Here is a 144,179-nt window from a genome sequence, read left to right on the forward strand (position 1 = left end):
GCACAATAACAGACTCAGAGGGCAGATATATTATTATCCAGGCAACAATCTTTAATAAATTATATTCAATTGTTAATCTGTACGCCCCAAATAATGATGACCCAGCCTTCTTTCATGTGGTTTTCTCCCACTTAGCAGACCTATCCGCTAACTCAACAACCATTATCGGTGGCGACTTCAACATAGTATTAAACCCGTCACTAGATCGATCTCATAGTCCAATACATGCAAAACAACCACAATCAGCAAAAGTCATGCAGGATTATATGAAAGATTTTGGACTAGAAGATGTCTGGAGACTCAAAAACCCAACAAAGAGGGACTATACCTTTTTCTCTCAGGTGCACCAAACATTTTCAAGAATTGACTTTTTCCTCTCAAATAACTCTATCGCACACAAAGCTACTACTAAAATTCACCCAATCATTATCAGCGACCACGCACCAATATCTCTCAGCCTGCAGACAGATTCCATCCCTAAACCTCCTCTGACTTGGCGCCTAAACATCTCTCTACTCGAAGACCATGAATTTGATCGAATAATAAGAAGTGAGTGGGCAGACTTTCTTAAAAACAATGATTCCAACGATGTATCTCCATCTTTACTTTGGGAAACTGGAAAAGCCGTAATCAGAGGCAAAATAATATCGTACTCCTCGTACAAGAAAAAAAAGGATCAACAACTACAGGAAGAAATTGAGGAAAAAATTAAAGAACTTACGGAGAACTATGCAATAAATCCAAGTGATCAATTATGGTCTGAACTACAAAATGTTAAACTAAAACTCGATAATATCTTATCAAAGAAAACAGAGTTCCTATTACAACAGCTGAGATATAATAATTTTGAACACAACAATAAAACAGGAAAATTTCTTGCAAACCAACTCCAGCGCAATAAAGAAAAATCCTTCATAACAGCAATTCAGGATCCCTCAGGAAAATACACTCAGTCACCCCAGGAAATTAATCAGACTTTCTATAACTATTACCGGAGTTTATACTCATCTACAGTCAACCCAAACGAAGAAGATATTCATAACTTTCTTGACAATCTAAACTTGCCCGAATTAACATCAGATTATAGAGACACACTAGATGCTCCATTATCTATCAAAGAGTTACAGTGTGCATTAGACAGTATGCCAGCAGGCAAGGCACCTGGTCCTGATGGCTTCCCTGCTGAATTTCTTAAACAATTCTGGTCAATGTTAGCACCCCTGTTCTTCAGGACAGTGACAGAGATTAAAAATAATGGTTATATAAGTTCACATATGAATACAGCTGCAATTAAATTATTATTGAAACCAGACAAAGACCCTACACTCCCCTCCAGCTATCGACCTCTGTCACTAATCAACACTGACATCAAAATTATCTCTAAAGCACTCGCCTCTAGGTTGGAGAAAATTATCCCGTCAATGATCCACTATGATCAAACTGGTTTCATAAATGGCCGACACTCCACCAACAATATCAGAAGACTTCTTAATCTAATCTCTCTGACGCAACACCACAATAAAGAAGCTATCGTTATGTCACTGGATGCAGAAAAAGCCTTTGACAAAGTCAATTGGTCTTTTCTCTTCGCTGTGCTCCGCAAATTTGGCTTCGGAGAGTCTTTTATCCAGTGGATATCGGCTCTGTACAACTCACCCAAGGCTACAGTCACCACTAATGGAATCACTTCACAAAGTTTCAGTTTGCAAAGGGGAACGAGACAAGGATGCCCACTCTCTCCTTTATTGTTTGCGATCTTTATCGAACCATTAGCAACAGCTGTACGTCAAAGCACTGATATCAAAGGTATATGTGCTCTGGAGACTGAACACAAAATTAACCTATACGCAGATGACATTTTACTTTACCTACAAGAACCGAAAACCTCAGTGAAGGAAGTATTTAACCTCATTACAACCTTCTCACGTCTTTCAGACTACTCCATCAACTGGTCAAAATCAATCATATTACCTTTAACAGAAACTCATGGAATCCCACAGTCCAAACCTCGAATTATTCTATTCCTACTGGCAACATCAGATATCTAGGCATAAATATTTCCTCCAAACTCTCAGAGCTAGTTCACCTGAACTACACCCCACTTTTGGATAAAGTCTGTGATGATCTAAGGCGATGGAATAACCTCCCCATCTCCCTTTTGGGACGATTAGCTACGGTTAAAATGAAAATATTACCTAAAATCAACTACCTCTTTTCCATGATTCCGTTTAAACCCACATCAAAGTGGTTTCAATCGTTAGACTCTGCCATTGGTAAATTCTATTCAAAGAACAAAAAGGCTAAAATCAGTCTGGCCACCCTCCAGAGGAATAAATCAGAAGGGGGACTGGGAGCCCCCAACTTCATGTATTATTACTTAGCCAACCAACTTCAGTATATCACCAAATGGATTCATCCACATGTAGAATATAACTCCTGGCTGGAACTAGAACAGTTAGATTGTAACCAGATCAAAATCTCTGACCTGCCCTTTATCACTTCCGCCCTTAAACATCACTCCTGCTTCAAGAACCCAATGATTGCCTCCACCTTGTCTGCCTGGTGGAAAACATTGGAGGTCACAGGCTCCCAATTAAAACCCAGCATACTGTCCCCAATCTGGCACAACCCTGATTTTGCAAACAATAAAATAGCTCTTTATTTCAGGACGTGGGCAGAGAGAGGAGTCACCCACCTCCACCACCTTTTGATGATAACATATTTAGGACATATACAAACTTATTCCAAACATTCGAAATAAGAAATGGAAACTTCCTCCACTACCTACAGGTAAAGAAGACGCTTACAAGTAGAATTCCATCGCTTCAGTCTAATCCACAGCCAACTGATTTACAGCCACCTGAATTTGTCAAATATATTGCGAAACTGTCTCCAAGAAACAAAAAGAACCTCTCAAAAATTTATAGTTTACTCTCAAAGACAGATTCTATTCACCTACCAACTCACAAATGGGAAGAAGACTTGTCCAAATCCTTTGACTCTGATTTTTGGACCCAGATCTGTGAAAACACATTTAAAATGACAAAAAATACCAACTTACAACTGATCCAATTTAAGGTTCTTCATAGAACGCATATAACCCAATATAAATTATATAAAATGGGCTTCTCAAACTCAGACACATGTACTCAATGCACTCAAAACATGGCTGACACATATTTTCACGCCCTTTGGCTATGTACACCTGTCTATCAATTCTGGGCACTAATCACACAGAAACTCTCCGATATTTTGGGCTGTGGGATTCCACATTCCCCGAACATTTGCCTAATTGGTGACCTAACGCTAACAGCCTTACCGGTTATCCACATCCAACCCACACTTGCAGCTATCGCCATTGCCAAAAAAACTATTTTAGTCAACTGGAAAGATAAGAAAGCCCTCAACATCATCCATTGGCTAAACCTCCTCACAGAACACATTTCACTGGAGAGAATGTCTGCTACCCGGAAAAAACAATTGGACTCATTTAAAGAAAATGGTCTCCATTTATTAATTCATTAAATATTAACTTATAGCTCCTGCTTGTATGTGGGCGTATGCCACTGCCTCCATTATTTAAAAAAAAAAAAAAAAAAAAAAAATCTGTAATACCTGTTCTGTCTGTGCATATGGTCTAACTTTCCTCTGTTTTATTTCAGTTTATTAACACTACAACTCTCAAAGATTGATAGCACCATGGACTTCAAGACCGTATGCATGCACTGGTGGTGACCTTCCTCTAGGGTTCCCGGGGTTGCTCTCTGGCTCTGCGGGGTCGGGGTGGCTTGTGCCCCTCTCCCTGGTGTTGGATGTCTCGGGTGTCTCCCCCATTGAGCTCTAGGTCTGCTGGGTCTGCACGCTCTCCCTGGACCTTGGGGTGTCGGCGGCTGATCTCTCCTGGGCGCCTGGCTGGTCCGGGGGCTTCGGGTGAGTCGGCCCCTCCGTTGCTCCCCTGTCCCTTCCTGCTCCGCTACCCTCCTCCTCCCTCCTCTCCTGCCTGCCCGCCCCTCCTCGCCCCTCTCCCTCTCCCGTGGGGGGCCGGTGGCCCTCTGCGGGCGGGTGGTCTGGCGCGGGGGCTGGGTGTTCTCTCTGGGGGGGTGGCTCTGGCCCACCTGGGCACAGGCCTTCATCCTGGCCTGTGTGCCCCCACTGGAGTCCAGTTTCTGCTGGCTGGGGGCCTCCGTCCGGGCCTGGTGCTGTCCTGGGGTGTGGTGGGGTGGGTGGGGTCTCGGGGGCGCTGCGGGGTGGGCGCCCTGCGTCCTTGTCGTGCCGGCTCCTGGGTGGGTGTGGCGGCTTGTGGCCCTCGCTTCCTTGTGGCGCGGCCTGGTCCCCCCTTCGGGGTGGGGCGCCGCATGTGGCTGACCTGTGTTGGGGCTACGGTGCCTGCCGGGGCGCTGCTCTGATCTGCAGCTCCCGGGGGTTCTTGTGCCGGCTGGGCCAGTTGGTTCGTGTGGGCCCTCCCCGGTCCCTTGCCTCTTGGCTCTGGGGGCCCTCTGCGTCAGTACCGGTGGTCTTGCTACCTGCCTCCCCCACTGCTTTGTCCTCTTGGGCCAGATCCACACCAGAATGCCTCTGATTGTGCACCTCACATTTTCACACCTCACTGTAAATAGCAACCTTTAGGCACATATAGGGACACAACATTTAGGGCCCCGAGGGCAGGTGGGGGTGGGAACGATGGGCACTGTGGTGGGGCGGGTGGCAGGGCTATACGGCCCTGTCTCCCCCTCATCACCCTCTTGCCTGCCTCCCCTGCTCTCCAATCTTTTTTTTTTAATGCACCACACACACTCACCTTGGGGCTAGGTCTGGGTTGGCTAACGCCCCCCCAGCCTTCCCACTTTTAATGCACCACATGACACCCAGGGTTACACTACCACGGTGCTGGGATAATGTTTCCCGTTAGGGATCGGGAGACATATTAATAGGAGAATAACGGGTGGGTTTCACCGTTATGGCCTCTCTGGTGGGATCTGGCCCCCATATGGCTTTACGGCTATGGGGCGGCGGGGTGCACCATCATCCGTGTCGCTGTGGCTGGGGGTCCCCGGGGCCGGGGGTCCGGGGCCTGTGGGGGTTCTCCTGCGTGTCCTGCTGGTCCCGGCTGGTGCGGTGACCCTTGTTGGGCTGCGGGATCTGGACTGGCTGTCCTGGTGGGTGCTGTGGCTTTGGCGCGGGCTGGTTGTGTGTGGTGCCTCTATCCTGGTGGGGGGGTTGGTTCGTGTCGCGGGATGTGGGGGCCTTGGGTGTGCTGTGCTCGCCCGGGGGCTGGTGCGGGTGGGTATGCGGGGTGCCCCCCCATTGGCGTTGCCGGGCCCCACTGCTCTGTCCATTTTTGCCCTCTGGACTCGCATTGGGTCCCGGCTCCGGTTCCCTCCGGCCGGCCTCCGGTGGCGGCCTGCCCCGGTGTTGGGCTGGTTGCCGTCCCTTCGGCGGGGCGCTCTGCCCCTGTGTCTGGCTTCCCGGCTGCTTGGGGCCGTCGGCCCCCCTTGGGGGTGGGGGGTGGGTGGGGTGTGGGTGGGTGGGGTGGTGGGGTGTGGGGGTTTGGTGGGGGCTGGGGCGGGCGGGGTTGGGGTTTGGGTGGCGGGTGGGTCCGCTTGCCCCGGGCTGCCTGGGCCGGTTCCGGCGTGCTGGGGGTGTTGGTAGCTTCGCCCTCTTGTCTTCGGGGTCCGTGTGGTACATGGTGGCCCCGGTTGCTCTCTGGGGGCGCTGCCCCGTGGCTCCTCGGCCTGTGGGGGGGTGCCCTGTCGGCTTGGCACTGCACTGCTGTGATGGCTGTTCTGGGCTTCGGGGTCTTTCACACTTGCATGTGCATGTTTGCTCAGGTCCCACCAGCTCCTGTCGAGTTCCGCTGTTGAGCAGTGATGGGACCCGCCGGAATGTGCTGAGACTCTCTCCAGAGTCTAATCTCAAACTAAACCCTCTCTCCTTTTCTCTAGTATCTTCCTCTAGTATCATCTGGCCTATTCCACTCTATACTAACATGACACCCACAACTATGGTGTTTAGTACTGTCTGGCTAATTATTCTTTCATTTATTTATTTATTTATTGTTTGTTTGGTTTTCTGTTCTCTTGTGTATGTGTTTGCTTTTTTGTCTTATTGATGGGTAATTATTAGTTGGGAATAGCACAACACCTGATATTCTTCAGATGTAATAGCATTGCTTGCTAGACCCTGTCCCTGTCCATCCCCTCTCGTCCTGTCCACCCCTTTGTTTCCCCTCACATCACCACTGAGGTGTAGCACTGCCCTCCCTGGCTCTTAAACAGGGTAATGTAATAAAAAGTGTCAGCTTAGCTTTCAGGGAGGGCTGGTGATGGTCACACGCATGCACCAAATAATAAGATATTTGGCTGCAAGACTAAAATATGCATTAATCTCATAAAGTGTTGACACCCCTTTCATGGAGTTAAACAATGAGAATAAATGCAGACAAAAAAGAGAAGCAAAAAAAAAAATAAAATAAATAAAAACAATATTAAGTGGATGTGTAAGCTCTTATTGTTCAAACAAAAATGTAAGGGACACTTTGACCTCAAATTTCTATTTTGAAAAAGTTGTTCACATTGTCTTTAGTCATTTGGTATATCTCCCCCCCAAAAATAAATAAATGAATAAATAAAATCAATAAGGTGCCATGAAAGTCACAGTAGCTCAAGCACAACCCAAGAAAAATAAATTCCTCATGGTTTACCAGACACAATAGACATAAGCTACCGGAATTAGTTTTTTTCGATTGCTAACATGCATTGGTCAAAACTGAAGTCACATGTTCAAAACTCTTAACACAGTCTGCAAAACAGCAGTCCATGTGGACTGAACTGTGAATAATTTTCCATTGCTTTCACACAAAATGCATTCAGTGACTACAGTCACCAAAATTCATGAACTCTTTCTCAGTTTCTAGTTCACCACCTGCAAAACACTAGACCTTTACAGCACATTTTTCAAATGCTAACACACTGTATTCAAAACAGTTAAAACCACAATCAAAACAGAATGATGGGGGAAGAAAACATGAGGAATTTCTGCTGCAGCCACATTGAAATCTATGGAAAATCATATCTAAATATTGACAATAAAAATAAATTCAAAAAATAATTCCAAACACAGCTGATTGTAGTTGTCAGCTGAAACCCGATTCAGGTGATCTGTGTTTGGCCTCATCAGAAACCATAAAAAGGAGACACTCAAAAATGTTCTACCCACAGTGCATCGCGAGAGAAGACATCAGATGTGTCGTGGACGGAAACGTGGACAAATGATTGTGAATATTACAGTATACATGTACATGTTTTGGTTTTTGACTTTTATCTCTTGATTTCTGTTCTGCCCCCTGAATTCTGAAATTCTGCATTTTTTTTTGTTTACAGTAAACTTTTTATTTTTGTAAGGTCCTAAAGTTTCATGCAAAGGCACAGAGAAAATACGTCAATGTTGTTGAAGTAAACTGCTGCATTCCCTATTCATTCTTGTTGCAATATATGCGAATAATTTATAAAACTCAAAGTGCAAAGATCTTATTTAATATAAAATACTGATTTATCTAAAAAGAAATCATTCAAACTTGAAAGATTACAATTTATTTCATGTAATGCTCTCTGTTGTTAGTATTTTGCAGTTCAGTGTCCTAAGAGTGAGAGCGTTTGTTTCCAAAGTGAGACTATTTTCTAGTGTTGTGGTTGAATGAGCTTATTTTGAGACATGTATGAAGTGTTTTGTTGGTGAGAAACAGTTTTGGGGACAAGATTTACTGTTTAGCTGAGGTACATGATGGAAATGCAGGCAGTATTAAGAGTTTTGAACATGTGACTTCAGTTTGGACCAATGCGTATTAGCAATTGAAAAAAACTGTAAGACAAAAATATATCTATTTCATAAAAAAGTCAGTTTTCTTGTGAAGGATATATTGAAAAAAAGAGAGAAATATTAAGGTCAGTCCATTTTAGATAGTGGTGTTGCTCCACTGTCTAAGATTTTGTTCAAAGTTTACTTATTTGTTATTTGTGACTCAATGTTGTTTCATGGACATGATATTGAATTCAGCTGACTCCAATGGCCTCCCCATCCAACAGATGTAGATCCAGCAGAGCACTTCTGGAATGTGGTAGAACAGGTCAGCAAAGTGCACAATCTCACAGGATGGTTCACAATATCATTTAGAACCACTTAACAGGTTAACGGTTAAGTTCTAAATGTTAGTATGGTGTGTGTGTGTGTGTGTGTGTGTGTGTGTGTGTGTGTGTGTGTGTGTGTGTGTGTGTGTGTTTAAAAAAAGGATGAACTGGCAAATTATCTCTTTCAACAATGGTCTACACATTTGCGCTTAAAATCACACTTCAGGTGCAATCTTCTGATCAAACTTAAAAATATTAGCTGGTCTTATTTAACTTCAATATAAAAAGACACAATAATGGCATTATTGTATGCTGTGCTATTCAGTGGATCAGATGTTTTACTTGTATTTGGCATGCAACACTGTAGTGCTAAAGGACAGCACTATTAAGATTAGTTGTACTTTATGATACTATGTGGAGATTTGTGTCATTACAATTAAAATGGATTGTAAGAAAAAAGTCGGCTTAAAGTGTTTATTTGGTCATCAGTGACTTTTAATTTTCCATGATTCCACTGGAACACCATGATCTTGTGCTCTCAGTCATTTCATAGTTTAACACGGTGCTGTACCTCTTGTTCCCACTATGGTGTGCAGGCTGAATAGAGCACATTCAGCGCTATGAATCACAATAGCAAGTGAGCAGTTTTGCTCAATATTATTTACAACCTTTTTCCTCCAAGTCCTCTCAACCAACACCATATGTTTTTTTTCTTTCATGAGGATGGCACTCATGCGCACTTGTACAGGAAAATGAAAAGTAATTTGGGGAAAATACCCTGCAATATGGAGATAAAAATACTTGGGGACTGATTTTTTCATTGTCATATTCATTTATATTAATTTTTTAAAGCCTTAAGATGACTTACTTCAACCACTGGAGACTGAATATGTCTCTGGTAAGGTTGGAAATGGGATGATATCTCGATGGCAAGTTGAAGCTTTCATTAAAGACAGAGAAAAAGACAATCGAGCTAAAATTTTAGACCTAACACAACTGAATAACTTATAGAGCCTATTCTGGATTCGATCATCCTCATCACAAAGTGAAACATACAAAACCAGGTTTACATCTTTGCATACACAGTTCTCATGTTATCCAGGTCCAGATCATTGTCCTTCACATCAGCATCTCTTTACATCCAGCAAATCTTTCATTTTTGTAATGACCAACCAACCTCAAAAGTTGAATCCAGTTTGGTTTCTGGATATTTGGATTTTAGTTCATAATATAACAATCATTAATGAAACACAAAAGCAAGCATTACATCCACTGGTGTCAGCCTCTCACTTAAGCATTTAAACAACTATTTAAAGTAACTATAGTCAATGTTTTTGTTGCATACAACTACAGCTACTATTACACTAAGGCATGTTATATATACAGATGCAGTGCATAAAGGTATTGAGAAATACTTGCTGAAGTCACAATGACACACAATGTCATAAAAGCACAGACAAAGACAGGAATGGCCTTTCTAAATACAGAATAAACCAAGTTTGACCTTGTGCACTTAGGGAGTTGATTCTGAACTTAAAAGAACATGATGACACAGCTTACTCAATTTGTAACTGAGATGAGTTCTTGCTAGCATCAGGTGAGGTAATCATTTAGCAACACATCTATAATGTACATTCTCTGTATTACAAATAATCTCAATAATATCATTGTTCACTCAACATTTTTGAGATTTACAGAACAAAACCACTCCTAACTATTTGACTTCTGACAGTATTTGACTCCAATCTTTATGATCTTTATTTATCTCTTTGACTATAGGGTTAATCTTTTATCTGTGTCTCTTTAAATCACTGAACCTATTGCTTTACTAATTCTAATCAAATTAATCAAATCACCATTTCATTTGGGCTCCATTTTGTTCTCACTTAACCACAGAGATCAAAAAGACCCTCTTTTTTTTTCTTTTGCATTGAAAGCCAGATGGTTTGGTCTTCCATAAACACACTATCTGCTTCCACCTTGGCAAAAGAAAGAGTCATTAACAAAGCCAACATTACTGCTTTAGTAAATACACTACAGCAGAACAACACCTGCTATCGTCCCCCACTGCTAATCCTCCCCAGGCTTCCACCAGTATAATTTTAGAAAGGGCCTGTATGCAGCCAGGGCTTATTCACACATGTGTGTTTATGATCTGTAAGAAGAGCCTGTCAAACATCATCTTGCAAACGGTACTATAGGCAGAACCAGAGAGAGCAATGCTGCCAGACATAGTGATATTTTTGGAGGTGTTGTTAAACGTGTCAAGGTCAAGTGAGAGAGTCCTTGCTTTATTTATAGTTATTTTATATTTATCTGTTTATGTACCCCTGGTCTACTTCACAGAGAATAGTTCAACCTCTCAGAAAATTGTACTGCTACTGCTCTTTAGAGCCCAAGGTCATGAGAATTTATTGCATTCCTTAAATTGAGTCCTCTTCAGCTCAGTAAACGTCCAAGGTCAGAGAGACTCTTTCCTGTGTGCAGTATTTTCTTCATTTCTTTGTGCGTCTGGTGTTTTGTTTGGTGCATTGGGAAGTTGTTTCTCCTGTGTAGTTGGGGAACCAAGGGAAAGCCAAAAGCTCTTGCTTAACAAATGCTGTACTGAGCTTTCTCTTGCTTCTACTGAGATATTTTGATATTTCTGCCAATGTTTTCCTTGTTCTCACACTTGCACCATTATTGTCTGCTCTGTGCTGATAATTACATTTTGCATTTGTGTCGGTGAAAATATACTCAGCTAAACCGTAGAGCACTTTATTTTATTCCATGTGACAATCATTCAGGGTTTTATAGGCAGCAGTTACAAAGTCTTGCTAGATCACATGTGCATCATGTCTGGAAAAGTAGCACATTCACAGCTAAATCCTATATATGAGCAAACCTTTGGACTGTGCTATTTTTCAACTCATTTCACATCAGAGAATGGATGTGCAACAAAGGAAAACAGAGGGTAATATCTCCTTAAGTGATTCGAATAAATTTGTCAGTGCCTTGGTCCCACTGGCTTAGGAGGCAAAAACTACTAAAATGAGGTGTCATTGCAAATTACTGGAGCAGCTGAGGTCTGGCGCTCCCCCACTGGCTAAGCTTACTCATCCAGGTGGCACCCACAGTAATCAGTTCTGATCTGCTTCACAGTTAAGTTACAAAAATTGGTGCTGATGTGGTGTTTGTGTCATTCACTGGGGTGGGGGTGGAGGTGGAAGGTGGATGTATGCCTTCACCCCCCCCCCACCACCACCACCACCACCACAAGATGACTAAAATAATCGACTTGTGTTACTAAGAAGATGTTGGTAAAGCAGGCCTATGGTTCAACTGGAAGGAGAACAGCACTCTCTTCATCAACAACAGCCTAGAGCAGAATCTCCAATTCCACTCCACTGCTGTCATGTCACACAACTCTCAAGTCCTTAAAGAGCACATTTAAAACTAGAAAACCACTCGGAGAGTGCATACCTCCGCCATGCCGTGTGTCTGTTTGCTTGTCTGTCCGTCTGTGTGTGTGTGTGTGTGTGTGTGTGTGTGTGTGTGTGTGTGTGTGTGTGTGTGTGTGTGTGTCTGGCGGCCATCTCTCAATTGTCCTTCGACCTTCAAAAAAATCCTGGATCCAGACGGTGATCTGGATCACCTCCAAAATCTAATCGATTGTTACCCTTGCTCTTCCGGACATCCTGTAAAAATTTGGTGAAAATCCGTCCCTGACTTTTTGAGTTATGCTGTTAACAGACAAACAGACACACACACACACACACACACACACACACACACACACACACACACACACACACACACACACACACAGACGGACAGACAAACAAACTCCGGTGATTACATAACCTCCTGGCGGAGGTAACAACTGAATTTTATCTTGACTATTACAACTAAGTAAATAGTTAACAATAATAATGCAAAAATGCATGTAAATCAGTATTTATTACATTACATGGACAAATTCAAAAAACACAGTAGGCATATTCACAGCGCACTAATAAGTAATAAAAATATAGCAGGACTAGTTAATTGCCATAGAAAAGCTTTTTTTTTTAAAAAAGGAGTTTAGTTTTAAAGACAGAGGAACTATGAGTGACAGTCACTGGGCAACAATGGCTAATGCAAGCTAAAACAATTAGCTGACAAAAAAATCTGTAATATTTTATGCAATAACAATACTAACATCTATTATTACTAATATTATTATTGAATAATAAACCATAATCCTTGGGATTATTCGACACCTCAGACTGCACCGGTGAACATCCAGGGTATGGACATCAATGGACGCATACAAATACCTGGGTGTTCACCTCAACAACAAACTGGACAGGTCACAAAACACAGAGGTCCTGTACAAGAAGGGCCAAAGTCGTCTCCACCTACTGAGGAGACTGAGGTCCTTTGGAGTGTGCAGGACTCCGCTTCGGACATTCTATGACTCTGTGGTAGCGTCTGTTGTTTTATATGCAGTGGTCTGCTGGGGAGCAGGGAGCTCTGAAAGGGACTGAAAGAGACTGAACAGACTGGTCAGGAGGGCCAGTTCTGTGCTGGACTGTTCCCTGGACTCCATAGAGGAGGTGGGTGAGAGGAGGATGTTGGCAAAGCTCACATCCATCAGGGACAATCCCTCTCACCCACTGCATGACACTGTGATGTCTCACAAGAGCTTTTTCAGCAGTAGACTGAGACACCAAACCTGCAAGACGGAGCGCTATCTCAAGTCATTTATTCCATCTGCTATAAGACTTTATAACATCAGCATCACTGGCTGATGTTAAAACAAAACTGGACTCTATCACATTGGCTTTTATCACATAATCTGCAGTTCTTGTACCATTTGAGTCTTCTTGTACTTCACATCATTCCATAAGCCACTTTTTTTCCATCCTACACTCCTGAAAATATTGTGATTGTTATTATGATTATCATTATATTGTTGCTTATTGTTGCTTATTGTTGCTCCACTGTGTGATACAATGCTGCTGTAACATGGGAAATTTCCCCAGACAAGGGGAGTAATAAAGGATTATCTTATCTTATTTTATCTTATCTTATCTTATCTTATCTTATCTTATCTTATCTCATCTTCTGGAAAGGGAGAGTGTGGTCGATAAGGAGGAAGTGGTCGATATGTAAAGTTCATCAGATGTAAAGTTGGAGGAGGCAAGACCAGAGCTTATTTAGCCTATTGAAATATGATAAAAACCTTTGATTTTGGTACCTGTTTATAATTCTGAAAAAATGTATTGCAGATCATTATGCTCAAGGTGTGACATGTCTGTTTTGTTGTGCTTTACACCTTGAATTGTATGCCATGTGGTTATTCTCTGCATTGTTCTGTAAATGTGTTTCTGGTTGGAAAGATGTAAGAAAAATAGCTACTATTGGAAAACCCCTTTGAGGGTAGAAAAAACTATTGTGCTGGGAAAAACTTCACCCGTGTGCGTTCTCCGGTTAGAGAGAATGATGAGGACACCGTTGTCGTTTTCGATGACTTTTATATGAACCCAAAGCAGTCAGACAAGTGCGCATACATACACATAGCCTCAGCTAATAAAGACCCCCAAAAAATATAGCTGCCCCCCCAAACAGCCTGATCGATATAAACAGATAACTAAAAACTGCCTGACTTAAATATTCAAGTACGAAATAAGAACGATATTAAACATACTATCATGTATATGAATCTGCATATATTTTAAGGGAATTTATAACAGCTACTTTATTTCCCCTGTGTTGTCTGTATTGTGTTTCTTTTTATCTCCTTTATGCAGCTTTATAGGTCCAATCTCGTGTCTAGGCTGTAGAGGGATCTACTGGCAGAAATGGAATTACTTTCATCATTATGTCTTCATTAATGCATTATCACCTGAAAATAAGATTTCATGTGCTGTCAAAACCTCAGAGTGAGCCCTATAAATAAGGAATGGGTGCTTTTTTATTTTTCCTTGTTGCTACAGTTGCCCATGGGCAGATTAAAACACTGGCTTTAGCGAAGGTCTGACACATTTTTACTGCAGGTTCTTCTACTCATTGAAAAGCGAGGGCTGGTTCAAAATCCTCCACTCTGAACTTTTAATGTTATTCAAATCTCCATATTCTGAATTCTGTATTACAGTTTTTCTCGATTGCCAAGACACATTCCTGGAAAGCTGCTCTCCTTTTCCCTAAACTGTGAACACAAAACCCAATTTTCAAGCTACATTCACAAAACCTCTGACTCTTCTTGCAAAACCAAACTTTCACCCCAAAACAGTTCAATCTGTGCTCAAAACTGAACTATGCTGTCAAATCATGCCTCAAGTCAATCTAAATTAAATACTCTACTGAGTAGTCACTAAACGCTACATAGAAAAAAGGAAAACACAATGCTCAGGACATGAAGCGGTAGAAATAAATGTTTATTTAGGCTAAATGCATGTTGCAAAACAAAATACCTGGGCATTTGTAACACTTGTACATAGAAAAAAGAATTATCAAAAAAACAAAAATCCTGTGCATTTACATGTAGCACTTGTACGTAAAAATAAAGCACAAAAATTTACAAATGAAGTACAAAGAAAAGAAGTGCATTACTCTGCTACAGCATCATTTCTCCGGACTGGGTCAGGCCACAGGACTTCATCTACATCACAGGCCACATTTTCTCTGGCTAGGAAACAGGGGGAAAAAAAACCTTGGCATGCCGTATCCATGCTCCTCTTCTTAGATTTCTATCCATTGTAGTGCCTCAGAAACCAATGCTTGTCTTGTATGTACCCTCACATCATTAGCCACAAACGTGATCAATTTTGAGTCGTGTTCAACCGGTGACGCCTGAGCTTTAACTGTGTTTGACTTTTGACACCTGTGCTCACCATTATGCAACACAGGTGCATCACAATGACAATGTGTTAGCAAGATGTGTCTAAACAGGTGAAAAGTGCTTACGGTTTTGCCAAAAGAGTGACTGATCCAATAAGTGGGTTCAGGCAACTGAGAATTTGGTTCAGACAATAAGATTTAGTGTTTTAGCAATTGAGAAAAACTGTAATGTGTTCAAGGTCCTTACTAATGGTATATCCATTATTTGTATAGTTATACCCAGTGGTGGCTGGTGAAAAATATTCTAGGTGGGGCTGTGCCATATCAAGTCAGTTTCAGTAACCATCCCGATACAACTGAACAGAAACGGCAGGATATCAGTGCTCTGTGAAATAATAATTATTAAATGCCAATATTAATAACTTGAGGCATTTTTACACAAAATATGAACAACATATTGTGTAACCACAATTTTGGCAATACATTATATATACAGCTGAGCACATGAAACAGTGCATTAGTGTTGAATTGACCACTCAAGTATTATATTGAGTGTTAAGTATATTAAGAAATTAATACTAGCCCTGTAAAGCCTGACCCATCAAAAAAATTGTCAGAAAATGCTAATTTTTTGGAATTGAGATGTTTATTACCCCTTTTAGCTAAATCCCCCCCCCAAAAAAAAATTGCCATATCATTTCATGTATGATATATTTTTTGTATCATATATGATACATCAGGCGTTTGGGGTAACTTTTTGCTCACAACAATCTTCAGTGAAACTCCACTTGCTCCAGTCTGCTGTTAGCACTGAGTGATCTGACACACTTCATAACAAAAAATAATGTAATAATAAACAAAATTAAAAGAGAGAACAGAACAACAAACGGCAGGAAGCTTTGTTTCCATCTTCCAGGAGATTCTCACACTGAACATACATTCAACAAAAATATAAATGCAACACTTTTGTTTTTGCTCCCATTTTTTATGAGATGAACTCAAAGATCTAAAACTTTTTCCACATACACAATATCACCATTTCTCTCAAATATTGTTCACAAATCTGTCTAAATCTGTGATAGTGAGCACTTCTCCTTTGCTGAGATAATCCATCCCACCTCACAGGTGTGCCATATCAAGATGCTGATTAGACACCATGATTAGTGCACAGGTGTGGCTTAGACTGCCCACAATAAAAGGACACTCTGAAAGGTGCCGTTTTGTTTTATTGGGGGGATCTTCTTCAATGGCTGTGCGAAGTTGCTGGATATTGGTGGGAACTGGTACGTGCTGTCGTATACGCCGATCCAGAGCATCCCAAACATGCTCAATGCAAGAAGTGGGATGTTTTCAGCTTCCAAGAATTGTGTACAGATCCTCGCAGCATGGTCTAATCAGCATCTTGATATGGCACACCTGTGAGGTGGGATGGATTATCTCAGCAAAGGAGAAGTGCTCACTATCACAGATTTAGACAGATTTGTGAACAATATTTGAGAGAAATGGTGATATTGTGTATGTGGAAAAAGTTTTAGATCTTTGAGTTCATCTCATAAAAAATGGGAGCAAAAACAAAAGTGTTGCGTTTATGTTTTTGTTGAGTGTATATACTAATTCCTTATGCATGTACATGCTTAGAACCTGTTCTGTCTCCTCCTCATCTTCTGATAACTGCTCCGTGTCACTTGTATTTCCATCCAGTATCTCCTTGATGACATTATTAATGTAATTTCTTTTTCTCTCTTCTTTCTCTAGTCATTTTGACATGTAAAAATTGGTCAATATAGTATAGCGATTATGATTTCAGAGGAATGTTATTGTACAAATACTCAGAATGCAGTTGAAGATGGCATTTCATTCATGAAGTTAGCTGAGTAATTAAAGCTTGACCCATCAAAAAATAGCCAGAAAATTACATTTCTTTTGGAACTGAGATGTTTATTAACTCCTTTAGCAAAATCAATAAAAAAAAAAATTGCATTTCATTTTGTTTTTGATATGTTTTTTGTAACGTATGATACATTAGGCGTTTTGGTAACTTTTTGCTTAGAACAATGTTGATTTTACAAACACAAGCTAGTTTTGTCCATTACATTTTGAAAACATACAACATATCAGGAAGTTTTTCTCTTTTGTTTTTTCATATAACACTTTTTTTTACAGCCTTTTTATTTCATTTTGTGGTAGGTGCTAAAACAGTTTCTGTCCTTATTCATGCAAAGATGCGCCTTGCACTTCCCACAGTAGACAAACGAAAAGTGACCGCCAGTGCAGTGTTTGCATCTCTGTTGTTTTTCCCATGCAGGAAAATGCTCAAATCTGTCAAGTGGCACATTGGAGCTTGGCCTTTAACGAGGTGGTGTTGGAGTCGCTTCAGGGGAGGATAGTGGTCTGCCACACTTGACCTTTCCTGCAGTTGTGAGAGGAGTGCCGACCAAAGCCTGAAACTTTCGCAGAGCCATGGGTTTCTTCTGGAGCTCGAGCGTTTTCTGGTCTCTTCTGTAGAGGTTCCATCCATTGATGACTGCTACTGTAACAGTGTGCCACCAGATGTACATGTACCATTTGAAGCTGAACTTGTACAGTGCAGACAGCATATCAAGAAGATCAACACCTCCCATGAATTTGTTATACATTTCAACAATGGCTGGCCTGGGAACCATTATGTGGGTTTGACTTTGCGATCCCAGCGTTTCACATATCCCACAGGTTCAATGCCAACAAACGAAGAAATCAGGTTCACTTGTTAACCACGCCTGACGTACGTCAGCGGGGTTACTGCATTCGCTTCATTATCTGGCTGGCTGGGTAAGTACGTTTGTATGTGTGTATGTCCATTCCGATATCTCTGAAGTCATAATGATCAAACTTGGCACTGAGGTCCCCTGCCCAGGTGTGGAGTTATAGGTCAGCAGATCAAGTAGGAAGGGATATACGTAGGATGATCAAACTTGATACAGAGTCATATGCAAGTATTTAATGCCATCTACTGAAACTCGCCAGTAGATGGCGTGGTTCTGCCTTCTACTGAGGGCTTGTCTACTTTGTTGTCATATCATCTGATGATGATATCATCGTACTGGTTCACTCTGAAGTCCATTGACCCTCTTCCATTTTTCTTTAGTTCTTTTTCATCCATCATGCTGCAGTTTTTCATCCTGTTCATCAGAATCGTGCCAATGTAGTGAATTCCTCTCTTTTTTAGGTGTTGCACCAGGGGAACAGACGAAAAGTAATTGTCTGCAAAGACTTTATGATTTTTACCTGCTGGAAGTGTTGCTGTCATTTTCAGCACAACTTCTCCTGTAACACCAACTTCAGACTTTTCTCTCTCTGGATTTTCTGCGCCTTGACAAACATCAAAGTCATATAGGAATCCGCTTTGTCCAGCCCGTCCCCACATCTTGAAACCCCATTTGTGAGGTTTTGCAGGCATGTAGACACGCAGATGGGATTTCCCCTTGAATGGCACCATAATTTCATCGACTGCATGGCACTCTTCTGGAGGTACACAGAGAAACTGTTCTCGCAGTTTCTGTAACCATGGTCTGATCTTCCACAGTCTGTCTTTTTTTTGCATCATCAGGGACACTAAAGTTGTCCTGAAAGTGAATCAGTGTCAGCAATTTCAGAAACCGATCTCGACTCATCACATCACATACTGCAGCTAGCTTCGTCTCCCTCTCCCAGTAGGCTCTGACATTGGACATCTGTACTAAGCCCATATGCATATATATTCCTAGAATCTGTTCCAGCTCTGACCTGTCCAGGGTGTCCCCTGCCTTCGCCCGAGTCAGCTGGGATAGGCTCCAGCACCCCCCGCAACCCTAGTGAGGATAAAGCGGTGTATAGAGAATGGATGGATGGATGGATGTTCCATCTCTTTGGCACTTGTGTTTATTGACTTGCCCTTTTTGTACACTGTACAAGTTTGTTTCTTCTGCAGTTTCTTGTAGCATTTCATCAGTAACAAACTTTTTGAAATACATACATGGGTTATAGTCACACCTGTCCTCTGTGCCGTCGTCAACAGAGGTCAGAAATTCAACAGATGGAGCTTGATATTCTTTTTTTTCCATCTGAATTCTTTCCTTTTTGCACTGCCTTTCGCTGACTCCTTTCTGATTTCATCCTGTGTTGATGGGACCTCAACATCTCTGCTTCTCTGGGCTACACTTTCATCTTGATAGCCTCCCCCATCACTGCTATCTGAACTTTCTTCATCATGCAAGTCCTGAGGAGTCCATTCCTCATCCTCCTCATCCTCATCTTCTAACTGCTCTATATCACTTGTGTTGCCATCCATTATTTGATTGATATTTTCAATGTACTTTCTTTTTCTGTCTTCATCCTCTAGTCGTTTTGACATCTAAAAATACATACATTCATCAAAATAGCATAGCAATTACGATTTCAGAGGAATAGTTATTATAAAAATACTCAAAATGCATTTGAAGATGGCATTTCATTCATTTATGAAAATAAGTCATCAAAATAGTGTGTTTGAATTTTCATAGGTATAATGCAGATTACATTACAAAAAATGCTACGTGACAATTCGGCAGAAAAGTACATTATAATCCTGGAGTATCATATATGATACAGACATTTTAACATGTTTTAACTGAAATATAAACAATGAATTACTTCGTAAATATGCATTCTTTCAATGCAGAAAATACTTATTTGTAAAACTGAATAACAATTTAGATGTTATTTTTACTGTTACTTTTGAAAATTAGAAATTGTTTTCCGAAAAAACGAGTGTAGATGATTTCACGAAAGTAGCCATTTTGAAAAGGGTCAAAGTTCAACTTCAGCTGCCAGTAGTGGGATGATAATCCACCAGGGGGCAGAATACATGTATAAGAACACATACAACAGGTTTTTAAGGAAACTATTTATCATGTTGATGAGATAGAGGTCTCAGAAACTCATGTATCATATATGATACAAGCGGCTTTACAGGGCTAGAACTGAAAAATACTGTACATTAATTTATGATAAAGCTAAATGTTACTAACTGATCAGAACTGCAACAATTAAGTGATTTTTCAATTAGCAAGCAAAGAAAAATAAAATCTGCAACAATTTTGATGATTTCAACATTTCAGTGAACAAGCCAGAAAATGATGAGCAGATTACATATGCAAACACATACTATTTAGACAAAATATCCAAAAAGTTACTCAGTGCAATACATTGCTGGATGATGTGTTGTGCTAAAGTGCCCAAGTGTCCTCTATTGGTTATACCATTCATTTAAATTGAATTGTTCTAATGTCCTTTTTGGAACATTTCTACAGCTTGCAAATAAATATCTTGGATTTTCATTATAATTTATTATAAAGTTCTTTGAGTTATTATAATATTTGGCTGAACTGCATATAGCCATGGAGTTTGTGCTGTCTGTAAAAGCTGGAACAGACGTTTAGGTTGCATTTTTACATATGTAGAAGTTGTTACTGTGCTAACAATACTCACTCCTAGACCATTAATTCTGGCATCTACATATATATTTACAAATGCTTATTAAAGCAATTAGAATTCTCTTTTCACCTCATGTGACACCTAAGCAGTTGTGCATCTGAATAAATGAAAGTGAAATTCCCTGGACATCAGTGTGTGGTATTGATCTAGGGAAGAAAAAGGAATAGAGTAAACAACTATAGTATGAGACAGCAGCAGCAAGCTGCTTGTCTCAGTGACATGTCCATTTATTTGGTCCCTGCTGCACAGCAGTATCATCTTGCTCCTCCAGAAATAAGTAATCAGAAGAATGACTGACCGAAGGTGGTTTGTGCCCCGAGGTTAGGTCAACCATCACCTCCTACCTTCTTCTGTTCACTTTCCTCCACTACAAAGGGACCCACGATTCTCCCTCACTGCATAGTGAGCCTTAAAGTTCTGGATATAAATTATCTCTGCTCACTCTGCTGCACTGCTGACACAGCTTAGACGGAGATAAAAATCTATTCACATCCATATCTCACCTATCTCTAAATCCAAAACATGTGCCTGGGTTCCTTTCCACTTCACAGGCATTTAAGTTCTGAGAGCTCTCCATCAACTCAGAAAGAAGGATCTTAAAAACTAATTTTCTTATCACTTTTAGAGGTCCACCCCCCACCCCCACCAGCAGTTTAATCTGACTCCTCTCATTACAGACAATTGAGACACAATTATTTGCTTAATTGAATACAGTTTAAATTAATTTTAATTTACATTTTATACCAGGAAACTACATTTCCAATCTAAAGAAATGGCTTTGATTGAATTGTTAATGCTTTCCATGTTCGGGCAACACAAATCTCTGTGGCACCGCAGTAGTTCTGGGTTTCCTGTACCCAGTGAGCATTGTACCGTATTCGGTCAGCTGGTGAGATGGATCGCCTCACTGGGCTGTGATCTCTAGCCACCGGAGATACAATTACAGTGGAGAGAGGAGGCAAATTACACATTAGGGTGATATATCACAGCTCTGTCAAAATTAGACACACAAAATAGTCTCACTGATGGATTTGGGTTGCTTGCGGCACTGGTGTGACAGCAATGCTGACCAAGATGGTTTAGACCATTACCCAAGGTTGTGGTTATCCCCAGTTTCTGATTAGCTGTCTGGTTTACAGAAATTTGAGTTATTTCAAATCAGTTTAAGTTGCTTCATTACCAGCAAGATAAATTTTGACATTATTTTGTCACATGCACTGCTAAATTATCAGAGGTCAAAGACTCGTGCAGACAGCAAGGACACAGCAGACGAGCGGACACAATAAAAGTAGTTTATTAGAATAAACGAGTATGATATAGACAATACAGGACACGGGGGGGACTGATGTCATTAAGGAAGGAGCACAAGACTTTACTAGGGTGCAGAATAATGCTAGAAATCATATAAACTAGAAATACCTACGGAACCTCTAACAGGACAATAGAGTAAGAAATGCTACTCTACCAAATCAAATCAATTACAAAGTACAGGAAGCACAACTAACCAGGACTTGGTATCAGTGTTGCCAACTTGATGGCTTTTGCAAAATGTGGTGACATGTGGTGACTTTCCAAATCTTCCTGCTGACTTTTGTCAAAAGCGACTACTGACAAATCTATGGCTTTTCTGGCATTTTGCAGTATCTGACATTAAATGATGAATTGTTCTGCAGTTACTGTCCTCAACGAGCAGCAGGTGCTGCTGTGAGCTCCTCCCTGTCCCAAAGCACTCACAGGCGGTCAGTCTCACAGTAGACTCGCAGTAGTCCCATCTGATTTCACATTAGGCGACCCACACCAGTCCATATCTAGATGGGAAATGAATCTCACAGTGTAAATGGAAATGTTTTTTTCCCTGTCACACTAAAATAAATCACTTCATTAGACTCACACAACCTCTTAGTCACTTAGTCACCTCATTCACTGTGTGCCTCTGTGACATACAGTTGCAACTAAAATTATTCAACACCCAATGCAAATGTCAATTTTTGCTGAAACTTAACAGAATTCTTTTGTTTTCAGGCAACAAATCAAATGAAAACACATGAAATGCTTAATATGAAATTTTAACTAATTTCCACATAACCAACTTAAATTAACAGCATCAGTCTTTACACAATGTTCAGTACTTGGTGCAGCATCCTTTGGCTGCGATGACATCTTTCAAACGTGAAGCATAGCTGGAAACCAACTTGTGACAACGTTCTTTGGGAATCTTGGCACATTCCTCATGTGTGACAGTTTCCAGTTCGGCAAGATTCTTGGGTCTGCGTGCCGCCACAGCCTTCTTCAGGTCCCACCATAGATTTTCTATGAGGTTCAAGTCCGGAGACTGTGACGACCACTCCAGAACCTTTCAGAACCTCTGCTGAAGCCAAGCCTTGGTTGATTTCGACGTGTGTTTTGGGTTGTTGTCGTGCTGGAAGGTCCACTGTCGCCCGAGCTTGAGGTTTTTCCACTGACGGTTGCATGTTCTCTTGTAGGATTGCCTGGTGTTTCATAGAATCCATGATTCCTTCCACTTGCTGCAACTTCCCAGTGCCAGAGGAGGCAAAACATCCCCAGAGCATGAGCAATCCACCCCCGTGCTTCACGATGGGTATGGTGTTCTTCTCGGCAAAGGCTTCATTTTTTCTTTGCCAGACATACCGTTGGTTCATCAGGCCAAAGAGCTCGAGCTTGATTTCGTCGCTCCATAGAACAGTGTCCCAGAACTTCTGTGGCTTGTCCAGATGATTTCGTGCATACTGGAGGCGACTTTTCTTGTGCTTTGGTGTCAGAAGAGGTGTACATCTTGGAGTTCTGCCATGAAGACCTTCAGCATGTAGTGTGCGCTAGGCTTGGGCGGTATCCAAATTTTGATACTGTCAAACTTCCTTCACATTTTACCGGGGTATACGGTATTACCGTGACTATTACTGTTTCTGGCTTGTGCCTTCATGTTCCGAAATTGAATACTCGCAGCAGTGATTGGATGGTTGATTCGGAGATGCATCCTTAGGTTAGAGGTGTTTCCATCTCTCACCTTTTGATTGCAGAATTTACAAATTGCTTCATCAGTATTTAACGGCTCTCCTTTCTTGTTTGCCTGGAACCCGAAATACTCCCGAACTGCAGAAGTTGTGTTCTTTTTTGACACCAAGTCATTCCGTGCGGGATCTGACCCCCCCACCCCCCCGTGCTGTCACGTGACAACGTCACGTTCATAAACTTTATGTAAAATCTCCAAAAGTAGGCTAAAACATAACTGTTTAAGTAAAACTGAAAATTCAACCACACATAAGTGCTACTGGACATAGAATCAATTTTAGGCATTAAATGACTTTTATTTTATATTTATATTATATATACTCCCCCCCCCCCTCTCTCTCTCTCTCTCTCTCTCTCTCTCTCACACACACACACACACTGCTCTCTCTCCCCCTCTCATAATGGAGCCACACACTCTCATAACACTTATCTCCTGTATAAGAGCATTGCATTTTTTTCATGACAGTATTGGAACTGCTGCTATTTTTAAACATCGGCAGTATACGGTATTACCGTAATACCGCCCAAGCCTAGTGTGCGCCTTACTGCACTCATGGAAACAGCAGTGCTGGCTGACTCCAGGTCTTCCTGCAGTTCCCTGGCAGTCACTCTCGGGTTTTTGGTCACTTGTCTGCGGATCAGTTGCGTGGAAGCCTTCGTGAGCTTTTGCTTTCGACCTCTCCCCGGCAACGTATCCACAGTTCCTTTGGCTTTAAACTTCCGAATAATGCTGCCAATGGTGTCTCGAGGTATATTCAATGCCTTTTCTATCTTTTTGTAACCTTTACCATGTTTGTGCATGGCAATAATCTCTTCTTTCAACTTTTTAGAAAATTCTTTTACTTTAGGCATTTTGGTTGCTTTCAGAAACTCTCAGTGTCACCAAGGTGTACAAAGTCTGAGTTATAAGCCTTCACAGGATGTCAATATGCCAACAGGATGTTCTGCACACACACTTGTGCGCAATGCAGGTGTTCTAGCATAAGGACTGGCTAGGTATCTGCAGTGACCAGAGCCTTTCTCCAGGGGGTTGAAAAATTCTGAACTAACCTAACCATTCATATTGACCATACACTTCTCAAACTGTTACAAAGCAGTTGAAACTCTTTGTCATATTACCAGATTAATTGTTTTTGCTAATATTTTACCAACGAAATCTGTAAAATTTTGGAAAATTTCTCAAATTGTGCAAAATGTACAGGGGGTTGAATAATTTCGGTTCCACTGTGTGTGTGCCTCTGTGACATAAGCTACACTTCTAGCTAGCTAGCACATCATGTCTCTGTCTAAACTATAAACTCAAAAATACAGAAAGGAATGGAAATCAATCAAGACTGGTTACCATCATTTTCTCATTGCCATTGACATTTTTTTCCATTGTCTTTTTGGTTCCTTTACATTGTTAAAAAATGTTCATGTTTTAGTGTGACTTGTTGTAGGTTCCTAAATAGAGCAAAAAGTTAGAAACTACACCAATCCTAAAAAAAGAAAAACATAAACGTCACTGAAATTTACAACATGATGAGACTGATCAGTACAAGTAGATTTGATAATATAACAATATTCAATATGGAATATTATAAATTCATTTTTTAAATTCTATATTCAGTGGTGAACCTGACTGTAGTGTAGTTTTCACATATGGGGTGTGACTGATTTTTTTTTTTTTTTTTTTTTTTTAGATTTTGTAGACTGACAGTCAAGCCCAAAATTATTCATACTCCTACCAAATTTTGACTTGGTTTCTTTTATTCAACCAAGAAGGGGTTTTTTTGGATTGGAAATGACACAGGTGTTTCCAAAAGATGTCAGGATGTACAAAAGGCATCATTATGGAAAAAAATAATTTCTCAGCTTTTATTTACATTTAAAAGCAACTTTAAGTTAAAATTTGCTTGGGGTATGAATAATTTTGGGTGTGTGCATATATATATTCAAAGAGCTGGTATGGGGTAATAGTGATCATTGAAATCAATGTTCAACAGTTCTGTTAAATGAGTATTCATAAAGAATAGTTAAATCCTGATGGAGTAATTGTCGGTCATTGTCCGAATAGGGGTCTAGTGTTCCTTGTAGTATTGTCAGTGGGGAGTGAAATCCTTTTAATGTTATTAAGATTTTGACCCCCATTTCCTGCATGGTCAGCAGTCGGTCAGTGTTTCTGGCAGCCATTTGGCCCTGCACAAGCCTGATAGACTGGTTTCAGCCGGTCACTCGGGTAAACTACACCCAATATGCATCTTGGATGCAGCTCACACAGATATGTTGTGGAAAATGGGAGCAATGTCTGAACAGCTTTTTTTGGCCAGAATGGGGAACTCCTTGGCAGCAGTCAACCAAAAACTGTCCAAAGGAAGATCAGCAAATCTTAGTTTTAAACCACGATCCTGTTTCAGTTCAGTTAGTTCCTCCTGCTCTTGTAAAGTCATGTCCTTTCCAACAACTGACGCTGAGCTGTATGGGTCTCTAACCCAGTCAAAGTATTCAGTGGAGGCTGAAGAGAAATAAAATAACAACTTCTCCTCAAGAGTTTTCAAATGTTTACCTATTACCTCACACAGTGCAGCAGTGGGACTTTGCCGTTTCTCTGAGTGGGAACATCTCCAGGTTGGCACGTTGCACATGTTGTTGCCAGAGGTGCACCTTTAAACGGAATCCATTTACTTTATCTGTGCTTGTAAGCAGGTTTTCATTTCGGCCCTGCATCCTTCAGTGTTCAGTTCATTCAGATGATGAAATATATCAGCCAGGTATGCCAGCTTTGCACACCACTCATCACTTGCAAACAGATTTGAGTAATCAGATCTCTCATTTGTCAGAAATATTTTAAGTTCCTCTCGCAGCTCATACACACGGGTCAGCACCTTACTGCGCGACAACCATCGGACCTCCGTATGGAGCAATAAGGCTTTATGCTCCGCTCCCATTTCCTCACACAGAGATGCAAATATACAGCTTTTCAGAGGTCGTGTCTTTACAAAGTTCACTATGCACACTACATCGTCCAACACAGGAACCAGTTCGGCTAGTAAAGTCTCAGCAACGAGGGCCTCACGGTGCAAAAAACAGTCTGTAACATTCAGATCTGGGGTTCTTTCCTTCACTCTGCTCACGAAGCCTTAGGTGCGCCCGACCATGGCTGCAGCTCCATCAGTGCAAACACTTGTGCAGTTTTCCCACGTAAGTCCTCCCTGGTCAAGATATTCCGATGTGACCCGAAAAATTTCCTCTCCAGTTGTTTTTACTGGCAGTGCCTTGCAAAATAGGAAGTTTTCTCTAATGACATCTCCATCCACAAAACTTGGTCTCTAACCGCGTCATTGCCGAGCATCTCATTGACAATGGCTTTACAAGCAGGTAGTATTAATGTCTCTGCCACAGTGTGCGACTTTTTTGATTTAGCAACGAGTTCGGCAACTAGGTAACTAGCTTTGAGCGCGTTCTCATTTACCTTTGTGGTTTTTCTCATAAACGTTGCCTGTTTCTCTGTGTTTTCACGCAGGCGAACAAAATAGTCTATCGGCTTGTTTTGAAGCGACGGGTGTTTCGTTTGGAGATGGCGTCTAAGCTTGCTTGGCACCATGGCGCTGTTGGACAGCTTCTCACCACACACCAGGCATAATGGAATAGGTGTCGTCTCATCCCCAGTGAAAGTAAATCCGAAGAAAGATAGCTTTCACTATATTGCCTTGAGCTCACCGTCTTGCTTTCTTTTTCCCACCACTCAAACTAGGGCCTTCATCTGGGTCAGAATGTTGTCCAGCACCCAGTTCGGAGTTTGCATTTGTCCTTTTTAAAAACTTCTACATGACTGTCACCTTGACCTCTCACGTGCATCACTAATTCTTTTGGAGGAACGAGGCAATCAGCTACGTGTTGCCACATGGACGAATATTAATTCAATTCAATTCAATTTTATTTATATAGCGTCAATTACAGTCAACTCGTCTCAAGACGCTTTACAGAACCCAAATGCCTGACCCCCAGAGCAAGCCCAAAGGCGACAGTGGCAAGGAAAAACACCCTTTTAACAGGGAAGAAACCTCGAGCAGAACCCGGCTCTATATAGGGGGGACCCATCTGCCTGCTGGCCGGGCGGGTTGAGAAGGACAGAAGAGGGCAAGGGGGAGGGATGGGAGAAGAGGGAGGGGTGGGAAAGCAAGGAAAACACAACACACATTTGGATACATGCATGACAGGATATGTGACACAGACAAAGTATAAGCTAACATTGAAAACTGACTCATAATTTACTCTTATGATGTACGGCTCTGACATTAAACATACTCCATATATAGCTAGCAGTAAAATTCAAACAGTATGTAAGTTAGCATAACAGTATAGTGAAGGCAATGCAGAGTTGACTGGTGGAAAAAGGGAGTTGGAAGCAGAGGGCTGGAGGAAGGTCAGCTGCAGCATCCCACAGTGGACATGATGGAGACTGGACCAGCTGGTGGAACATCAACCGCAGATCTGAAGCATCCAGCTCTGGGACCAGGGACACTCGGAGAAATAGCACAGGGGGAAACAGAGTGAATGTACTGCAATAACGGTATACATATTAAATGTAAAGGTAGATAGAGAAGGGCTCAGTGCGTCAAGAAAAGTCCCCCAGCAGCCTAGGCCTATAGCAGCATGACAAGAGGCAGAACGAAGGGACGTCCAAGAGGGAGTCAGCTGTGCAAATGAAGACACAAGCCGAACCCCTGTGGGCCACCCAGTCAGCCCCAACTATAAGATTTGTCAAAAAGGAACGTTTTAAGCCTGGTCTTAAAAATAGAGAGGGTGTCTGCCTCCCGAACCCAAACTGGGAGCAGGTTCCACAGGAGAGGCGCCTGATAACTGAAGGCTCTGCCTCCCATTCTACTTTTAGAAATTCTAGGAACAACAAGTAAGCCTGCAGCTTGAGAGCGAAGAGTTCTACTAGGATAATAAGGTACTATCAGATCTTTAAGATATGATGGAGATTGGTTATTAAGAGCTTTATATGTCAGAAGAAGGATTTTAAATTCTATTCTGGATTTAACAGGAAGCCAGTGAAGAGAAGCAAGTATAGGGGAAATATGATCTCTTTTGCTAACTCCTGTCAGTACTCTCGCAGCAGCGTTTTGGATCAACTGTAGATGTTTGAGAGAGCTATTTGGACAACCCGATAATAAGGAATTGCAATAGTCAAGCCTGGAAGTAACAAAAGCATGAACTAATTTTTCTGCATCACTCTGAGACAGAATGTTCCTGATTTTTACAATATTACGCAGGTGAAAAAAGGAAGTCCTACAGACTTGCTTTATGTGTGAGTTAAAGGACATGTCCTGGTCAAAAATAACTCCAAGATTCCTCACAGTAGTACTGGAGGCCAATGTGATGCCATCCAGAGTAACTATTTGCTTTGAAAGCGAGTTTCTAAGATGTTTGGGGCCAAATACAATGACTTCAGTTTTGTCTGAATTTAGCAGTAGGAAGTTAAAAGTCATCCAGGTTTTAATGTCCTTAAGACAATCTTGCAGTCTAGCTAACTGATCAGTTTCATCTGGCTTCATAGATAAATACAATTGTGTGTCATCTGCATAACAATGGAAGTTAATACAATGCTTCCTAATAATATTGCCTAAAGGAAGCATGTATAATGTGAAAAGTATCGGTCCTAAGACAGAACCCTGAGGAACTCCATGATTAACTTTAGTATGCTCAGAAGAGTTATTGTTGACATGCACAAACTGGAACCTATCTGATAAGTAGGATTTAAACCAGTCCAGTGCTGTCCCTTTAATGCCAATTGAATGTTCTAGACGCTGTAATAAAATGTTGTGGTCGATTGTGTCAAACGCTGCACTAAGATCTAACAAAACAAGTATAGAGACTAGTCCATTATCTGATGCTATGAGAAGGTCATTAGTAACTTTCACTAGAGCTGTTTCTGTGCTATGATGCACTCTGAAGCCTGACTGAAACATTTCAAACAAATTATTCCTTTGTAAGTGTTCACATAATTGATTTGCAACTGTTCTTTCCAGAATTTTAGAGAGAAATGGTAGGTTGGATATCGGTCTATAGTTAGCTAACACATCTGGATCTAAAGTGGGCTTTTTAAGCAAAGGTTTGATGACAGCAACCTTAAAAGCCTGTGGTACATAGCCTGTTACTAGAGAGAGATTAATCAGATCTAACATTGAAGAATTAATTAAAGGTAAAATCTCCTTGAAGAGTCTAGTTGGGATAGGATCTAAAAGACATGTTGATGGTTTGGATGTAGAAACTGTTGAAATTAGTTCAGAGAGACATATAGGAGTGAAGAATTCTAAAGATTCATCAGGTCTAACAGCCAATTCAAAAGCATCTGTGACATTTGTAGGAAGGGCCAGATTAATTTTATCTCTAATCATAACTATTTTATGTGTAAAGAAGCTCATGAAGTCGTTACTGGTTAAAGCTAAAGGAATACAAGGTTCAACAGAGCTCTGACTCTTTGTCAGCCTGGCTACAGTGCTAAAGAGAAACCGAGGGTTGTTCTTGTTCTCATCTATTAAAGATGAATAATAAGTTGTCCTGGCATTACGGAGAGCTTTTTTATAGATTACTAGACTATTTTTCCAAGCCACATACACTTCCTCTGAATTAGTGGAATACCACTTTCTTTCTAGCTTTCGGGATGCCTGCTTTAAAGTCCGCAGCTGGGAATTATACCAAGGAGCAAGTCTTCTCTGAGATATAACTTTCTTTTTTACAGGTGCAACACTATCAAGAGTTGTACGCAGTGAGGCTGAAGCATTATTAACATAATAATCCACTTCTGTGGGGGTAAAATTATAATATCTGCCTTCTGATTTATCAGTAAATGTTGCTGAAGTAAACAGTGAGGGTATTATTTCCTTAAATTTAGATACTGAATTGTCAGACAAACACCTACTGTAATGATATTTGTTCTCAGCTGCTAAACAATCCTTTACTTTAAATTGAAATGTTATCATAAAATGGTCAGAAAGAAGAGGGTTCTGGGGAAATACTGTTAACTCTTCAATTTCTATGCCATAAGTCAGGACAAGGTCAAGAGTGTGATTAAAACTATGAGTTGGTTTATTTACATGTTGAGAAAACCCAATTGAGTCTAATAGTGAATTAAAAGCTGTTGTAAGGCTGTCGCTGTCTATGTCAACATGAATGTTAAAGTCACCCACAATAATAACTTTGTCTGAACTGAGCACTAATTCAGATAAAAAGTCTGAGAATTGAGATAAAAACTCAGAATAAGGAGCAGGAGGACGATATATAACAACAAATAAAACTGGTTTCTGAGCTTTCAAATTTGGATGAGAGAGACTAAGATTTTCAAAAGAGCTGTAATCAGGTTTAGGCCTCTGGTTCAATTTTAAACTAGAATGGTAGATTGCAGCTACTCCTCCTCCTCGGCCTGTGATTCGAGGAATATGACAGTTAATACACTGAAAAAATGGCCTCATGGGGGTTGTTGATTTTTTATAAATGTAGCTTAAACGTTCCACATCACTTTTCTATGTTTGAGGACTAAACATGATTCGGACATTTGAATTCTACACATTTTTTGAGGATGTTCACTGTTAAGGAAAATGTCATGTCATTGCGACATACAACAGTCATGCTTTCTGTCAGAAACCACGCCCCCTGACTTCACTTCTGGAGCCAAGTTCTCGGCCATTTTGCGTTCATTCCGCGGTGCAGGTCCAGGCCCCATGCTGTTTTGAAAAGGTAAGTGTCTGTCAAATTTTATAAACGTTTATGGGAATTGCACATTTAATCCGACGTCTTGTTTCTACATTGGTATTTTGTCCTTTTGGTTGCTTCTGTGTGATTTTAATTGTATATTTTTTGTCAGTTTGGCTTCACTAGCCAACTGGAATTGCTAGCTGTGGCGTACAACGGGCTAATTGTTAGGAACCTACCCTCCGCTACTTTTATGTTGGGCAGTGAGTCAAAGTTGTGAAATATATTTTCCGTGTTTGTTTTCATTTCATATGCAAATGACGACCTTATCCGTCGCAAATTTTGTCCTTTTCCGCACATTTGAACGCTGTACTTCGCTCGTGTGTTTTTTTCTCCGCTATCTTTTGTCAGGTAATAGACGTAGCCAGCTTAAGCCCGCGACACACGACAACGTCCCGCACCGTTGTCATATGACCTGTTCAAATGGTTGGAAATGTAATTCACGGTGTTAGCCAGGGTCACAACACGGAGTGAATTACCGCGGAGACGCACTTTATCGAGTTGGTTGCGTTATGAGTGTCTGAGTTGTGCTGAACCAGAAGTTGTTAACAACAGTGTGATTGACATTAACAGAGTTAAATATTTTAGCTGGCCTTGGAATAATTGGAATGGATCCGTTCAGATTATAAACGTGTCCGTCGTCTTTGGAGTACAGGTTGTGATAGCGATAGTGAGAGAGGCAGATTGGAGTATAGGTCTCGCTTTTTATTATTTATTTACTTTTTAATGAATATTTATTTAATTAATCTATGTATTGAAACTCTGAATTTCTTGCAGGAAGTGGATAAAGAACATTTAACACAGCAGGTCTTTCTTTACCTTTTTAATCAACAAAGTAATTGGCTGTTTCACGTCTTGTAGTACTAGTTTTTATATACCATTGAATGTTAGTTAAGCCAGGCATTCAGGAAATATAAAACATAAACAAAAGACTTTAGATATTGTCAAATGAGATGCACAGACACATTAAGCAGGTATAATTCTAGTGTATATACAGACAGGAGTTTGCTGGATCTATATTTGATGAATTTAAAGTTTTATGCGCTGAAATCTAATGTGGTTTTCTGATGTCTTACAGGTTCCAATTATCAGCAGGACAGCTAAATTAAATACAATTCAAGATTCTCCATCCAAAGGCTCTGTAGTTGTGGTGAGTATGTCTGCTGTAATTATAAATTGTTAACTTCAGGTGATTACATTTGTTTTTTATTGTCTATGCTGATTTTTTTTCTCTCTTGTTTGTCGTTCACCAGTGTATGTGGCAGTGTAAACTGTGCTTAGTGGCAGTTGCAGGAAGATTGGCATTATTGAACCACTACAAATTGAAGCATCCACACCTTGGGCGTACCAGCCGTTATCCATGTACGTTTTTAGAGTGCCCTTGCACATTTAAAACATGGAATGCATTACATATTCATCACTCTCGGGATCATTCCACAAATTATAAAGCAGTAAAGGCACTATCTGTATTTAAGTGTCACATTTGCTCGTGTAAGAATTTGGGGAATGAAAGAGAGTACTTTGCTCACATAAATGCTCATTTAAAGAAGAATGAAAAAGTGACTTGCATGTTTGATGGTTGTGATTTTCATACAAGTGTTTATGGAACCTTTAGGTCACACAAAAGTCGTAGACACGCATCTCATTCTTTGACTGATTTTAAACCCGGTATTGTGACAACAAATGCACCTCTGCCTTTTGAACTTTTACCCACTGATGGCCAGGAAGATGAGTGTGTGGAGAGCGACACTGTAGAGTCAGCTAATCCCGAGGTCCTCTCAAGTGCAATTGAGAAGCAACTTGCAGCAGCCTTACTCAAGTTGGAGTATCTTGTTCATGTGCCAGGTACGGCTGTAGATGATTTTTTATATGAGCTTAATTATTTAAGTTCAGCATCTGTGCCACTTTCAAAAGCTATAGTTGCTGATATCTTAAAGCGACTTAACTTTCAGGTTGAGGACTCGGTAGTTGCTAATATCATTTCTGCAGTGTATACAACCAATCCAATATCAAAGGCTATTGAAAAGGGAGGGCCACTTTCCAGTTCATATCAGCGTAAAAAATACTACAGGGATTGCTTCAGTGTTGTGGAACCTGTGACTTTTATCCTTGATGGTAAAAAGCGCAGAACCTTTCAATATGTCCCAATTTTAAAGTCACTGCAGCAGGTCTTAAGTAGAAAAGGTATTCTTGACAAACTCATAGAAAATCATAAAGGAACAACAAGCCTTGAAAGAGACCCATCTTATGAATACAGGTCATTTAAAGACGGTAATCATTTTCAACAAAACAAGTTTTTGAATAATGATGAGTTAAGAATATCAGTATGTCTGTATGTTGATGATTTTGAAACTTGTAATCCCCTAGGCACCTCTAGAAAAAAGCACAAGCTTTGTGCTGTTTATTGGTTGCTCTCGAACCTACCTCCAGGCTGTCATTCCTCTTTATCCTCCATTTATCTTGCTGTGCTTTGTAAGAGTGATGATGTCAAAAACTACAGTTTTGATAATGTTTTGGAACCTCTCTTAACAGACCTAAAAACCTTGGAGGACCATGGTGTGTATGTTCCGCTGTTAGGTACGTCTTTAAAAGGTACAGTGCATAGTGTTGTTGCTGATAATTTAGGAGCACACAGTATTGCTGGCTTCATTGAGAGTTTTTCTGGAGATTACTTCTGTCGTTTTTGCACAGCGAGAAGTTGTGAAATCAGTTCTCATTGTGTTGCATCTGGTGTTTTTAATTTGAGGACAAAAGAAGAACATGCAGAACATGTGCAAATAGCTGTTGAGAACGTCACACATCACTTGGCTGTAAAACGAGAGTGTGCTCTCACCAAGAACCTGTCACACTTTAATGTTGTGACTGGATATCCCCCTGATATTGCTCATGACATATTTGAGGGAATTGTGCCATTTGAATTGGCGTACTGCCTGAATTTTTTGATAGCAAAGAAATTTTTTACATTAGATGAGCTAAACAAAGCTATATTGTCATTCCCATACAAATGGTCTGACAAGACCAACAAGCCTCATGCTGTCCCTAAGAGTTTGTCCAGTCGGAAGTCCATTGGAGGCAACGCCCATGAAAATTGGAGCTTGCTTAGGTTCCTCCCATTTTTAATTGGGTCTTGTGTTCCACAAAATGAGCCAGCATGGGTTGTGTTGCTGGATTTGAAAGACATTACTGAACTGGTTGTGGCCCCGGTGCATACTGATGAGTCCATCTCATACCTTGAAAGTAAGATAGTTGAACACAGACAGAGGTTCCAAGAGCTGTTTCCTACTGTGAGACTTCTGCCAAAGCACCACTTCCTTGAGCACTATCCTCGGTTGATTCGTTGTTTTGGCCCTTTATTGTCTGTCTGGACAATGCGCTTTGAAGCCAAACATAAATATTTTAAGCAGATAGTGAAACATACTAGTTGCTTCAAAAACTTACCTTTGACTTTGGCATCAAAGCATCAGTTTATGATTGCTTTCCACATCAGTTCACCATCTTATGGTAAACCTTGCCTTGATGTACCATGTGTGTCCACAGTTCCAGTTGATTTATTGAAAGATGAGGTGGCTCGGGCTATTCATTTAAAATATCCCAACACTGATGAAGTAAATCTTGCAAAAAATGCAACATATTGGGGTATTGCCTACAGCAAGGGCATGATAGTAGCACATGGATCGGCATGTGGATTACCAGAGTTTGCTGAAATTATCCAGATGTGCATCATCGATGGGAACTTGTTTGTTATAGTGAGAGTGCTGTGTGCTTGGTATATTGAACACTACAGAGCCTTTGAGCTAAGGTTGTCTCCTGCAAGAGAAGTCAAGCTATTAGCACTAAGTGAACTGACTGATGCCTATCCATTAGCTGCCTACATGGTTGGATCCAGCCGAATGGTAACTTTAAAAAGGCACATCCACATTAAAGGTTGGTTACTAAATGTCCTAGCTTTGTTTATTCATAACGCATTTTGCGTGTTTTGGCTGTACATCCTAAAAAGTTCTCAGTTTTTTCCCCCACTGCATTCTTTCATAATTTTTATTAATTTTTATGTGTTTACTTTTGATGATCTAATGCACAGTGACTTTCCATCTTTCACTCTATAAATTCTTGTGGCATGTTAGTCTGTCCTATTTCTCTCTTGGGCCTCTTAAAGTTGCTGAGTGGTTAGTTTTACTGTCTAAATGCATTTTTAACTACTCGAAAAAAGTAACTTTTATTCATCCTCTTGACAGATTGAAACCTGTGGTCATGGCGGCTCTTTTGAAAGTCATCCTTGGAGACAACAACAGTCAACGCTTGACTTTCCCAGATGGACTTCCAACATCTGTCAGTGAACTTGTTGATATTGTGCAGAGACAGTGTGCTATTCAGACAAACTTCAGGCTTCAGTTCATGGATCCCCTATTTAACAATGAGTTCATGAACCTCACTTCAATGGATGAAGTGACAGATCGTGGAACAATCAGAGTAATCTATATGACAGGCATCTTAACCCCGCAGCGCGTAGAGGTCCAGATTTCTTCAGGAAGTGCTTGTAACTATAGTTTTCTGGAAGAAAGCTCATCAGTGTCTAGTGGTGGTGTAGATACTGACATTCTGTCTTCACCGGAATCAGACGCATCCACCTCTTCAACCTCCAGGACATTTTGGCCTAGCACTTTCAGTGTTCCACAGTTTGGCTTTGATGCAGAGTTAAAACTTGAAAGAGGCAATGCAGCATTCAAAGAGAACGGCGTAGTGCTTATCCCAGATCTTAAACTCAAGTCAAACATTTTAGAGGGTCTGATTCAAGAAATTGTCAAATACAAAGTTTATGTCACAGACAGAGAGTTTGACATGGTTGGTGAGGCACTCCTCTCCAAACACCCTTGTCTAACAGAGAGGGGCTCAGTGACAGGATATGCTGGTTGGAAGGCAAGCTTAAAGAATAAACTTGCGATTTACCGTACCCATTTGAGAAAACTGGGATGTCCTGAGGTTTTGGTGAACTCTGTTAAGCACAAGCCTGAGGGTAAATCAAGTGCTGCCTCTGCCATCAAAAGACCAAGACGTTCTGAAGTGAACTACTGCCCCCCTTATCCCACTGGAGAATCAGATCAGAGTCTGGAGGGTCTGAGAGTGGAACTCCTATCAGATGTGAAGAAGCGGAACAACAGGGAGGCAGTGAGAAGGAAAATGGACCAGACCTTCGCACACAGGAGGTATGAAGTGGTTCGAGACAAACCAATGGTTGAAGATTTCAAGAACAGATGGCCAGCCCTCTTCGATGTAACTGAGGTACGTCACACCTTAATTTACACAGCCAGTCAGCAAAATTGTCCACTTTGGCCCATTGCTAGATGTAAAAAAAATGATTAGTCTTTGGTTTTGACTAGTATGCGCTAAACATAACACTTCAAAGAAAAGACTGATCCTAGAAATCAGTTTGATTTAAATGTATTTTTTCTTTAAAAAAAGAAACCTTTAAGCCAGCTGCAAAAATTATGTTCCTGACTTTTAAATACAATATGATGAAATTTAAAGATTTTGGTTAGATTTTTTTTTTAAACAAAATGGTTCTCATTCAGATTCATCCTATAGTTATGTGGGTAAGTCTGCTTCAAGTTTAGGTTGACACAGGATTAACTTCATCCACATTTGTTTTTATAATGGAGCAGCAAACATGCTGCATGACTCTTGTATTAAAGGCATGCCCCCTTTGATACCCTGTTAATGCTCTAACTTTGACTTTTCAAACATGCACGGCACCACATGCCAGTGAAAATAAGGTCAGTTTGCATTCAAAACTGTCTCATAACAATAAATGAAGTTAATTTGTAACATATTCACTTTTACTTGTGGGTGAACTGAGGAATTATTTTGTTGTTCAAAGCTCATGAATTTCTCTGCACACCTTTGTTCTGATTATTTGTTGAACACATAAAGTGTGCACAGATACAGCTGTGCACTATTAAGTTGGGCCACTGAAGGATACTTGCAAAACAATATTTCAATGGTAATATGACATGCTTTTCTTTAATATGTCTCTCTTTTACTGTTCTTATTTTTAAAACAGATAAATTTAGAGTTCAAACGCATCACCACCATACCGCTACAGTCAAGGTTTTTATCTCGGATAGACGTGCTGTCCGGCAAACTCCTCAGACTGTTTGAGCGAAGAGGTGGACAGATGGGGAGAGTGCTCAAAGATATTGTGGCACCCATGGCTCAGGTAAGAAACAAATACAGCCATTATGCATTATCAATTTTAATTCAGTGTGTGATACTTTTGAAACATAACTTGGTGATCTTGTTGCCTTTGGCCAGGATGACGATGTTGACCTCGGTCGAGGTTGTATCATCAAAGGACTGTGTGTGTACCTCAATGAGGAACCAGGAAACTTAGTCAAAGAATATGTGGTGAGTATTTAAGTGTTATAATGGTTTGTTTGTTTTATGAGGTCACAGGTTCCTAAATATATTTATGTAAATTGTAGTCACTTGAGAATGTGTTCATCCTCTCATGGATTTTTCACCTGGTTGTCCAACAGATTTTTTTTTATTCATTTGTGCTTTCCTCCTCATCAGCAGCACCTGTCAGCTCACCTTCACTTTCTTTAAATAGTCAATCAATTAAATACCAAACCAAAAAAGGCCACCTGCTGGTCTGATGGGCACAAAACAAACAAAAACCAAAACAAATTAATTGCTCATAGAATTACTAGTGTAGATTGATGAGGCAAAATTATATAGCTGATGTTAGCATAAGGCTATAACATGACAGGGTGAAAAATCCTACAAGGGATGTACACTTCTTGAGGATTGTCCAGGGCTATGTTGAACCTGATTTTTGACAATATGTGTTTCTAAGGGCGCAGACGAAACCAATGAAAGATCCATCGAGGAGACCACTGTTGGCATTTACGTCCTGAAAGCAGACTGCAACTCAAACCCAGATGACATCGGCATAGTGATTGAAGGACAGGTGGTCTTGCAGGAACTGGACAACTTTCCGTTAGCTGTTGCCATGTTGTTTGGCTTGATTTACACACTGAACCTCGACTACCCTCGTGACCTCAAATATACATTTGAGGTGCTCCAAAAAATCATCATGGAGCTGGAGGGCACCACTCTTTCCAAAAAAGCGCAAGTGCTCAAGAACAGACTCTGTGAATGAGTATTTTATCTGTCAATGCAGATTTTCTAAGTGTTTACAGAGAAAAGGTTAGGTGTTCCTCAGTTTTTGAAATTTTACAGTTACTATATATTTTTGATATGAAAATAGTATATTTTTTCATTCTTGCAGCTAAAGAGTCTTTTTTTTTTTTTTTACTACTGGAGCTTGTTCGTAATGTTTTGTGTAAAGCCGAAGGACACCATGCTCTGCAAGATGGCTCAAGAATTTAAGAACCGTACTGTTGATGATTTCAAAGTGTTCAGAAGAAACTTTATACACTGGTTTTCCTCAGTGTTGGATATGCTTTAAATATGTCGTGCTGTGATATGTGTTTGCACAGTACTGTATATTTTTGATGTTCAGTGCCTAAAAATGTGTCTGCACAGTACTCCATTTTTTGATGTGCAATTTTTAGTGCTTCAAGACTTGTTTGCACGGTATTGCATATTTGTGATTCACATTTTTATTGTTTATTTTTATGTAAAGACCTGTTTTCAAAGTATTGCAATTTTTGGATGTGCAGTTTTTTTGAAGGTTCATGAAAAATGTTCTAAACTACAGCTGCTTTGTAATGCTTTAGTGTTGAACATCAGCATGTCAAAGCATTTTTGACAGTTTTGAATTCTGTAATTCATCTTTGAATTAAAAGTGGCTCAAGATATTTTGTTTTATTCACTTTATCCTCTGAAAGGTGCTGTGTTTAGGTGGCACAAGAAAGATGTGGTTTTGATTGCAGTCTTTAAAAACTAGTATGTAATTGTGGGGGGAAAAGGTAACTTAAAGTAACATAACATAATTATTTTAGTTAATCATTTTGAAATTTAATCAAATCAAAATGATTAAATTTTTGTTGTTTTATATGATAGATCTCTGTTCAATTAACATAAGAAAAGTAAAAATATCTAACCAAAATATATTATGTTAAAAGAGCATGAGAAAGTCATGTGAGTGTACCATATGGAGATCATGAAACATGCACATAATTTTTTTATATTGCCAAAACATAACTATATTTAGTGCAACCACTTTCAATGATTTTATTATGTTAGTTCAACAGATTTTTTTTTTCAGTGTATGAGTAGGGGGAGTTGATTCGTTTAGGCTAACAAATTCTTCCTGCTGCAACCAGGTTTTAGTCAAACAGAACAAATCAATCTGGTGATCAGTTATCAACTCATTTACTAGCAGAGATTTAGACGAGAGAGATCTAATATTTAACAGATGATGACTGCATCTGTTTTTTATGTAAGAACAGAGTAGTTGCAGCAGATCATCCCCACCTGGTGGGAATCAGACTGAGATTGCTTGTAGACAGCACCTGTCACACCACACACCACACTCACACCCACCTCGAGAAAGAGAAGAAGAAAGGGGGAGAGGAGAGCCTGGCCCTATCTGGCATCAGAGGTAGAGAGCGCAACACTTTTACAGATGTCTTTTTAAAATCTTTATTTAACCAGATAAAACCTATTGAGATCAGGATTTCTTTCACAAGGGTGACCTGGTCAAGAGGTCAGCAACACGTCATAAAAACAGTTACAAGGAGGTGACAGTAGAAGTCAAAACATACATTTTTGAAGGTCAATAAGTGTTTTACAATAAAAAAGTGTGGGAGCTGTAACACAGACAACAAACAATAATTTAAGATTTAAAAGCACAAGCACTGTTCAATGATCTCACTCTCTCTATCCCTCAGGACAGAATGTATCCAAGTGGAATAAATTCAGATAGTTTCAGTTCAGTCCATAAAGTGTTCCATGTCAAGGGGCAGCAAAGCTGAAAGGTCTTTTTCCAAATTCTGTTACACTTAATAAAGGAAGATTCAAATACCATCTATACTGTATATCTATGGAAGGTCTTTCCCAAGCTATCACATCTCAAGGTGTCAACTTTAGCAGTGAGGACTGTGAGGAGTCTGAGGAAGAAAGTTTTATGGAACAGGGTCAAGATATTGATGATGAGTTTGATCTCAGTGATCAATGAAGAATCACTGATGAGGAGAAAAGTGTGAATGATGTTGAGGATGATGAGCAAAATGTATCACAAGAAAGAAAATGTACTGTGTACACAGGACAACTGTCAAAGCTGTTTCGTCTTTGCCATTGGAATGGTTGTGGGAAATGTTTGACCAAGAGTCTCAAAATGTGAGTTTGGACTGAGGATTAACACAGAATGTGTTGATGGCCACAACTGTATGTGGCATTCTCACAAGGTATAAAGCAAAAAACTTCACAAGGATGCAATAAGGATTGCAAAAAATACAATACAAACTAAGAAACACCTGCATATTATAATCACTCAGACTGTACAGTACTGTAAGTATTCTAGTCTTCCTCTGTCATGCATTTGGCCTAAGTTTTCATTACCAGCTTCTCTGACGTCTTTCAAAGTATCTTATGCTTTTCCTAAGTCAGCCTTGATATCTTCGAAGACACAAATATAATGATTTTAAAGATTTTCCTTTTTACCATTATTAGATAGGTACAGTTGAGAGTCAGACAGGAAAGTAGGGAGAAGACATGCAGTAAAAGGCTGTGAGTGGGAATCAAACCCAGGCCACTGTGTCTGGGACTAGCCCCTGATCATGGGTCACCCACTCACCCACAGGGCTTAAAGTGAGGAAAAAATCCTGAGCCTGAACTTCTAAGATCCAATTTATAGTGTCAATAAACGTATTTAAATATGTTTTAAAACTCACTAAAACACAATATATATGAGATTCTATTAATTCAGAGCAAATATGAGGTCATCTGGTGGAAATAATGCCCATTATGATCCCACTATTTTATTGTTGCTCAAATGTAAAACCTTACTTGGCCAAAACTTAAGACATTTTAGAAAGTGCCTCAAGTCAGATTTTTTTGTGTTGATGTTTCAATACCACATCACTATAATTGCAAAGATTTATTTTAGTGTAAAGGGGAAAAAATCATGAAAATCAAGTACATGTATTATTAATAACTTTTAATAATTTTTATCTCTTCAGTAGATTTAACAAGAACTCAAAACAACATCAACCACAACAAAACTGCTACAAAACTATGCAGCTTTCCTTCATAAGGCACAATTTTTACTTACAACATTATCTCAAGTGTCAGTCTCAAGAGAATATTAAGAGCTTGGAGAATACTGTTTGAAAAATTCATTTCTTTTTTCTTTTTTGCTTTGTTTGTGAATTTTCTGAACATTTTCTTTTTAACATGTTCAAAATGTTGTTTGTTGAAATAAACTGCAAAACACAGACAACAGAATTAACTTGTTTAATATTCTCTGGAACACTACAAGAGAATAAACTGTCATATGTCACTTGCTATACCAACTTTGTATTTAAGCAGGTAATAAAAGTACTAGTATTAACTCTTAAATGCAATTTTAGTTATTGCCTCACAATATAAGATTCCTCTGAATAAGTTGATCATGATGCTGACTCTCTCAAACTCTGGAACTAGCAAAGAAATCCGGGCCTTCCTGATCTGGTTTATCTGGGTCCTGGCGGCAATGGACTGCTCATGCTGAACTTCTACTCTGGCCTTTTCCTCTGGAGTCAGCCCATTTCTCACAAAGATCTGATTAAGAAGCCCTCTGTAGCATATAACCACACATACACATGTTAGTAACTGCTCATTTGATACACCTCAATAATCTGTGTGATTAGTTTAAATCATTTGATTTTCAATTTGAAATGACACACATTTTGTTTGTTTATGGTAAGGGGAAAAAATGTATTCACTGTATAATTTGTTCAGTTGGCTTTCAATTTAAATGTTTCTATTTTTTATCTATATTTTGGGAAGAAAAAAACGCTGAAAAGCAGGCTAAGAACATTCTTATTTAACTATCTATTCATTATTCATTTCACACAACCCATACGTTCGTTCTGTTCTTACTAATACTATTTGCTTAAGATTGGAGAGTTTTTGTTTGTGGCTAGACGTCATTCGGATGCATAAGGTCACAAAATCTGCTCATTATTACAAACATCCTATATGTCCTCAAATAAAAAAGGTTAATATCACCTAAGCTACATTCAGTTTGTGCATATTTAACTAAACAGATGTTCTGAGTAGAATAATGGGACAAATCCGTATGGCTTGATCTTTGATTTTTTTCCTTTCAAAATAAAAGCCGGCAAACTAAATAGCTGTTTCTTTTTTTTCCTTTTGCCGTTGTAAAACACTAGAAAATGTTTAAAGACTAAGAAATCAAACAAAATCAACAACTTCTGTTTTTGTTACTTTTTTTTAATTCAATACCTAAGCCCGTTTGTTTTTATTTTGTGGCGAAACCATGGGGACTGTGGGGCGTGCACGCGCATCGCCACTGACGCACTTACGCCAATGGGGCGAGTCAACACACCGCGGCTCAGGGATCGCGGCAGCGGCTGCTCTCTTTGTTAATCAGCAGAGACACATCCTCTCTCCTCTGTCACACAAAGTCTGAGCAAACTTTAGTATCTGCGTCTCTGGGCTAAACACAAGCTCCAACGCTATTGACCAGTGATCAGCTGCTCGATTCTTCACCGCACCACTCACAGATTGGAGCTCCGTGCGCTCTGGAGAGACCAGGCAGCCACAGGGCTGGGACATGTGTGGAAGGGGTATACAGTTCAAGCAGAAATAAAATAAATAATATGAAATATATATCGATATGTTTCCAGTAATTCCCTTAAATATAATTACAAAAAACACCAACAAATCTTGCAAATTTGGATTTTGTTTGTGGGATACTGTTATTTCTTATCAGCAGCACTGACGATGCCGAACCAAGAGGGCGCAGCATATCGTGCGCCCAGCAGTCGATGCGCACTGGCAGTTAGAAAACTGTAATTGGATAAAAGTTCTATCACAAAGTCGCATGCCTGGACAGAAGGTGTATATTTTTTAATGTAGTATTTGGAGTTTGATTGATTAAAGCGGAGCAACTGAATGCAAAATGACGCACATGCTTGGAGCCTTCAGGACGGAGATGGATGAAATTTTTTAAATGGTACACTTCCATGCGCCGGAAATCCGGCGCGGCGCCGGAAAACTTTAAGCCCTGCACCCAGTTGAGCTATCTGGGCACCCATTTGTTTGTTTGTTTGTTTTTTAGCAGGAGCTTCAATCCCTTTCCTTCCCTTTTTTTTTTTATATTGTCAGCAGTTAACATTGTCTGAAATGACAGGTTACAATGCAGAGGACTGAACGTGTGTTTTTAGTGTTTTCTGTGTGAGTAGTTTTGACAATGTGGTCTGGGTTTGTTCCAGTGCAGGTTAGCAAATCAAACTAATGGTATGCTGCATGTTCTGATGGTGGGAGGCTGCTGTGGGTCTGTGTGTGTTTTGGTCAACAAAGCTGCATTAAATTTGAAGTTCAGTGGCCTGTTTCACGAAGCAGGTTTCGTGAAAACTCTGAGTTTCTTAACCCTGAAATGAGGGAAACTCAGAGTTTTCCGTTTCACGAAGCGAGGTAACTTAACCCTGAGACAGAGGGGTAACTCTAGCCTGTTTCACAAAGAGGGGTAACTTAAACTCTCGGTCACTTACCGCAGTAACAGACTATGATTCTAACCTGGTCGCCAGCAGGTTTATCTCAGAAAACCTCGAGTTTCTCTCTGTCTCCGCCCTCTTTAAGCAACACACACTGTTTGATTTCCTCATTCATTCAGTGAGTAAGTGGGCGAGTTTTGGCGTAGAACAGCTTTTATTAACGATCCAGTGGATAAAGGAGCAGCATTACTGCACAGATAATTAAATATTCGTCGGTAGATTGTTATCAGACCGAGCATAAATGTTCTCGCATTTCCGGACAATTATCTGTTTGAGTGGTACCGTTTCATAATCGTTTCAAGTCCATAATCTACATAAACAACCTAATCCGTCCTTACATTTACATTACCAGCCGCAGTCATGCTCTCACATCCGGCAGATATTGTGTGTTGTGCTGCAGTTCTTTGCAAATGAAAGTTTTTATTTAATATTGGAGATGCAGAGCATTTCAGTAAGACAACTGTATGCAGGACGGTCAGGAAAGTGTTCCTGGCCCTGAAACGGCTTTAACTCATCGTTGTGGTTTTAACTGGACATAAACCTGTCAGAGCATCAAGGAGGAGTTCCACAGGATTGCAGGTGAATCATGTAAAGATCTGTTACATTCATTTTAAATCATATTCTGTTAATGACATTGTGCTGAAACCTCAGACTGGGATTAGTCATTTGAATTTCTTTTAGGATTTCCCAGTGTGATTGGCTGCATAGATGCACACACATCCCCATCATAGCTCCCTCACATCATGAATGGGAAGTCCATTCACAGCATAAATGTGCAGGTTGGCTACAAGTAGATTGACTACAGTTTCTAAATGTTAAAGACTGCATCATAGTTCAACATCTGTAATTCTCTGCACTGTCCAGATCATACAGTGCCTTGTGAAAGTATTCAGCCCCCTTGAACTTTTCAACCTTTCGCCACATTTCAGGCTTCAAACATAAAGATATAAAATTTTAATTTTTTGTCAAGAATCAACAACAAGTGGGACACAATCGTGAAGTGGAACGAAATTTATTGGATATTTTAAACTTTTTTAACAAATAAAAACATGAAAAGTGGGGAGTGCAATATTATTCGGCCCCCTTGCATTAATACTTTGTAGCGCCACCTTTTGCTGCAATTACAGCTGCAAGTCGCTTGGGGTATGTCTCTATCAGTTTTGCACATCCAGAGACTGAAATTCTTGTCCATTCTTCCTTGCAAAACAGCTCGAGCTCAGTGAGGTTGGATGGAGAGCGTTTGTGAACAGCAGTCTTCAGCTCTGCCCACAGATTCTCCATTGGATTCAGGTCTGGACTTTGACTTGGCCATTCTAACACCTGGATACGTTTATTTGTGAACCATTCCATTGTAGATTTGGCTTTATGTTTTGGATCATTGTCCTGTTGGAAGATAAATCTCCGTCCCAGTCTCAGGTCTTTAGCAGACTCCAACAGGTTTTCTTCCAGAATGCTCCTGTATTTGGCTCCATTCATCTTCCCATCAATTTTAACCATCTTCCCTGTCCCTGCTGAAGAAAAGCAGGCCCAAACCATGAGGCTGCCACCACCATGTTTGACAGTGGGGATGGTGTGTTCAGGGTGATGAGCTGTGTTGCTTTTACGCCAAACATATCGTTTTGCATTGTGGCCAAAAAGTTCGATTTTGGTTTCATCTGACCAGAGCACCTTCTTCCACATGTTTGGTGTGTCTCCCAGGTGGCTTGTGGCAAACTTCAAACGAGACTTTTTATGGATATCTTTGAGAAATGACTTTCTTCTTGCCACTCTTCCAAAAAGGCCAGATTTGTGCAGTGTATGACTGATTGTTGTCCTATGGACAGACTCTCCCACCTCAGCTGTAGATCTCTGAAGTTCATCCAGAGTGATCATGGGCCTCTTGGCTGCATCTCTGATCAGTCTTCTCCTTGTTGGAGGTGAAAGTTTAGAGGGACGGCCGGGTCTTGGTAGATTTGCAGTGGTCTGATACTCCTTCCATTTCAATATGATTGCTTGCACAGTGCTCCTTGAGATGTTTAAAGCTTGGGAAATCTTTTTGTATCCAAATCCGGCTTTAAACTTCTCCACAACAGTATCTGGGACCTGCCTGGTGTGTTCCTTGGTCTTCATGATGCTCTCTGCACTTTAAACAGAACCCTGAGACTATCACAGAGCAGGTGCATTTATACGGAGACTTGATTACACACAGGTGGATTCTATTTATCATCATCAGTCATTTAGGACAACATTGGATCATTCAGAGATCCTCACTGAACTTCTGGAGTGAGTTTGCTGCACTGAAAGTAAAGGGGCCGAATAATATTGCACGCCCCACTTTTCAGGTTTTTATTTGTTAAAAAAGTGTAAAATATCCAATAAATTTCATTCCACTTCACGATTGTGTCCCACTTGTTGTTGATTCTTGACAAAAAATTAAAATTTTATATCTTTATGTTTGAAGCCTGAAATGTGGCGAAAGGTTGAAAAGTTCAAGGGGGCCGAATACTTTCGCAAGGCACTGTATGTGATGCTGCATGCATCATTTCCAATGAGGAGGCCAAGTGGCCTAGGTCTGTACATGACTCCAGGATTTATGGAGAGTCCAACCTGAGCAACAGACTGCAGCGTGGTCAGTAGCCTAAAGATTTTCACAATAGAATTCACTTGTCTCCCTTTAATATACTCTAATGTATCCACTGTACATTACAGGAGAGTTTGATGACCTTCTGCTGAGTGACAGGGGTTACCATGCCAACCCAGGCTGATGACCTCATACCCTGACCCTGAACCAGGCCCCTAACTGAACTTCAACCGGGCTCACTGCAGGACCAGGGCCCGGGTGGAGATGACCGTAGGCCTGCTCAAGCCCGTTTCCAGTGCCTACATCACCTCAGGGTGACCCCTGAGAGGGCCTGTGATATTACTGTGGCATGTGCTGTTCTTCATAATATTACCACTATTTTTTTTTCAACATTATGTTTATTGTGTTTTTGGGCAATAACATAAACAATAAACAATAACAAATCACGGGAACTCACCAAAGCCCTCCCTCCCTCCCACCCTCAATAATACAAGGTCACCAGCACAAAATAAATAAATAAAAAAATATATATATATATATAAATATATATATATATATATATATATATATATAAACATACATACACATAAAATAACATTATACATATGAAATAAAATAAATAAATAAATGAATTCCAATCTCCGTAAGATAATTAAGTAATAAGAGTAAATGATCATAGATAAAGAGGAGGAATGGCGGGAAAATAAATAAATAAATTAACTTGCATTTAGAGCTAAAGTAGCAAATCAAGGGCCTTCTTGGTACCATAATGGTGGTGGCACCAGTCTAGTCGTGGGCAATTATACATTCAGGTCATCCATAAAGCGTAGAAAAGGAGTCCACATTTCATAAAATTCCTCAGTTTTACCTCTGACTATATAGGTCAGTTTCTCTAATGCCAGATTGCAAGACATCTCCTTAACCCACTGACTGCAATTAGGTCCCTCAGTGTCTTTCCACTTTAAAGCGATCACACGTTTGGCTTGCAACAGACAAAAATTAATAAGCTTACAATTCTTTAAGTTTACAGAGAAGCCTTCAGGGTAAACATGAAGTAAACACAGACTTGCTTCCATTGGAACAGCACTATTTGTCACTTTAGAAATCAGTTTAAGTACCTCTCTCCAGAACACCTGGAGCTTTTGACAGTCCCACATGCAATGGAACAGGGTACCAATTTCCTCTGTGCATTTAATACAGGTATCCGGGATGTCTGGATTAAAACGGTGTAATTTAACTGGCGTAATATATGTCCTAAGCAACCACTTATACTGTAACAGTTTCCCTCTAGTGTTTATGGTTTGGGTTTGGGCCAGAAGGCATGTCTTCTCCCATTCCTCCACTGAGATGTCCTGCTGCAGGTCATTTTTCCATGCAGATAGATAGGAAAGGGAGTTGTCCTTAGAACCTGCTAGTAATAAATCATAAAACATGGACAACTGGCCCCTGTCATGTAAGTGTTTTAATACCAGTTGTTCAATGGCAGACAGTGGGGGTTCCTGTGTGGTTTTAATTTGGGAGTAAACAAAACTCCTAATTTGCAAGTATTTGAAAAAATGCTTCCTTGGAAGTCCATACTTTGTGACTAATTGCTGAAATGACATTAGAGTACCTTCGCTGTACAGATCCTTTATTTTGCTCAGTCCTCTCTCCATCCACTGTTTGAATCCCAAATCACGTCGCCCCGGTTTAAAGTTATTATTTCCCCAAATAGGTGCGAAACATGAAAGTTTAGGAGTTTCATTCAAAAAGGTGTGGACCTCATGCCAGACTGATATAGTGTTATTGAGGAATGGGTTTTGTGTGCGCTTTCTAAGTATTTTCATTTGTGATGAATAAAGGTACGAGCGCAGTGGAAGTTCCAGATTACTATTTTCGATCTCTATCCAAGTCGGAACCTCTGTATCACAAAAATAATACATGGCAGTCCGAAGTTGGGCTGCCCAGTAATAGAGTTTAATGTTAGGCAATCTAAGCCCTCCACGATCGTATGGTAGGTAAAGGAGAGAGAGACGCAGCCTTGGGCGTTTATTGTTCCATATAAAACAGGTGAAGTTTTTTTTTTGTGTGGAAAAGAAGGAGGCTGGGAGGGGGAGAGGTACAGACTGGAACAGATATAAAAATTTAGGTAGGATTGACATCTTGATAATATTGATACGACCTATCACAGAGATAGGCATTGTGCTCCATTTCTCTAAAGAGTCTGCTACTTCTCTCACCAGGGGATCATAGTTGAGTCGGACAATGTTGTCAATGTCAGGGGTTATTTTAATTCCTAAGTATGTAAATCCTTCTGATGCAATTGCAAACTGTGTATGAACCAGTGGGCCCTCTCTCTCTTCCTTATTCAGCAGTAACAATGCGCTCTTATCACTGTTGGTTTTATAACCAGAGAACTTCCCAAAGGCTTCCAGAAGGTGACATAGCGCTTTTAGTGACGTTTCCAGATTCGTTAAAATCAAAACAATATCATCTGCGAAAAGAGACAAACGATGTTCCATCCTGCCTATAGTTATGCCTTTAATTTCCGCCGATTGACGAATTGCCATGGCCAGGGGCTCGATGGCAAACAAAAATAATAAAGGGGACATAGGACATCCCTGGCGCGTAGATCTGCTAAGACTAAAAGGTTTTGATATTTGGTTGTTAGTTATAACCTCTACGACTGGTTGGGTATATAATAATTGAATCCATTTAAGATATCTCTCCCCAAATCCAAATCTTTTTAGAGTAGCAAATAAATACCTCCATTCGATCCTGTCAAAAGCCTTTTCGGCGTCCAGTGACAGGATTGCATGGTCTCTGGCATTCTGTTTAACATATAAGACATTTAATAACCTACGTGTATTGTGAAATGCTTGTCTGCCCTGTACAAATCCATTTTGGTCGTTGGGGTTCAGAGTGGGTATGACTTTTTCAAGTCGCTTAGCCAGGGCCTTGCACTGTATCTTGGTGTCACATGACATTAACGATATGGGTCGATAAGATGCTCTCTCTAAGGGAGATTTATCTGGTTTTAACAGAAGAGAAATTGTGGCACACCTTAATGATGGAGGTAGTATTCCTTTGTCATAGGATTCATTAAACATCTCTAGGAGGTGTGGTAGCAGTTTTCCTGAGAATTTCTTATATATTTCTACAGGCAAGCCATCAGGCCCTGGTGCCTTCCCACTGCTCATACTGATCAAAGCCTCTAGTAATTCTTCAATACATAAACTCCTCTCAATATTAATTCTAGCTTCCTCAACTAAAGTTGGGAACTGAAGTTGGTCAAGAAACTCATTTTGTTTTTCTGAGCTGTCTGGGTATTCAGATTTGTACAGCTCTTCATAGTATTGTGTAAATGCAGTGTTTATTTCAACTGGATTAACCAGATTTTTTCCATCAGCTAATTTAATAGAATTAATGGTTCTGTGTGTTTGTATCTTTTTGATTCTCCATGCTAACAATTTCCCTGCCTTCTCTCCCTGGTCATAATATGACTGTTTTAACCATAACAAATTGGAAGCTATTTTTTCAGTAGTTAACTCGTTATATTGGGATTTCAATAAGAGAAGCTCCTGGTGTTTTTCTGGGATATCACTATTATAAAGTTCCTGTTCCAACTCCCTGACTTTTTTCTCAAGAGTGTCTAGTTGTGTATATTAAACTTTAGATTTATATTTAGTGTAACTTATGATTTGGCCCCTTAAGTACGCCTTGAATGCCTCCCATTTTATTGAAGCACTAGTTTGATTTGTATTCAGAGAGAAGTATTCATCTATTTTGCCATCAAGAAATGTTACAAAATCTGGGTGTTGCAGCCATTTAGATTGAAAGCGAAACCTAGGTGGTGAGGAGCTTATATTGGGTAGTTGCATTGTTAAAGAGATTGGAGCATGGTCCGACAGCAAAATACTATCATACCAGCATCTGTCAACTTTTGATAGTAAACTATTTGAGATTAAAAAATAATCTATTCTAGAGTATGATTTATATGTATTTGAGAAGCATGAATAGTCCTTTTTATTAGGGTGAAGGTGTCGCCAAATGTCAATTAAATTTAAATCAAGCATGAATTTTTTAATGGTCTTTCTCGTTTGCTGATGGGAAGTATCGATGCCAGTAGAACGATCATATGTCGGGTCCAGCACACAATTGAAATCGCCACCAATTACATACTGACCAGGGAGGGATGACAGGGAGAGAAAGAGGTTCTGATAAAAAGAGGCATCATCACCGTTAGGAGCATACACGCTTATTAAATTAATCGGGGTAGACACTATGGTACCAGTAAGTATGATGTATCTCCCTGATGGGTCTATGTATTCTTTTTTTAACTGGAAGGGAATTGATTTATGAATTAATATCATAACCCCTCTGGAGTGAGTATTGAAGAAAGCAGAATGAACTTGACCTGGCCATCTGTTTTTAACTCTGTTTATATCAGTCATTACCAAGTGGGTTTCCTGCAGAACAATTATATTGGATTTCATCTGCTTGATTCTACCCAAAACTTGCTTAAGCTTTACCAGTTTATTCAGTCCTCTTGTATTCCAGCTTGAGATTTTTAATTCTGAGCCATTAAACATATTATTAAACCACTTTTAGACTAGAGGTGCTAGTACTTTTTGTTTACTTGAAAAAGAAGGAAAAAATAATTAAAAAACATAAAAATACAACACTAACCAAACAAACACGGTGATCCACTCCCCTCCCCAAAACGACCCTTATACGCTTCCCCAAACGAAGCGCACTTAAACAGTACAAGAAATAATAAACTCCAGTTATGTAGAACGGTTGATCCACACTGCGAGGAGCAACGTTACCCATACGTGAACACTGTGTTGTGGCCTGCTAACATATTGAAAACAGACTTCAGGCTCGAGTTGCAGTAAACCAAAAGGGGGGAGAAAGTAATACTTACTGAGTAAATAAAATAAAGATTCCTTCCTGCACCAATGGCACACAGAGTGACAAGGATAGATGTCTCTTCGGGTCTAACTCTGTTAGATTTCCGTATTTAAAACTTAGAATGTCTCATTAAGTGTCCACTGTAAGAGATAAAAAAATAAAGGCGCTCATAATAAATGAGGATGAATAATTACCAGTCAGTCATAAAGTTGTCAGTCCACTGCTGCCGTAGTCCCCAGATATACCTCGTATCGGGTTCAAAATCGTGGGGGATCCTTACGGAGTAGCCCTCATCTTCTGGAGATAATCCTCTGCCTCTGTGACGGACTTGAAGATCAGACGCTGACTGTCGTGAGTGATCACCAGGTGAGCCGGATAGAGCAGCCCGTAGCGGACATTCATGCTCCGAAGCTGGGCCTTAACCCCGTCAAATTGCCGTTGTCGCTGGCGAGTTTCAGCTGATACATCCGGAAAGAAGCTTACCCATTGGTTTCCATACCGCACTTCCCTCTGCTGCCTCGCTGCTCTCAGTGTCTTCTCCCGGTCCTTATAGTTAAGAAATTTCATAACAATCGGTCTGGGCGCTGAAGACCGGCTCGTGTTAATTTTGCCCAGTCGATGCGCTCGTTCAATTACCGGAGCGGGGTTGAGAGCGTCACCCAGTACCTTAGGGAGCTAGTTTTCCAAAAAGCTACACATATCTGATCCTTCAACTGTCTCCGGGAGACCGACCAGCCTCAAGTTCGAGCGTCTTCCTCTGTCTTCTTGTTCTTGGATTTTACTATTTAGTACTTCCACTGTCCCCTCAAGCTGTTTAACTTTCTGTTGAAGCGCAGTCACGTCTTCCTCTGCCTGTGAAATTCTCCCCTCCGCTTCTCCAGTCCTCTTGGAGTGGGACACTAGATCTCCTTTAATGCCATTAATCGCTTCCAGCATGTCGGCAGACTGTTTGTCGAAGTCTTCCTTAAGTGCACGAATTGCGCCCAGTATATCGCTGTTTGAAGGTCCCTCAGCAGTAGCTTCATCGTGGTCTTTGTTAGCATCATTGCTAGCACTGGACGTGGCATTGCTAGCCATGCTGGTTTGTGCCAGTGCCTTGGGCAATTGTTGTCCACCTTTAGGATTTTTCAGTGGCATAACTTATGTTAGTGTTGCCCCCAATATATATATATATATATATATAAATGTAATACGAGCCGTCAGTCCTTCAGAAGTTTTGCAGAGAGGTAGCAGCGAGCCCAGTTGATGTGACTTGTCAGCGGCACTCCATAACCGGAAGTCCTAATATTACCACTATTAGAGGAGAGCAACACCCTGCTCTACAAACTGAAGACCCAGATGATGACCCCATCCACCTGCAGCTATCCAGGACAGCAGAGCAGTCAGAGACACCGTATGCAATAATCACTTTAGAGTTTAAGTCGCCATCATCACCACCACAGCAAATAAAGACATGATACACATTTCATTTGGTCTTCTTTATTTCCTGCAAATAAAAGAGATAGTTCAGTTCATGTTCCAATAGTTAACATAATTCATCTGTGACCATCACCACCTCTAACTTGTGCTCTAGTATTTCAATTTCCAGATCTGCCCTCCTAATCTGCTTTTTCGATTTTTCTCAGCAAATGCAGTTTGTAAATCCGTTTTACTGTTAAATGGGAATACATACAGGACATTAAATTATACAGTTGCACATGAATTCCATGGAATGAACCTCTGGTGTTAACTGAACATCCATCTCTCTGTGTCAGTCGGTGCAGTGGAAGTTGAGGAACCATCCTGCTGCTGTCCAGCCATGCTCTGTTAAAAAGATGAGAATGTGCAATACTTCATTGTTGGCTAAATGTCACACTCTATTCCACCCAAAATGTGAATGGGAAGAGAAATATCAGTAACATACCTCTGTATGCCTTTCTGGATCCCCTCTGTAAAGGCAGCACCCACAGTTTCATCCTCTTCATCCTAGATCAGTGACATGTTTCAGTACACTTAAACTACCATTTGGATAAATCTTTGGAGTGTTGCCTACTTACAGTTACAAGGTCTGTTGTGGTGTGAAGGGGTCAAAAGACAAATAAGACACAAAAGAGAACTAAATAATTATATATACATATATATATATATATATATATATACATATATATATATGCATCCATATATATATATATATATATAATATATATATATATATATATATAACACCCGCTTTACAGGCATCTACTTTCTTTCTGTTGGCTGAGCAGAAGTCTGTGTTAGTTTAAATAGGTTTAATTATTTAACAGAACATGATATGGATGCAGACATTTAGGCTATGTGTGGATAAAACAACTGCACAGTCAAACAGCCACTTAATATTTAGGCTACTTCACAATGTAAAACATGATCAACATGAAGTACCTCCATGAGATAATGCTGAGGTCTTACCTGTTTGAACAATGTTTTTATATTTCATCTTAAGCTGCTGCCACGTGGGCTTCTCCCCCGTGGGATTTCACCTAAATGAAATGACTTAATAGGCTACCATTCAGACAGTTTTTCCCTGTAATATTATTATGATTACAAAGGACTACATTTAAACTTACGCATTGACCCGGGCAGCAATGTTCTCCACGCTGTCTCCGTCTCTTTTGTAGCTGCAGCGGTGTTGCACTTCTTTCTAAAAACATGTTCAAACTCGCTAAACATGTCAGGCCAGCTGCAACTGGGCCTGGTTAGTGCCACTCCTTGCTCTCTCTCTCTCTCTCTCTCTCTCTCTCTCTGTCTCTCTCTCTCTCTCTCTCTCTCTGTCTCTCTCTCTCTCTTTCTCTCAACCTGTCTCCCTGCTTCCTCGGTTGGCTCGGCAGGCAAGAGTGGCAAAAGGTGTTTCACTCAACACAGCAAACCTTCTGGTAATGGCACGTATTGATGAGCCATTGTGGAGGAGTTGGACTGCCTCTTCAACCTCTGTAGGGTCCAGGTATCACCTCATGCTACCAGTAGTGACAGTGACCCTAGCCAAATGCAAAACTATTGAAAAAACAGTCAGAAAACACAAGAATGACATAAAATGTCAGTGGCCTTCATGTGTAAAACCAATCCGGTTTTGAGGGGTGTCTCATTGTTACCCCTCTAGTGCACCTGTTGTTAATTTCATGAACACCAAAGCAGCTGAAGCTGACTAAAAAAAACCTCTTTTAATTACTTGACCAGATCAGTATCCCACATGCTTGACTGATTTGATGCAATACTTAGATTAAAAAGTGTTTCTTTAATTTTTTTGAGCAGTGTACAAAAGTTGAGTACTTTTCAGGAATGGTCATTTTCAGTCAAGAATTGTGTGATGAAGTGAATGCTGCAAAAAGAAAGAAAACAGCAATATAATAGGAATCCTGTGATTCGTAGTTTCTGTGGGCACCTGACAACTGCTTGACATGTGTATATTGAACATTTAAATGCCAACAACAGATTCTGATTTATACTCAAGAAAGACTGAAAAGAGTATGTCCAACAAGAGAGACAAAAACCCCCAACGAGTGAGCTATGCATTGGCCGGGAATCGGACCCGGGCCTCCCGCGTGGCAGGCGAGAATTCTACCACTGAACCACCAATGCTCAGAAAAGGCGTTTGTCAACAGGGCTCACGATGGCACATCAAATGATGCTTTTCCTCAACGTGCCACAGCAATCCTGTGATTTGTAGTTTTTGTGGGCACCTGACAACTGCTTGACATGTGTATATTGAACATTTAAATGCCAACAACAGATTCTGATTTATACTCAAGAAAGACTGAAAAGAGTATGTCCAACAAGAGAGACAAAAACCCCCAACGAGTGAGCTATGCATTGGCCGGGAATCGGACCCAGGCCTCCCACATGGCAGGCGAGAACTCTACCACTGAACCACCAATGCTTAGACAAGGCATTTGTCAACAGGGCTCACGATGGCACATCAAATGATGCTTTTCCTCAACGTGCCACAGCATCTGCTTCAGTTGACGTAGTTTAGAACAGGGCAAAATCAAGCATATGACTAATTAAGACATGACAGATCCCAAGGTCCCCACTTACCAACACGTTGTGTAGGGCTAGTGGCGCAATGGATAACGCGTCTGACTACGGATCAGAAGATTCTAGGTTCAACTCCTGGCTAGCTCGATAAGCCTTTAGCTTCTCCTTCATGCTATATATACACAGCATGTGCACAAATTTGTCTGCACCCACAGTCGTCTCGACACAACTTCTGTCAGTGACTGTCACTGTTCTGCTTGTGTCAAACTGGATGAGAGGTAGAAGTCCAAGTGCATATTGTTCAGGTTTTGGCTCCACCACTACAGTCGAAAGCATTTCAGTCTCATAACCTGGAGATTGTACATCCAGTTTTTGGGATGGGATACAGGTGAAACACTTCTGAATGGAAAATTGATCAGTTTTAACAGAAAACAAATCGTAAGTGTGATATTCAGAGCTCATAGCATTTCACCAACCACTCTCCAGCATCCAGAGGCCGTGATCGTATAGTGGTTAGTACTCTGTGTTGTGGCCGCAGCAACCCCGGTTCGAATCCGGGTCACGGCAAGTCGTGCTTCCTTATGTCCTTGATTGCAGAGAACCAAGACACTGTCAAACATCCCAGAGGGACAGACTGTAACTTACATCAGTGTAGTCAAATGTATTTTCCCATGTAAAGAAACTTACTTGCAGAATCGGCCAATCATTTGATGGCTTTCTTAATGCTTGTATGCCTATTATGAGGACGTAGTGCAAAGTCCCCGCTTCCATCCAGCCAACAGAAAACACATGCTGGGGTTCTTCAGAATCCAGTTTGCTGTGCTTTTGAGCAGACATTCAGGTGAGTGGCTGAAAATGCTCTGGAGTATTCTGCTCACCTGGTGGCAGAAATGAAGAGGGACCTCACAGGTGGCAGCAACGACTCCAGAAACGGTGTTCACAACAAGGAGTGTTTCAAGCAATACGTTGATAAATCTTCTCCTGGCAGACTGTTGACATGAAGGAAGAGTCATATGCTGGGATGAACACGATGAGTCAAGCTGACCTGTCTGCATCCAAACTGCCACACAAACCTACCACCTCAGTTGACCTCCATCAGAAGATGAGGTATCTTTCTGTTTGAGCTACAGCTGAAAGTATATTTTGTTTAATGTCTAAATTTGGTTATACATGTGATCAAGCATCAAAACATATGCCTCATGTGAGGCTCGAACTCACGACCTTCAGATTATGAGACTGACGCGCTGCCTACTGCGCCAACGAGGCCTGAAACACAGCAAAAATGGGCGCTTTTTTCTGCTCACGTGTACTCTGGGGTGACAAAAAACATGCATCTAAACACATGCCCCATATGAGGCTCAGACTTCCACCTAACAGACTGTGAGACACAAATAGTGCAAGAAAAGTGGAATGCACTTTCCAGGTAGTCCACAAAGGGAACACTGCCAGTATAGTTTGTGACTGTAGAAGATACAATGTATTACGGCACTGTGACGTAATGGTGAGGCAAGTGATGAAACAACGGGTCAAGTTGGAAAATATGGGTGTTCACAGAAGAGAATATGCTTGGTTCAGACCATGTAAAGTAAAACAGAGGCTGAAGCATGTTGGTTTTACATGGTGTGGTACAGAGCAATGACAGTGTTAGTGGTTGTAGAGGTGCCAACAATGGATATTATTCTTTCTTGCTGCATTTCTGGTGTTGGTAGCTGATGCAGTCAATTCCCTCCCCTCTTTATAGATGACTCTTCCAGTGATAAGCATTAATGTGACCTGGAAAATTGAGAATCTACACACACATATTGCTTTGAAACAATAAGTCTTTTCCAGCAATATACCCTTTATTTTCCATCCATACCAGTCACGTGATTGTTGTTTCTACATGTCCATACATGGCAAGCAAATATCCATCACAACGCAACGCAATTCTGTGACACGCCACATTCAACGTTAAAGAGAAAAGGTTCAGATTCTTTTGATTCTTTCATATGCTACATTTCCAGATGATGGTGATCCAAGGAGCTTCAGTAAAAGCAATGTATCTTCTATTTCAGATTCTTGAAGACATCTCACTGCTCATCCAAGAGGCTTCTTCAGTTCACTCTGCATGGGATGTATCTAGTCACCCTAAGTTCATGTGGCTAATGGCCCACAACTCACTTGCCTCAAAGGTGTGAATGGATATGAAACCAGGTGTCCCATCAACAGCACTGATGATTGTGGAGCTGCCGGTTTACATAACAAAGAATGTGAAACTGACATGTCAGTGTTATTCCAACCCTGTTATTGATGGTGAAAGTTTATGGGGAGAGACCTCAATACTCCACTTGCACCAAAGCTGTTTTGTAATTGATGTTGTAGCCTCCTCCTGTTTCGAGGTCGCTGTGCCATTTAAACAAAGATGGAGTCCTACAACTGCCTCTCAAACTATCTTCCTTCTCTGTCCAGAATGTGAATATCGCCGTAGTCAGAAGCGTGTCCCTTATCCTTCAGATGCAGGTGGATTGCTGAGTCTTGGAGGAACTCTTTTAGTTCTTCTGCTTGTTTTTATTTCTCTCTCTTTGTTGCATGTACTTACTGACCAACTATGGACACTGGATAGTTTCCAGTACAGGGTAAAGATTTTGAGGGCTCATTTCAAACAAGCCAGACAAGAGGCAGAAGCATATTTCCTTGCATGCAACTTATTTTCCAACTCGACCAGTCACTTAAATACTTCTTTTTACCAATTATGTTGTAAAAGCACTCATGTGCGCACATTCCAACCCCAAACCGCAGCAGGCTGGTGTGTTGATCTCCAGCTGGTCGCCGAATCCGTGGTGCAGAGCAGCAACCTCCAGTGACTTACAGGAAGCAGTCCACAGAATCCCCACAGCAGAGTTGATCTCCAAGGTCTACAAAACTCACAGTTAGTATCTGGCAGAATCCTTGTATTGGCGTCCACAGCCCACCGAATTGAAATCAGCAGTTCACAGATAAGCAATCTAAGGTCCTGGGAAAGGACATACAGGTCACTGGTGCGGCAGGTAACTCAGTCTGTCCAGTGAAAAGTCTGATCATGCTGTGACGACGCTTGTCCGTCCGCAGCTTAGCCGTTAGCTTTAGCAGTTAGCCAGGACCCACTTACACGGAATCTCAGTGGTTATCAACACAGATAAATACAACATCTGTGCATATGCGGTCCATAATTACACACAGCTCGCCGGGCAAAATAATAAGATTTACTAAGTAAATCTAACTAATGGGAAATTGGACTGCAAATAACTTTTTAACCTTCTAAAATACAATATATAGGGATATATATATATATATATACTGGGCCATATTATATAGGGCTGGTGGAGCAATGGATAACGCGTCTGACTACGGATCAGAAGATTCTAGGTTGGACTCCTGGCTAGCTCGATAACTCTTCTGCTTCTCAACAACTTATCTAACCCTGATTGATGCAGTGAGGAGCTTCTCATTTCTCAAACAACCATATCAGAAGACTTATGCTTAACAAACACAACTACACTGCTCAAAAAAATTAAAGGAACACTTTGAAAACATCATATTTCAATGCGGGGAAAAATCAAACTGGATATTTACATTGATATGGACTGGTTAATGTGTTAGGAATGAAAAGATGCCACATTGTTTGATGGAAATGAAAATGATCAACCCCCAGGAGGGCTAAATTCAAGACGTTCCAAAATCAAAGTGAAAAACTGATGTGGTAGACTGGTCCATTTTCTGAAATTCGTTGGCAGCAACTCAAAACGGTACTCAGTAGTTTGCATGACCTCCATATGCTTGTATGCAGCCTGACAATATCAGGACAAGCTCCGAATGAGACGATGGATGGTGTCCTGGGGTATCTCCTCCCAGATCTGAACCAGGGCATCCCTGAGCTCCTGGACAGTCTGAGGAGCAACCTGGTGGTGTTGGACGGAACAAAACATAATGTTCCAAAGGCGTTCTATTGGATTTAGGTCAGGTGAGTATTGGGGCCAGTCAATGCTGTCAATTCCTTCATCCTCCAGGAAGTGACTGCATCCTCTTGCCACATGAGGCCAGGCATTGTCGTGCACCACAAGGAACCCAGGACCATTGCAGCAGTGTAGGCTCTGACAATGGATCCAAGGATTTCATCTTGATACCTAATGGCAGTCAGAGTGCCGTTGTCTAGCCTGTAGAGGTCTGTGCGTCCCTCCATGGATATGCCTCCTCAGACCATCACTGACTCACCACCAAACCGGTCATGCTAAACCATGTTACCGGCAGCATAACATTCTCCATGGCTTCTCCAGACCTTTCCATGTCTGTGACATGTGCTCACGATGAACCTGCTCTCATTTGTGAAAAGCAAAGGGCACCATTGGCAGACCTGCCAATTCCTGTGTTCTATGGCAAATGCTAATCAAGCTCCACGGTGTCAGGCAGTGAGCACAGGAGCCACTAGAGGATGTCAGGCCCTCAGACCACTCCATTACATCTCCTTCTGATTGTTTGGTCAGAGACATTCACACCAGTGGCCTGCTAGAGGCCACTTTGTAGGGCTCTGGCAGTGCTCATCCTGGTCCTCCATGCACAAAGGAGCAGATAGCTGTCCTGCTGATGGGTTGAGGACCTTCTGCAGCCCTGTCCAGCTCTCCTGGAGTAACTGCCTGTCTCCTGGAACCTCCTCCATGCTCTTGAGACTGTGCTGGGCAACACAGCAAACCTTCTGGTAATGGCACGTATTGATGTGCCATTGTGGAGGAGTTGGACTGCCTCTTCAACCTCTGTAGGGTCCAGGTATCACCTCATGCTACCAGTAGTGACAGTGACCCTAGCCAAATGCAAAACTATTGAAAAAACAGTCAGAAAACACAAGAATGAAATAAAATGTCAGTGGCCTTCATGTGTAAAACCAATCCGGTTTTGAGGGGTGTCTCATTGTTACCCCTCTAGTGCACCTGTTGTTAATTTCATGAACACCAAAGCAGCTGAAGCTGACTAAAAAAAACCTCTTTTAATTACTTGACCAGATCAGTATCCCACATGTTTGACTGATTTGATGCAATACTTAGATTAAAAAGTGTTTCTTTAATTTTTTTGAGCAGTGTACAAAAGTTGAGTACTTTTCAGGAATGGTCACTTTCAGTCAAGAATTGTGTGATGAAGGGAATGCTGCAAAAAAGAAAGAAAACAGCAATATAATAGGAATCCTGTGATTTGTAGTTTTTGTGGGCACCTGACAACTGCTTGACATGTGTATATTGAACATTTAAATGCCAACAACAGATTCTGATTTATACTCAAGAAAAGAATGTGTCCAACAAGAGAGACAAAAACCCCCAACGAGTGAGCTATGCATTGGCCGGGAATCGGACCCGGGCCTCCCGCGTGGCAGGCGAGAATTCTACCACTGAACCACCAATGCTCAGAAAAGGCGTTTGTCAACAGGGCTCACGATGGCACATCAAATGATGCTTTTCCTCAACGTGCCACAGCAATCCTGTGATTTGTAGTTTTTGTGGGCACCTGACAACTGCTTGACATGTGTATATTGAACATTTAAATGCCAACAACAGATTCTGATTTATACTCAAGAAAGACTGAAAAGAATGTGTCCAACAAGAGAGACAAAAACCCCCAACGAGTGAGCTATGCATTGGCCGGGAATCGGACCCGGGCCTCCCGCATGGCAGGCGAGAATTCTACCACTGAACCACCAATGCTTAGAAAAGGCATTTGTCAACAGGGCTCACGATGGCACATCAAATGATGCTTTTCCTCAACGTGCCACAGCATCTGCTTCAGTTGACGTAGTTTAGAACAGGGCAAAATCAAGCATATGACTAATTAAGACATGACAGATCCCAAGGTCCCCACTTACCAACATGTTGTGTAGGGCTAGTGGCGCAATGGATAACGCGTCTGACTACGGATCAGAAGATTCTAGGTTCAACTCCTGGCTAGCTCGGTAAGCCTTTAGCTTCTCCTTCATGCTATATATACACAGCATGTGCACAAATTTGTCTGCACCCACAGTCGTCTCGACACAACTTCTGTCAGTGACTGTCACTGTTCTGCTTGTGTCAAACTGGATGAGAGGTAGAAGTCCAAGTGCATATTGTTCAGGTTTTGGCTCCACCGCTACAGTCGAAAGCATTTCAGTCTCATAACCTGGAGATTGTACATCCAGTTTTTGGGATGGGATACAGATGAAACACTTCTGAATGGAAAATTGATCAGTTTTAACAGAAAACAAATCGTAAGTGTGATATTCAGAGCTCATAGCATTTCACCAACCACTCTCCAGCATCCAGAGGCCGTGATCGTATAGTGGTTAGTACTCTGTGTTGTGGCCGCAGCAACCCCGGTTCGAATCCGGGTCACGGCAAGTCGTGCTTCCTTATGTCCTTGATTGCAGAGAACCAAGACACTGTCAAACATCCCAGAGGGACAGACTGTAACTTACATCAGTGTAGTCAAATGTATTTTCCCATGTAAAGAAACTTACTTGCAGAATCGGCCAATCATTTGATGGCTTTCTTAATGCTTGTATGCCTATTATGAGGACGTAGTGCAAAGTCCCCGCTTCCATCCAGCCAACAGAAAACACATGCTGGGGTTCTTCAGAATCCAGTTTGCTGTGCTTTTGAGCAGACATTCAGGTGAGTGGCTGAAAATGCTCTGGAGTATTCTGCTCACCTGGTGGCAGAAATGAAGAGGGACCTCACAGGTGGCAGCAACGACTCCAGAAACGGTGTTCACAACAAGGAGTGTTTCAAGCAATACGTTGATAAATCTTCTCCTGGCAGACTGTTGACATGAAGGAAGAGTCATATGCTGGGATGAACACGATGAGTCAAGCTGACCTGTCTGCATCCAAACTGCCACACAAACCTACCACCTCAGTTGACCTCCATCAGAAGATGAGGTATCTTTCTGTTTGAGCTACAGCTGAAAGTATATTTTGTTTAATGTCTAAATTTGGTTATACATGTGATCAAGCATCAAAACATATGTCTCATGTGAGGCTCGAACTCACGACCTTCAGATTATGAGACTGACGCGCTGCCTACTGCGCCAACGAGGCCTGAAACACAGCAAAAATGGGCGCTTTTTTCTGCTCACGTGTACTCTGGGGTGACAAAAAACATGCATCTAAACACATGCCCCATATGAGGCTCAGACTTCCACCTAACAGACTGTGAGACACAAATAGTGCAAGAAAAGTGGAATGCACTTTCCAGGTAGTCCACAAAGGGAACACTGCCAGTATAGTTTGTGACTGTAGAAGATACAATGTATTACGGCACTGTGACGTAATGGTGAGGCAAGTGATGAAACAACGGGTCAAGTTGGAAAATATGGGTGTTCACAGAAGAGAATATGCTTGGTTCAGACCATGTAAAGTAAAACAGAGGCTGAAGCATATTGGTTTTACATGGTGTGGTACAGAGCAATGACAGTGTTAGTGGTTGTAGAGGTGCCAACAATGGATATTATTCTTTCTTGCTGCATTTCTGGTGTTGGTAGCTGATGCAGTCAATTCCCTCCCCTCTTTATAGATGACTCTTCCAGTGATAAGCATTAATGTGACCTGGAAAATTGAGAATCTACACACACATATTGCTTTGAAACAATAAGTCTTTTCCAGCAATATACCCTTTATTTTCCATCCATACCAGTCACGTGATTGTTGTTTCTACATGTCCATACATGGCAAGCAAATATCCATCACAACGCAACGCAATTCTGTGACACGCCACATTCAACGTTAAAGAGAAAAGGTTCAGATTCTTTTGATTCTTTCATATGCTACATTTCCAGATGATGGTGATCCAAGGAGCTTCAGTAAAAGCAATGTATCTTCTATTTCAGATTCTTGAAGACATCTCACTGCTCATCCAAGAGGCTTCTTCAGTTCACTCTGCATGGGATGTATCTAGTCACCCTAAGTTCATGTGGCTAATGGCCCACAACTCACTTGCCTCAAAGGTGTGAATGGATATGAAACCAGGTGTCCCATCAACAGCACTGATGATTGTGGAGCTGCCGGTTTACATAACAAAGAATGTGAAACTGACATGTCAGTGTTATTCCAACCCTGTTATTGATGGTGAAAGTTTATGGGGAGAGACCTCAATACTCCACTTGCACCAAAGCTGTTTTGTAATTGATGTTGTAGCCTCCTCCTGTTTCGAGGTCGCTGTGCCATTTAAACAAAGATGGAGTCCTACAACTGCCTCTCAAACTATCTTCCTTCTCTGTCCAGAATGTGAATATCGCCGTAGTCAGAAGCGTGTCCCTTATCCTTCAGATGCAGGTGGATTGCTGAGTCTTGGAGGAACTCTTTTAGTTCTTCTGCTTGTTTTTATTTCTCTCTCTTTGTTGCATGTACTTACTGACCAACTATGGACACTGGATAGTTTCCAGTACAGGGTAAAGATTTTGAGGGCTCATTTCAAACAAGCCAGACAAGAGGCAGAAGCATATTTCCTTGCATGCAACTTATTTTCCAACTCGACCAGTCACTTAAATACTTCTTTTTACCAATTATGTTGTAAAAGCACTCATGTGCGCACATTCCAACCCCAAACCGCAGCAGGCTGGTGTGTTGATCTCCAGCTGGTCGCCGAATCCGTGGTGCAGAGCAGCAACCTCCAGTGACTTACAGGAAGCAGTCCACAGAATCCCCACAGCAGAGTTGATCTCCAAGGTCTACAAAACTCACAGTTAGTATCTGGCAGAATCCTTGTATTGGCGTCCACAGCCCACCGAATTGAAATCAGCAGTTCACAGATAAGCAATCTAAGGTCCTGGGAAAGGACATACAGGTCACTGGTGCGGCAGGTAACTCAGTCTGTCCAGTGAAAAGTCTGATCATGCTGTGACGACGCTTGTCCGTCCGCAGCTTAGCCGTTAGCTTTAGCAGTTAGCCAGGACCCACTTACACGGAATCTCAGTGGTTATCAACACAGATAAATACAACATCTGTGCATATGCGGTCCATAATTACACACAGCTCGCCGGGCAAAATAATAAGATTTACTAAGTAAATCTAACTAATGGGAAATTGGACTGCAAATAACTTTTTAACCTTCTAAAATACAATATATAGGGATATATATATATATACTGGGCCATATTATATAGGGCTGGTGGAGCAATGGATAACGCGTCTGACTACGGATCAGAAGATTCTAGGTTGGACTCCTGGCTAGCTCGATAACTCTTCTGCTTCTCAACAACTTATCTAACCCTGATTGATGCAGTGAGGAGCTTCTCATTTCTCAAACAACCATATCAGAAGACTTATGCTTAACAAACACAACTACACTGCTCAAAAAAATTAAAGGAACACTTTGAAAACATCATATTTCAATGCGGGGAAAAATCAAACTGGATATTTACATTGATATGGACTGGTTAATGTGTTAGGAATGAAAAGATGCCACATTGTTTGATGGAAATGAAAATGATCAACCCCCAGGAGGGCTAAATTCAAGACGTTCCAAAATCAAAGTGAAAAACTGATGTGGTAGACTGGTCCATTTTCTGAAATTCGTTGGCAGCAACTCAAAACGGTACTCAGTAGTTTGCATGACCTCCATATGCTTGTATGCAGCCTGACAATATCAGGACAAGCTCCGAATGAGACGATGGATGGTGTCCTGGGGTATCTCCTCCCAGATCTGAACCAGGGCATCCCTGAGCTCCTGGACAGTCTGAGGAGCAACCTGGTGGTGTTGGACGGAACAAAACATAATGTTCCAAAGGCGTTCTATTGGATTTAGGTCAGGTGAGTATTGGGGCCAGTCAATGCTGTCAATTCCTTCATCCTCCAGGAAGTGACTGCATCCTCTTGCCACATGAGGCCAGGCATTGTCGTGCACCACAAGGAACCCAGGACCATTGCAGCAGTGTAGGGTCTGACAATGGATCCAAGGATTTCATCTTGATACCTAATGGCAGTCAGAGTGCCGTTGTCTAGCCTGTAGAGGTCTGTGCGTCCCTCCATGGATATGCCTCCTCAGACCATCACTGACTCACCACCAAACCGGTCATGCTAAACCATGTTACCGGCAGCATAACATTCTCCATGGCTTCTCCAGACCTTTCCATGTCTGTGACATGTGCTCACGATGAACCTGCTCTCATTTGTGAAAAGCAAAGGGCACCATTGGCAGACCTGCCAATTCCTGTGTTCTATGGCAAATGCTAATCAAGCTCCACGGTGTCAGGCAGTGAGCACAGGAGCCACTAGAGGATGTCAGGCCCTCAGACCACTCCATTACATCTCCTTCTGATTGTTTGGTCAGAGACATTCACACCAGTGGCCTGCTAGAGGCCACTTTGTAGGGCTCTGGCAGTGCTCATCCTGGTCCTCCATGCACAAAGGAGCAGATAGCTGTCCTGCTGATGGGTTGAGGACCTTCTGCAGCCCTGTCCAGCTCTCCTGGAGTAACTGCCTGTCTCCTGGAACCTCCTCCATGCTCTTGAGACTGTGCTGGGCAACACAGCAAACCTTCTGGTAATGGCACGTATTGATGTGCCATTGTGGAGGAGTTGGACTGCCTCTTCAACCTCTGTAGGGTCCAGGTATCACCTCATGCTACCAGTAGTGACAGTGACCCTAGCCAAATGCAAAACTATTGAAAAAACAGTCAGAAAACACAAGAATGAAATAAAATGTCAGTGGCCTTCATGTGTAAAACCAATCCGGTTTTGAGGGGTGTCTCATTGTTACCCCTCTAGTGCACCTGTTGTTAATTTCATGAACACCAAAGCAGCTGAAGCTGACTAAAAAAAACCTCTTTTAATTACTTGACCAGATCAGTATCCCACATGTTTGACTGATTTGATGCAATACTTAGATTAAAAAGTGTTTCTTTCATTTTTTGAGCAGTGTACAAAAGTTGAGTACTTTTCAGGAATGGTCACTTTCAGTCAAGAATTGTGTGATGAAGGGAATGCTGCAAAAAAGAAAGAAAACAGCAATATAATAGGAATCCTGTGATTTGTAGTTTTTGTGGGCACCTGACAACTGCTTGACATGTGTATATTGAACATTTAAATGCCAACAACAGATTCTGATTTATACTCAAGAAAAGAATGTGTCCAACAAGAGAGACAAAAACCCCCAACGAGTGAGCTATGCATTGGCCGGGAATCGGACCCGGGCCTCCCGCGTGGCAGGCGAGAATTCTACCACTGAACCACCAATGCTCAGGAAAGGCGTTTGTCAACAGGGCTCACGATGGCACAGCAAATGATGCTTTTCCTCAACGTGCCACAGCAATCCTGTGATTTGTAGTTTTTGTGGGCACCTGACAACTGCTTGACATGTGTATATTGAACATTTAAATGCCAACAACAGATTCTGATTTATACTCAAGAAAAGAATGTGTCCAACAAGAGAGACAAAAACCCCCAACGAGTGAGCTATGCATTGGCCGGGAATCGGACCCGGGCCTCCCGCGTGGCAGGCGAGAATTCTACCACTGAACCACCAATGCTCAGAAAAGGCGTTTGTCAACAGGGCTCACGATGGCACATCAAATGATGCTTTTCCTCAACGTGCCACAGCAATCCTGTGATTTGTAGTTTTTGTGGGCACCTGACAACTGCTTGACATGTGTATATTGAACATTTAAATGCCAACAACAGATTCTGATTTATACTCAAGAAAGACTGAAAAGAATGTGTCCAACAAGAGAGACAAAAACCCCCAACGAGTGAGCTATGCATTGGCCGGGAATCGGACCCGGGCCTCCCGCATGGCAGGCGAGAATTCTACCACTGAACCACCAATGCTTAGAAAAGGCATTTGTCAACAGGGCTCACGATGGCACATCAAATGATGCTTTTCCTCAACGTGCCACAGCATCTGCTTCAGTTGACGTAGTTTAGAACAGGGCAAAATCAAGCATATGACTAATTAAGACATGACAGATCCCAAGGTCCCCACTTACCAACATGTTGTGTAGGGCTAGTGGCGCAATGGATAACGCGTCTGACTACGGATCAGAAGATTCTAGGTTCAACTCCTGGCTAGCTCGGTAAGCCTTTAGCTTCTCCTTCATGCTATATATACACAGCATGTGCACAAATTTGTCTGCACCCACAGTCGTCTCGACACAACTTCTGTCAGTGACTGTCACTGTTCTGCTTGTGTCAAACTGGATGAGAGGTAGAAGTCCAAGTGCATATTGTTCAGGTTTTGGCTCCACCGCTACAGTCGAAAGCATTTCAGTCTCATAACCTGGAGATTGTACATCCAGTTTTTGGGATGGGATACAGATGAAACACTTCTGAATGGAAAATTGATCAGTTTTAACAGAAAACAAATCGTAAGTGTGATATTCAGAGCTCATAGCATTTCACCAACCACTCTCCAGCATCCAGAGGCCGTGATCGTATAGTGGTTAGTACTCTGTGTTGTGGCCGCAGCAACCCCGGTTCGAATCCGGGTCACGGCAAGTCGTGCTTCCTTATGTCCTTGATTGCAGAGAACCAAGACACTGTCAAACATCCCAGAGGGACAGACTGTAACTTACATCAGTGTAGTCAAATGTATTTTCCCATGTAAAGAAACTTACTTGCAGAATCGGCCAATCATTTGATGGCTTTCTTAATGCTTGTATGCCTATTATGAGGACGTAGTGCAAAGTCCCCGCTTCCATCCAGCCAACAGAAAACACATGCTGGGGTTCTTCAGAATCCAGTTTGCTGTGCTTTTGAGCAGACATTCAGGTGAGTGGCTGAAAATGCTCTGGAGTATTCTGCTCACCTGGTGGCAGAAATGAAGAGGGACCTCACAGGTGGCAGCAACGACTCCAGAAACGGTGTTCACAACAAGGAGTGTTTCAAGCAATACGTTGATAAATCTTCTCCTGGCAGACTGTTGACATGAAGGAAGAGTCATATGCTGGGATGAACACGATGAGTCAAGCTGACCTGTCTGCATCCAAACTGCCACACAAACCTACCACCTCAGTTGACCTCCATCAGAAGATGAGGTATCTTTCTGTTTGAGCTACAGCTGAAAGTATATTTTGTTTAATGTCTAAATTTGGTTATACATGTGATCAAGCATCAAAACATATGCCTCATGTGAGGCTCGAACTCACGACCTTCAGATTATGAGACTGACGCGCTGCCTACTGCGCCAACGAGGCCTGAAACACAGCAAAAATGGGCGCTTTTTTCTGCTCACGTGTACTCTGGGGTGACAAAAAACATGCATCTAAACACATGCCCCATATGAGGCTCAGACTTCCACCTAACAGACTGTGAGACACAAATAGTGCAAGAAAAGTGGAATGCACTTTCCAGGTAGTCCACAAAGGGAACACTGCCAGTATAGTTTGTGACTGTAGAAGATACAATGTATTACGGCACTGTGACGTAATGGTGAGGCAAGTGATGAAACAACGGGTCAAGTTGGAAAATATGGGTGTTCACAGAAGAGAATATGCTTGGTTCAGACCATGTAAAGTAAAACAGAGGCTGAAGCATATTGGTTTTACATGGTGTGGTACAGAGCAATGACAGTGTTAGTGGTTGTAGAGGTGCCAACAATGGATATTATTCTTTCTTGCTGCATTTCTGGTGTTGGTAGCTGATGCGGTCAATTCCCTCCCCTCTTTATAGATGACTCTTCCAGTGATAAGCATTAATGTGACCTGGAAAATTGAGAATCTACACACACATATTGCTTTGAAACAATAAGTCTTTTCCAGCAATATACCCTTTATTTTCCATCCATACCAGTCACGTGATTGTTGTTTCTACATGTCCATACATGGCAAGCAAATATCCATCACAACGCAACGCAATTCTGTGACACGCCACATTCAACGTTAAAGAGAAAAGGTTCAGATTCTTTTGATTCTTTCATATGCTACATTTCCAGATGATGGTGATCCAAGGAGCTTCAGTAAAAGCAATGTATCTTCTATTTCAGATTCTTGAAGACATCTCACTGCTCATCCAAGAGGCTTCTTCAGTTCACTCTGCATGGGATGTATCTAGTCACCCTAAGTTCATGTGGCTAATGGCCCACTGATGACCCACAACTCACTTGCCTCAAAGGTGTGAATGGATATGAAACCAGGTGTCCCATCAACAGCACTGATGATTGTGGAGCTGCCGGTTTACATAACAAAGAATGTGAAACTGACATGTCAGTGTTATTCCAACCCTGTTATTGATGGTGAAAGTTTATGGGGAGAGACCTCAATACTCCACTTGCACCAAAGCTGTTTTGTAATTGATGTTGTAGCCTCCTCCTGTTTCGAGGTCGCTGTGCCATTTAAACAAAGATGGAGTCCTACAACTGCCTCTCAAACTATCTTCCTTCTCTGTCCAGAATGTGAATATCGCCGTAGTCAGAAGCGTGTCCCTTATCCTTCAGATGCAGGTGGATTGCTGAGTCTTGGAGGAACTCTTTTAGTTCTTCTGCTTGTTTTTATTTCTCTCTCTTTGTTGCATGTACTTACTGACCAACTATGGACACTGGATAGTTTCCAGTACAGGGTAAAGATTTTGAGGGCTCATTTCAAACAAGCCAGACAAGAGGCAGAAGCATATTTCCTTGCATGCAACTTATTTTCCAACTCGACCAGTCACTTAAATACTTCTTTTTACCAATTATGTTGTAAAAGCACTCATGTGCGCACATTCCAACCCCAAACCGCAGCAGGCTGGTGTGTTGATCTCCAGCTGGTCGCCGAATCCGTGGTGCAGAGCAGCAACCTCCAGTGACTTACAGGAAGCAGTCCACAGAATCCCCACAGCAGAGTTGATCTCCAAGGTCTACAAAACTCACAGTTAGTATCTGGCAGAATCCTTGTATTGGCGTCCACAGCCCACCGAGTTGAAATCAGCAGTTCACAGATAAGCAATCTAAGGTCCTGGGAAAGGACATACAGGTCACTGGTGCGGCAGGTAACTCAGTCTGTCCAGTGAAAAGTCTGATCATGCTGTGACGACGCTTGTCCGTCCGCAGCTTAGCCGTTAGCTTTAGCAGTTAGCCAGGACCCACTTACACGGAATCTCAGTGGTTATCAACACAGATAAATACAACATCTGTGCATATGCGGTCCATAATTACACACAGCTCGCCGGGCAAAATAATAAGATTTACTAAGTAAATCTAACTAATGGGAAATTGGACTGCAAATAACTTTTTAACCTTCTAAAATACAATATATAGGGATATATATATATATATATATATACTGGGCCATATTATATAGGGCTGGTGGAGCAATGGATAACGCGTCTGACTACGGATCAGAAGATTCTAGGTTGGACTCCTGGCTAGCTCGATAACTCTTCTGCTTCTCAACAACTTATCTAACCCTGATTGATGCAGTGAGGAGCTTCTTATTTCTCAAACAACCATATCAGAAGACTTATGCTTAACAAACACAACTACACTGCTCAAAAAAATTAATTCAATTCAATTCAATTCAATTTTATTTATATAGCGTCAATTACAGTCAAATCGTCTCAAGACGCTTTACAGAACCCATATGCCTGACCCCCAGAGCAAGCCCAAAGGCGACAGTGGCAAGGAAAAACACCCTTTTAACAGGGAAGAAACCTCGAGCAGAACCCGGCTCAAATAGGGGGGACCCATCTGCCTGCTGGCCGGGCGGGTTGAATTAAAGGAACACTTTGAAAACATCATATTTCAATGCGGGGAAAAATCAAACTGGATATTTACATTGATATGGACTGGTTAATGTGTTAGGAATGAAAAGATGCCACATTGTTTGATGGAAATGAAAATGATCAACCCCCAGGAGGGCTAAATTCAAGACGTTCCAAAATCAAAGTGAAAAACTGATGTGGTAGACTGGTCCATTTTCTGAAATTCGTTGGCAGCAACTCAAAACGGTACTCAGTAGTTTGCATGACCTCCATATGCTTGTATGCAGCCTGACAATATCAGGACAAGCTCCGAATGAGACGATGGATGGTGTCCTGGGGTATCTCCTCCCAGATCTGAACCAGGGCATCCCTGAGCTCCTGGACAGTCTGAGGAGCAACCTGGTGGTGTTGGACGGAACAAAACATAATGTTCCAAAGGCGTTCTATTGGATTTAGGTCAGGTGAGTATTGGGGCCAGTCAATGCTGTCAATTCCTTCATCCTCCAGGAAGTGACTGCATCCTCTTGCCACATGAGGCCAGGCATTGTCGTGCACCACAAGGAACCCAGGACCATTGCAGCAGTGTAGGGTCTGACAATGGATCCAAGGATTTCATCTTGATACCTAATGGCAGTCAGAGTGCCGTTGTCTAGCCTGTAGAGGTCTGTGCGTCCCTCCATGGATATGCCTCCTCAGACCATCACTGACTCACCACCAAACCGGTCATGCTAAACCATGTTACCGGCAGCATAACATTCTCCATGGCTTCTCCAGACCTTTCCATGTCTGTGACATGTGCTCACGATGAACCTGCTCTCATTTGTGAAAAGCAAAGGGCACCATTGGCAGACCTGCCAATTCCTGTGTTCTATGGCAAATGCTAATCAAGCTCCACGGTGTCAGGCAGTGAGCACAGGAGCCACTAGAGGATGTCAGGCCCTCAGACCACTCCATTACATCTCCTTCTGATTGTTTGGTCAGAGACATTCACACCAGTGGCCTGCTAGAGGCCACTTTGTAGGGCTCTGGCAGTGCTCATCCTGGTCCTCCATGCACAAAGGAGCAGATAGCTGTCCTGCTGATGGGTTGAGGACCTTCTGCAGCCCTGTCCAGCTCTCCTGGAGTAACTGCCTGTCTCCTGGAACCTCCTCCATGCTCTTGAGACTGTGCTGGGCAACACAGCAAACCTTCTGGTAATGGCACGTATTGATGTGCCATTGTGGAGGAGTTGGACTGCCTCTTCAACCTCTGTAGGGTCCAGGTATCACCTCATGCTACCAGTAGTGACAGTGACCCTAGCCAAATGCAAAACTATTGAAAAAACAGTCAGAAAACACAAGAATGAAATAAAATGTCAGTGGCCTTCATGTGTAAAACCAATCCGGTTTTGAGGGGTGTCTCATTGTTACCCCTCTAGTGCACCTGTTGTTAATTTCATGAACACCAAAGCAGCTGAAGCTGACTAAAAAAAACCTCTTTTAATTACTTGACCAGATCAGTATCCCACATGTTTGACTGATTTGATGCAATACTTAGATTAAAAAGTGTTTCTTTAATTTTTTTGAGCAGTGTACAAAAGTTGAGTACTTTTCAGGAATGGTCACTTTCAGTCAAGAATTGTGTGATGAAGGGAATGCTGCAAAAAAGAAAGAAAACAGCAATATAATAGGAATCCTGTGATTTGTAGTTTTTGTGGGCACCTGACAACTGCTTGACATGTGTATATTGAACATTTAAATGCCAACAACAGATTCTGATTTATACTCAAGAAAAGAATGTGTCCAACAAGAGAGACAAAAACCCCCAACGAGTGAGCTATGCATTGGCCGGGAATCGGACCCGGGCCTCCCGCGTGGCAGGCGAGAATTCTACCACTGAACCACCAATGCTCAGAAAAGGCGTTTGTCAACAGGGCTCACGATGGCACATCAAATGATGCTTTTCCTCAACGTGCCACAGCAATCCTGTGATTTGTAGTTTTTGTGGGCACCTGACAACTGCTTGACATGTGTATATTGAACATTTAAATGCCAACAACAGATTCTGATTTATACTCAAGAAAGACTGAAAAGAATGTGTCCAACAAGAGAGACAAAAACCCCCAACGAGTGAGCTATGCATTGGCCGGGAATCGGACCCGGGCCTCCCGCATGGCAGGCGAGAATTCTACCACTGAACCACCAATGCTTAGAAAAGGCATTTGTCAACAGGGCTCACGATGGCACATCAAATGATGCTTTTCCTCAACGTGCCACAGCATCTGCTTCAGTTGACGTAGTTTAGAACAGGGCAAAATCAAGCATATGACTAATTAAGACATGACAGATCCCAAGGTCCCCACTTACCAACATGTTGTGTAGGGCTAGTGGCGCAATGGATAACGCGTCTGACTACGGATCAGAAGATTCTAGGTTCAACTCCTGGCTAGCTCGGTAAGCCTTTAGCTTCTCCTTCATGCTATATATACACAGCATGTGCACAAATTTGTCTGCACCCACAGTCGTCTCGACACAACTTCTGTCAGTGACTGTCACTGTTCTGCTTGTGTCAAACTGGATGAGAGGTAGAAGTCCAAGTGCATATTGTTCAGGTTTTGGCTCCACCGCTACAGTCGAAAGCATTTCAGTCTCATAACCTGGAGATTGTACATCCAGTTTTTGGGATGGGATACAGATGAAACACTTCTGAATGGAAAATTGATCAGTTTTAACAGAAAACAAATCGTAAGTGTGATATTCAGAGCTCATAGCATTTCACCAACCACTCTCCAGCATCCAGAGGCCGTGATCGTATAGTGGTTAGTACTCTGTGTTGTGGCCGCAGCAACCCCGGTTCGAATCCGGGTCACGGCAAGTCGTGCTTCCTTATGTCCTTGATTGCAGAGAACCAAGACACTGTCAAACATCCCAGAGGGACAGACTGTAACTTACATCAGTGTAGTCAAATGTATTTTCCCATGTAAAGAAACTTACTTGCAGAATCGGCCAATCATTTGATGGCTTTCTTAATGCTTGTATGCCTATTATGAGGACGTAGTGCAAAGTCCCCGCTTCCATCCAGCCAACAGAAAACACATGCTGGGGTTCTTCAGAATCCAGTTTGCTGTGCTTTTGAGCAGACATTCAGGTGAGTGGCTGAAAATGCTCTGGAGTATTCTGCTCACCTGGTGGCAGAAATGAAGAGGGACCTCACAGGTGGCAGCAACGACTCCAGAAACGGTGTTCACAACAAGGAGTGTTTCAAGCAATACGTTGATAAATCTTCTCCTGGCAGACTGTTGACATGAAGGAAGAGTCATATGCTGGGATGAACACGATGAGTCAAGCTGACCTGTCTGCATCCAAACTGCCACACAAACCTACCACCTCAGTTGACCTCCATCAGAAGATGAGGTATCTTTCTGTTTGAGCTACAGCTGAAAGTATATTTTGTTTAATGTCTAAATTTGGTTATACATGTGATCAAGCATCAAAACATATGCCTCATGTGAGGCTCAAACTCACGACCTTCAGATTATGAGACTGACGCGCTGCCTACTGCGCCAACGAGGCCTGAAACACAGCAAAAATGGGCGCTTTTTTCTGCTCACGTGTACTCTGGGGTGACAAAAAACATGCATCTAAACACATGCCCCATATGAGGCTCAGACTTCCACCTAACAGACTGTGAGACACAAATAGTGCAAGAAAAGTGGAATGCACTTTCCAGGTAGTCCACAAAGGGAACACTGCCAGTATAGTTTGTGACTGTAGAAGATACAATGTATTACGGCACTGTGACGTAATGGTGAGGCAAGTGATGAAACAACGGGTCAAGTTGGAAAATATGGGTGTTCACAGAAGAGAATATGCTTGGTTCAGACCATGTAAAGTAAAACAGAGGCTGAAGCATATTGGTTTTACATGGTGTGGTACAGAGCAATGGCAGTGTTAGTGGTTGTAGAGGTGCCAACAATGGATATTATTCTTTCTTGCTGCATTTCTGGTGTTGGTAGCTGATGCAGTCAATTCCCTCCCCTCTTTATAGATGACTCTTCCAGTGATAAGCATTATTAATGTGACCTGGAAAATTGAGAATCTACACACACATATTGCTTTGAAACAATAAGTCTTTTCCAGCAATATACCCTTTATTTTCCATCCATACCAGTCACGTGATTGTTGTTTCTACATGTCCATACATGGCAAGCAAATATCCATCACAACGCAACGCAATTCTGTGACACGCCACATTCAACGTTAAAGAGAAAAGGTTCAGATTCTTTTGATTCTTTCATATGCTACATTTCCAGATGATGGTGATCCAAGGAGCTTCAGTAAAAGCAATGTATCTTCTATTTCAGATTCTTGAAGACATCTCACTGCTCATCCAAGAGGCTTCTTCAGTTCACTCTGCATGGGATGTATCTAGTCACCCTAAGTTCATGTGGCTAATGGCCCACTGATGACCCACAACTCACTTGCCTCAAAGGTGTGAATGGATATGAAACCAGGTGTCCCATCAACAGCACTGATGATTGTGGAGCTGCCGGTTTACATAACAAAGAATGTGAAACTGACATGTCAGTGTTATTCCAACCCTGTTATTGATGGTGAAAGTTTATGGGGAGAGACCTCAATACTCCACTTGCACCAAAGCTGTTTTGTAATTGATGTTGTAGCCTCCTCCTGTTTCGAGGTCGCTGTGCCATTTAAACAAAGATGGAGTCCTACAACTGCCTCTCAAACTATCTTCCTTCTCTGTCCAGAATGTGAATATCGCCGTAGTCAGAAGCGTGTCCCTTATCCTTCAGATGCAGGTGGATTGCTGAGTCTTGGAGGAAATCTTTTAGTTCTTCTGCTTGTTTTTATTTCTCTCTCTTTGTTGCATGTACTTACTGACCAACTATGGACACTGGATAGTTTCCAGTACAGGGTAAAGATTTTGAGGGCTCATTTCAAACAAGCCAGACAAGAGGCAGAAGCATATTTCCTTGCATGCAACTTATTTTCCAACTCAACCAGTCACTTAAATACTTCTTTTTACCAATTATGTTGTAAAAGCACTCATGTGCGCACATTCCAACCCCAAACCGCAGCAGGCTGGTGTGTTGATCTCCAGCTGGTCGCCGAATCCGTGGTGCAGAGCAGCAACCTCCAGTGACTTACAGGAAGCAGTCCACAGAATCCCCACAGCAGAGTTGATCTCCAAGGTCTACAAAACTCACAGTTAGTATCTGGCAGAATCCTTGTATTGGCGTCCACAGCCCACCGAGTTGAAATCAGCAGTTCACAGATAAGCAATCTAAGGTCCTGGGAAAGGACATACAGGTCACTGGTGCGGCAGGTAACTCAGTCTGTCCAGTGAAAAGTCTGATCATGCTGTGACGACGCTTGTCCGTCCGCAGCTTAGCCGTTAGCTTTAGCAGTTAGCCAGGACCCACTTACACGGAATCTCAGTGGTTATCAACACAGATAAATACAACATCTGTGCATATGCGGTCCATAATTACACACAGCTCGCCGGGCAAAATAATAAGATTTACTAAGTAAATCTAACTAATGGGAAATTGGACTGCAAATAACTTTTTAACCTTCTAAAATACAATATATAGGGATATATATATATATATATACTGGGCCATATTATATAGGGCTGGTGGAGCAATGGATAAAGCGTCTGACTACGGATCAGAAGATTCTAGGTTGGACTCCTGGCTAGCTCGATAACTCTTCTGCTTCTCAACAACTTATCTAACCCTGATTGATGCAGTGAGGAGCTTCTCATTTCTCAAACAACCATATCAGAAGACTTATGCTTAACAAACACAACTACACTGCTCAAAAAAATTAAAGGAACACTTTGAAAACGTCATATTTCAATGCGGGGAAAAATCAAACTGGATATTTACATTGATATGGACTGGTTAATGTGTTAGGAATGAAAAGATGCCACATTGTTTGATGGAAATGAAAATGATCAACCCCCAGGAGGGCTAAATTCAAGACGTTCCAAAATCAAAGTGAAAAACTGATGTGGTAGACTGGTCCATTTTCTGAAATTCGTTGGCAGCAACTCAAAACGGTACTCAGTAGTTTGCATGACCTCCATATGCTTGTATGCAGCCTGACAATATCAGGACAAGCTCCGAATGAGACGATGGATGGTGTCCTGGGGTATCTCCTCCCAGATCTGAACCAGGGCATCCCTGAGCTCCTGGACAGTCTGAGGAGCAACCTGGTGGTGTTGGACGGAACAAAACATAATGTTCCAAAGGCGTTCTATTGGATTTAGGTCAGGTGAGTATTGGGGCCAGTCAATGCTGTCAATTCCTTCATCCTCCAGGAAGTGACTGCATCCTCTTGCCACATGAGGCCAGGCATTGTCGTGCACCACAAGGAACCCAGGACCATTGCAGCAGTGTAGGGTCTGACAATGGATCCAAGGATTTCATCTTGATACCTAATGGCAGTCAGAGTGCCGTTGTCTAGCCTGTAGAGGTCTGTGCGTCCCTCCATGGATATGCCTCCTCAGACCATCACTGACTCACCACCAAACTGGTCATGCTAAACCATGTTACAGGCAGCATAACATTCTCCATGGCTTCTCCAGACCTTTCCATGTCTGTGACATGTGCTCACGATGAACCTGCTCTCATTTGTGAAAAGCAAAGGGCACCATTGGCAGACCTGCCAATTCCTGTGTTCTATGGCAAATGCTAATCAAGCTCCACGGTGTCAGGCAGTGAGCACAGGAGCCACTAGAGGATGTCAGGCCCTCAGACCACTCCATTACATCTCCTTCTGATTGTTTGGTCAGAGACATTCACACCAGTGGCCTGCTAGAGGCCACTTTGTAGGGCTCTGGCAGTGCTCATCCTGGTCCTCCATGCACAAAGGAGCAGATAGCTGTCCTGCTGATGGGTTGAGGACCTTCTGCAGCCCTGTCCAGCTCTCCTGGAGTAACTGCCTGTCTCCTGGAACCTCCTCCATGCTCTTGAGACTGTGCTGGGCAACACAGCAAACCTTCTGGTAATGGCACGTATTGATGTGCCATTGTGGAGGAGTTGGACTGCCTCTTCAACCTCTGTAGGGTCCAGGTATCACCTCATGCTACCAGTAGTGACAGTGACCCTAGCCAAATGCAAAACTATTGAAAAAACAGTCAGAAAACACAAGAATGAAATAAAATGTCAGTGGCCTTCATGTGTAAAACCAATCCGGTTTTGAGGGGTGTCTCATTGTTACCCCTCTAGTGCACCTGTTGTTAATTTCATGAACACCAAAGCAGCTGAAGCTGACTAAAAAAAAAACCTCTTTTAATTACTTGACCAGATCAGTATCCCACATGTTTGACTGATTTGATGCAATACTTAGATTAAAAAGTGTTTCTTTAATTTTTTTGAGCAGTGTACAAAAGTTGAGTACTTTTCAGGAATGGTCACTTTCAGTCAAGAATTGTGTGATGAAGGGAATGCTGCAAAAAAGAAAGAAAACAGCAATATAATAGGAATCCTGTGATTTGTAGTTTTTGTGGGCACCTGACAACTGCTTGACATGTGTATATTGAACATTTAAATGCCAACAACAGATTCTGATTTATACTCAAGAAAAGAATGTGTCCAACAAGAGAGACAAAAACCCCCAACGAGTGAGCTATGCATTGGCCGGGAATCGGACCCGGGCCTCCCGCGTGGCAGGCGAGAATTCTACCACTGAACCACCAATGCTCAGGAAAGGCGTTTGTCAACAGGGCTCACGATGGCACATCAAATGATGCTTTTCCTCAACGTGCCACAGCAATCCTGTGATTTGTAGTTTTTGTGGGCACCTGACAACTGCTTGACATGTGTATATTGAACATTTAAATGCCAACAACAGATTCTGATTTATACTCAAGAAAGACTGAAAAGAATGTGTCCAACAAGAGAGACAAAAACCCCCAACGAGTGAGCTATGCATTGGCCGGGAATCGGACCCGGGCCTCCCGCATGGCAGGCGAGAATTCTACCACTGAACCACCAATGCTTAGAAAAGGCATTTGTCAACAGGGCTCACGATGGCACATATGTTGCTGTCCCAATCATCTCCACCATCCACTCACACCACGACTTCCTCTACCGGTGACAGTACATGTAATTGTGTATTTTTAAATTGCTGTAATGGCACTTTACCTCTGGGGTCCTGAACCTATCAGATAAGAACCTTCTTGTTGAAAGATGACAGTGCGAGCTACTGCACATGCCCAAAACCTTGATTATAAATTTGAAAGAGGTATCATTGGCTGCACATTGGTTAAGTGGTTAGCACCATTACCTTGAAGCTAAAAAAAAATACCTGGCCTGGACATGGGATCTTTCAAACCAGATGTTGGGATCATCACTTCAGTAATGCTGAATTTCTTTATTTTGAGGATTTAACTGCTCAGTTCTTTGTTGTGTGGCAACTATGACAATGCAATGTAGATTAAAATGATCTCAGGATATTTGAATGGGATTTAGGTTCCAGACAATGTCACTCTGGGAATTGCACTCAGAGAGTTTTCCTTCTCCCAGCACTGGAGGTACATAGGTCTGTTTTACCCACAAGGCATGAGACGTGGATCTGAGGTTCAATGAAATACTTTATTTCAAACACAGTTGAAACTCTATTCTTTTTTTTTTTAACAGAAATGCACACCATTCACACCAGGGAGACAAAAACAAAAGAACCTATTCAGATGCTGAGGCTTACCAGCTGGACATGGGCTAGTGAAGGGGAGAAGAATTCCCAAAAATAAATGCACATGTGACACATACTTATTATGAAAAGAAACATTTCCCAGGGGAGCACGGCACCCATAGGACGGGGATACTACCACCTGGATCAGCACCACCACCACCACCGGCCTTCAGATTAAACTATACAATTATACAAAACACTAAACGCCCAAACGAAACTAAATAGACACAAAATAATATACTTTTATAAACAATTAATCCAAACCAAAACAATATAAATCCTTCAGTCACACAGTTAAAAAGGGAGATTAAACTCTGTCACATGAGGTTCATGCTATCAGTGTGAATCCACCAATATGCTATACTATCAAACAAACATTGAAATTACAGCTGGGAAGATGAACAGCAGGAGACAAAGCAGCAGAGGTCCCAGTCAGCTGACAGTGACGTTGGCAGTGGTGTACACGCCAATTTTACCTGATAAAAGCAACACTGGCGTTATGATGCTAAACGGCTGAAGCATGATGCGGTCGCTACATTTCTAGACATACATACCTGTCAGCAGTCGCGGACATGCACAGACACACATGAAAAGAGGGAGGAAGAGAGCCCATGCATCTCAGCACTCAACAAAATAAACGTCCTAAGTGTATCATCCATAAAACCACACCAGTGAGACACAGCAGGAGCAGACATACATATTGGAGACAGACCTGCACACAGAAGTGATGCACATGGGAGCAGAGAAAGAAACAGCCCAACTCAATGATTGGTCACCAGTGGCACAGCATAAAGAAACATAAATGCTGCTACATTTGAAAAGAAAGTTCTGGGTGTTAGGGAGAGAGAAAGGTCAGGAAGACATAGTGAAGAATGCAATCTCCTCTTCTCCAGAGGTGTGGTTATTGTCAGAATTTACAGCTGTGGGAAACGTTATCTGGATTTTCTGTGGTTTCTCTGGAATTTTCTGCTTTTCTGTCCACTACATCTGAATAAGGAAAAGGAATCTGTTTTGGAGGAAGCAAAAGAAGCTCAAAAACATTAATCATGTCTTCTTGTTAATGCAGTAGTTTTGAGTTCTTTTGTTCAGACATAGAATGATTGGATCGATGTTGATTCCCTTCTTGACAGTTTCGGCGAAAGCTGTCATCTTCATCAGAAGCATCTCACTGACAGCGTGTGATCTGTCAGCCGGCAGATTTTGACAGCCGGCATTAGCAGCCGAAACGGTCAAGATAGTAATCATCTATCTAATCATTCTATGTCTGAACAAAAGAATTCAAAACTACAGTAAAAGAAGCATCAGGAGGTCCAGTAGGAGGACAGAGTGCTGGGGGTGACTTTATTTGTGACGGCTTCTTGGGAGAAGAGAAAATCAACCATCACTCCGCCAGTTGGGGCTTTATGGCAGAGTAGCCCAGCGGAAGCCTCTCTTCAGTGCAAAACTCATGGAAGCCCGCATTTCCAGTTTGCCAAAAAAAAAAAACACAGGAAGGACTCCCAGACGAAATAAGCTTCTTTGTTCTGATGAGACCAACATAGAAGTTTTTGACCCTAATTCTAAACGGCATGTGTAGTTTCTCTACACCAAACACTGCTCATCACCTGCCCAATACAATCCCAACAGTGAAGCATGGTGGTGGTAGCATCATGCTATGGAGGTGTTTTTCAGCTGCAGGGAGAGTATGACTGGTTGCATTTGAAGGAAAGATGAATGCAGCCAAGTACAAAAACAAAAACCTTTTCCAGAGTGCTCAAGACTTCAGAGTGGTCCGAAGGTTCACTGTCCAACAAGACAATGACCCTAAGCACAGAGGTAAAATAACAAAAGAGTGGCTTCAAAATAACTTCATGAGTGTTCTTGAATGGCCCAGCCAGAGCCCTGACTCAAACCCAATTAAGTATCTCTGGAGAGACCTAAAAAATGGCTGTCCTTGTGTAGTGATCGAATGAGTACTATATTGTAGAATAATTAATGTTTCTCATTCCAGTTCACCATACAAACAGGTAAGCGTCCAGAATAACCAGGACGGGAGGCGGACGGCTTACAAAATTGCCAAAAGTTATTACAATATAAACAAAATAAACCAAAGAATAAAATTCCGATGATAGACGGGGCTACAGCTACACAGTAGTCAATACAATTGTGAAAAATATGCCAAGGCAAAGGGCAGTTGTGCGTTGTGAGTAAAATAGCAGCCTATAAACAATAAAGGAGAGGGTAGGGTGAAATGGTAAGTGGGACCCGCACACTAACAAAATCCTGTAGGATCTACAACCACTGCAGCCGTTTAAGAATCACCAATGATCAAATTTCACACCAAAGGGTCACCAAATGTAAGGCCCACAACTCCCAACCAGCTATAACTCAGGAATTGCACAATGCCCATAAATACTGCACCTAACCCACTTACAACAAATACCCAAAAGAAAGTAAACCAACAAAAACAAAATATACCAAAGGCTCGTTAAAACTAAGTCATGGAGTGAAAGAAAAACAGTGACGGTCACCGCACTTGCAGACAGTCCTATAAAACAGTCAGAGGTTAAGATATATTCGGTATATTAAAGATCAGTTTTGGTGATAACATAATTAACCTATATGCCATACCTTTAAATCGTATACTCAATACTCAGACCAGCAGTGTGCGTGGTATCATAATAACTGCCACTAAAAAGAAACACAAAATACATTTAAACATCGCATTTAAATAAATAGTCTCTTCAATAAACATGAATGCACCATCATGACTTACAATCACAATCTCTGCTCAAAGTTCGCACCGCAGCGTTCTGTACGCAGATGGCTGGAGAGATGCACAGTATTTCCTTAACTTACTCCTGAGTTCTAAAAATAAAACATATTTACGAAACATCAGCATCTATGCCGCATTCACACTCTAATGTTTTATTGATAAAAACATTTACATACTGCGTCAAATGTTTGGCGTGCTTCATGCATCTGACTGCACTTCCCTGTCTGCGTACCGATAGCGAGAAGAGGGAAGGAAGCACCGCTCCTACTCAACCTCCCAAAGTCTCACTAACCTTGTCACAAACTGCCGCTTGTCTGAGTTCTGAGAATAAAATACATTTCCTAAACATTAGCATTAATGCTGCATTCACATACTCATGTTTTGTCGGTGAAAACGTCTACATACCAAGTCAATTGTTTGGCGTGCTTGATGTGTCTGACTGCACTTCCTTATCTGCGTACCAATAGCGAGAGAGATAGAGGGAGCACTGCTTCCACTAGACCTTTCAAGGCTCCCCAGGGTCCTAAACCCGTCCCGTTACATTCACCCCCACTTTGAAAGGTCACCGTCCCGGTGACAACTCAAACCCAGGGCCTAAATACTCTTTCAGCTAGCTGGTTTTGAGCCTGGGGCACCTGTAAGTTTCTAACAGGGGTCGCAAGGGTATGATTTACAGATTTTGGGAGATGGAAGGGGTTAGTATGCTGTACGTCTTTTAGGCCGTCCCTGCAGTACGCTAGGCTTGGCTGTCACCGCAACACCTGCACTGTTACTAGGGCTGTTTCCCTGATCAGGACCAACAGTGGAACGTGGGGTGTCGGGACTGTGCAATTCTGTCCCCCTCAAGTGCATAGCTGGCTCAGGGGCAGGGTGGGAGGGGGGCTGCACTCGATGCCACTCTTGCTCCATGGTGAGTATGATTCCCTCCGAATCGCTGTCATAATCATTCGCGGCATGGCAGTTTGACTGTTGGGGTGAGTCATCCATCAGGCCAGGGTCAGACAAAAATTGGTTTTGTGTTGTGGGCATATTGACACTAACAGTCGGTACTAGCCCGAGCTCTGACCTATTAAGATTCTTCTCTGGGCCAGTGCCATCTCGGGGGCGTATTTTGTACACTCTGCCTTCTTCATCCAAGTTTTTCACCACCTCATAGACAACCGGGTTCCAGGCATCCTGAATTTTGTGACGCCCTGCGGGGTGACTTCTCCCGTAGACAAGTGTTCCAGGGGTGAGAATGGGACTTCCTGACGGTCGATGATGTCTGTTTCTCTGCTCCGCTGCCTGCTGGAGCTGGTCCTTCACTTGAAGATAGACTGAACTCAAATGCTTTTGATGTTCATCCACCCAGTCCTTTGCTGACCTGGTCATGGGTTCCTCCGGTGATCCACCCAACAAGAAATCCACTGGCAGTTGCGCTTTCTGGCCAAACATGAGTTAATATGGCGAATAACCTGTGGATTGGTGCTCTGTTGTGTTGTAAGCATAGAGCACTTGAGGTAGGTGTTGAGGCCATTTTCTTTTCTTTTCTTGTGGGAATGTACGCAACAAATCATGCAGTGTTGATTAAATCTTTCACATTGTCCATTGCCCTCTGGGTGGTATGGAGTAGTCCTACTCTTTTCAATTCCATACAGGTGGTATAGTCGTTTCAACAGGTCCCCTTCAAAACTCTTTCCTTGGTCACTGTGAATGCGTTTGGGTACACCATAGGTGTAGAACCACTTTTCTGTCAGCATCCGGGCCACTGTACGAGCCCGCTGGTCTGGTGTTGGGTATGCCTAGGCAAATTTGGAGAACACATCCGTGACCACCAGCACATTCTCCCGCCCATCATCAGCTTTATCCAACAGGGTGAAGTCGATGGCAATGATTTCCAAAGGTTTAGAGGCAGTCAAACCCCCCCACTAAATGTGCGGATTTTTGGTTGTACTGCTTTGGCCAGCGTGCAGCGATTACAGTCTTGGCAGTATCTAGTTATGTCACTTTGCATGAAAGGCCAAAAGCACCTCTGCCTTACGAGACTCGCCGTACGTTCAATGCCTTGGTGACCATAATCATCATGAAGACTTTTAAGGACTTCTGCCTGCAAGCACTGAGGCAACAGTAGTTGAAATAGAACTTGTCCTTCCCCTGGTGTCTGTAGTTGCCGATACAAGACACCATCACGTGATTTTAGCCTCGCCCACTACTGCACCAATTTTTTCACTCCTTTGCAAGCATTGATACTTTCTTGCTTTGTCGGGGGTCTTCCTCTCTTCCAGTACTGCAAAAAGGGTCCAATCACTGGGGCTGCAGCCTGTAGAACCAGTAAGTCAGCTTTAGGCCGTGATGGAAAAGCGGCTATAGCTTGGCAAGTGGCAGCAGCAGCAGGGGCAATTTGCGGCACCTCCTCTGTCTGTTGATGGACCTCATCTGGCACTTTCAAGCCAGGAAAAAGAGTGACTGTGCTCTGAGACTGTCGTTGGTGTCGAAAAAACGGATTCTTTTGTTACTGCTACTGAGGAAAAACACGATGCAAGGAAGACTCAGAGTCAAAATATTCAGTTAAGAATATTTAGTAAAAAATGCAAAGGATGGACAGATATACGTGCATGCAGATTCTATCTTGCTCAGACGCTGACAGCAGAAAACTGCTAAAGCTAGACAATGGTTTTCTGCATTCAGCTGTGATCACAAGAAAGAATGAATCTCTAAGCTCATACATGAGTTTTTAAACTAAGAATTTGCAGTCTTCTGATTGGCCCCCCCGCCGAGACAGCCTCTCCGGATGTCTTGGGTCTTGTCCAATCACCACCGTCTTCCTCCTGCAAAAGGTGTCTCTGAATGTGTGTGTATGTGGCTCTCCTTTTGCCACTGCCAGCTGCCAGTATTGCACAATTAAGGAAAGAGGCGATGTTTAAGCGAATCTTTACTCCCTAATAATTTTAATTGAAAACTCGTGGCTTGCCGGCACCTCCCCTGTGGGAGACAGCCTCCCCCAAGTTTTCTCACATGAACACCTGCACCCTTATCTCCAAACAATACTTTTGTTGATACTGGCAGTTATCCCAGAGGAAACAAACCACAGGCTATCTGTAAACCATTTCAGTCAGAGGGCAAAAAGGCCTGCTGTCAGATACACACAGACACAGATTTATTACAGCAGTGGATTAATTTTTCCACAACAGCATCTAGCTGCTGTTTGAACTTTTCACCCTTTCTCTGCCTTTCTGTGCATATGTGACAACCTGCACATCCAGAACTAGAATTCAAACATGCACCCATAAGCACTTTAATACATTTGAGTATAGAGTTAATACAAGTTGCAAGCACATTAATATATGATTAACACATAATATGATCAAACGAAGGTTAATAATGATTATCAGTAATAGTAAAAGAGGAATTAAATGATGATTATAAGTAATGAATAAAAGTAATAACATGATTACTAAGCAAAAGTAATTAAAATGATGATTATAAGTAAAAGTAATAAAATGATGATCATAAGTAATAAGTAAAATGTAATTAAAATGATGATTATAATTGATAAGCAAAGAGTAATTAAAATGATTATAAGTAATATGCAAAAGCAATAAAAACATGATAGTTTAATACACATGCAAAAATAAATATTCCCCACATTGGCGGGACAGGGCATCTGCATTACGGTTGGCTGGTCCCGGTCGATACTTGATTTCAAAATCAAAAACTGCCAACTCGGATGCCCACCGTTGTTCCACCGCCCCCAGTTTAGCTGATTGCAAATAACTGAGGGAGTTGTTGTCAGTGAACACCAGGAATTTATTTCCCAGTAGGTACTCTCGGAACTTCTGTGTCACTGCTCATTTTAGTGCCAGAAATTCCAACTTTCGAGAGCTGTAATTGGACATGTTCCTTTCGGTGGGTCTGAGCCCCCTGCTTGCAAAGGCAATTGGTCGTCGCTTCCCCTCATAGTCCTGGGATAACACAGCCCCCAGTCCAGCCTGACTGGCATCTATCTCAAGGACAAAGGGTTTGGTGAAATCAGCATATCCCAGGACTGGTGCACTCACGAGGAGTCTTTTGAGTGTTTGAAAAGCCTTTTCACACTCTTCCCTCCAACAGTCGCCCAGGACCCCTTTCCCGAGGGTTTTGCGTTTCTTCTTGGTCCCCCCCAGTTCACCCACCAGCCGGTGGAGTGGGGCTGCATACTTTGCAAAACCCGCCACAAAACGGCGATAGTAGGAAGCGAAGCCCAAGAATGATTGTAGCTCTGTGCACGTGGTTGGTCGCACCCATTCTGCCACTGCGCTGATCTTTGAAGGATCAGTGGCAACACCAGAGGCCAAAATGACATGGCCCAGGTATTTGATCTCAGGTTGGAAGAAGTGGCATTTCTGTAACTTCAGTTTCAGACTGTGTTCCTTAAGCCGGGTCAACACCATGTCAAGGCGTTGAAGGTGCTGGTCAAAGGATGACGAAAAAATGACAATATCGTCCAAGTACAGCAGCAAGGACTGAAAACTTTGATCTCCAAAAATCCGCTCCATCAAGCTTTGGAAGGTACAAGGAGCATTGCATAGCCCAAACGGCATCCAATTGAACTCAAAGAGTCCAAACGGTGTGCAAAAAGCAGTTTTGGCCTTGTTCTTTTCTGCAACGGGTACTTGATTGTACCCGCTGGCGAGGTCCAATGTTGAGAACCACTGGGCACCTGTGAGGGCATCCAGGGACTCCTCAATTCGGGGCAGAGGATAAGCATCCTTCCTTGTCATGGCATTAAGCAAACGGTAGTCCACGCACAACCTGATCTCCCCATTTTTTTAAAAAACGACAACAATTGGAGAGGAGTATTGGCTACAGCTTGGGCGCACCACACCCTGGTCCAACAGCTCTTGGATGTGGGCTTTGACCTGTTTGTACTGTGATGGTGGAAGCCTACGGTACCGCTGCCGCACAGGGGCCTCATCCACAAAAGGGATTTCGTGCTCCACGAGTGTGGTACATCCCAGGTCTCCTTCTCCCTGACTAAAAACAGTGCTATGCTTCTGCAAAAGCTCTACTCCCTGTTTAGCCTCTTCGGGGCAAGGTTGGGCCAAAATAAACTGGAAAAATCACTGGGTGGGGCACTCTCTGCAGTCACCTGTTGGACCACTGCTAAGGTGTGGTGGTCATCCGTCTCCTCCTGTAATATTCACCATCCAACCTGACAAAACTGGAGAGGATCTGCAAGGAGGAATCGCAGAGTATTCCCCAAATCCAGGTGTGAAAAACTTGTTGCATCATTCCCAAAAAGACTCCTGGCGGTATTAGCTCAAAAAGGTGCTTCTAGTCAAGACTCAGCAAAGGCTTTGAATACTTAAGGTGCTCTGTATACATCAATCAAATCAAAACTATACGGAGCCTTAGGTTAAAATTGGGGCACAATAAGCTTTAATTGGCTGGTATCAGAAGGCTGCAAAGGGAAGTGGTGAACAAAAACAAAACAAAACCATGAACTTACATTTTTTTTTCCAATTGCTGACAAGCATTGATCAAATGTAGCCGCAAGGGGACACAAGCCAGTGTCTTATTGTGCCAGTCCCAAGCCCGGATAAATACAGAGGGTTGTGTCAGGAAGGGCATCAGACGTAAAACTTTGGCCAAATCAAACATGCGAATCAAATGTATGACTTCCATACCGGATCGGTCGAGGCCTGGGTTAACGACCCAACGACCGCCATCGGTGCTGTCAACCTACAGGGTGCCGGTGGAAAATGGACGACTGTTGGTCAAAGAAGGAGGGGAGGAAGGTGTGTTCGTAGGAAGAGAGAGAAGAGGAACACCAAGAGCCTAGGACTGAGAGTAGGAACTTTGAATGTTGGAACTATGACAGGAAAAGGTAGAGAGCTGGTTGACATGATGCAGAGGAGGAAGGTGGACATACTGTGTGTCCAGGAGACCAGGTGGAAAGGTAGTAAACCTAGAAGTTTAGGAGCAGTGTTCAAGTTGTTCTACCATGGTGTAGATAGGAAGAGAAATGGAGTAGGAGCTATCTTGAAGGAGGAGTTTGTCCTGGAGGTAAAAAGAGTGTCAGATCGAGTGATGAGCCTGAAGCTAGAAATCGAAGGTGTGATGTTCAATGTTGTTAGTGGGTATGCTCCACAGGCAGGATGTGAGCTGGAGGAGAAGGAGAAATTTTGCTTGGATCTTGATGAAGTGATGCAGAGCATCTCGAGAAGTGAGAGAGTTGTCAATGGTGCAGACTTCAATGGGCATGTTGGTGCAGGAAACAGAGATGATGAGGAGGTCATGGGCAGGTTTGGTATCCAGGAGAGGAACGCAGAAGGACAGATGGTGGTTGACTTTGGAAAAAGGATGGAAATGGCTGTAGTGAATACTTTCTTCCAGAAGAGGCAGGAACATAGGGTGACTTATAAGAGTGGAGATAGGAGCACACAGGTAGACTACATCTTGTATAGACGGTGTAATCTGAAGGAGATCAGTGACTGCAAAGTAGTGGCAGGTGAGAATGTAGCCAGACAGCATAGGATGGTGGTGTGTAGGATGACTTTGGTGGTGAAGAAGATGAAGAGGGCAAAGGCAGAGCAGAGGACCAAATGGTGGAAGCTGAAAAGGGAAGAGTGTTGTATGACATTCAGGAAAGAATTGAGACAGGCTTTGGATGGTCAGGAGGTGCTTCCAGATGACTGGACAACTACAGCAAATGTGATCAGGGAGACAGGTCGGAGAGTACTTCATGTGTCATCCGGAAGGAAAGGAGATAAAGAGACTTGGTGGTGGAATGAGGAGGTACAGGAGTGGATCCAGAGAAAGAGGTTAGCTAAGAAGAAGTGGGACACTGAGAGGACTGAAGCGAGTAGACAGGAGTACAGGGAGATGCAGCGTAAGGTGAAAGTAGAGGTGGCAAAGGCCAAACAAGGGGCTTACGATGACTTGTATGCTAGGTTGGACAGTAAGGAGGGAGAGACTGACCTGTAAAGGTTGGCAAGGCAGAGAGACAGAGATGGGAAGGACGTGCAGCAGGTTAGGGTGATAAAGGATAAGGATTGAAATGTGTTGACAGGTGCCAATAGTGTGATGGGAAGATGGAAAGAGTACTTTGAAGAGTTGATGAATGAGGAAAATGAGAGAGAACGAAGAGTAGAAGAGGTGACTGTTGTGGACCAGGAAGTAGCAAAGATTAGTAAGGACGAAGTGAGGAGGGCATTGAAGAGGATAAAGAGTGGAAAGGCACTTGGCCCTGATGATATACCTGTGGAGGTATGGAAGTGTCCTCGGAGAGGTAGCAGTAGAGTTTCTGACTGGGTTGTTCAACAGGATCTTAGATAGTGAGAAGATGCCCGAGGAATGGAGGAGAAGTGTGCTGGTGCCCATCTTTAAGAACAAGTGAGATGTGCAGAGTTGTGGCAACTACAGAGGAATAAAGCTGATGAGCCACATGATGAAGCTATGGGAAAGAGTAGTTGAACCTAGACTAAGGGCAGAGGTGAACATCTGTTAACAGCAGTAAGGTTTCATGCCAAGAAAGAGTACAACAGATGCAACATTTGCTTTGAGGATGTTGATAGAGAAGTACAGAGAAGGTCAGAAGGAGTGGCATTGTGTCTTTGTCGATCTGGAGAAAGCTTATGACAGGGTGCCCAGAGAGGAACTGTGGTTTTGTATGAGGAAGTCTGGAGTGACAGAGAAGTATATTAGAGTGGTGCAGGACATGTATGAGGACTGTAAGACAGTGGTGAGGTGTGCTGTAGGTGTGACAGAGGAGTTCAAGGTGGAGGTGGGACTACATCAGGGATCAGCTCTGTGCCCCTTCTTGTTTGCTATGGTGATGGACAGGATGACAGACGAAGTTAGAGGTTAGGTTCGGTTAGGAGTCTCCATGGACTGATGTTTGCAGATGACATTGTGATCTGTAGTGAGAGAAGGGAACAAGTGGAGGAAAGGCTAGAGGCATGGAGGTTTGCCCTGGAGAGGAATGAAGGTTAGCCACAGCAAGACAGAGTATCTGTGTGTGAATGAGAGGGACCCAAGTGGAAAAGTGAGGTTACAGGGAGAAGAGATCAAGAAGGTGGAGGATTTTAAGTACTTAGGGTCAACAGTCCAGAGCAATGGAGAGTGTGGGAAAAGAGGTGAAGAAGCGTGTACAGGCAGGCTGGAACGACTGGAGAAAAATGTCAGGTGTGATGTAAAGGGTGTTTTTCCTTGCCACTGTCGCCTTTGGGCTTGCTCTGGGGGTCAGGCATATGGGTTCTGTAAAGCGTCTTGAGACGATTTGACTGTAATTGACACTATATAAATAAAATTGAATTGAATTGAATTGAATTGATGTGTGATAGAAGAGTTTCAGCTAAAATGAAAGGAAAGGTTTACAAAACTGTGGTGAGACCAACCATGTTGTTTGGTCTGGAGACAGTGTCCCTGAGGAAAAGACAGGAGGCAGAGCTGGAGGTAGCAGAACTGAAGATGCTGAGGTTCTCTTTGGGAGTAACCAGGATGGATAGGATCAGGAATGAGTACATCAGAGGGACAGCACATGTTAGAGCCTTTGGAGATAAAGTCAGAGAGGCCAGACTGAGATGATTCGGACATGTCCAGAGGAGAGAGAGTGAATATACTGGTAGAAGGATGCTGAGTTTCCCACTGCCAGGCAGGAGGCCTAGAGGAAAACCAAAGAGGAGGTTTATGGATGTGGTTAAAGAGGACATGAAGGTAGTTGGTGGGAGAGAAGAGGATGCAGAAGACAGGGTTAGATGGAGGCAATTGATTCACTGTGGCGACCCCTGAAGGGAAAAGTCGAAAGGAAAAGAAGACAAGCACTGATCGAAACTGAAGCCACATATTCAAAACACAACCTGCATTCCCATCATGCATCTCAGCTAAACAGTTAATCTCATCCCCAAAAGTGTTTCTCACCAACAAAACACTTCATTCATGTCTCAAAATAAGCTCATTCAACCACAACACTAGCAAATAGTCTCACTTTGGGAAAAAAAACACTGTCATTCTCAGCACACTGAACCACAAAATACCAACAACAGAGAGCATGACGTGAAATAAAGTTTAATCTTTCAAGTTTGAATGATTTCTTTGGTAACACTTTACAATAACCATCATTTGTAAATGGTAAAGAGGCCATTTATAAATGATTAACAGTTAGTTTATTAATGCTTAACTCATTGGCTGCCAGCTGTTTTCAGAGCAAAGAGCCCCAGAATGCCAGAGTTTTTAAGAATTTTGACAGATTTTTCAAGATCTACAGAATATCAAGTTCTAAGACTGCATAAACACTGAAACTATCGAAATAAAGGGTAGATTCTCTTCTTTCATCAGGAAAAAAGTTTGTTTCTAGCATTTTCGGTTCTAAAGTTATCGGCAGCAGAACATAGGGTCGTTTCAGCAAAAACACCTGTTTTTGACCAAAAAACAAAGATAACGAGCTTTTTGTGCGAAGAGGCACATCAATCAGAGCAGTCACTCTGATGCCAATATTTTTTGATTTAGTGACATCCCACACAACTGAACAGTTGTTTACTTATATGAAACAACAAAAACAACTCAGATAAAGCATTTTGAGGTCAACTTTTTAACCTTTTGTTGGCTAAATCATTTATTTACAAACAAACAACACAATTCAACATTTTGGTTCACAACAATACATCTTACAAAATATAAACAATCTCTTTTAGGTGTGTGTATGTGTTGTGTGTGAGTAGGCAACCATGGTGTATGAAACCAATTTTCAGGTTTACTCACCAGCATTACAAAACCAATCGGGTTATGGAACCAATTTTGATGGTCTCATAAAGCTAAAATGTTATAATGTTGTAATTATTGAATAAGAATAATGCAAGTAATTATAAATACATGTGTCATTATATAATGTCTTGTGTTATCAGTTAATATAGTTGTTTTACTGATATAGCCCACACCCTGCCTCAGAGACATTCACACATATTGGTTTCATAGAGCAAGATGGGTTTATGAGACCAAGACTTGTGTGTCCAACAGCGACCACTAGTGGCTGAAAAAGACGTTGCAAGTTATACACATTTGCGGGAAAAGATACACAATGACGCGCCATTTTATACACAAGATGTGACGTCGTAGGCACGCCGGAATTGCCAGGCGGGAACTTTCGCCATGTTGAGTATGAACGGCCGAGCCAGAGCAAGAAGAACATAGCTGTCGAAAGGAATGGATGTCGAAGAGTAAGACTTTCATGTTTTATATTTTACTTATACATATTTGACGAAAGGAAATACAGTCTGAATGAAACGCTGGAGCCGCGGTCCGATACCCGACCGTTTCCAGTGTTCCGTTGATGTTAGCTAGGTAGCCGGTGTTAACTGGCTACCTAGACAGTTAGCTACCTGGCTACCTAGCTACCTAGCTACCGGATGGCGGCGGCCGCGTCCCGCTCAGGTGGCGGTCGACCCTCAGGACGACACGGTCATTTCTCCAAGCCGATATCGTCTGTCCGTTCACCCCCAGCACAGCCCCGCTTCGCGGCCCCCGGTCCCGACCGGGCGCCACCACACAGCTCTACGCTCGGGCGTCCGCCGCACACTCCTCCCGTCTGGGCTACCTGATTGATCCTGCCAGTAGCATATGCTTGTCTCAAAGATTAAGCCATGAGAGAGAGAGGCTTGGAGGAGAAAGGAGGCTATGCTGTGACTCTCGCGAGACTGCCAGTGAGATTTCGGAATACAACATGGCGGCGCCCTGCTGCTGAAATAGAATTCACTAGTCTTAGCTCTTTCTCGAAACAAAATTAAATTTAATCACCGCATTACTTGCATTTAATTATTGATATTTCCTTACTCGAACTGCGGATTTGGAGCACCACCCACCGTGGAGGACCTCGAGCGATTTATCGACGGATATTTTTACAACTGCGTCATGGAAGACCCGAACCGCGACAATCCGTCTAAAAAGAGGAAAAACGATTCCTCGACTGATACTGACGACCTAGCTACAACGGACGTCCCGGTTGATGTCCTGGAGTCTATAAATAAAAAGTTAGATGTTCTCAGCGTCCTCCGCGACGAGATTCGAGACCTGAAGGTAAGTTTGGAGAACGCCTATCAACAGGTAAGTGAGCTTCAACTGGACAACGCGGAACTACGTTCTAACTTTTCCGCAGTTACAACCGAGCTGGAAACGATTAAAAGGGAGAATAAAGCGCTTAAAGAAACTGTACTGGATGTCCAATCCCGTAGTATGCGGGACAATTTAATATTTTCAGGAATCTCTGAAAGCACCACAGATAATCCGGAGACAGAAATTAAGAAATTTATGACAACGGCTTTAAAAATTCCCCAGGAAACGGTGAATACTATTTCCTTTCACCGCGTTCACAGGCTTGGAGCCCGTAGAGGTAATAAATCCCGTCCTATTATCGCTAAATTCGACCATTTTAAACAGAAAGAATTAGTTAAAAGTAAAGGACGGGAGCTTAAAGGGACCTCTTTCGGAATGAACGATCAATTCCCGAGAGAGATCAGCGAGCGGCGGAAGGTATTGTTTCCCATACTGAAGCAGAGCAGGCAGAAGGGTAAACGGTCTACTTTGGTTGTAGATAAACTTTATATCGACGGCCAACTGTACTGGGACCCCAATACCACTCCCTGGCTGTTCTGATCAGTATGGTGAAACGAAAGAGCTTTGTTTATTTACTATAAAATAATGTATATATTGTGTGTGTATATATATATATATATATATATATATATATATATATATATATATATATATATATATGAAGGTATGTATATGTATATGTATTTAATCTCTCTATGGCTACTTATAATAATGGCTCACTGTTTTATGTTTGACCCCCTTCTGTTCACCTTTTTGTCTATCTCCCCTCCCTCTGCTTCCCCTAACCACCTAAACTCACACCTCCCCTCTCCCCCCACACAAACTCCCTATGTAAATCTTTTGTGTGTTATATATGTCGAGGCACCAGTGTTCTTTGTTTTTTTGTGCTCACGTTTGACATGTTTTACAGTCTTGTTATCCACACCCATCATAGATTTAAACCCTGCCATACACCCATCCAACGTTATCAGTAGACTGAGTTTATTTCATAACATGCCAATATTAGTAAGCTGCTCACATAGCTATACATCCAAGGCTGAATTTAAACAGTCTATATGCATAAACTAACTCTGGTCTCCTGGAATGTGTGTGGCACTCGCTCACAGGCAAAAAGAATAAAAATCTTAGACCATTTTTCAAAATTAAAAGCAGACATTTGTCTCCTACAAGAAACCCATCTACAAAAATCTGAAGAAAAAATACTTACTGGCATGAATTTCAATCAGGTTTATTCTGCCTCTTATAACAGTAGACAAAGAGGAGTCTCTATACTTATTCATAAGAGGCTACTTTTTACTTTAAATGACATAATAGCACTCTACCAACAACGTAAGAAGGCTCTTAAATTTGATTAACATGTCACAGCGGCAGGACAAAAAGGCAGTTATCATATCGTTGGATGCAGAAAAAGCCTTTGACAAAGTTAACTGGTCCTTCCTCTTTGCTGTTTTAAATAAGCTTGGCTTTGGAGAGTCATTTATTCACTGGGTATCTGCACTATATGATTCTCCTAAAGCTACTGTCACCACTAATGGAATCGCCTCAAAGACTTTCACCTTACAGAGAGGCACCAGACAGGGCTGTCCACTCTCTCCTTTGTTATTTGCGATATTCATTGAGCCGTTGGCAACAGCTGTGTGCCAGGATGTCAGGATCCAAGGAATCCGCTCTGGGGCAACAGAACACAAAATTAATTTATATGCAGATGATATATTACTTTATTTAGAAGAACCGGCTACTTCATTAAGGGAAGTATTTAACTTAATAACTAAATTTTCAGAGTTATCAGATTATTCCATAAATTGGACAAAATCAACATTACTTCCAATCACAGAAAATTCATGGAGTCCTGCAGACCAGGACCCTCACTACTCTTTCCCTACAGGCAACTTAAAATACTTAGGCATAAAAATTTCACCTAAATTATCTGAATTAGCTCACTTAAATTTTGCCCCATTACTGGATAACATCACCAATGACCTACAGCACTGGAACAATCTCCCTATATCTCTTATGGGACGAATAGCTACTATCAAAATGAAAATCCTACCAAAAATAAATTACTTCTTTGCAATGATTCCATTCAAACCAACGTCCAACTGGTTCCAGTCGCTGGACTCGGCTATCACAAAATTTTACTGGAATAATAAAAAAGCAAAAATCAGTCTCTCTACTCTTCAGAAAAGTAAATCCGAAGGAGGTCTAGAAGCACCAAATTTTATGCATTATTATTTAGCTAACCAGCTACAATATCTTATTCTATGGACACAACCTACCGTAGATGCCAACTGTTGGTTAGAATTAGAACAGAAGGATTGCAATAGCATCAAACTTTCAGACATACTCTTTATTACAACATCCATCAAACGACATAACTATTTTAAAAACCCAATGATTTCCTCCACCTTGACCGCTTGGTGGAAGGCATTAGAAATTGCAAACTCTAAATTGGAGCCCTGTAAGTTTTCTCCCATTTGGTACAACCCTGATTTTCAAGTTAACAACCAGCCGCTCCATCTAGCTGTTTGGGAGCAGAATGGTATCACACATCTCCACCACCTCTTTTCAGATAATACGTTCATGTCATATACAAACTTGCTTCAAAAATACAAAATAAAAAACGGGAATTTTTTACATTATCGTCAAGTTAAAAATATTATTAAGAAAAGAATCCCAACACTTCAAAGCACGCTCCGGCCGCCGGCATTAGCTGAAGCAATCATAAAGCTTTCTCCAACAACAACTAAAACCCTCTCTAAAATATATAAGTTACTCTTAAGCACTGATACAATACATTTACCTATCTCTAAATGGGAGTTAGATCTATCTATATCACCGGAACCAGACTTCTGGACTCAAATTTGCGATAATGCATTTAAAATGACAAAATACACAAACCTACAACTCATCCAATACAAAATCCTCCATAGTACACATATTACTCAATATATGATGAACAAAATGGGATTCTCCGAATCCGACATCTGTCTCCAGTGCTCCCAGAACACTGCTGATACTTATTTTCATGCTCTATGGCTGTGCACCCCCGTAAAAAATTTCTGGACCAACGTCTCAGAAAAACTTTCCGCTATCTTAAACTGCAGGATTCCTTTATCTCCAAGTCTGTGTTTACTCGGCAACTTAACAACAACGGACCTACCACGCAAACAATCTCAATCCTTACTTGTAGCCCTCGCCATTGCCAAAAAAAACAATCCTTGTTAACTGGAAAAATAAGCAATCTCTGAACATTAATCTCTGGTTGAACCTCCTAATAAATCACATTTCAATGGAGAAAATCTCTGCTTCAAATAAAAATCAGTTGTTAAATTTTATACAAACATGGTCACCGTATGTTAACTCCCTTAACTTAAACCTGGTAACCTGACTCTGCCTGTTAGTGAGAACCACCACATCACCCCAATATATGTTGCTGCTTATGTATGTTGGCATTGTGTAACTAATGATTGTCTTCAGTTAGGAACCCAGTCGCTGTCAGCAGGATCGAGCGGGCCGTATCGACGACAACTTACAGTCAACAACTCCCCAGGATCCTCTGTCTATATGCATGAATGGCTAGCTTGATGTTACTGCATGCTTAGCTAATCTTCCAGGTGCTGTCCCCTGTGGCTCGGTGTGGTTGGCCTTGTTCCCCGGGCGGCGCTCGGTTTGGGCGGGCGCCGGGTCGCCTCGGGGGCCGGGGGTCGTGGGGGCTGGTGGCGTCCTGCGGGGTGGCTGCTTCTGTGGGGGGGCATGGTGGGCGGTTCGGCTCGGTCGGGTGCCTGGTTTGGGCGCCCGCCGGGTCGCCATCTGCGACTAAAAATGCCGTGGGTGGCGGCCCGGCGGTCGTTTTGGTCTGGCGCCCGGTCGGGCTGGGTCGCCTGTCGTGTTCTCTTCATGGGGGTGGCCGCTTTGTGTGGTGTCGTTGGCCTCCCGTGGTTCCCTTGGCGCTTGCGGTGGCCTGGCGGCCGTCTGGATTGGGCGCTGCCCCCCGGGTCTCTGCTGGGTCGCAATGCGTCTCGGCCGTCTCCCGGTGCCCGCGGCGGGTGCTGTGCGGCCCGCAACACCCCCGCACAGCACCCGGGGGCTCGGGGCGGCGCTGTTCCGGCATGGCCTGTTGCTCTTCGGCTAGCGGTTGCGGTTCCGGCCTGGTGGGTCTCTGGGTGCCCCGTGGTACCCTCTCCTCTCCCCCTCCTCCTCCTTGCCTTTTTCCCCCTCGCATCCCTCCTCCCGTCTTCCTCCGCCTCCTTGTCCCCTCTCCCTCGCCGCCTCCCTCCTCCCTCCCCCTCGTCTTCCCGCTCTGCTGCCTGTCCTCTCCTTTCTTGTCGTCTCCTCCTCCCCCTCCTTCTCCTGCCTTCCGCCCTCCCCCTGGGGGGTGGGGCGGGGATGGGTGTGGGATGGGAGGGCGGGTGTGGGATGGGGTGGGGGGGCTTGGGGGCTGAGGGGGAGGAGGGTAGGGGTAGGGGGACCGGGTGCGGTGCGCGGGGGCGTTCTGGCCTGGCCTGTGCCGTCTGCCCGCTGGGGCGCCAGGGCTGGGGGGGGGGGGGGGATTGGGGTGGGGGGGTGTATGGGGGGGGCACTGGGCGCACGCGCACCTCCCTCCGCCTGGCTGGGTGGGGCCCCGTTGATCGCTCCTCTTAAATCACTTCACAAGCTTCGCACAATACAACTTGTAAATATACACATAGGGCACACAACACATCCCTTGGGGGGGGGGTGGAGAGGTACTATTCCTACTCCACAATTCCCCTCCAATTTTAATGCACCACACTACCTGGGGGGTGGGTGGTTATGGGGTGGGACGTCATTCGACGGGATAGGCCCCAGTGCAGTGTTGTGCTGTGGCCCCCCCGTCTATGCCCCCACCCTGACACTTCTTCCCCCAATTTTAACGCACCACATACACATTCACATTTTGGGCTTGCGGTGAGACTGAGGGGGGGTTTCGTTACCCTGTGCTCTGCCTCACCGACCCCCCAATCCTAAGACACCACACATACTTGTATATACACTTGGGTGGGTCACATTCACGGTGCAGGGCTAGTGTTCACCAGTTGGGGAACTGGTGAACTGGGGGAAGTGGGGCTGTGGGCCGGTGGGGCGCCGTGGGGGTCCGCTATGGCCCGTCCTGCTGCGCGGGCCTTGGGGCTCTGGCTGTGTCGGGGGGGGTCGCTCCGGGCTCTTGGGCTGGGTCTCCGCTTGGTGGCTCCTGCGGGGGGGCTGGGTGGACCTCCTTGGGCTGGAGGGGACAGCTCCCTCCTTTTGGTGGAGGTTTTCATGCATGCCAGACCCACCACACCGGCACCTACCAAAACTCAATAGAGTGTGTTCCTCCGGTTGCTGAGTCAGTGGAGGTTGCTGGGTTAGTGTCTGTGGATCTCACTCTGCTCTATCTATCCTTCTTGTGGCCTCCTGACATCTTCATGATTGATCCAGTTGGGACTTTGTCGTATTAGGTGTTTGTGAAGGGTTTTAGATTTGTAAATGGTTTTAAGGTGTGAATTAAAGAGTACAAACAAATAAAATGCACCTTTTCTCTTAGAACACTGTCTATGCCTCACCTTTCTGTCTGTCCTGTGTTTGTTTTATGTTTCACTTGGGTGTGCACAGCCCTCAATGGCATAATGTAGGAAACAGCTTGAAATAAACATGATAGGTTAATTTGCCATGAGGGCCGGTGATGGTCACAGTCACAAAGAAGAAGAAAAAAATTGCACATGAAAAAAAAAAAAAGATTAAGCCATGCAAGTCTAAGTACACACGGCCGGTACAATGAAACTGCAAATGGCTCATTAAATCAGTTATGGTTCCGGTGGCTAGGTAGCCAGGTAGCTAACTGGCCAGGTAGCCGGTTAACACCGGCTACCTAGCTAACATCAACGGAACACTGGAAACGTTCGGGTATCGGACCGCGGCTCCAGCGTTTCATTCAGACTGTATTTCCGGCTACACCGGTAGCTAGTGTTAACTGGTGATGACTGGTAATTAACTTGATCCGTATTTGTTCCATATTTAGCCTAAATTAACTACATATCATCCTTGGTGTATCCAGAAGTCAATTCAGTGACTGTTCAGACAGCTGTCAGTGAGTGGTTGGATGAAAACTGAGCTCCACTGCAGTCTGGATGCAGCTGTGGAGAGTGACACACAGTGTTGCTAACTTAGCGACTTTCTCGCTAAATCCAGCGACTTTCTCTGGTGTTTTAGAGACTCTGACATGAAAGCTCCTAACGTTCTGCAGCTACTGTCCTCCACAAACGGCAGATGCTGCTGTGAGCTCCTCTCCTTCCCAAAGCACTCACATGCGGTCCGTGTATGAGCTCCGCAGCAGTCCCACTGTCTGTGAGAAGGGTATGTCTGCAGAGCCGGAGGCCGCACGAATACGGCCGCACCTGTATTCGTCTGCAGAGCCGGACAGGTGCGGCCGTATTCATGCGGCCTCCGGCTGCAGACACATACTATTGTGCTGTCTGTTTAGAGGAGACCCACATCACTCCGTGGCCACATGAATCACGCATGCGTGAAGTCTCTGCAGATCCCGTCCTGGCTTTAAGCAGGGATGTAAATGAAAATGTTTCTTCACTGTCGTACTAAAATAAATAGCTGTGGAGAGTGGCACGACTTGATCAAGAAGATCTAGCTGTGCGCTAACATCTGAAGAGGCAGACACACTAGTTTTAACTGTTGAGGACTTGCTTTATTAGTGTGTCTGCCTATAAGCCCGACAGCCCGTGACAAAGTCTGAAAAGTCACTGAATGGACATGCGGATCCAGCAAGGACGATAGGTAGTTAATGTAGGCTAAATATGGAACAAATACAGACCAAACTGCATGAAAGCATCTACATAGAGAGCAGAATGTGGAGCAGGTTAACTTGTGGCACGGAATGTGACACAGGTTGATATGGGAAGGTAAACAGCGATCTCTAGACAAACTATACATCTTAAACATCCATCTTGCACTGTTTGCTGTAAAGCTTAAAAGGCTTTAAAGTTTTATTAATGTTTGGCATATTTATAACAGGCATCGATATAGCTACCTATATTGTCTGTTTGTAGCGAAAGTCATTTTCCACCCGTTTGCAGAGTTGACACCATGGATCTGGGGGTAGAAGGATGCTTACGGACTACATTGACAAGAAAACTCAACAGCAAACAGCAATAGAATCATTTCCTGGTTAGTTAACAAGGGGTCCATGGAAGGCCACTCCTCCGGCACATCTGGGACTATCACCAGTTAATTTAGCCACCAGTTGATGGCTATGATGTTGACATATGATGTAACACGGGCGTCATGTTGATGTCGAACCGGCTCCACTGCGGGCATTTTGACTGAATAGATATGATATTTTGCAGTGAGGCATGGAAGACAAAATCTAGTCAGCGAGGCGAAGGAGCATGTAAGACTGAAGAGGGACAAATCCGGATTTGGCTGGAGGTACATTGACCCCATCAAAGGTAGGTTTTTGCTTTAAACCACTTCTTCACTTATACTGCAATTGCCTAATATGAGATTTGAATCAAAAAGTCAATTCAACTCTTCAAACTGTGTCAGTGAGGATTCAAACACAGGAAGTGCCTTATAATGACCTGAATCTGCACTAACTTATTTGTTCCTGTCTTTGACCAAGATTCAGTATGAATATCAAAGGTAATTCAGTGTTTCTTAATCAGTTTTGGTCAGTGTTTAATGTGCAGGTCAGCTTTGTGAAAATTTCAAGTCAGTTTTGATCAGTTTTTCTAGTGTTTGGTTGATTGCTGTCAGGTTTTGCAAGCAGCAGTTGTCTTCCAAAGACTTAGTCAAAGAGCTTTGTCAGTGCACTGTCAGTGAGGATTCAAACACAGGAAGTGCCTTAAAATGACCTGAATCTGCACTGACGTGCACTAATTTGCTTCTGTCTTTGACTTAGATTCAGTATTGTGTGTGTATTTTTTGTGTGTGAATGATCATGGTGTATAAGACCAGTGTTTGGCATGTGAGGACAACAGTGGAAAAAAGGATTATGTTAGTATGAAGAATTGTGTGTGGCCCATTAAAAAGGAACTTCGCTTTGTTTTCTTTTTTTAATAACAAAAGCAGTTCAAAAGGATCAAATTTCATGAGATTTTCCATCTGGTTATAGCTTTTGATCAGTGTCTAATCAGTTGGTTGATTTCTAGTCAGTTTAATCATTTTTTCTCATATTTGGTTCATTGCTGTCAGGTATTGCAAGCAGCAGTTGTGTCTTCCAAACTCTTAGTCAATGGGCTTTGTCAGTGCACTGTCAGTGAGGATTCAAACACAGGAAGTGCCTTAAAATGACCTGAATCTGCACTAACTTATTTGTTCCCGTCTTTGACCAAGATTCAGAATGAATGTCAAAGGTAATTCAGTGTTTTTAATCAGTCTTGGTCAGTGTTTAATGTACAGGTCAGTTTTGGGTCAGCTTTGTTCAAATTTCAAGTCAGTTTTGATCAGTTTTTCTAGTGTTGTGTTGATTGCTGTCAGGTTTTGCAACAGCAGTTGTGTCTTCCAAAGTCTTAGTCAAAGATCTTTGTCAGTAAACTGTCAGTGAGGATTCAAACACAGGAAGTGCCTTATAATGACCTGAATCTGCACTAACTTGCACTAATTTGCTTCTGTCTTTGACTAAGATTCAGTATTGCATGTGCATTTTTTGTGTGTGAATGATTATGGTGTATAAGACCAGTGTTTGGCATGTGAGGACAACAGTGGCAAAAAGCATTATATTAGTATGAAGAATTGTGTGTGACCCATTAAAAAGGAACTTCGCTTTGTTTTTCGTTTTTTTTTAAATGACAAAATCAGTTCAAAAGGATCAAATTTCATGAGATTTTCCATCTGGTTATAGCTTTTGATCAGTGTCTAATCAGTTGGTTGATTTCTAGTCAGTTTAATCAGTTTTTCTAGTGTTTGGTTCATTGCTGTCAGGTTTTGCAAGCAGCAGCTGTGTCTTCCAAAGTCTTAGTCAAAGATCTTTGTCAGTGCACTGTCAGTGAGTATTGAAACACAAGAAGTGCCTTAAAATGACCTGAATCTGCACTAACTTATTTGTTCCCGTCTTTGACCAAGATTCAGAATGAATGTCAAAGGTAATTCAGTGTTTTTTAATCAGTTTTGGTCAGTGTTTAATGTACAGGTCAGTTTTGGGTCAGCTTTGTTCAAATTTCAAGTCATTTTAATCAGTTTTTCTAGTGTTTGGTTGATTGCTGTCAGGTTTTGCAAGCAGCAGTTGTGTCTTCCAAAGTCTTAGTCAAAGATCTTTGTCAGTACACTGTCAGTGAGGATTCAAACACAGGAAGTGCCTTAAAATGACCTGAATCTGCACTAACTTGCAGAGGATGAGGACAACAGTGGGGGGAAAAAGCATTAGTTTAGTATGAAGAATCGTGTGTGGCGGCTGCACAGTGAGTAGTGGTTACCACTTTCGCCTTGCAGCAAGAAGATCCCCGGTTCAAATCCTGGGGTGGACCAGGGATCTTTCTGCATGGAGTTTGCATGTTCTCCCTGTGCATGCGTGGGTTTTCTCAGGGCACGTCAGCTTCCTCCCACAGTCCAAAAATATGCTGAGGTTAATTGGTTACTCTAAATTGCCCGTAGGTATGAATGTGAGTGTGATTGTGTGTCTGTATATGTCGTACTGTGATAGACTGGTGACCTGTCCAGGGTGTCCCCTGCCTTCACCCGAGTCAGCTGAGATAGGCTCCAGCACCCCCCATGATCCTAGTGAGGATAAAGCGGTGTTTAGAGGATGGATGGATGAATTGTGTGGCCCATTAAAGAGAGACTTCACTTTTTCCCCTATTTTTGTAGATGACTCCAGTATTTAGCCGGGCAGGCAGTTGAGCAGTTCAGCTAACGATAAGTATGGGGCAACTTCCCCCTGCATCAAAGGTCGCCCTAACGTGCTTTTTTTCCCCACACTGTCGGGCTCGGATCATCTGAACAAGTGTCCGACAACATACTAGAGAGAAGAAATGAACGAAAGTCTCTACATTACCTGATAATCACGATTTGTTGTGGTCTGTGTCCAAATCTTGGGACGCTAGAAATTAAATCGCAGAATTTTGACACAGACCATAACAAATAGCGATCACCAGGTAATGTAGACACTTTGAGACTCTCTAATGTTGAGATGGTATGTCATGAGTGATTTTGCAGATCTTATGGATTTCATTATATGTGTGTATATATATATATATATATATATACATATATATATATAATGTGTGTATTATTATTGACATTTATTTTAATCAATTTCAGTTTTTCATCTTAAAATGTCACTTTTTTATTAATTTTTTATAGGACGAGGCATCTTTGCATTGAAGCCAATCCGGAAAGGCTCATTCATTCTGGAGTACAGAGGAGTTTTGAAGGAGAATGCAACAGCAAATGAGTATACATATTTCTTCAAGCATATGGGAAGGGATCATTGGTGAGTTGTCTGATGTGCAGGATGTTCTTGATGCTAAGCTAACCCACGTATGCAGAAATTTGGCCGATTGAAATTGTTGTCCATCATGTTCTTGCTTTTGCACTACAATTTTGTTACCGTCAGAGTAAGTTGACAAGAGTTGTTTTCTCAGTCACATCATGTGTATATGTGGTATTTAAGGGGTACCACCCACAGAATTATATGCCTTCATTTTCTACTCACCCTCATGCTGAGCATGACTCTGGAGCACTTTTTTGATATCTCAAATGCAGCCGGAGATATGGGGGGATTTTCTCTGTCCACAGACTTTCATATAATGGGGGTGAATGACGCTCGGGACAAAAAGGTCCTTAAAAGTCCACAAAAACTTGGCAATACTCCTATGTACTGTTCATCTGCTGTAATCCAAGTGTCCTGAGTGGATGACGTCCATAATTCACTCAAAACGGCATCATTTAGTACATTGTTATAGTCTAAACAGTGCTACAGTGCACTTCCCTGATGCGCGTCCAGAAGCAGCAGCAGACCAAACCACAAGAGAAAACACGTTCAGTGCCTACTCTGCTGTAAATTCAAGCGTATGAGGAAAAAATAGATTTCTGCGGCTTCTGTAGTGCATGGACGCGCATCGAGGGAAGTGCAATGTCACACTGTTTAGGCGATAAAATGTACTAAATGATGCCGTTTTGATTGAATTATGGACGTTACCCGCTCAGGACACTTGGATTACAGCGGACGAACAGTACAGAGGAGTATTGCCAAGTTTTTGTGGATTTTTATGGACCTTTTGGACCCGAGCGTCATTCACCCCATTATATAAAAATCAGTGGACAGAGAAAATCCCCCCAGATCTCCGGCTGCATTTGAGATATCAAAAAGTGCTCCAGAGTCTTGCTCAGCATGAGGGTGAGTAGAAAATGAAGGCATATAATTCTGTGTATGTAGCATCCCTTTAAACCTTGTCCTCCTACAAATTTTGTTAAATTAGTTAGGCACTAATTAGGCATAGTTAATCAACAATTGTAGTCCAAAAAAAGAAGATAAAGTCGATGTACAAAAGAAAGTGTGATTGTTATTTTATTCTTAAACGTTTTTTTTTTAATTGCCATGTCGCCCTCTCCTTTTTCAAATCAAATCTCAGATTTCACTTGACATTGTCTTGAGTGTTTTTAATTGATTCTTGTGACCCTTCTAGCATTGATGCATCAGGTGAAGATGGGACACTTGGGAGACTCGTCAATGATTCGCAAAAGCCAAATGCGAAAATGAAAAAAATAGAGGTGGATGGTATACCCAGGTTGTGTTTGTTCGCCATTGTGGACATTGAGGAAGGGCAAGAAGTAACGTATGACTATGGAGGAGACAACCTGCCGTGGCGTTCTTGCCAAAGGCAACAAATTGCCAAGGTAAAGTACATTAAAAAACTTTTTTTAGAGTGATGAATCGTATATGAAAAGAAGACCTCAGTGTTGCATACAGTTTTCTCTTTCTCTTTCTCTCTTTCTCTCTGTCTTTATTTGCATTTATGTGAAAATAATGTTTCCCTCTTTCATTCTCCTCTGACTCTCCCTTTTTGCCTCTCCATCAGCCGAGTCCTCCACCTACAGTTGTCCCAAGTGTACCTCCTGAACCTGATGCACCAGTGCTCTCTCCCCTAGTGCTCCCAGATAAGGTTTGTCAGTACATTTGTTGATGTAGCTTTAAATGCAGGAAGTGTTATAACATGATCTGAAATGATGCTCGGTTTCTGCCACTGTATATGATTCACTTGGTACGGTATGGTTTCTTAACTCTTGTATGTTTTGTGTTGTTATACATGGTGGTTGTGCCAATTTGCCACAGTAGCATTAGACCTGATAGTACTGTAGATGTCACAGGTACTGCAGATGTAATTCTTTCAGGACTAGCGATGTAATGATTATCGGTTTTACGGTTAACTTCGTTAGAAGTTTTCTGCCACAGTCCAAAAATATGCTGAGGTTAATTGATAACTCTAAATTGCCCGTAGGTGTGAGTGTGATTATTTGTCTGTATAAGTAGCCCTGTGAGAGACTGGTGACCTGTCCAGGGTGTCCTCTGCCTTCGCCCGAGTCAGCAGAGATAGGCTCCAGCACCCCCGTGACCCTAGTGAGGATAAAGCGGTGTATAGAGAATGGATGGATTACTTTGTTTATGAAAACCTTATTTTATTTGACTGGTTAAGATTTTTGTTAATGACCGCGGTTGGTTGTGTTGTGCTGACACCCTTTGGTGAAATGAAGTGACTACAGATATATATGTGGTACATACACTACTCACAAAAAGTTAGGGATATTTGGCTTTCAGGTGAAATTTATGGAAAATGTAATAAGTTCATGCTACAATGATATCTTATCATGAAAGTAAGACATTTAAGTAGAAGGATGCACTGGTGATTTCCTCATCTCAAAAAATGTATTGAAACAAAAGGTAACAACAATAGTAGTGGCACCACAACAAAAAATTTCAATGTCTCAATATCTCGTCATGTGCCCTTGAGCATCAATTACAGTTTGACAACGACGTCTCATGCTGTTCACAAGGCAACTTATTGTCTGCTGAGGCATGGCATCCCTCTCTTCTTGAAGGGCAGCCCTCAGGTCATTGAGGTTCTGGGGTACAGAGTTTCGAGCCTCTACACGGCGACTCAGCTGATCCCACAGGTTTTCAATGGGATTCAGGTCTGGAGAAAGTGCAGACCATTCCATTTGAGGTACACCAGTCTCCACCAGCCGTTCCCTGATGATGTGACCTCGATGAGCAGGAGCATTGTCGTCCATGAAGATGAAATTAGGCTTGTGTTGTTCATGTAGGGGCACAATCACTGGATTAATGATGTTATTCAGGTAGTATGGGCTTGTCACTGTACCATTCACAAAGTGTAGGGCAGTTCTGTACCAACTGGACACCCCTGCCCACACTGTAACACTGCCACCACCAAAAGCTTGCCTGGTGACAACAGTGGCTGATGCATAGCTCTCTCGCTGACGTCTCCAACGTCGTTGCCGGCCATCATTTCCGCTCAGCATGAATCGACTTTCATCAGAGAACAGCACTAAGGCCCACTGGTCCCTTGTCCAGCGTAAATGCTCCCTGGCCCATGCAAGACGATGATGCCTGTGCCTGGTGGTGTGGTCAGGTACCCGTGCAGGTCATCTAACTCGCAGACCACGCTGATGTAAACGGTTTCAAATGGTCTGACGTGACACTTGGGTGCCTCTCACCTCCCTTAAACGTGCCTGGAGTTGAGTGGCATTCATCATCCAGTTTCTCAGGGCAGTGTTCACAATGTAGCGGTCATCAGCACAGGATGTGGCCAAAGGACGTCCGCTTCTATGCCTTTCTGTGACTCTTCCAGTCTCTCGATATCTCTGTTGCAACCTGCTGATGACACTCTGTGACACTCCAAGCTTAGTGGCTACTTCCGTCTGAAAACGTCCTGTTTGAAGCATCGCAATGGCAAGGGACTGTTCATCCATTGTTGGGTGTCGTCTTGGTCTCATGATGTCAAAATGTGAACAGCATGATGAGGACGACTGTTTAAACACCTGCTCTAATTGTCCACCGCCCCACCGAGTCCTCCACCTACAGTCCTCCACCTACAGTCCGAGTGCTCCGTTCCACCGAGTCCTCCACCTACAGTCCGAGTCCTTCGCTCCACCGAGTCCTCCACCTACAGTCCACCTACAGTCCAAGCGCTCCGCTCCACCGAGTCCTCCACCTACAGTCCGAGTCCTCCACTCCACCGAGTCCTCCACCCACAGTCGTTCCTGAACCTGATGTGCCTCCAGGTCCACCTCCAGGTGATTTTTGCTGTTTTTTTGCATCTGTAGGTGACACTGTTGAGGTTCTCCAGATTTTTTTTTTTCACAAGATCAAATTTTTCACTGGGCCTGACGTTCCTGAGGAATTTCAGCAAAATCTGTGCAGGTTTAGGGGGTCAGATTGAGCGTAGAAGTGGCATAATAATAATAAAGAAACACTACAATTACAATTGGGCCTCGCCTGCTTGCAGGCTTGGTCCCTAAATATATACATACAAATTCAAACCAAACACTTAAAGGAGCACCAAACATACAGCCTTCTCCGCCACTCGGACATCCACCAGTACCAGTGAGTTTAAAATCCCTTTCCCCACCGAAGCATTTACACGAACTGACTTCAACTCAGTTCTTGCGAGTGAGTGGGAGACAGGAACCTTGTCTATGCAATCAGTAACAACTTGCTTTTCTAATGCTGCATTCACACCAATTGTGACAGATTGACAATTTCACTCTGTTTTATTTTAGAATGCAAGAGGCATCCTGTTGTAAAAGAGAAGTTTGGCTCATTGGACAAATGTTCTGTTTGTTGTGGGCCATTTTCCGCACTGAAGTGGTTCGGACTAAGGTGTGAAGGTTTGTATAAACACTCTTACATTTTGCATTCAGGGCTGGGGTAACGCATTCCACCATTGTAAATATGTTGCCGTCAAATATTAGCATTGAGGTGTCACACATTGAGGTGTTTTATTTTAGTTTTTCAGTTTTTAAGACCATGGCTGCATCCTGTGACTGTTTTATGTGTGTTTGTTGAGCACATACAGTGAAAGACTTTACTGGTGGTGCTGAAAACCATTTTTGGAATCTGCAATGCACCTTTGAAGAAAAAAAAAGAAACAAAAAAAACATCATTTTGTAAAGCATTGCAACATTAATGCTTTTTGTTTTTTGCCTTTTGTTTTAACAGTTTGCACTAATGTATGGCATACATCCTGCTTTTACTCGACAAGACAAAAGACTTTGGTAAGTATTGTTTGATATAGAAGGACGTCAGCGAGAACTAATACTTTATCACACAGACGTGTGCGTTTGTGTTATTTGTGTGTGTTTGTGTTATGGCTGTTTGATAATACAATTTTGTATTGTTTCAATCTTTTTTTAGCAGGAATGTATTTAGCAAAATTGCAAAATAGAGATTTTCTTAATTTAGCAACTGACCTTTAACAACTGCCTTTTTTACACTTGACTTCAACTTGGTGTCATTAATTTGAATGCTTTAATACCTCTATTAAGATACAAGTTGGACAACACAACTCTGTCTGCTCTGCCTGCTCGACTAATGCCCCCCTCCCCTTTCTAGCTGACATTCACAGAGAGTTTTATATACAGTGCCTTGTGAAAGTATTCGGCCCCCTTGAACTTTTCAACCTTTCGCCACATTTCAAGCTTCAAACATAAAGATATAAAATTTTAATTTTTTGTCAAGAATCAACAACAATTGGGACACAATCGTGAAGTGGAATGAAATTTATTGGATATTTTCTACTTTTATAACAAATAAAAAACTGAAAAGTGGGGCGTGCAATATTATTCGGCCCCTTTACTTTCAGTGCAGCAAACTCACTCCAGAAGTTTAGTGAGGATCTCTGAATGATCCAATGTTGTCCTAAATGACTGATGATGATAAATAGAATCCACCTGTGTGTAATCAAGTCTCCGTATAAATGCACCTGCTCTGTGATAGTCTCAGGGTTCTGTTTAAAGTGCAGAGAGCATCATGAAGACCAAGGAACACACCAGGCAGGTCCGAGATACTGTTGTGGAGAAGTTTAATGCCGGATTTGGATACAAAAAGATTTCCCAAGCTTTAAACATCTCAAGGAGCACTGTGCAAGCAATCATATTGAAATGGAAGGAGTATCAGACCACTGCAAATCTACCAAGACCCGGCCGTCCCTCTAAACTTTCACCTCGAACAAGGAGAAGACTGATCAGAGATGCAGCCAAGAGGCCCATGATCACTCTGGATGAACTGCAGAGATCTACAGCTGAGGTGGGAGAGTCTGTCCATAGGACAACAATCAGTCGTACACTGCACAAATCCGGCCTTTATGGAAGAGTGGCAAGAAGAGAGCCATTTCTCAAAGATATCCATAAAAAGTCTCGTTTGAAGTTTGCCACAAGCCTCCTGGGAGACACACCAAACATGTGGAAGAAGGTGCTCTGGTCAGATGAAACCAAAATCCAACTTTTTGGCCACAATGCAAAACGATATGTTTGGCGTAAAAGCAACACAGCTCATCACCCTGAACACACCATCCCCACTGTCAAACATGGTGGTGGCAGCCTCATGGTTTGGGCCTGCTTTTCTTCAGCAGGGACAGGGAAGATGGTTAAAATTGATGGGAAGATGAATGGAGCCAAATACAGGAGCATTCTGGAAGAAAACCTGTTGGAGTCTGCAAAAGACCTGAGACTGGGACAGAGATTTATCTTCCAACAGGACAATGATCCAAAACATAAAGCCAAATCTACAATGGAATGGTTCACAAATAAACGTATCCAGGTGTTAGAATGGCCAAGTCAAAGTCCAGACCTGAATCCAATCGAGAATCTGTGGGCAGAGCTGAAGACTGCTGTTCACAAATGCTCTCCATCCAACCTCACTGAGCTCGAGCTGTTTTGCAAGGAAGAACGGGCAAGAATTTCAGTCTCTTGATGTGCAAAACTGATAGAGACATACCCCAAGCGACTTGCAGCTGTAATTGCAGCAAAAGGTGGCGCTACAAAGTATTAATGCAAGGGGGCCGAATAATATTGCACGCCCCACTTTTCAGGTTTATATTTGTTAAAAAAGTTTAAAATATCCAATAAATTTCGTTCCACTTAACGATTGTGTCCCACTTGTTGCTGATTCTTGACAAAAAACTTAAAATTTTATGTCTTTATGTTTGAAGTCTGAAATGTGGCGAAAGGTTGAAAAGTTCAAGGGAGCCGAATACTTTCACAGGGCACTGTATCTTATATTGTGAGGCAATAACTAAAATTGCATTTAAGAGTTAATACTAGTACTTTTATTACCTGCTTAAATACAAAGTTGGTATAGCAAGTGACATATGACAGTTTATTCTCTTGTAGTGTTCCAGAGAATATTAAACAAGTTAATTCTGTTGTCTGTGTTTTGCAGTTTATTTCAACAAACAACATTTTGAACATGTTAAAAAGAAAATGTTCAGAAAATTCACAAACAAAGCAAAAAAGAAAAAAGAAATGACTTTTTCAAACAGTATTCTCCAAGCACTTAATATTCTCTTGAGATTGACACTTGAGAGAATGTAAGTAAAAATTGTGCCTTATGAAGGAAAGCAGCATAGTTTTGTAGCAGTTTTGTTGTGGTTGGTGTTGTTTTGAGTTCTTGTTAAATCTACTGAAGAGATAAAAATTATTAAGTTATTAATAATACATGTACTTGATTTTCATGATTTTTTCCCCTTTACACTAAAATAAATCTTTGCAATTATAGTGATGTGGTAATGAAACATCAACACAAAAAAATCTGACTTGGGGCACTTTCTAAAATGCCTTAAGTTTTGGCCAAGTAAGGTTTTACATTTGAGCAACAATAAAATAGTGGAATCATAATGGGCATTATTTCCACCAGATGACCTCTTATTTGCTCTGAATTAATAGAATCTCATATATATTGTGTATTAGTGAGTTTTAAAACACATTTAAATATGTTTATGGACACTATAAATTGGATCTTAGAAGTTCAGACTCAGGATTTTTCTCACTTTAAGCCCTGTATTATGTATGTTTACTCAGATATCTTTACTCAGAGCCAGCCTTCTTCACAAGCTTATTCAGCCTCTTTGACTACTTTGCCCCTATCATGGGGCAGCAATCTTCAGGGAGGATCCAAAGGTGTCCCCAGGCCAGCAGAGTGCCACAGTCACTCCAGCGTGACTTGGGCTTTCCCCAGTGCCTCTCCCAGAGTAACATACTGAAATGATACATGATAAACATCCACACTGAAGCAAACCACAACAGACCAGTAACTTACCAGTTACAAGGATGTTCGATCTTACACCCAGGGATACTTGGCGTGCCAATGAGTGCTTTGCCACTTTCGGTCACATCGAACAGCCCTAGTTTGTTTGTGTGTGGGTGTCTGTCTTTGTGTGTGCTTATTAGTGATTTATAAAAGTGCTTTGTGTTTTAATCAGAATGAAAGTGACTTCAGTGAAGAGGAGGCATCAGATGATCCATGTGATCCAGAATATGTTCCAGCTTCAGAAACTGACACAGAAGATGAGGAACCAGCAAACAGCTTTGGCAAATTCAACATTCCAGTCTGTTGAAGAATCAATAATGGACACCTCTACAAACTTTAATGTCACAGATGACATCCTTGACACTAGAAAGTCTTCCACAAACACAGTACCTGCAACGAGTGTGGTAAGAGCAGGACAAAATTTCTGCTTCATTTGCAAGACTTTTCATTTCAAAATAGCACGGCATTTCAAAACTCACATAAAGGAGGATTCAGACATAGCACACGCCCTTAGTCTCCCAACAGGTTCAAAAACCAGGAAGAGGATCCTAGAGAATCTTTGCAACAGGGGAAACTTCGAATATAATAGAGGCGTGCTGAAAAAAGGAAGCGGTCAGCTTAAAGTGAAGCGCAGATCTAAGAAAGCTGAATGTAAGAAATATGAATATTGTATCCATTGCAAGGGTATGTTTCTGCGACCAGAAGTATGGAGACATATGAAAAGGTGCTCCTCCAAACCAGAGGACCTGGAACATCAAGGCAGGAGAAGGGTTCTTGGCCTGGCATCTGCAATCCAGTCAACATGTTCAAGTACACTTAACGACGGGGTGCTGAAGATGCTAAGCCGTATGCATGATGATGACATTGCCAGTGTCATTCGTAATGACTTTTGCCTTCTTCGCTATGCTGACGCCCTTTTCAACAAACATGGACATGACCACAGCAAACATGATTACATCCGCCAAAAAATTCGCCAGCTGGGAAGATTCCTGCAAGCCCTCCGCAAAAGGTCCTCAGTCCAAACCTTGGAGGATGCCATAAAACCAGCAAATTTCCTGAAAGTAATTGAAGCAGTAAAAGAAACCGCAGGTTTTGAGAAGAATGAGAACTCTTATAAAACCTCAAGCCTTGCACTTAAACTTGGACACTCACTGTTAAAAGTCAGTGACATTTTACATTGCCATGCTCTTATGGCTGAAGATGACAGCTTGATCAAATCATCATCATGCAAAATGGTCCGAGTATGTCACTCACTGTGCATTGAACACAATAAGTGACTTGAAATATAACAAATCCGTGAAACTACCACTCACTGAGGACGTGATGAAGCTGAACAAGCATCTTGACAAAACTGCTCAATCAGCAGCTGCTGCGCTGAAGAGGCAACAGTGCAAAGCTATTCCAGCCTAGCTAAAGCTGTTTTGACAAAGATTGTACTCTTCAATAGAAGACGAGTCGGCGAGGTCTCAAAAATAACACTGAAGAATTTCCTGGAAAGAGACAATGAAACAAACATTATGGATCAACTGGGGCTTTCAGACTTTGAGAAGAAACTCTGTAGCTATTTTGAGCGTGTTGAGCTTAAAGGAAAAAGAGGGAGAAAGGTGGCAGTGCTGTTGACACTAGAGATGACCAACGCACTCAACGTTATGATCAAGAGGCGAAAGGAATGTGGCGTCCCAGAGAAAAATCAGTACTTGTTTGCTGTACCAAATTCGCAGAGTTGCTACAGAGGACATCAATGTCTCAGAAAGCGTGCAGATGAATGTGGGGCAAAAAATCCAGAGTGTCTGCGTTCCACTTAGCTACACAAAGACATAGCAACGACAGCACAAATCCTTAACCCATTGCGGTTCAGCGGCCCGCAGGCGGGCCGTTTTGATATCTGCATAAGCATTTTTCGAAATAGAACGACACGGCCAACTCGATGATAGAAACATTGTACACCGATGGAAAGCTTAGATTCTCATGAATCCGCCGGTATAAACCACTTTCAGATGTGATTACCGCAGCGGGTAATATAAACACACTTGTCTGACAAACAATGAATATCCATCCATTCGTTCTCTATACACAGCTTTAACGTACACAGCGCGACTCACATTTGCGGGTTCATTATTACACACAGATGAAAATATTCCACAAAAAACGGCCATAATCCCACCTTGGACATCCAGACGAAACAAGCCAGTAAAGTATTTTGTCCAAAACATGTCTTGAAGTCGGTATATAACCCACGAATAGGTCATTTTCGAGGAAATGCACCTCGTGATGCACGTCCAATATTCCCTGTATTTCTCGTCATATTTTTATTTACAAATAAAATATTAGCGATTTTTGTAACTGAAAATGGCTGGAATTGACTGTACCTTTTAGGGCTACCTTTTCTGGCAATTTTACACTTTTGTAAAATTAAGATGCTCCCAATAGGTCTGTAGCACACTAAAATGTAAGAGAAATTCACCAGGTGTTGGAACTCATCAATGTTCAATTCGCACATATTTCTGATAAAAGTTTGACCAATAATTTTAATTGGTCCAAGTTAAAATTATTTGGAATGTGCGAGCTAGCATGGCGAAAAACTGATGATTGCTGACCACAGCGAGCCAGGACTTCCACCCCCTGCTGATCCTGTGGAAATCCCACTGAATCTGACTCCATTGACCTGTCTCACTCGCAGTGCTCCTCCGCACATTCTCGTTAAGTAATGGCAAACAGCGGAGGAGATTAGAGCACAATGCCTGGTCTGAGGTAATTTGTGGTGATCTGTGCTGGGAAGCAGAGCCTTTGATCCAGGTCTGCCACCAGGAGTTGATGAGGCTGGCGACAGTTTCTGGTATGCTGAAAAAGTCAAAAGTCGTCCATGGGAGACCATGAGAAACATACAAAGGTGTAGTTTAATCAGAGAATACAACATGGAAAACTTGTACATCCTTTTTGGTGACTTGAATGGATTGGATGCCATATCATGTTCACATGCTTCATGCAACCTGTAAAGCCAAATGTAGTGGTTCTTCTCTATGTACAACCCCTAGCAAAAAGTATGGAATCACCAGTCTTGGACGAGCACTCACTCAGACATTTTATTCTGTAGAACAAACTCAGATAAATAGCATGAAACAATAATGAAGTTCTTCAAAAGTGCAACTCCTTGGCATTCAGAAACACTAAAAGAAATGAAGAAAAAACATTGTGCTGGTCAGTAAATGTTACTTTTATAGACCAAGCACAGGGAAAAAAATATGGAATCACTCCATTCTGAGGAAAAAAATATGGAATCATGAAAAACAGACAAAGAAAAAAACAATCAAAACACATCACTAGTATTTAGTTGCACCACCTCTGGCTTTTATGACAGCTTGCAGTCTCTGAGGCATGGACTTGAGTGACAAACAGTATTCTTCAGCAATCTGGTGCCAACTCTCTTTGATTGCAGTTGCCAGATCATCTTTGCAGGTCGGAGCCTTGCTGTGGACCATTTTTTTCAATTTCCACCACAGGTTTTCAATTGGGTTGAGATCTGGGCTATTTGCAGGCCATGACATTGACTGGATGCGTCTTTCTCCAAGGAATGCTTTCACAGTTTTTGCTCTGTGGCATGATGTATTGTCATCCTGGAAAATTATTTCATCATCCCCCAAACATTTTTTCAATTGAAGTGATAAGAAAGCTGTCCAAAATGTCAATGTAAACTTGTGCATTTATTGAAGATTTAACCACAGCCATCTCCCCAGTGCCTTTGCCTGACATGCAGCCCCATATTATCAAGGACTGGGAATTTTGATGTTTTCTTTAGGCAGTCCTCTTTGTAAATCTCACTGGAACGGCACCAAACAAAAGTTCCAGCATCATCACCTTGTCCAATGCAGATTCGTGACTCATCACTGAAGATAACCTTCATCCAGTCAACCACAGTCCTCTCCTTAGCCCATTGCAGTCTTGTTCTTTTTTGTTTAAGCGTCAATGATGGTTTCCTTTTAGCTTTCCTGTATTAAAATCCCATTTCCTTTAAGCGATTTTGCACAGTTCTGTCACATACATTGACTCCAGCTTCCTCCCATTTCTTCTTCATTTGTCTTGTTGTGCATTTTCTGTTTTCATGACATATGGCCTTTAGTTGTTTGTCTTGACGCTTAGATGTCTTCCTTGGTCTACCAGTACGCTTGACTTCAACAACCTTCCCATGCTGTTTGTACTTGGTCCAGATCTTCGAATACAGCTGACTGTGAACAGCCCACATCTTTGGCAACCATACGTGTAGAGTTACCTTCTTCAAGAAGTTTGATAATCCTGTCTTTGGTCTCAAGAGACATCTTCCTTGTTGGAGCCATGATTCTTGCCAATCCACTTGGTCCAGCAGCCCTCCAAGGTGTGATAACTGCACTGTTTTTAACTGCTGACTAACAAGCAGATGTAATTTGAGGCAGGTGCCCAATTAAGGAAAGGAAATTGACTGGGTGTGGCCTTATTTTCTGCTCAAAATGGAATGATTCCATATTTTTTTCCTCAGAATTGAGTGATTCCATATTTATTTCCCTGCACTTGCTCTATAAAAGTAACATTTACTGACCAGCACAATGTTTTTTCTTCATTTCTTTTAGTGTTTCTGAAAGCCAAGATGTTGCACTTTGGAATGACCTTACGACTGTTTCATGCTTTTTGTCCGAGTTTGATCTACAGAATAAAACGTCTGAGTGAGTGCTCGTCCAAGACTGGTGATTCCATACTTTTTGCTAGGGGTTGTAGGTAGTCAGCCTGCCAACCCATACAGTTAAGATTTTGCCTTAAAGGAGCAATAAGCGGAAATGCATCATGTCTAGATTGAAGGTATTAAATAAACCGCTGCGGGACAAGCGAGAAGTGTATTTTCAGCTGGAGTATAGGATGACGTCGCACAATACAATTTAATACATGAAATATGCAGATTTTTGGGACCATGACGGAAGAAGTAATATCTTTGGCTTATATCTTTGGTTTATAAAATAAATTATTCTCCCATTATTTTTCCAGATTTCACAGATGATGATGATGACAACGACGACGATGATGTGAGTGAGGAGGAACAAGTCGATGAAGCAGCGCTAGATCGTTCCCATGAACTGAACGGTATGTATTTTGAAAATGATTTTGGTGATCTTTTAATCCTACGTAGATCCTGGCCACTTAGCAACATTGAGCCTTTCCTGGATTCAATCATTCTCAAGGACTGAACAACGCTCTTAAAAAGGGTTCAAAAAAGACAGAGCACTAATTTTTGGGTTTATCCCAGACCAGCTCTTAACCTTAAAAACCTTAAAACCTTAAAACCTTAACCTGGGTAATTTCATTTTTTTTTTCGACCTGAACACTTTGTTTATATTGTTTTCTGTATACATCAATGATTTATGAAACACTTTTTGGAGGTTGCTCCAGTATTGAGCAGGGCAAGCAGCCACAGTTATGCCTGCAGCCCAGCCCAGCTATGCCCTATAAACCTGCATTTTTTCCGAAACCGACAGGCTCAGATAGTTATAATAAGTGTCCGACAGCATACTAGAAATGAGTGTATGTGTCTACCATTATCTGAAAGTGGCTGTTGACGTTAGACAGCGATGTGTACCATCCACTGTGTAATCACTGAACACAGCTGGCTACAGCAGGTCCCATTCCTGGTAACGGAGGCATTCCTCCTCCCTGGGTATACAGTGGTGGCCAAAACTTTAGACCAAAGTGCAAAACTGAATGTTGCTGCATCAAACTATTCCATACAATCTTGACATATTCACTGTGAATTACCCATTCAAATTCACATTTATTAACACCACAATTGAAATTTTGTTACTCATAACTAAAGAGAAAATGTTTTCTAAATTCCAGGTGGTTTAAACTTAAAACTGTTTTGTTTGTGCTTCAATATGTAAAGAAAATTTGTCCTAAATTGGGCTCAAACCACATTTTTATTTAACAACTACCAATAATATAGTCACGTCAATATTTTGTAGGGTATCCCTTCTGCTTGATGACTTCTTGCAGCCTGCGAGGCATGGACTCCACCAGTTTTCTGCAGATGTCTCCAGTAATTTTTGACCAGGTTGAGTGACAGTCTTCCCACGGCTCCTCTTCATTTTTGATATGAATGGACTTGTCCCGATAGTGATTAAGGATTTTCCACAGGTTTTCAATGGGTTTCAAGTCTGGAGATGGCAGTGACCACTCCAAAACTTTAAACTTCTTCTTGTTCAGCCACTACTTGGTCTTCTTTGCCGAATGCTTCAGGTCGTTATCATGATGGAAAATGCCTTGCTGATGCCCTAATAGCTTCTTCATACTTGGTAACATCGACTTCTGCAAGATGTGAATGTTCTGCTCTGTCTTCATGATGCCTTCAACTCGATGTATACGACCAACCTTGCCTGCTGACATGCACCCCACATCATGATGCTGCCCCCTCTACAAGTACAACATGAGGGCATCAGATGGCGCAGTGTACGTTAGGAGAAAGGCAGGTCTCAAGCCAAGAAACTTGCGTGGCGCAGTGAAACACAAAGGTGGCAGCATCATGGTGTGTGGTGCATGTCAGCAGGCAAGGTTGGTCGTATACATCAAGTTGAAGGCATCATGGAGACAGAGCAGAACATTCACATCTTGCAGAAGTCGATGTTACCAAGTATGAAGAAGCTATTAGGGCAATAGCGAGAAATTTTCCAGCATGATAACAACCTGAAGCATTCGGCAAAAAGATCAAGTAGTGGCTGAACAAGAGGAAGTTTGAAGTTTTGGAGTGGCCACTGCCGTCTCCAGACTTGAACCCCATTGAAAACCTGTGGAAAATCCTTAATTACTTTCGAGACAAGTCCACACATATAAAAAATGAAGAGGAGCTGTGGGAAGACTGTCAGTCAACCTGGTCAAAAATTACTGGAGACATCTGCAGAAAACTGGTGGAGTCCATGCCTCACAGGCTGCAAGAAGTCATCAAGCAGAAGGGATACCCTACAAAACATTGACATGACTATATTATTGGTAGTTGTTAAATAAAAATATGGTTTGACCTCAATTTAGGACTAAATTTCTTTACATATTGAAGCACAAACTGTCATAAGTTTAGACCACATTTTTTCTCTTTAGTTATGTGTAAAAAAATTTCAATTGTGATGTTAATAAATGTGAATTTGAATGGGTAATTCACAGTAAATATGTCAAGATTGTATGGAATAGTTTGATGCAATAACATACAGTTTTACACTTCGGTCTAAAGTTTTGGCCACCACTATAAGACAGCACCCATAGAAACACCACTAGTTCCCATAGTTTCACAGCCTTGCAGCAGCTGGTACTGTGCACTCTGCCTGGGATTCCCCACCAGCAAGATTTCAGAATGAGATTTCTACCATGTGAGATTTAAGACACAGGCAGAACCAGTTCTCTGACATAGATCACAACAAACAGCGACATTCAGTGAAAGGGAGAGACATACATTCATTTCTAATCTCCAGTATGTTGTTGGACACTTATTACAACCCGGTCTCACAAGGATTCGTGAAACTATCACGTAAATTAATCTATGGTTACGTGCGCACCAACACGATTTCTCATATTTTACGTGTTGCTCACAACGAAATTCAAACCAATGTATTTCAAGCGGAGGACTTTTCATGCCACTCAGAACGTATTTCAAACGAATATTTTTAATGTAAAAGCGTTGCGAATCAAAGCGGAGGACTTTTCATGCCACTCAGAACGTATTTCAAACGAATATTTTCAATGTAAAAGCGTTGCGAATCCAACGCTATATTTTGCATTACATCGTCCCATACATATAATGTGATGCCTTTATTTTTGCTGCAGGATTTGGGTATTTGAGATTAAAAAACGTTAGTGTTTGTTTGTTTGCAAACGGGTTTGATTTTGTTTTCATATCTGAGTCTTAATCACACCTGAATAGAACGTTTAATTAATCAAATATTCCTCGTGTGTCATGTTTCTCCTCGGTCAGATTTAAGCGAGTTACGTAGGGCATTTTGAATCGGTATATTATATTTTTAATGTAAAAGCATTGCGAATCCAACGCTATATTTTGCATTCACAGGGGCCGGCAATTAGATGTGGCTTCGGGCCAAAATTTGTGTAAACATTATTCGGCCGTTTGACCGACGGGCCGGTGCGCTGGTATTTATTAAATAATTTTGATGAGTGGGTATCCGATGCCTGTATAGCTCAGCACGTTAAGCAGGTGACTCATGTACAAGAGCTGGTCTCGGACGTGGGTTCGACTCCGGTTTGCTTTATTATAATATTTTGGAAGTTTTTCATACACAAATGCAGATTTCTAAACGGACTGCTGTAAAACTTTTTAACATGATTGAAGATATCAAACTCATGGACAACTCCTAACCCATTGGACATTCATGCGGACAGACTCCTGTTTCAATTAAAAAAAACAAAAACAAAACAAAACAAAACGTGCAGCACTTCGGCACCTTTCTTCTTCGGTGGTGTCTGTGTAAAACAATGTCCAACATGCAAACAGCACACCTAGCGCCATGAAGCACGAAATGCAGGTGTAAATCAATGGGGTGCTGAACATAGTAATATTCATAGCGGGAATAATAGATAATAATAATAATGATAGGTAATAGAATATTCTGAAATTAAGCTCGACTGTAGACAGGTATTTTGCAAACACTGTGAACACACACACACTAATATATGTTAGAGAAGCAGATAATGGCAGTAAAGTCAATTATTTTAATAATTTGAAGAGACAATATATGATTACGCTATATATACATATATAAACAAAATACTGACTAATGGACACATATTTCGATATAAAACTATATATATATATATATATATATATATAATATCATTTTCTGACATCTTTTTTAATATATATGTATGAATTATATTGATAGTCTATATGTGATTTATATAATAATTTTCTCTGACATATAACTTCTATCTATTGTTTTATATAAAAATATGTGTTCATTAGTCAGTATTTTGTTTATATATGTGTATATAGCGTAATCATATATTGTCTCTTCAAATTATTAAAATAATTGACTTTGCTGCCATTATCTGCTCCTCTAACATATATTAGTGTGTGTGTGTTTACAGTGTTTGCAAAATACCTGTCTACAGTCCAGCTTAATATCAGAATATTCTATTACTGTTAATCCCACTATGAATATTAAAATACGCCGAACCATTTGTCCTGTATCATAGCTACATGTATGACGTTTGCAGCAAAAAAATTAAAAAACGCGTGAAAATCAGTTTAATATTCAGAGTTAAGATGGATTAAATACGCTGTCAAACAGCGCTGAGTGGAGCGGATGACCGGACCAAGATGGCGGCCCCGCCGCTCGTCAGCCCCAATAGGCAGTAGCGGTCGATGCGGCGTCTACTCTTTATTATGTCTACGGTGCTGAATGCTCTGGGAGCAAGTCTGCAGTGAAAACACTTTTGAAGGGGTCAAGGGTCACTAAATCAAGGTTCAAAGGTTCACTTTATTGTCGTATCATTCCACATTTGCACATGAAACAATATGAAATTTGACCCTGGTCCCAGTTTCAGCCATCAAAAAAATATAAAAACACTCTCATAAAGACAATATAAGTATAAAGAGACACACTAATATATACAAATCTGCAACATAGATATATGTGCAGTGAACCAACAGTTTGTGCAATATTTAGTAGGTAAATGAATAAAGAGCCTAGTCCAGTAGTGCAGTGTGTGTATGAATGTGTGTATGCTTGTGTGTGTATGTGGGGATGTGTGCATGCATGTGTATTTGCAGGGGAGAGGTGGTGATGATATGAAAACAGAGTCTACAGAGACCTGTTCAGTAGCCCGACAGCTTCGCAGAAGAAGACTTCAAATGAAGGAGACATTTTGTGCAACAAGTATCATAAAAGTCATTCCCAGTGGAATTCAAGTCTGATATTGTGTGGGACTATTCAGAGCAGTCACATGAAGCACTGTATCTGTTTTCAAGGGTCTAGCCCCACGGGAACCCGCGTTTTTCAGCAGTGAGGCCTGCTAGCAGTGATGAAGCCTGAGGCCTTCAGACATGTAAAAAAAATTCCTGCTCGGTCATTTTTGGGTCTAGTGACACCAAATCGTACACGCTCCTAGTAGACCACCTCCTGACCTTGCATATTTTTTTTCAGAGAGTTTACTCAAAAGGGGCTCGATCATGGCCCTGTTTCTTACTCTACGGTTAACCCTTTAATGTCCAAATGCTTCAAAACGGGCTAAAAAGGTCAAAATCTCGCACAATCCTAAACCAATTTGGACCAAACTACACAGGTTCTATATACAGAGGCTAATGTGAACGCTCATGCACGTTTCAGACCTCCAGGAGCCCTGAAGAAGGAATGAGGGCCAAAAAAACCCCCACGTTTTTTCATAAATGTCCCTCTTTTGCTCTCATTTCTCTTCTGTAACACTCAGAGAGCTGAAACCTGGGCTCTGGTACCTCTGAAACATCTAAAATCTAAATCCACTGGAACTGTTTTGCTAGCCCCTCCCAAACCGGAAGTAGCTCCAGGAACGACCTAGAGACTTGTGCTTCAAATCAATTGTTCACCAAGGTCACCTGAATCACCCCTAAAAGTTTCAGCTCATTTGATGCAAAAATGACCGATTTGTGGGGCTTCATAGTCCAAAAATGTCAAACTTTGACCCTGCGCCAGGGGTCACAGGAAGGTCACAGAGACACCAAACCAGCACAGTTCAGCTCCAAATATAGCCTAGTATAACATACTAAAAGATCAGCCCCAGGGTCCCAGTAGAAAAATCTGACCAAGTGTTCATGTTTGAAAATCAGGTCTTGTCAGACTTTTAAACCCTGAGAGCCTTCTGCCAGTGGAATGAGACCTTCACCCTCATTTTTTACCCAAACGGGACGAAATCTTAACCACAAGTACTAGGGCCCCCGGTGAGTCGGTATGTACAATTTCAGCCTCCTAGGTCAACAGGGGGCCAGATGGTACCTAATATTTGACTGAGTCGGTGTGTTCTCCATTCTCCAAACTTCAACATGGTACATGGTACATGCACAAAATGTCTCCTTCATTTGAAGTCTTCTTCCGCGAAGCTGTCGGGCTACTGAACAGGTCTCTGTAGACTCTGTTTTCATATCATCACCACCTCTCCCCCGCAAATACACATGCATGCACGCATCCCCACATACACACACAAGCATACACACATTCATACACACACTGCACTACTGGACTAGGCTCTTTATTCATTTACCTACTAAATATTGCACAAACTGTTGGTTCACTGCACATATATCTATGTTGCAGATTTGTATATATTAGTGTGTCTCTTTATACTTATATTGTCTTTATGAGAGTGTTTTTATATTTTTTTGATGGCTGAAACTGGGACCAGGGTCAAATTTCATATTGTTTCATGTGCAAATGTGGAATGATACGACAATAAAGTGAACCTTTGAACCTTGATTTAGTGACCCTTGACCCCTTCAAAAGTGTTTTCACTGCAGACTTGCTCCCAGAGCATTCAGCACCGTAGACATAATAAAGAGTAGACGCCGCATCGACCGCTACTGCCTATTGGGGCTGACGAGCGGCGGGGCCGCCATCTTGGTCCGGTCATCCGCTCCACTCAGCGCTGTTTGACAGCGTATTTAATCCATCTTAACTCTGAATATTAAACTGATTTTCACGCGTTTTTTAATTTTTTTGCTGCAAACGTCATACATGTAGCTATGATACAGGACAAATGGTTCGGCGTATTTTAATATTCATAGTGGGATTAACAGTAATAGAATATTCTGATATTAAGCTGGACTGTAGACAGGTATTTTGCAAACACTGTAAACACACACACACTAATATATGTTAGAGGAGCAGATAATGGCAGCAAAGTCAATTATTTTAATAATTTGAAGAGACAATATATGATTACGCTATATACACATATATAAACAAAATACTGACTAATGAACACATATTTTTATATAAAACAATAGATAGAAGTTATATATCAGAGAAAATTATTATATAAATCACATATAGACTATCAATATAATTCATACATATATATTAAAAAAGATGTCAGAAAATGATATTATATATATATATATATATATATATATATATATATATATATATAGATAGTTTTATATCGAAATATGTGTCCATTAGTCAGTATTTTGTTTATATATGTATATATAGCGTAATCATATATTGTCTCTTCAAATTATTAAAATAATTGACTTTACTGCCATTATCTGCTTCTCTAACATATATTAGTGTGTGTGTGTGTTCACAGTGTTTGCAAAATACCTGTCTACAGTCGAGCTTAATTTCAGAATATTCTATTACCTATCATTATTATTATTATCTATTATTCCCGCTATGAATATTACTATGTTCAGCACCCCATTGATTTACACCTGCATTTCGTGCTTCATGGCGCTAGGTGTGCTGTTTGCATGTTGGACATTGTTTTACACAGACACCACCGAAGAAGAAAGGTGCCGAAGTGCTGCACGTTTTGTTTTGTTTTGTTTTTGTTTTTTTTTAATTGAAACAGGAGTCTGTCCGCATGAATGTCCAATGGGTTAGGAGTTGTCCATGAGTTTGATATCTTCAATCATGTTAAAAAGTTTTACAGCAGTCCGTTTAGAAATCTGCATTTGTGTATGAAAAACTTCCAAAATATTATAATAAAGCAAACCGGAGTCGAACCCGCGTCCGAGACCAGCTCTTGTACATGAGTCACCTGCTTAACGTGCTGAGCTATACGGGCATCGGATACCCACTCATCAAAATTATTTAATAAATACCAGCGCACCGGCCCGTCGGTCAAACGGCCGAATAATGTTTACACAAATTTTGGCCCGAAGCCACATCTAATTGCCGGCCCCTGCGAATGCAAAATATAGCGTTGGATTCGCAATGCTTTTACATTAAAAATATAATATACCGATTCAAAATGCCCTACGTAACTCGCTTAAATCTGACCGAGGAGAAACATGACACACGAGGAATATTTGATTAATTAAACGTTCTATTCAGGTGTGATTAAGACTCAGATATGAAAACAAAATCAAACCCGTTTGCAAACAAACAAACACTAACGTTTTTTAATCTCAAATACCCAAATCCTGCAGCAAAAATAAAGGCATCACATTATATGTATGGGACGATGTAATGCAAAATATAGCGTTGGATTCGCAACGCTTTTACATTGAAAATATTCGTTTGAAATACGTTCTGAGTGGCATGAAAAGTCCTCCACTTTGATTCGCAACGCTTTTACATTAAAAATATTCGTTTGAAATACGTTCTGAGTGGCATGAAAAGTCCTCCGCTTGAAATACATTGGTTTGAATTTCGTTGTGAGCAACACGTAAAATATGAGAAATCGTGTTGGTGTGCACGTAACCATAGATTAATTTACGTGACAGTTTCACGAATCCTTGTGAGACCGGGTTGGTCAGTATTGTGGATCCCGTCCGAACATGGTGCAGAACCAGTGGGATCACCGCTCGTCTGGTCCATCTTTCCACCAAGCGGAGAACAGGCATCATCTTCTTTCCTGTCTGCTTCACACCCAGGATTCCAAACACCCACTTTTTTCGTGTCCACCCACCAACCATTCTTCCACGTTCATACTGTCAAAATATTCAAATACAACACATATTAGAAATGGTAGTTATTCACATGATGATACTTCACCAATATATGGTAATCATTTGACCATTAAAACATAAAATTTGAGTTATAAAATTATTATATCTCTGTATCTATCTCTGTAAGTGTGGATTCACCCCTACCATTGTATCAGCAAATCCTAGTTTTCTCATGACAGTGTTTTCAAATTTGCTGTCAGCATTAGTGAGCATTAGGTGGCAGTCTCCTTACCTCATATTCATAGCGTCAAAATCCACAGATACAGCTCCTCGTGGAAAATTAATTTGTCACAATGACCTATTGAGTCCGCCATTTTGGATTTTCCACCATTTCAAATGTTAATAAAAGCACAATCTTTTCCTACTCATACATCTGTCTCATCCAATATTAAAGCAAAATATATTTTTCCTCTTGCCCAGAGTGCTGTCTGTCCACCTTGACAGTTTTGGTGTGATTTGCCTTTTTTTTTCTTTTTTTTTCTGCCATATAGATGTCTACCTCTACTCCAATATGACAGAGCTGAAAGTCGCTGGGTTTGTGACACAAATTCCCACCGAAATTTTAAGTGTATGGCTGTTTTCACTGACCTTCCTTTTGTGTCTGAAATGGCTTTCATCGATAACCACAAACTCTTTCTGCCCTCCCAGTCTCTGTCCTTTTCTCCTCTTCCTTCTCTCCATTGCCTCAATACAGACATTTCGTAGCTTTTTGGCCATCTTTGACAGTGTTCTTGAACTCCCAGCAATGTCATCTGTCATCATGTCGATTTGTCTCAATCGTAGGCCTTGTGCAAACCTTAAAAATACATAAAATGAAAATGTTGTGGCCTTATGCAGACAATACTTAAGCAAATACACTTGGGTGGGCATTCTTTATGGGCATGACAGTGATTCAAGGTACAGCATAGCAATATCAGCATTACCGATGTGCCAAAGTTTCATGATGATGGAACAAACTGCATGGAGCTATGATTAATATTGCCTCCCTCAGTAAAATAAATGAAATAGACAATAATTGGAATAGAATTAATCTGAAAAGAAAGCACATCTTCCCTATACATCTCAGAGGGGGCCTCTATGAAAACCCTCTGGGATGGTTTTCTTTTAACAGACTGCTTATGCTCATGGCATATGCGACTATATACTATAACCCACCTCTGGCTTTTAGAATAAGACATAGGAAATCTAAATTACAGGTAATTTGATTCTTTCTGTTAATTTAGATTATTTCTATGTAATTTAAAAAGACACATCTATTTTTTATTTTAGTATTATTTCCATACCTCTACAAGAATCGCATCCAGTTGAAAAGGCTCATCTTGGATTTGCTGAAGATAGATTTGTGCCGGACTGATTTTGTGACAACGCCTTTGTGGTTGGTCCTCTGTTGACAAACCCTATGAACAACACAGCTACTTATGAGTGATCTGTTGAAATTCAAAAGATAAACCATAATTGCTGTGATCTATGCTTAAAACCTCTCCAAAAATACAATTACAATGTGATTACTATCTAAAACTGAACATTTTTTGAAGAATCAACACAATATGTAGATAGATAGTAATATTATTATAGATAAGGCAATAAACACATAAAGAATAAAGGAATGAATGAATAAATAAATAACCTAATGAATTAATACTGTGATGTAATCTGGTGCAGATTAAGTTAATTCAAGGGGGATTGGGTAACTTTACTTACCATTTATATAAATCTCCACGACTGCAGTCCTTCATCTTCATTTTGTGATGGCAACTGTTGCATTTTATTTTCTTCTTGAGAAACTTTCTTTTTGTAGCCATTTTATAAGTTTCAAGGAGTGTTTTCTTTTAGACCTCGAGCCTTCAATTAACTCTCTCATTTCAGTGGCTAAACCCGGCATTTTTCCGTGAGTTCGACCACTTCAGACTTCCTGTTTGAGCCAAAAATGCAAAAATGCAATTCAATTCAATTCAATTTTATTTATATAGCGTCAATTACAGTCAACTCGTCTCAAGACGCTTTACAGAACCCAAATGCCTGACCCCCAGAGCAAGCCCAAAGGCGACAGTGGCAAGGAAAAACACCCTTTTAACAGGGAAGAAACCTCGAGCAGAACCCGGCTCTATATAGGGGGGACCCATCTGCCTGCTGGCCGGGCGGGTTGAGAAGGACAGAAGAGGGCAAGGGGGAGGGATGGGAGAAGAGGGAGGGGTGGGAAAGCAAGGAAAACACAACACACATTTGGATACATGCATGACAGGATATGTGACACAGACAAAGTATAAGCTAACATTGAAAACTGACTCATAATTTACTCTTATGATGTATGGCTCTGACATTAAACATACTCCATATATAGCTAGCAGTAAAATTCAAACAGTATGTAAGTTAGCATAACAGTATAGTGAAGGCAATGCAGAGTTGACTGGTGGAAAAAGGGAGTTGGAAGCAGAGGGCTGGAGGAAGGTCAGCAGCAGCATCCCACAGTGGACATGGTGGAGACTGGACCAGCTGGTGGAACATCAACCGCAGATCTGAAGCATCCAGCTCTGGGACCAGGGACACTCGGAGAAATAGCACAGGGGGAAACAGAGTGAATGTACTGCAATAACGGTATACATATTAAATGTAAAGATAGATAGAGAAGGGCTCAGTGCGTCAAGAAAAGTCCCCCAGCAGCCTAGGCCTATAGCAGCATGACTAGAGGCAGAACGAAGGGACGTCCAAGAAGGAGTCAGCTGTGCAAATGAAGACACAAGCCGAACCCCTGTGGGTCACCCAGTCAGCCCCAACTATAAGATTTGTCAAAAAGGAACGTTTTAAGCCTGGTCTTAAAAATAGAGAGGGTGTATGCCTCCCGAACCCAAACTGGGAGCAGGTTCCACAGGAGAGGCGCCTGATAACTGAAGGCTCTGCCTCCCATTCTACTTTTAGAAATTCTAGGAACAACAAGTAAGCCTGCAGCTTGAGAGCGAAGAGTTCTACTTGGATAATAAGGTACTATCAGATCTTTAAGATATGATGGAGATTGGTTATTAAGAGCTTTATATGTCAGAAGAAGGATTTTAAATTCTATTCTGGATTTAACAGGAAGCCAGTGAAGAGAAGCAAGTATAGGGGAAATATGATCTCTTTTGCTAACTCCTGTCAGTACTCTCGCAGCAGCGTTTTGGATCAACTGTAGATGTTTGAGAGAACTATTTGGACAACCCGATAATAAGGAATTGCAATAGTCAAGCCTGGAAGTAACAAAAGCATGAACTAATTTTTCTGCATCACTCTGAGACAGAATGTTCCTGATTTTTACAATATTACGCAGGTGAAAAAAGGAAGTCCTACAGACTTGCTTTATGTGTGAGTTAAAGGACATGTCCTGGTCAAAAATAACTCCAAGATTCCTCACAGTAGTACTGGAGGCCAATGTGATGCCATCCAGAGTAACTATTTGCTTTGAAAGCGAGTTTCTAAGATGTTTGGGGCCAAATACAATGACTTCAGTTTTGTCTGAATTTAGCAGTAGGAAGTTAAAAGTCATCCAGGTTTTAATGTCCTTAAGACAATCTTGCAGTCGAGCTAACTGATCAGTTTCATCTGGCTTCATAGATAAATACAATTGTGTGTCATCTGCATAACAATGGAAGTTAATACAATGCTTCCTAATAATATTGCCTAAAGGAAGCATGTATAATGTGAAAAGTATCGGTCCTAAGACAGAACCCTGAGGAACTCCATGATTAACTTTAGTATGCTCAGAAGAGTTATTGTTGACATGCACAAACTGGAACCTATCTGATAAGTAGGATTTAAACCAGTCCAGTGCTGTCCCTTTAATGCCAATTGAATGTTCTAGACGCTGTAATAAAATGTTGTGGTCGATTGTGTCAAACGCTGCACTAAGATCTAACAAAACAAGTATAGAGACTAGTCCATTATCTGATGCTATGAGAAGGTCATTAGTAACTTTCACTAGAGCTGTTTCTGTGCTATGATGCACTCTGAAGCCTGACTGAAACATTTCAAACAAATTATTCCTTTGTAAGTGTTCACATAATTGATTTGCAACTGTTCTTTCCAGAATTTTAGAGAGAAATGGTAGGTTGGATATCGGTCTATAGTTAGCTAACACATCTGGATCTAAAGTGGGCTTTTTAAGCAAAGGTTTGATGACAGCAACCTTAAAAGCCTGTGGTACATAGCCTGTCACTAGAGAGAGATTAATCAGATCTAACACTGAAGAATTAATTAAAGGTAAAATCTCTTTGAAGAGTCTAGTTGGGATAGGATCTAAAAGACATGTTGATGGTTTGGATGTAGAAACTGTTGAAATTAGTTCAGAGAGACATATAGGAGTGAAGAATTCTAAAGATTCATCAAGTCTAACAGCCAATTCAAAAGCATCTGTGACATTTGTAGGAAGGGCCAGATTAATTTGCACCATGAGGTCACAGGTCACAGGCTACAGGTCATGCTGCGTTCGTGTATGGTCGGAGGTGGGAAAGTTAGCTCAGACCTACGTGCGTTCGAGTAACAAAGTCGGTGGTTGAGGTAATTAAAATTCATAAAAACTCATAAAATATAAAATTTTCTCACCGTTTACGATGTGGGTGGCCATGGTAAAATTACGTCATACGAAGAACTGGGATTTAGATAACATACTGGCTGTTATTCAATTTTTCCTACTTGGAAGTGGTAATTTACGACCTTCGACTTGTACTTGAATGCAGCATCACTGTTCATGCAGATTCAGACCGTTTCAGACCTGTCTCTTGCCAGCAACAGCCTCCTGCAATGTGCATGCAACTTCACTGATTTTTTTCTGTGAAATTTTGTTTCACCATGCACAAAAGACCTTTCACCAGATCTGGAAAAGCCGTAAAAGAAGACGTGTTGGCGACACTGCCCTCGTGGACAGAAAAAATGTAATCAACAGCACCTGATGCTAGCACCATGGCGGCCGACAGTAGCGATGGCGGTGAATGCAAGAATTTGAGGGAGACTAAACTCGATCAAGAGGATTTTTATATTTTCAGCGACACCCTTGATGCTGACAGGAGAGATGAATCTCAGACTGTCGGTAAGTTAGCTAATGTTGATTTGTTAGCACTTGTTTTAGCCTAACTAGCTTAACGTTAGCTGCTAATGTTTATTTTCATATCTGAAAGTTCGCGGTAAAAAAAAAAGGTGAAAATGATACTTTGTTGTAAATTAGTTTTGTCCGGTTCACACTGTTCCTTGTAGGTAGGGCCTGGAGGTTTGTTTGATGCAGTTTATAAACAAAGCATTAATTCATTCTCCATTGAGCGAAAGATGACGCTGGCCGGCCTTTTTAGACAGGAAAACAATCAAGGCATTGAGGATGGTTGTCATCCAGATTGCCTGGCCCCCCAGCGTCATCTTTCTCGTCACGTTTTTACTCGTCAGTTGATAATGAACAGAGATTTCATTTTCGTTGTTGTTGTCAGAGCTTCCTAAATTTACGTTCTCATCACAAGTTAGTCACGGAATAAAGGGTCGTCAACGAAAAGTTTTTGTTTGAGTTTTAGTTGACAAAATGAACAATGCTCCGGAGATGGCGGTGACAGCACCACTCAGTCCCCTATTGCCCTCAGGGCTTGCGCATGCGCAGTTGTAGAATCACGGATCGATTACTTTTCCTGCAACCTGACTGTGGCCTCAGTGACGTCACTATGGAGGTATTTTCAGTGTAGGCAGTTCTTGTTTTGGACGGCTGGTCTGCTCTAATCTTTATAATGCGCATTTCCCAATGACTCAAATAACTTATCCATTCCTCTTAGTATATTGAAATCAAAGCCGACACTCTCTCCATTGTGAAATTCCACACCCGGAAGTCTATAAAGCGACCTCAGATGGAATAAAAACCTCTGATTGGCTGGGCCGGCAAATCATCTCTCTGACTGGTCGAAAAGTCTGTCAATGTCAGAGCATAGAATTTATACACAGATCGGATCGTTTTGTAGTTTTGCACCAAATATCTCAGCGGGACCGGAAGTACGATTTCTGATTTGCACCTGGAGATTTCTGATTTGCACCTGTAGAAAACAGAGAATGTGTGACTCGTGGGGAGGATTCGAGTGGTTGTAAGTAGCAATTTGTGTTTGTGTGTTAGAGGACACAGCTATTTTCGTGGTAAATTATTTCACATACTTATTGCACAAGTTCACATTCAGATTTGCACATATTCAAATTCTCACTTCAACTTCACTTCGTACAATACAGGTACACAAGTATGTTTTGCACTTAGTGTGCTGCAACAATAGGTGCAAAATGTGAGTGTGTCAGTGTTGAAATATGTGACTCATAGAGAAGGATTTGTGCACCTGTGAATATGATTTGTGTACCTGTAAATGTGATTTGTGCACCTGTAAATATGATTTGTGCACCTGTAAATGTGATTTGTGCACCTGTAATTACGATTTTGTGAATGTGTATTTTTGTGTTGTATTTGTGGAAAGAAAAAAAATCGACACATACAAGAAATTATTTTACAAGTATACAACTCATAGAGTGTGGGAATTCAGATTTGCTGATACACATACAAATTCAATGTACACAACTACAAATTTGATGTTACAGGTGCTCAAACATTTTGCACCTGAAATACCTCCATGCGTCACTTCAGCACTTTTCGATTCGTACCCTTAAACTTGAATTCATATTCACAGTGAAGACTATGACATAGTCGTAGAAACCTGAGTTATATTCATAAGACTTTGCTGTCATATATGTGAGTCTGTGAAATTGGGTTCAGGTTAAGATTGTTTTTATGCGAATATGAGTCTAGAAGCTGTGAGTGCAGAGTTTTGTGTAAAACAACTTTTTTTGCACACAAATTGTCAACATTACAAATATGAATGATTAAATTATGGACACGTCTTTTTGACAGCTATCTTACACCAAAGAAGACAATATTTCCTTCAAAAATCATGACCCAGTAATTCAAGACTATCCATAGTCATTGTTGTGAGCAGTTTCATAGAGAACTATTTTCTACCAAAGATGACTGTCATAATATTTTTCAATGAAACTGTTCATGAGGTTTGTGGATTATCTTGAGTAACCATGTTTAATTTCTGGAAAGAGATGTGCTTTTCAAATGTAATTCTTAGCACATTGAGCTACTTTTACTTTTACTACTAAATTAGATTACTGTAGTAGTAAGCATAGCAATTAGATATACATATAAATATAAATACTTGTGATGATGCAAAGAGCAGTGGTGGCTGGTGGAGTTTTCTCCAAACTTCAAAATAAAACTTGACTATTAGTCTATATTGTATAGGGACCATTCTAAGGCATGTTTCCCACTTTTTTGCACAATATAGAACAACAACTACCATTAACAACATTGTAAAAACAACACCACACAATTAGGGCCAGCTTCTACCTCACCTCTGTTCACTCTGAAGATCAGCTGGGCGTCACAGCTGCTGCTGCTGCTGCTGCTGAGATGCACTGTCTGCCACTATGGCGGATGGTGGTGTGTGTTACAGTTTATTTAGGTTCTTATAATAGGATAACACTCTATATGTTGACATGTTGGCCACAGCTTTACTTTGGGCAAAGATTTCTGCACCCCAAGGCGGAAACACGTGAGCGTGGTAACGCGTTGTAACTTTAGACAACGTAGAACATGTTTAATCTACATTTTTATTGCAGGTGACACATTTTACTCACTTTTATCTCGCTCGTCTAAGAATATATAGTTTTAAAAGTTTTTTTTTTTTTTTTTTAAAAGTCTTATTCAAGTTGGGGAGTGGTGGGGTGGCACTGTAGAGCCCTCTATTGACCAGCCACCACTGTATAAGAGACTGGTCAGAGCTGTAGAAGTTGAATTGGATATGGTGAATTACCAGCTGTGCTGTTAGGGTTTGTAAATTGAGATGTCTCAGTAGTTTTGAGCTACTTTGTGATTTGTTGATTGACCAGTTCATCCTATTTACTAACTCTTCTCTTACTTTTGTAGCCTGTCGTCCCACGGAGATCATTGCCAGATACAAGAGGGTGTTGACAGCATACAACAGTGGAAAGAATTTGGGCGAAGCATGTGCAATCGCTGGTGTAAATGAGCTGACGGTGAGATGTAAAGCAGCAATCACGGAACTTGCCATAGCTTGCCCAGTTAAGTTTGAAAAAGTAATGGCAGGATTCCGTAAAAGAGATAAGATAGCTGACTTTGTCAGCAAATGTGAATACATGATCCAAAATGATGCAGAAGTCAGGGCCAGCGTAGCTAAAAATAAAGCAGAGGGCAAGCTCATACCATACAACAAAAGGGAGTAGAAGTAATCGGTTGGGCAGCCGGCTGCCTAGATGTTTGAAGTTACATATGTTATCCACAAATCTTAAACATGACCACTAGCCGCTGTACCTTATTTGTTAATACAGAATAGTAGGCTACTGTGAAGTCATTTTCACTGTTATTTTTCCTTTGATTTTAAGACAAACATTTGTCAAATTAGAGGTGCACAAATTCACTTCTGATGTGTCTTTTCCCTTTATCAGGCCATAATTTTTGTTTCACATTCATGTTAAATATATTAAAATAATGTTTGCATGCCAATTGCAGTTTTTTTTAATAAAGGTTGTACTGATTATCTGTTGTTGACTATTTCTCTTTCTCCCACCCTGTTTATTTGTAGTGCAGAGCTGCAAATCAACACTGTTTTTAAGGTTTGTTCACAAATGTGTTTAAAGTTGATCATACTGTAAAAATTAACTGCAATTCTGTTATTGGTGAACAAATGAGTTCTCTAAGACATCACCAATAAAACGTTTAATGGAGTCAAATGTTACTTGATGGTTTACAAACAGCTTATTAATCATTAAATAATTATTATAAACATCAGTTGCAACTTTACAATAACCTCTAATGTTTATAGATGGTTTATAAACCAATTATTAACTATTTACAAAGTACAACAAATATCTGCAACTTTACAATAACCATAAAAGTAATGTTTATAGATGGCTTATAAACCAAATATTAACCATTTAGAAAGTGCTACAAATAGAATGTCTTCTATATGTTTAATCTTTATACATGTTTTACAACCAATTTCTTTAATGGTATATAAATCATTAAGAAATGCTTACTATAGTGTTAAAGTGTTCTGAGTGTAACTATAAACTGTTATAAACCTATTAATAATTAAGAAACATTAATAATGATAATTTAATTGTTAATGGTAAAGAAACTATGAAATTAATAAACTACACATTTGCCATTTATAAATGATTGTTAAGCATTAATAAATGATCCAATTACCATTTATTAATGGTCTATATGCAGTTTATAAATAGTTATTAAGCATTAATAAACTATCTGTTAATCATTTATAAACGGTCTCTTTACCATTTACAAATGGTTATTGTATCTTTGCATTTGAGTGTTCTAAATTATAGCAATATTGCAACAAGAATGAATCAGGAATGCAGCAATTTACTTCAACAACATTTACGTATTTTCTCTGTGCATTTGCGAAGGTACTTTGGGACCTTACAAGAAAATAAAACATTTACTGTAAACAACAACAGAAAAAAGCAGAATCTTAGAATTCAGGGGGCAGAATAGAAATCAAGAGAAACTCAAAAACCAACAACACATGTATACTGTAACATTCACACCCTGTCGTCTGCATTTGGCCACACTTCCATCCACATCATATCTGATGTCTTCTCTGATGCACTGTGGGTAGAACCTTTTTCAGTGTCTGATCCATCTCTGGCAGGCTTCAGGAGAAATATCTCCACACTCAGCATTCATTGTATCCAGCAAGGAGAGCTGTAATATGAAACACAAAACACTGTAATCAATAGATTTCCCAAAATGCCAGCTGATGTAAAAACAGCTGACTTTTTTGTTACAGTATTGTATTGTATTGTATTGTATTTATTATTTCATTTCAGGCAAGTATATACAATAGAACCGCATCTTATACATACAGATATATTGTTATTTCCGTACAGCAACAACAAAGCTACAGTAGGTATTACATACAGTAGGTTCTGATGCCTGAAAGGGAGTGGGAGGAAGAAAACTTATTTAATCCCACCCCCGTCCCCTTAGATTCAAAATTTTCACTTCCTTTAAGTAAAGAAAAGGAATTCAAAATAAACTAGTTATCTATAGACATAAGTTATACATGAGATAGGCAATGCATGACAAGTATTGAATATTGAATATACTGTGACCAGACTTTATGTTTATATTGTCATTTAAAACTATGAATACCTAGGCATTGCTTGTGTTGAGTTTCCAGGCTATTCCACAGCTTCACTCCACATACAGACACACAAAACCGTTTACGAGTGTTTTTTAGCATTTGGTATGATAAAGTTTCCAAATTCTCTTAAATTATGAACTGTTTCTTTTATTCTGAAAATCTGCTGTATGTTTTGTGGCAAAAAAAATTGTTGAATGCTTTGTATAAGATTAATAATGTATTGTATATTACAAGATCTTTAAATTTTAGCAACTTTGATTGGATAAAAAGGTTGTGGGTATGTTCAAGAAAACCAGCCTTATGAATGATCCGTACAGCTCTATTCTGTAATATGACTAAAGGATGTATTGTGCACTGGTAAGTGTTCCCCCACACCTCCACACAATATGTGAGGTATGGGAGTACAAGAGTGCAATACAGGGTACGTAGAGCATTTGCATCAAGACATCGTTTCACTTTGTTTATTATATAGAGGCATTTGGAAATTTTTGTTTTTATTTGTCAGATGTGAGCTTTCCAAGAAAGCTTGTTATCAATTATGACACCGAGGAATTTATTTTCACAAACATTTTCGATCTCAATACCATCAATACTTATCCGCATCTCTGAGTTTACTGAAAGGTTTCCAAAGGTCATCACTTTAGTTTTATTGACATTTAGAGATAATTTATTTATATCCATCCATCTTTTAATTTCATTGAGTTCCCTGTTCAAAGTACGGACTAGCTCATTATAATCATTACTGCTATAGAATATGTTTGTGTCGTCAGCAAAAAGAATTAGTTTTAGTGATTGAGAAACATTAAAGATGTCATTTATATACAAGCTGAACAGCTTTGGTCCTAAAACAGACCCCTCGGGGACACCGCAAACAATGCCAAGGTGTTCAGATTGACACAGTCCCATTTTTACGTATTGTACCCTTCCTATTAAGTAGCTTTTAATCCAGTCCCTGGCTACACCTCGGATTCCATATAATTCCAGTTTCTTTAATAGGATATCATGATTGATTGTATCAAAAGGTAGTTGCTAGAGGTATGGACCCGTACTTTCCATTTGCCAATCAGATACGCGAGATCTGGTCACGTGACTCCCGGTAGACGCTGGAGGTACTACAGGTACGGACCCTAAACCTGACCCGAACACTAACCCTAACCTTAACCTTTGCTTACCTTTCAACAGTTTGCAGTGGTTAGCAGCTTCTTGACTCGCGAGACTCGCGTACGGGTCCGTATCTGTCTGGCAAATGGAAAGTGCCGTATCCGTAGCCCACAAGCTACGGGTACGGGTCCGTATCTGTAGACACTACCATATCAAAAGCTTTCTTAAAGTCGATAAAGACTCCAACTGCAATTTTTTTCTGATCTAGTGCATTGGTTATTTCTTCAGTGGCTTCTATCAGTGCCATTGTAGTGGTTCTGTTGGTTCTAAAACCATACTGACCTTCATTTATTAATTTATGTTTATTAAGGAACACTTCAAGGCGAGATGCAAAGAGTTTTTCAAGGATTTTTGAAAATTGTGGTAAAATGGAGATGAGCCTGTAATTTGTGTAGCTGTGTTCATTATCATTTTTAAATATCGGGACTACTTTTGCAATTTTCATTTTGTCCGGAAAACAGCCCGACTGAAAAGATAAATTATAAATATAAGTCAACGGTTTTGCGATATTCAGAATTACTTTTTCACTTAAAACATGTCAATGTTGTCACAATCAGTTGAAAACTTACTTTTGCATTTTAGGACAATATTTATCACTTCCTCCTCATCTGTTGCTGAGAGAAATAATGACAATGGATTGTGTTTTATAAGGTTAGATTCAATGGTACCACAGTTTTGGATTCTCCAACTCAGGGCCGACATTCACAAAAATTCAATGAAGCCATTTGCAATATTTGCCATATTGCGAGTTTCACCGTTTTTATCAACAAAGTAATCCGGATATGTTGACTTAGAAGAGTCTTTTTTGATTAAGCTATTGAGAACATTCCAGGTTTCTTTCATGTTGCTTCTATTTTCATTTAATTTTTTCTTGTAATATAGTTCTTTGCTTTTTCTTATAATGTCTGTTAATTTATTTCTGTACATCTTATATTTTTGTTCCGCTTCATTCATTTTTGATTTAATAAATAGTTTATATAGATTATTTTTCTTTTTACAAGCATTAATTATTCCTTTGGTAAGCCAAGGTCTTTGATTATGTTTTGCACTTATGCAAAATTCTTTTTTTGGGCAGTATTTATCATACAAGGAAAGAAATATGTCTAAAAATTTACCGTATGCACTGTCCACATGCTGTTCATTGTAGACTGCGCTCCAGTCCTGATGTGCTAGACTACTGTTAAGGTTATTGATCGAGTCCTCACTTCTCGTACGTTTAGCAATGATTTCCGTAGGATGGTTTATGTTGATAAATTCACAGGCGTACAGAGTAAAAACTGGTAAGTGATCAGAAATATCAGAAATAAACAGGCCACTAGTTGTATTATTTGGTAATATATTGGTGAAGATATTGTCAATAATTGTGGCACTCTGAGATGTTATTCTACTTGGTTTAGTTATTGTTGGATGTAAAGACACACTGTACATGGTGTCCATGAAGTTCTCAACATTAGTTTGTTTAGTTGGATTTAAAAGATCTATGTTGAAATCTCTGCAAATGAACAGTGTTTTTTGATTTACTGATGAAAACAGCTTATCCATCATTTCACTAAATATGTCAATATTAGTGCCTGGTGTTCGATATACACAGCTAACAATAATATTTTTCTTTTTTTCATTATGGATTTCTACTGTTAGACATCATGCTTTCGACAACAACAAATTTGATAGAATGGTGAACAAAAAGAGCAACTCCACCCCCAATTCTGTCATTTCTGTTTACATATCTCAGTTGATAGCCATTTAAAGTAAAGTCCATTTCTCTAACACTGTTACACCAAGTTTCTGATATTGCAATAATGCTGAAAGGGTGAGTGAAACATTTTTAAAAAATCTCTAATTGAATCACAGTTAGCATATAGGCTTCGACTGTTAAAAGGTATAATAGACAGTCTGCCTTTAGTGTGTACATTACTTTCATATTGCTCTTGCGTAAAATAATTACATTAATTTGCCACAGAAGAAAAGAAAATATCAGGATCAATTTCTGTTGTCAGGTTGATTATGCTGTATTCGTCCTTTAACTCGCACATAAAGCAAGTCTGTAGGACTTCCTTTTTTCACCTGCGTAATATTGTAAAAATCAGGAACATTCTGTCTCAGAGTGATGCAGAAAAATTAGTTCATGCTTTTGTTACTTCCAGGCTTGACTATTGCAATTCCTTATTATCGGGTTGTTCAAATGGCTCTCTCAAACATCTACAGTTGATCCAAAACGCTTCTGCGAGAGTACTGACAGGAGTTAGCAAAAGAGATCATATTTCCCCTATACTTGCTTCTCTTCACTGGCTTCCTGTTAAATCCAGAATAGAATTTAAAATCCTTCTTCTGACATACAAAGCTCTTAATAACCAATCTCCATCATATCTTAAAGATCTGATAGTACCTTATTATCCAAGTAGAACTCTTCGCTCTCAAACTGCAGGCTTACTTGTTGTTCCTAGAATTTCTAAAAGTAGAATGGGAGGCAGAGCCTTCAGTTATCAGGCGCCTCTCCTGTGGAACCTGCTCCCAGTTTGGGTTCGGGAGGCAGACACCCTCTCTATTTTTAAGACCAGGCTTAAAACGTTCCTTTTTGACAAATCTTATAGTTGGGGCTGACTGGGTGACCCACAGGGGTTCGGCTTGTGTCTTCATTTGCACAGCTGACTCCCTCTTGGACGTCCCTTCGTTCTGCCTCTAGTCATGCTGCTATAGGCCTCGGGTGCTGGGGGACTTTTCTTGACGCACTGAGCCCTTCTCTATCTACCTTTACATTTAATATGTATACCGTTATTGCAGTACATTCACTCTGTTTCCCCCTGTGCTATTTCTCCGAGTGTCCCTGGTCCCAGAGCTGGATGCTTCAGATCTGCGGTCGATGTTCCACCAGCTGGTCCAGTCTCCATCATGTCCACTGTGGGATGCTGCTGCTGACCTTCCTCCAGCCCTCTGCTTCCAGCTCCCCTTTTCCACCAGTCAACTCTGCATTGCCTTCACTATACTTGTTATGCTAACTTACATAGTTTGAATTTTACTGCTAGTTATATATGGAGTATGTTTAATGTCAGAGCCGTACATCATAAGAGTAAACTATGAGTCAGTTTGCAATGTTAGCTTATACTTTGTCTGTGTCACATATCCTGTCATGCATGTATCCAAATGTGTGTTGTGTTTTCCTTGCTTTCCCACACCTCCCTCTTCTCCCATCCCTCCCCCTTGCCCTCCTCTGTCCTTCTCAACCCGCCCGGCCAGCAGGCAGATGGGTCCCCCCTATATAGAGCCAGGTTCTGCTCGAGGTTTCTTCCCTGTTAAAAGGGTGTTTTTCCTTGCCACTGTCGCCTTTGGGCTTGCTCTGGGGGTCAGGCATATGGGTTCTGTAAAGTGTCTTGAGACGATTTGACTGTAATTGACGCTATATAAATAAAATTGAATTGAATTGAATTATTCCTGGCATTCGTATGTTTCCAGCTCCAACTGCTGATGATGTAGAATTCTCTGTAATGTGTCCATGTCCATTTTTGGTGCAGTCAATGTATGTTGTGTATTGTGCATTTTGTGATGTGGAGAGTCTCATTTTACCTTAGCTGTCGGTGCATTGATGTTAGTTGAACTTATTGAGCTCGTCCATGGTTCTCACCACCAACACCTTGGCTTCTTCAGGACTCCCATTTAGTTTGATGAATATTTTACAGTTTGTAATCCAAGTATGTTGTATCTTTCCTTGTTTTTTGAGTTGTCTTGCCTTTCGTGCTATTTCTGCATTCCTTCTTGTTAAATGCTCTTAAAAAGTCGAGGGAGGATTTTATCTCCTCGATTTCCTCTGGCGTCGGGGATTTCTTCGGTCCCATACTGGATTTCTCCGGACAGCATTCACATAACAAAACAAACTAGACTCCGTAGGGCTGGGCCGCTCGCATGTAAGGGGCTACAATACGCTAACAATTTGCATTAGCAGTAAGCAAAACAGACATTCAGTCCATCACTCGTCCTCTTGCATGCCTAGGGTGAGCCAAAAGATTGATCTCAGTAATGTCTCTCTCAAAGTCGCATGAGATTCAAAGAATAAAGTTCATAAATCCATTAGAGTATTCCAAAAGGGTCAAATGTCCAACACGAGACAAACGTATCACTGTGACAGGAAGTGACAGTCTTTTCAATTGTGAACAAGCATTGGTTGAAACTGAAGTCTCATGTTCAAAACTCTTAACACAACCTGCATTTCCATCATGCATCTCAGCTAAACAGTAAATCTTGTCCCCAAAACTGTTTCTCACCAACAAAACACTTCATTCATGTCTCAAAATAAGCTCATTCAACTACAACACCAGCAAATAGTATCACTTTAGAAACAAATACTGTCACTCTTAGCACGCTGAACTACAAAATACCAACAACAGAGAGCATTACATGAAATAAATTTTAATCTTTCAAGTTTCAATGATTTCTTTTTAGATAAATCAATATGTTATTATAAAATAAGATCTTTGCACTTTGAGTGTTCTAAATTATTGTAATATATTGCAACAAGAATGAATCAGGAATGCAGCAGTTTACTTCAACAGCATTGACGTATTTTCTCTGTGCCTTTGCATCGGTACTTTGGGACCTTACAAAAAATAAGAAGTGTACTGTAAACAAAAAAAAAAGCAGAATCTCAGAATTCAGGGATCAAAATAGAAATCAAGAGCTAGAACTCAAAAACCAACACCACATGCATACTGTAACATTCACACCCTGTCGTCTGCATTTGGCCACGTTTCCATCCACGGCACATCTGATGTCTTCTCTGGCGATGCACTGTGGGTAGAACCTTTATGAGTGTCTCCTTGATTTGGTTTCTGATGAGCCAAACACAGATCACTTGAATCAGTTTTCAGCTGACAACTACACTCAACTGTGTTTGGAATTACATAATCTTTTTAAATTTATTTTTATTGTCAATATTTTAATATGATTTTCCATATATTTCAATGTGGCTGCAGCAGAAATTCCCCATGTTTTCTTCCCCATCATTCTAATTCGATTGTGTTTTAAACTTAAACTTTTAAACTTAGCTTTTGAAAAATGTGCCATAAAAGTCTAGTGTTTTGACACTAGACTGTTAACAGTTTTGAACACGAGACTTCAGTTTTGACCAATGCGTGTTTGCAATCGAAAAAAACTGCAATCAGGACATCCCTAAAATGTATGCCAACAAAAAATATTAGAAAGACAGAGATAACTCCTAAAATGAATGTTGCTCTACATCAGTATTTGTTCATTTTTCTACATCAAGTCTTATTTTAGGCAGGTAATGCAGGCACAGTATATGAATTTCTAAGTGCAGTGTTGCTCTCAGTGTGAGAGTCTGTGAAAGAGAGGTTTTTTTTTAACAGCTGTTTGCATTCCATCTTGACGGTTATAGAGTTAGCTGGTCCAAACCTAATTAACTGTGTCTGCAGAGGGAGAGGGCTGGTGCTGAGTGCTAGTGGTAATGTGATGTCACAGTGGATTAGGCTGATGGGCCGACCGAGTGGTTGTGTGTGCGTGCGTGCGTGCGTGTGTTCAGATGTGTTGATCTTGCAGTCCACTCAGGTCTGTTTATATAAGCACTGAGTAGCTTGCTGAAAACCTCGAAAAAAGGTCAGCGTTTAAGCACAGGGACCAGGTTGTCTCCTCTGTGACTGTTGGCACTCCCACCCCCTCAAAGTACTGTCAGATATTTGCTCCAGCAATCCTTTATCAGGTCACAAACTTGACCACCTGTAATGGAATGATTTAAGTTAACATGAATTTGGATTTGATGTTGTGATAAAAGAGCCCGATCTCACGGGGATTCGTGAAACTGTCACGTAAGTTTTAGTTTCGGTTTCGTGTGCACCAACACGATTTCGTCATGTTTTTCGTGCCGCTCACCATGAAATGCGCACCAATGTATTTTAAACGGCGGACTTTTCGTGCCACTCAGAACGTATTTCAAAAGAATGTGTATATTATATTTTTAATGTAAAACCGTGGCGAATCCAACGCTATATTTTGCATGACATCGTTCCTAAACATAACCCTAACCATAACCTAACCATAACCTAACCATAAGCCGGTGGTACACTTACCAATTTGCATAGGAATTTCAAGAATGTCCGGTGGCCGGCGGCCGCAAACGCGATCACACAAGCAGTATACGCCGATGGACAGCTTAGATCGTCATGAATCCGCCGGTATAAACCACTTTCAGATGTGATTACCACAGCGAAAAACATTTCGTGGTGAGCGGCACGAAAAACATGATGAAATCGTGTTGGTGCGCACGAAACCGAAACTAAAACTTACGTGACAGTTTCACGAATCCCCGTGAGACCGGGTTGGATAAAAATCATAAATGTACGTGGAGAAAATGAGTCCACGAGTATCTGAATTTTGATTTATGGTTACCGAATGGGTTATATTATTATGTTAACTGAATATGTTAATTGAAATTAAAATGGAGATTAAATTATTCCATCTTCTTGTTTCTGAGAGAGCATTTGGTTTGTGGAGTGAATTTGAGAACTTCGAGTTTTCATTAATGTATGGTCTATCTGGCTGGTTGTGTTCCTATTTCAGGTATATCGATTGATACAGGAAGTTAAAGGAATGAAATAGGCTATTAACCAAGTTTACCAAAATAAGCTTATAATGGAGTTTAGTATATTCTCACTGTATGGAGAACAATGTCTGTGACAGTACTAAGTGTTGGTAAATTTATGTTAAAAAGTGTTTATTTGTAAGGATATGTTTGTTTGGTTGCTCCCAATTTTAATCTATTGAAATTAGATGGCATGAAATGTATATTTTGTTTGATATTACATAAATTACCTAAGACAGGCCTACAAATGACCTACATAAATATATGTATTATCAGGAACAAATTACGTGAAGTTCAAGACATACATACATACATCCATCCATTATCTATACACCGCTTCATCCTCATTAGGTTTGCAGGGGGCTGGAGTCTATTCCAGCTGACTTAGGGTGAAGACAAGGGACAACCTGGACAGGTCACCAGTTTATCGCAGGGCTACACATAGAGACAAACAATCACACTCATATTCACATCTACGGATAATTTAGAATCACCAATTAACCTCAGCATGTTTTTGGACTGTGGGAGGATGCGGGAGTACCTGGAGAAAACCCACACATGCACATGGAGAACATGCAAACTCCACACAGAAAAATCGCAGGAAGGCAGGGATGTGAACCAGGGATCTTCTAGATGCTAACCACTGGGCAACTGTGCAGCCCAAGTTGAAGACATATTATTCTCAAATAATTTTCATATACTGGCTGTGTCTGAGACATATTTACGCTACTTTTGACGACGTGTCTTTGATGATAGATAGGTATAATATTTACAAGACAGGTAGAAATGCTTATGTGGGTGGGAT

The 144,179-nt window shown here is 41.5% G+C and overlaps 2 protein-coding genes and 23 non-coding genes across 33 annotated transcripts; 10 read left to right on the forward strand and 15 right to left on the reverse strand.

Annotated features, from left to right (window-relative positions):
- The first annotated feature begins 30,885 nt into the window (after positions 1 to 30,885).
- On the forward strand, positions 30,886 to 35,906 carry LOC127536542 (uncharacterized). 9 transcript variants are annotated; one of them, XR_007945572.1, is made up of 5 exons: positions 30,886 to 31,169; positions 32,263 to 32,334; positions 32,438 to 33,029; positions 33,717 to 33,776; positions 35,417 to 35,906. XR_007945572.1 is itself a non-coding variant. In XM_051957238.1 (3 exons), the coding sequence occupies exon 3, from the start codon at positions 32,441 to 32,443 to the stop codon at positions 35,285 to 35,287; it is 2,847 nt and encodes a 948-aa protein (XP_051813198.1). In that variant the 5' UTR covers positions 30,886 to 31,169; positions 32,263 to 32,334; positions 32,438 to 32,440; the 3' UTR covers positions 35,288 to 35,382. The 9 variants fall into 9 exon arrangements, 6 of the variants coding, with proteins under 6 accessions (XP_051813198.1, XP_051813199.1, XP_051813201.1 ...); XR_007945571.1 differs by having other exon boundaries at positions 33,717 to 33,761; XR_007945570.1 differs by having other exon boundaries at positions 32,438 to 32,546; positions 32,909 to 35,108.
- A 15-nt stretch (positions 35,907 to 35,921) lies between these two features.
- On the forward strand, positions 35,922 to 39,001 carry LOC127536545 (uncharacterized). The gene is made up of 4 exons (XM_051957267.1): positions 35,922 to 36,461; positions 37,240 to 37,395; positions 37,491 to 37,583; positions 38,035 to 39,001. The coding sequence occupies exons 1-4, from the start codon at positions 36,021 to 36,023 to the stop codon at positions 38,338 to 38,340; spliced, it is 996 nt and encodes a 331-aa protein (XP_051813227.1). The 5' UTR covers positions 35,922 to 36,020; the 3' UTR covers positions 38,341 to 39,001.
- A 15,842-nt stretch (positions 39,002 to 54,843) lies between these two features.
- Positions 54,844 to 54,914, reverse strand: trnag-gcc (transfer RNA glycine (anticodon GCC)). Its single transcript has one exon. It is a non-coding gene; the product is annotated as a tRNA-Gly (tRNA).
- Positions 54,915 to 55,141: 227 nt separating this feature from the next.
- Positions 55,142 to 55,212, reverse strand: trnag-gcc (transfer RNA glycine (anticodon GCC)). Its single transcript has one exon. It is a non-coding gene; the product is annotated as a tRNA-Gly (tRNA).
- A 172-nt stretch (positions 55,213 to 55,384) lies between these two features.
- Positions 55,385 to 55,457, forward strand: trnar-acg (transfer RNA arginine (anticodon ACG)). Its single transcript has one exon. It is a non-coding gene; the product is annotated as a tRNA-Arg (tRNA).
- Positions 55,458 to 55,805: 348 nt separating this feature from the next.
- Positions 55,806 to 55,877, forward strand: trnah-gug (transfer RNA histidin (anticodon GUG)). The gene has a single exon. It is a non-coding gene; the product is annotated as a tRNA-His (tRNA).
- Positions 55,878 to 56,503: 626 nt separating this feature from the next.
- On the reverse strand, positions 56,504 to 56,576 carry trnam-cau (transfer RNA methionine (anticodon CAU)). Its single transcript has one exon. It is a non-coding gene; the product is annotated as a tRNA-Met (tRNA).
- Positions 56,577 to 60,646: 4,070 nt separating this feature from the next.
- On the reverse strand, positions 60,647 to 60,717 carry trnag-gcc (transfer RNA glycine (anticodon GCC)). The gene has a single exon. It is a non-coding gene; the product is annotated as a tRNA-Gly (tRNA).
- A 227-nt stretch (positions 60,718 to 60,944) lies between these two features.
- trnag-gcc (transfer RNA glycine (anticodon GCC)) lies at positions 60,945 to 61,015 on the reverse strand. The gene has a single exon. It is a non-coding gene; the product is annotated as a tRNA-Gly (tRNA).
- Positions 61,016 to 61,187: 172 nt separating this feature from the next.
- On the forward strand, positions 61,188 to 61,260 carry trnar-acg (transfer RNA arginine (anticodon ACG)). The gene has a single exon. It is a non-coding gene; the product is annotated as a tRNA-Arg (tRNA).
- Positions 61,261 to 61,608: 348 nt separating this feature from the next.
- On the forward strand, positions 61,609 to 61,680 carry trnah-gug (transfer RNA histidin (anticodon GUG)). Its single transcript has one exon. It is a non-coding gene; the product is annotated as a tRNA-His (tRNA).
- A 626-nt stretch (positions 61,681 to 62,306) lies between these two features.
- Positions 62,307 to 62,379, reverse strand: trnam-cau (transfer RNA methionine (anticodon CAU)). The gene has a single exon. It is a non-coding gene; the product is annotated as a tRNA-Met (tRNA).
- A 4,065-nt stretch (positions 62,380 to 66,444) lies between these two features.
- On the reverse strand, positions 66,445 to 66,515 carry trnag-gcc (transfer RNA glycine (anticodon GCC)). The gene has a single exon. It is a non-coding gene; the product is annotated as a tRNA-Gly (tRNA).
- Positions 66,516 to 66,734: 219 nt separating this feature from the next.
- Positions 66,735 to 66,805, reverse strand: trnag-gcc (transfer RNA glycine (anticodon GCC)). Its single transcript has one exon. It is a non-coding gene; the product is annotated as a tRNA-Gly (tRNA).
- Positions 66,806 to 67,032: 227 nt separating this feature from the next.
- trnag-gcc (transfer RNA glycine (anticodon GCC)) lies at positions 67,033 to 67,103 on the reverse strand. The gene has a single exon. It is a non-coding gene; the product is annotated as a tRNA-Gly (tRNA).
- Positions 67,104 to 67,275: 172 nt separating this feature from the next.
- On the forward strand, positions 67,276 to 67,348 carry trnar-acg (transfer RNA arginine (anticodon ACG)). Its single transcript has one exon. It is a non-coding gene; the product is annotated as a tRNA-Arg (tRNA).
- A 348-nt stretch (positions 67,349 to 67,696) lies between these two features.
- trnah-gug (transfer RNA histidin (anticodon GUG)) lies at positions 67,697 to 67,768 on the forward strand. Its single transcript has one exon. It is a non-coding gene; the product is annotated as a tRNA-His (tRNA).
- A 626-nt stretch (positions 67,769 to 68,394) lies between these two features.
- On the reverse strand, positions 68,395 to 68,467 carry trnam-cau (transfer RNA methionine (anticodon CAU)). The gene has a single exon. It is a non-coding gene; the product is annotated as a tRNA-Met (tRNA).
- Positions 68,468 to 72,767: 4,300 nt separating this feature from the next.
- trnag-gcc (transfer RNA glycine (anticodon GCC)) lies at positions 72,768 to 72,838 on the reverse strand. The gene has a single exon. It is a non-coding gene; the product is annotated as a tRNA-Gly (tRNA).
- A 227-nt stretch (positions 72,839 to 73,065) lies between these two features.
- Positions 73,066 to 73,136, reverse strand: trnag-gcc (transfer RNA glycine (anticodon GCC)). The gene has a single exon. It is a non-coding gene; the product is annotated as a tRNA-Gly (tRNA).
- A 172-nt stretch (positions 73,137 to 73,308) lies between these two features.
- trnar-acg (transfer RNA arginine (anticodon ACG)) lies at positions 73,309 to 73,381 on the forward strand. Its single transcript has one exon. It is a non-coding gene; the product is annotated as a tRNA-Arg (tRNA).
- A 348-nt stretch (positions 73,382 to 73,729) lies between these two features.
- trnah-gug (transfer RNA histidin (anticodon GUG)) lies at positions 73,730 to 73,801 on the forward strand. The gene has a single exon. It is a non-coding gene; the product is annotated as a tRNA-His (tRNA).
- A 626-nt stretch (positions 73,802 to 74,427) lies between these two features.
- Positions 74,428 to 74,500, reverse strand: trnam-cau (transfer RNA methionine (anticodon CAU)). The gene has a single exon. It is a non-coding gene; the product is annotated as a tRNA-Met (tRNA).
- Positions 74,501 to 78,586: 4,086 nt separating this feature from the next.
- trnag-gcc (transfer RNA glycine (anticodon GCC)) lies at positions 78,587 to 78,657 on the reverse strand. Its single transcript has one exon. It is a non-coding gene; the product is annotated as a tRNA-Gly (tRNA).
- Positions 78,658 to 78,884: 227 nt separating this feature from the next.
- On the reverse strand, positions 78,885 to 78,955 carry trnag-gcc (transfer RNA glycine (anticodon GCC)). The gene has a single exon. It is a non-coding gene; the product is annotated as a tRNA-Gly (tRNA).
- Between the last annotated feature and the right edge of the window lie 65,224 nt (positions 78,956 to 144,179).

Source organism: Acanthochromis polyacanthus, chromosome 12 (genome assembly GCF_021347895.1).
Source record: "Acanthochromis polyacanthus isolate Apoly-LR-REF ecotype Palm Island chromosome 12, KAUST_Apoly_ChrSc, whole genome shotgun sequence".
Classification (NCBI taxonomy): domain Eukaryota; kingdom Metazoa; phylum Chordata; class Actinopteri; family Pomacentridae; genus Acanthochromis; species Acanthochromis polyacanthus.

Bases quoted from the DNA above. Each gene is read 5' to 3' on its own strand.
- LOC127536545 (XM_051957267.1), top strand. From the start codon at position 36,021: ATGGTTGGTGAGGCACTCCTCTCCAAACACCCTTGTCTAACAGAGAGG. The intron at 37,396-37,490 runs GTAAGAAACAAA...GCCTTTGGCCAG, and splicing joins TTGTGGCACCCATGGCTCAG to GATGACGATGTTGACCTCGG. The intron at 37,584-38,034 runs GTGAGTATTTAA...TGTGTTTCTAAG, and splicing joins ACTTAGTCAAAGAATATGTG to GGCGCAGACGAAACCAATGA.
- LOC127536542 (XM_051957237.1), top strand. From the start codon at position 32,239: ATGTGGTTTTCTGATGTCTTACAGGTTCCAATTATCAGCAGGACAGCT. The intron at 32,335-32,437 runs GTGAGTATGTCT...GTCGTTCACCAG, and splicing joins CCAAAGGCTCTGTAGTTGTG to TGTATGTGGCAGTGTAAACT.